This window comes from Scyliorhinus torazame, chromosome 7 (assembly GCF_047496885.1).
Source record: "Scyliorhinus torazame isolate Kashiwa2021f chromosome 7, sScyTor2.1, whole genome shotgun sequence".
In the NCBI taxonomy this organism is placed as follows: domain Eukaryota; kingdom Metazoa; phylum Chordata; class Chondrichthyes; order Carcharhiniformes; family Scyliorhinidae; genus Scyliorhinus; species Scyliorhinus torazame.
In genome coordinates, this window is record NC_092713.1 from 268,424,153 (window position 1) to 268,568,331 (window position 144,179).

The 144,179-nt window shown below is 46.6% G+C and overlaps 1 protein-coding gene across 1 annotated transcript; it reads right to left on the reverse strand.

The window, feature by feature from the left end:
* Positions 1-23,568: 23,568 nt before the first annotated feature.
* On the reverse strand, positions 23,569-52,155 carry cyp2u1 (cytochrome P450, family 2, subfamily U, polypeptide 1). The gene is made up of 5 exons (XM_072512444.1): positions 51,626-52,155; positions 36,526-37,161; positions 33,475-33,636; positions 30,153-30,320; positions 23,569-24,368 (listed from the first exon to the last, which is right to left on the reverse strand). The coding sequence occupies exons 1-5, from the start codon at positions 52,131-52,133 to the stop codon at positions 24,178-24,180; spliced, it is 1,665 nt and encodes a 554-aa protein (XP_072368545.1). The 5' UTR covers positions 52,134-52,155; the 3' UTR covers positions 23,569-24,177.
* Between the last annotated feature and the right edge of the window lie 92,024 nt (positions 52,156-144,179).

Sequence of the window (144,179 nt, forward strand, 5' to 3'; positions counted from 1 at the left end):
TCATCAAACCAGCAGACAAAGGAGGGGCCACCGTCATACTGAACAGAACGGACTACTGCAAAGAAGTGTACCGCCAACTCAACAACCAGGAACACTACAGACAGTTACCCGCAGATCCGACCAAGGAACATATCCGCCAACTCAACAGACTGATCAAGACCTTGGATCCAGACCTTCAGAGCACCCTACGTGCTCTCATCCCACGTACTCCCCGCATTTGAGATCTCTACTGCCTCCCGAAAATACACAAGGCCAACACACCAGGCCGTCCTATCGTTTCAGGCAATGGGACCCTGGGTGAGAACCTCTCTGGCTACATCGAGGGCATCTTGTAACCCATCGTACAATGTACGCCCAGCTTCTGTCGCGACACGACGGACTTCCTACAGAAACGCAGCACCCATGGACCAGTTGAATCAGGAACATTCCTCGTCACAATGGACGTCTCGGCACTCTACACCAGCATCCCCCATGACAACGGCATTGCTGCAACAGCCTCAGTACTCAACACCGACAACTGCCAATCTCCAGGCGCAATTCTGCAACTCATCCGCTTCATTCTGGATCACAACGTCTTCACCTTCAATAACAAGTTCTTCATCCAGATGCACGGAACAGCCATGGGGACCAAATTCGCACCTCAATATGCCAACATCTTCATGCACAAGTTTGAACAAGACCTCCTCACCGCACAGGACCTTCAACCGACGTTATACACCAAATACATCGATGACATTTTTTTCCTTTGGACCCACGGCGAAGAATCACTGAAACGACTACAGATGACATCAATAAGTTCCATCCCACCATCAGACACACCATGGACTACTCTCCAAAATCAGTTGCATTCTTGGACACACTCATCTCCATCAAGGACGGTCACCTCAACACTTCACTTTACCGCAAGCCCACGGATAACCTCATGATGCTCCACTTCTCCAGCTTCCACCCTAAACACATTAAAGTAGCCATCCCCTATGGACAAGCCCTCCATATACACAGGATCTGCTCAGATGAGGAGGAGCGTAACAGACAGCTACAGACACTGAAAGATGCCCTCGTATGAACGGGATATGGTGCTCGACTCATCGATCGACAGTTCCAACGCGCCACAGCAAAAAACCTCACCGACCTCCTCAGAAGACAAACACGGGACACAACAGACAGAGTACCCTTCGTCATCCAGTACTTTCCCGGAGAGGAGAAACTACAACATCTTCTTCGCAGCCTTCAACACGTCATCGATGAAGACGAACATCTTGCCAAGGTCATCCTCACACCCCCACTACTTGCCTTCAAACAACTGCGCAACCTCAGACAAACCATTGTTTGCAGCAAACTACCCAGCCTTCGGAACAGTGACCACAACACCACATAACCCTGCCATGGCAATCTCTGCAAGACGTGCCATATCATCGACATGGATACCACTATTACACGTGAGAACACCACCCACCAGGTACGCGGTACATACTCTTGCAACTCGGCCAACATTGTCTACCTCATATGCTGCAGGAAAGGATGTCCCGAAGCGTGGTACATTGGCGAGACCATGCAGACTCTGCGACAACGGATTCACCTGAGGAAGGAGCAGTGCTCCGAAAGCTTGTGTTTGAAACAAACCTGTTGGACTTTAACCTGGTGTTGTTAGACTTCTTACTCTGCTGCAAAAAGATTGCTGATCAGAAGTAGCCCGAGAGTATTTTATGTAGAAACAGATGATACCAAATTTTACATATGATATATTTTTTAAATCACGTAATTGGCAATGTCAAGATATTCTTTTGTGCATTGACATTTCCATCTTCACAATAGATATACCATTTCAGAACAAAATTACTTTACTAGTGATTACAAAGTATGAAAACAAATCTTTAAGCTCTACATGTTTGTGTACATTAGAATCATACAGTGAAACAACACTCATTTTGCCTCTTTGAAAGACCTGTCCAGTTAGGCCCCTTATCCTGCTTTTTGCTCCATCGTCCTGCAACCTTTCCCTGTAGTATTTGTACAATCCCCTAAGGACAGCTCCCTATTATATCTGCTTCCACCATCTTTCCAAAACTTAGAGAGCAGGCCACCTTAGACTGGGTACTGTGTAATGAGAAGGGAACCGTTGTCAAACTGGCTGTACGAGACCCCTTGGGGATGAGCGACCATAACATGATAGAATTTTAAAATCAAGATGGAGCGTGAAGTAGTTCATTCGGAGACTAGGGTGCTGAATCTTAATAAAAGTGGTGGTACGCTGCATCCTGCAGAATCTGACCCTCCAGAGGGGTGTTGCATTGGAGACAGACAACTGTATTGAGCATGCTGCTGCTCTGAAAAGGCTGAGTTGGAGAAGGTTTGAGACTGGGTGATCAATGGAACTGCATTCGAGGTTGTGACGTCAGCAGCATTGATGCGTGTATCGGGAAACCTGTGATTCACTTACAAGCATAAATTTCTCCTGAGGTACTGTTAAATGCCCGAAATGATTCCGTTTTCTTCCAGGGGAAACCTTGGCGACCTATCATTAAACACAATTACCATCGCTGTGGCCCCACTATTACAACACTTCAAGGGTTACATTAGCCCTCATTCTGAACATAGCTCACTCAACATCAGGTAATGGCCTACCGGTGCAGAAATGAAGAGATGAACCATTAAAATATGCATTACAAGAACTTTAAAGCTGCACAAAGCTCTAATGTTTTGCATTCAGCAAATAAATAACACCCAGTGAGTGATCAAGTGTTACTCATTGTACTCACAAACATTTCTAGGGACTCCTATGTTGTGCTCTCCCGGCATGTGCAGTTGAATAGCCTTTTCTGTTCCTGTGCATGAGATGGCCATCAGCGACATCTGTATGCCTGAACTCTAGTTGGCCTGGCATATTCAGAGTCACCTACTTCTGCCACTGGAATTTCCTGCTGTCTTCATGTCAGCATCAAAGGGTTTGGGGATCTGCAGTCAATGCAAGGAGGGCCATGAGAAGGGCCCAGTTGGCTTGAGGCAGCTGCTCTTTAAGATTCAAAAGGTCAACCTTCCCTCCTCTGCTCACCTGGCATGGCTGATTATCTGGCAACGGAATCATGTGCAGTGGGGCCATCTCACCTACCCATTGCCCAACACAACTTATGGATAAGGCCATACGTGGAGATGAATGCAAAGTGGGTACAAATTTGCTGAATCCACCAGGTTATATGCTGCATGTGTTTAGTAACTTGAGGAAGCCAGCAGTAAGAGAACTGAGGTTTATTTAACTATATACAATATTCTGTTCAAGGCAGCAACTTGCTCCCAGTACAGCCCTTGCTGGGAGAACTAACCACACAGGCCCTGCATTGGGCCGGCTTTTATGTTCATTTGTAACGAGTTCGAGCTGGGTGGCTTCCAGACCCTATCTGTCCTACATAGACTCAACGGTTTCCCCATGGTCCTCATGGGGTTATAAAGCCCCTCCCCAGCAAAGCTCATTAGTCGCCTTTCTACGCTGCTTTGCCCATGACTGTGTTTCTACCTGCAGCGGCTCTGGGTCGAGCAGAGTGCATTGGTTTGTCGACTGCCGTTGCTGACCGACATCCGAAGGGTTATGGTCTGCTGGTACAGACACTTTGGTGTCCATCATAATGGCACAGTAGTTCGCACTGCTGCTTCACAGCTCCAGGGACCCAGGTTCAATTCCGGCCTCGGGTAGTAAAGAACAAAGAACAAACAAAAGTACAGCACAGGAACAGGCCCTTTGGCCCTCCAAGCCTGCGCCGACCATGCTGCCCATCTAAACTAAAATCTTCTACACTTCCGGGGTCCGTATCCCTCGATTCCCACCCTATTCATGTATTTGTCAAGATGCCCCTTAAACGTCACTATCGTACCTGCTTCCACCACCTCCTCTGGCAGTGGGTTCCAAGCACCTACTACCCTCTGTGTAAAAAACGTGCCTCGTACATCTCCTGTAAACCTTGCACCTCGCACCTTAAACCTATGCCCCCTAGTAATTGACCTCTCTACCCTGGGGAAAAGTCTCTGGTTATCCACCCTGTCTATGCCCCTCATAATTTTGTAGACCTCTATCAGGTCGCCCCTCAACCTCCGTCATTCCAGTGAGAACAAACCGAGTTTATTCAACCTCTCCTCATAGTTAATGCCCTCCAAAACAGGCAACATCCTGGTAAATCTCTTCTGCACTCTAAAGCCTTCACATCCTTCTGGTAGTGTGGCGACCAGAATTGAACACTATATTCCAAGTGTGGCCTAACTACGGTTCTATACAGCTGCAACATGACTTGCCAATTTTTATACTCAATGCCCTGGCCAATGAAGGCAAGCACGCCGTATGCCTTCTTGACTACCTTCTCCACCTGTGTTGCCCCTTTCAGTGACCTGTGGACCTGTACACCGAGATCTCTCTGACTGTCAATACTCTTGAGGGTTCTACCATTCACTGCATATTCCCTATCTGTATTAGACCTTCCAAAATGCATTACCTCACATTTGTCCGGATTAAACTCCATCTGCCATCTCTCCGCCCAAGTCTCCAGATGATCTAAATCCTGCTGTATCCTCTGACAGTCCTCATCGCTATCCGCAATTCCACCAACCTTTGAGTCGTCCGCAAACTTACTAATCAGACCAGTTACATTTTCCTCCAAATCATTTATATATACTATGAACAGCAAAGGTCCCAGCACTGATCCCTGCAGAACACCACTAGTCACAGCCCTCCAATCAGAAAAGCACCCTTCCATTGCTATTCTCTGCCTTCTATGACCTAGCCAGTTCTGTAGCCATCTGGCCAGTTCACCTCTGATCCCGTGTGACTTCAACTTTTGTACTAGTCTGCCATGAGGGACCTTGTCAAAGGCCTTACTGAAGTCCATATAGACAACATCCACTGCTCTACCCGTATCAATCATTTTTGTGACCTCCTCGAAAAACTCTATTAAGTTAGTGAGACACAATCTCCCCTTCACAAAACCGTGTTGCCTCTCGCTAATACGTCCACTTGCTTCCAAATGGGAGTAGATCCTGTCTCAAAGAATTCTCTCCAGTAATTTCCCCACCACTAACGTAAGACTCACCGCCCTGTAGTTCCCTGGATTATCCTTGCTACCCTTCTTAAACAAATGAACAACATTGGCTATTCTCCAGTCCTCCGGGGCAGTGAGGATACAAAGGTTTCTGTCAAGGCCTCAGCAATTTCCTCTCTAGCCTCCTTCAGTATTCGGGGGTAGATCCCATCAGGTCCTGGGGACTTATCTATCTTAATATTTTTCAAGAAGCCCAACACCTCGTCTTTTTGGATCTCAATGTGACACAGGCTTTCTACACAACCTTCTCCAGACTCAACATCCAACAATTCCTTCTCTTTGGTGAATACTGATGCAAAGTATTCATTTGATACTCACCCATTTCCTCTGCCTCCACACATAGATTCCTTCCCCTGTCCTTCAGTGGGCCAACCCTTTCCCTGGCTACCCTCTTGTTTTTTATGTACGTGTAAAAAGTCTTGGGAATTTCCTTGACCCTATTTGCCAATGACTTTTTGTGGCCCCTTTTAGCCCTCCTGACTCCTTGCTTAAGTTCCTTCCTACTTTCCTTATATTCCACACAGGCTCGTCTATTCCCAGACTTCTAGCCCCGACAAATGCCTCCTTTTTCTTTTTGACGAGGCCTACAGTATCTCTCGTTAGCCAAGGTTCCCGAAATTTGCCGTATTAATCCTTCTTCCTCACAGGAACATGCCGGTCCTGAATTCCTTTCGACTGACATTTGAAAGCCTTCCACATGTCAGATGTTGATTTACCCTCAAACATCCGCCCCCAATCTAGGTTCTTCATTCCCGCCTAATATTGTTATAATTAGCCTTCCCCCAATTTAACGCATTCACTCTAGGACCACTCTTATCCTTGTCCACCAGCACTTTAAAACTTACTGAATTGTGGTCACTGTTCCCGAAATGCTCCCCTCCTGAAACTTCTACCACCTGGCCGGGCTCATTCCCCAATACCAGGTCCAGTGCAGCCCCTTCCCTAGTTGGACTATCTACATATTGTTTTAAGAAGCCCTCCTGTATGCTCTTTACAAACTCTGCCCCGTCCAAGCCTTTAGCATTAAGTAAGTCCCAGTCAATATTGGGGAAGTTAAAGTCTCCCATCACAACAACCCTGTTGCTTTTACTCCTTTCCAAAATCTGTCTACCTATCTGCTCCTCTATCTCCCGCTGGCTGTTGGGTGGCCTGTAGTAAACCCCCAACATTGTGACTGCACCCTTCTTATTCCTGATCTCTACCCATATAGCCTCGCTGCCCTCTGAGGTGTCCTTCTGCAGTACAGCTGTGATATTCTCCCTAATCAGTAGCACAACTCCTCCACCCCTTTTATATCCCCCTCTATCCCACCTGAAACATCTAAATCCTGGAACGTTTAGCTGCCAATCCTGTCCTTCCCTCAACCAGGTCTCTGTAATGGCAACAACATCATAGTTCCAATTACTAATCCAAGCTCTAAGTTCATCTGCCTTACCTGTTATACTTCTTGCATTAAAACATATGCACTTCAGGCCACCAGTCCTGCTCTTTTCAGCAACATCTTCCTGTCTGTACTTCCTCAGAGCCATAATGGCCCTATTCCCTAGTTGTCCTTCAATTTTTTCACCTTCTGACCTATTGCTCTGGTACCCACCCCCCTGCCATACTAGTTTAAACCCACCCGTGTGACTCGTGGCCAGGATATGTATGCCTCTCCAGTTTAGATGCAACCCGTCCTTCTTATACAGGTCACACCTGCCCCGGAAGAGCTCCCAGTGGTCCAGATAACTGAAACCCTCCCTCCTACACCAGCTGTTTAGCCACGTGTTTAGCTGCTCTAAATTCCTATTTCTAGCCTCACTGGCATGTGGCACAGGGAGTAATCCCGAGATTACAACGCTAGAGATCCTGACTTTAAACTTTCTGCCTAGCTCCCTGAACTCCTGCTGCAGGACCTCACCCCCCTTCCTGCCTATATTGTTAGTACCAATGTGTACCACAACCTCTGCCTGTTTGCCCTACCCCTTCAGGATGCCCACTACCTGTTCTGAGACATCCTGGACCCTGGCACCAGGGAGGCAACATATCATCCTGGAGTCCCTTTCACGTCCACAGAAGCGCCTTTCTGTGCCCCTGACTATAGAGTCCCTTATGACTATTGCTCTTCTGCGCTTTAACCCTCCCTGATGAACATCAGAGCCAGCTGTGGTGCCACTGCTCTGGCTGCTGCTGTTTTCCCCTAATAGGCTATTCCCCCAACAGTATCCAAAGCGGTATACCTGTTCGAGAGGGGGACAACCACATGGGATTCATGCATTGGCTGCCTGTCCCTTCTGGTGGTCACCCATCTCTCTGCCTGCACCTTGGGTGTGACCACATCTCTCTAACTCGTATCTGTCATAATATACACCAGTATATCATGGTGCAGACACACACACTGATGGACACATAGCAAGACCAATCAACACACACAACATCGCAGCCAACCACCAGTTAGAGCACACTCACTATAAAGACAGAGGGCATCAGTTTTCACACAGCCTCTCAGAAGGACAGAGCTTACAGCTTATAGCAGAGATCCTCACCATGTGCTGAGTGCATAGACTGGTTAGGACAGGAATAGGTCTTTAGTTTAATCTAACATCGTGTTAACCCACAGTGAAAGGATGTTCAACAGTTTCTAGCTTATTAAAATAGTGTTGTACTATTACAAGTGTCGGTAGCCTGTCTATGTTACTGCTAAGGTAAATTCAGTCTCCACAGATCCAGAGTACCCAACACATCACTATCTATGACGCTTTCCACCATCTGCATGCTCCTAAAGTGCATCCACTTGCTGCTCCAACCAAACCACACGGTCTGTGAGGAGCTGCCATTGGCTACGCTTGCTGCAGATGTAGTCAACAGGAACGCTGGAAACGTCACAGATCTGCCACATCTCACAGTTGGAGCATTGCACCCCGCTGAGTGACATTTAAGCACTCTGCCATTTCAGAGACAGTCTGTGTGTTGTCTGCACGTTCTCCCCAGTGTGTGTGAGTTTCCTCCGGGTGCTCCAGTTTCCTCCCACAGTCCAAAGATGTGCAGATTAGAGGGATTGGCCGTTCTAAATTGCCCCTTAGTGTCCAAAAGATGGGGTTACTGGGTTACAGGGATAGGGTTGCAATGTGGGATTAAGTAGGGTGCTCTTTCCAAGGGCCGGTGCAGACCCGATGGACTGAATGGCCTCCTTCTGCACTGTAAATTCTGTGATTTTATCTCTGATCCAGAGTCATGCTCCTCCTGCTGGACCAGGCGTTATAATCCAGACGGCTGGGTCCCCAGGTCTGTCACTACGGAGAAATGCAGCCTATAGAGTACTTGTAGAACCTCTTGACAACAAAGACAGCACCAAGCCCTCCTTCTCGATTTGAGCGTAGCATTGCTCTGCGTCCGCCAGGGCCCTTGATGAGAGCGCAACGGGGCATTCCATGCCATTGTCCCATCCGTGGGCCAGCACCACCCCAATGTCTTGGAGGAGGCATCACATGTCAAGATTAGAGGCCACGCGAATCATAGTGAGTGAGGACGACAGTAGCTTTTTTACTCCGGCAAATGCTTTGTCCTGTGAAGCACCCCAGAACCACTCCTGGTCCTTCTCCAATAATACATGGAGCGGAGCTAATAAAGTGGCCAGGGTTTGCAATGAACTTCCCATAGTCGTTAGCCAGGCCTAGGAACGACCTGAGCTCAATGGTGTTCTTTGGGGCCAGAGCACTTTTTATAGCCCTCCTCCATCTTAACCCATTGGGTTGCCTCCAGACGAAATGGCAGCCCTCCCACCCCTGCCCCTCTTCCCGGCTAGGAAACCATAAAATACTTGCGCTCTTGCCTAGGATCAATTTATGCCCGAGAACGACCCAAATCTTTGGATCAGCCCCATTATACTCCCCACCGACATACTGAGCTCTGAAATGTACAATGACTGATCATAAGCAGAGAAGGATACCCTATGCTCAGGGGCAGCATGGTGGTGTAGTGGTTAGCACTGCTGTCTCACGGCGCTGAGAACCCGGGTACAATCCCCGCCATGGGTCACTGACCGTGTGGTGTTTGCACAGTCTCCCCGTGTCTGCGTGGGTCTCACCCCCTCAACCCAAAGGTGATCAGGGTAGGTGAATTGGCCACGCTAAATTGGCCCTTAATTGGAAACAAAAATTGGATACTCTAAATTAAAATGGATATCCTGTATTCCACAGCACCCCCCCCACCGCCGTCATTATCTGCTTCCACAACCCCAACCAGCTTAGCGCGATGGCTGAAGGCTCTATAGCCAGTGGAAACAGCAGGATGGACATGGGGCACCCCTGCCTCGTACACCGGGTGGACATGGGGCACCCTTGCCTCATACACCGGGTGGACATGGGGCACCCCTGCCTCGTACACGGGTGGACATGGGGCACCCTTGCCTCGTACACCGGGTGGATATGGGGCACCCTTGCCTCGTACACTGGTGCAGATCAAAGTAACCCAAATTCATATTATTATTGCGAATGCTCACCATCGGCTCCTTATACAACAGCCGTACCCACACTGCGAACCACAGCCCGATTCCAAATCTTTCCAATAACGCCATCTAATAACTCCACTCTCCATCATCGCTGCCATTATCTCCTTACGCATCACCTCCATGTGTTTGCCGAACTGCCTCTCAAAATCATCCGGCCATCACCTCGGTCAAAGTCTCTACTGTGAAGGGTGCGGAACCACCCAGCGACCCTGCCTCCTCCATATTTCCTGCTGCCGGACTCGCCATTCACTCGGCGGCGAACCTTTGCTCGCCCCCTTCTTCCCAGCGGCTTTTTTCTGGGTCTTCGACATTCCCCACCTTCTTTGTGTCTTCCTGTGCCAGCTTATTAAAAACTGCCCACTGAAACCAGGCATTAAACTCCAAAAACCAGAGACTAGAGCAAGAACCACCTAACATGTTACTTCCACCTATATGCCACCACTAGAAGTCCCACACTGTAAAGTAAATAGGTCACCACTCTCGCGCAGAACACACACTTGCTCCTTTTTAGTCGGGCGCCTACTTGGGAAAAATCGCTGGAGCACTTCCTGCAGATTGTCCATAGGCTCCTTCTCTGTGGTGACTTTGGATGAGCATGTTATCCAAATAGATGGCCACCTTCGGAAGGTCCTGCAAGATATTCTCGATTACCCACTAGAAAATCGCCAGGGCCGATAAAACCTCAAACAGGAGGCCGGTGTACTCAAATAACCATCAATGAGTGTTTATGATTGCAAATTTCCTGGACTCCAGGTCTAGCTCCACCTGTAAGTAAGCATGGCTCACGTCAAGCTTCGTGAAGGAACACCCTCCAGCCAGTATTAAGTACAGATCCTCCACCATGGGCATCCGGTACCGGTCCAGGCGTGAAACTCTGTTCATGTTGAGCTTGAAATCTCTGCAGAATCGGACAGATTTGTCAGGCTTCATTACCAACATCACTGGTGTTGCCCATTCCGCAAACTGCACCGGGCATATGACCCCCAGATCCTGCAGGCATCAAAGCTCCACATCAACCTTGGCAAGCAATGCATAAGGAATAGGACGACGACCATGTGCAAGGCCTGGTGACTGTCGAGGGCAGCGTTCTCTGCACCAGAATTGGCAGCTCTGACCACCATGAATTCTTCAACCACATAATTGGCAATGTGGCCGGCTCTTCGCTTCATCCTCAGGGAAGGTATCCTACCAATCAGCAGTAGCTCAAGAGATCCTGACCCGGCTGCGGAATTGCCTCTGGGGCTGCCCTCTCGGATGAGGTCTGGTCTGGTCAGACTAGCACTCGTGATGTCCCATGAAGCCAACGAGTTTGAAACGAAGGCAGGCCAAACTATGGATGCCATAGTCCATGGTCCCCTGCAGCTCCTGCACTCCTTTCTCCGAATCCTCCGAGGATAGCAAAACCTCGATGGCCTGTTTCAAATCCAAGGTGGGCTCTGCCAACAGCTTCCTCTGAGCGACCGTGTTGTTTATGGCACACACTAGCCTATCCTCAACATTTCAGAGAGGGACGGCCCAAATTCTCAATGCTCAGCTCGACGTCTTAGGCGGGTCGAGAGGTCAGTGACCGATTCACCTGGAGACCACACCATTGTATTAAAGCTGACAAATTACGGAATCTTGGGGTCATATTGTTCAGAAACCAAAGTGATCACCTCATCAAAGGAGTTGGAGTCCGGTGGAGCCAGGTAAGTCAGACTTTTTATGATCCCAAAAGTCTGGGCCCTGCAGGTGGTCAAAAGCAGGACTTTCTGTTGGTCTTCCCACAAAATCCTGTTCACCTGGAAGAAATGCCTCATACGCTCTGCATACTGTTTCCAGGCCTGCAATCAAATACTTCCAACTTCCCGGATAGTAACATTTTGAACTATTAATAAAAATGAATATTATGACCGTCCTTTCTGGGATAGCAAATTATCGAATACCTCGGCGGTTCCAGGAGCGAGTGCAGAGTTTCCTTTTTCCCTCATCTCCAGTTTAGTAATTTGAGGAAGTCTGCAGTAAGAGACAGAGGTTTATTTAACTATATATAATGTTCTGCTCAAAGCAACAAATCATCCCCAGTACAGTCCTTGCTGGGAGAACTAACCACACCAGGCCCAGTTTTGGGCCGGCTTTTATGTTCATTTGTAACAAACTCCAACTGGGTGGCCTCCGCCCCCTATCTGGGAAGATCGTACTCCACAAGTCCTATGGGTAGATCAATAATGGTTTCCCCATGGTCCTGGTGGGGGTTATAACAATGTGGATCTCCATGAGCATATCACTCTCTCAAAGGAGGAGGCCACGTGCCTTCCTCAGTCTTCTGATAGGCTGTGGCCACAGCTGTCACTGCCTCCATTAGATCATAAAAGCATAAGACGTAGGAATAGAAGTAGGCCTTTTGGCCCATTGAGTCTGCTCCACGATTCAACGAGATCATGACTGAGCTTATGTGATAAGCCGCAACTCCACTTTATGGCCTTATCACCATAACCTTTGATTCCTTTACCGATGCAAAATTTGTCTAGCTCAGCCTTGAACATACTTAATGACCCAGTCTCTACAGCCCTCTGCAGCAAAGAATTCCATAGTTTCACTGCCTGCTGAGAGAAGAAATTCCTCCTCACCTCGATCTTAAATTGGCAACCACTTATTCTGACATTATGCCCACTGGTCCTAGACTCTTTCATGAGGGGAAACATCCTCTCAGCATCCACCTGTCAAGCCCCCTACTTCTGTGGCTCTGCCATGTTTTCCAGCTAGTGGGTGGCTAAATGGTGACCTTTTCTAAATGCATGTCAATGCCCACCAATTTGTGTCATTGACCAGTGGTCTGGACTGATTGCCGCTCTAGCCTCAGATGACAGATCCTGTCCAGAGGTTTCACATGGTTATGCAACTGCTGCTGGCACCTCATCTGATACTGAAGCTGCAGGAGAGACAGAAAGTTTGACAGCCACCTCCATTATTTTACTTACTTTATGTGGTCCCACATGCATGTCACCCTCGGCAACAGGCTATTCTGCTGTAATCCATTACAGCTCCATTGCCTTTTCCTCCATCAGTGTCACCATAGCAATGAAGAATATACCAACTTGTGTTTGTCTCTGCTCCCTAGGATTGTGAGTACATTTCCCCTGCAGCTAGGTATGTTGGGGAGGTGGTGGCATGGTAGTATCATCACTAGGCTAGTATTCCAGAGACTCAGGATACCCATCATGGTGGATGGTGAAATTTGAATTCAATAAAATTTTGGAATTGAAAGTCCAATGGTGGCCATGAAACCATCGTCGACTGTCGTAAGAGCCCATCTGGTTCACTAATGTCCTTTGGGGAAGGAAATCTGCCACCCTCACCTGGTCTGTCCTACATGTGACTCCAGACCCACAGCAATGTGGTCTTAAATGCCCTCTGAAAAGGCCTAGCAAGCCACTCCGTTGAAGGGAAATTAGGGATGGGCAATGAATGACACCCACATCCCATGAATGAATTTTAAAAAAACACAATGCCAATCTTTCCTCAAGGCCCAGCTGTGGTCATCAGCCTGTGCCGTGTTTTATATCCAGCATCATGTTACTGGAAGCCATATTGCAAGTGACCATTCAGCCTTGTCAATTACTTCTGACTAAGAGCCTCGGCTGTGAGACAAAACTGCTTCTCACTGTGTACCCCGCTGTCTGGTCATGCCTGATGCATGGGTCAGCCACGTCATAACACATCTCACATGTGCCATTTAGCACTTGCATGGGTCCGAGCTTGCAATTATGAATTCCGCCAACCTTTCCAGACTGTGCCATGTCACTAAATCTCTTCCAGGACTGCAACTAGAAGCTGCTGTCATCCTCAGCCACCTCCAACCATGTCTTTTTCGTGAGGTTGCTCCTCCCATCCACTGGGAAGAATAGCTCTCTCTGTTCCCTTACTACCTGCAGCATCATCTACAGGGAGGTATCACTTAACAATGGAGCCCCCACCCCTCTACACTCCACCCATTCCCCTACAAGTTTCTCTTTTCTGTACCTTTTCCAATGCCCTCTATGTGCAGCCTGTATGAAGGCCGCTGCCAGGCTTTTAAAAGTGGTGCCTTTCATCGAACTACTGGCACTCCCTCCTGCGTGCCATTCATAATTGGTCAGCTCCCCTGCCTGCCAGATTGGAAGATCACCAAGGGAGCCCTGCCACCTGCCTATGCAGCCACGCAACCCAGATACGGCGCTGACATCAGGACTTCCACTCAATGGACAAAACATGGGTCTGCTTGGGGTTAATTTTCAGCTTCATTGTCAAGGATGCCACCTGGGCACGAATGTGATGAAGCACATTGTCTGCCTGTCGCAAATGTATCCAATTATCATACCAATGATATGAGATGAAATTCGGACGCATTCTGTAACAGGCAGATGATTCACTCTACCACATGACCACCCAGGCAATGAAGTTAAAACTTGCCTTTATTTCACCTTCGGTCATTGATCTGCCTACTGGCCTTTATAACTCCAGCTTAGTATTGCATAATCATTCCCCATTGAGTCACATTTTTTGATTGTTTCAGCGAAAGAAGTCGGCAAAGCAAAATGCTGTTGTGGATCAGAATTTCGCACTACCGTTTTCTCACCTTTTTGGCCTTTATGCTGATCAGGTGGCTCAGTGGTTGCTCCAGGGACAGAGGCGGACTGGATATGTGACATTGGATTGTACTGTGCAGTCATATTGATTGGCATGGGGGAATCTAGAGAAAAACCTGTTGCTAGTATTTCATTTCCTTTGGAGAAGTGAGTGCAAACACAGAACACATGCTATTCTCTCAAACTAGACCAGAGGAACACTGAGGGCCTAAGAGAGCTGTAACCAGCACCCCCTCCTGGAAATAGGCTGTATTAACATATGCCACAAAGAAGAAACACAACTGAGCCATTGTGTTGGCTCCCTTATATCTTGTTTGCTTACTGCATACTTTCTAAGTCGACATGAAAAGAAGTCAGATAATTTGGCAACATTTCAGCTGATAATTTACTACATCCCTCACATTGTATGCAAACTCTGATGGGACTTAATCTAGTGCTCTACTTTACCGAATATTATTATCAAAAAGCCGTTGACAGTTTGTGTCTGTTTCCTGGGGGAGAATGAAAGTTTTAGAACTCAAGAAGCTATGTTTCATTCAGTAATTAAATGAAATCAACCAACTTTCATCCCCAGTATCTATTTGCTGCTCCAGACTGATCATAGTGTTTTACACATTAAAGATGTTTTAACCTACAAAGCATATATAAACATGGAATATGGGTTGTAATTACCACATAACTAATTTAAATGGTTATATTTATCCTTTGAAGAGCCATGTGGAAGACTTATACTTATTGAAAAAGACTATACATTAAAATTAGGTATCAATACAGCCCCTTTTATGCTGCCTCTATTTGATGTCTGAAGTTACCCAACTCTGTTTTTGCTGAAATGTAAACCCTTTGATTCGTTGCTTTGTCCATCCACTGGCGAACATGCTTTAAGACTGGGATTTCAAAAAGCTAAAATGTAATCGAGAGAAATTTGGTCATGTGGGTAATTAATAGTGTGTTAATTAAATATTAAAAAGGACCCAATCTCATGCAATATGCTCCGTGATAAGCATTGCATCACATCAAATTGTCAGATCAGTTGGAAGTAACATCACCCTGACAAAGATGACATGACATAATCCATGAACGACTCTACGGTTCCTGTGATATCAACTGGACCATTTTGCTAAAAACCTTTGCTCAGTGTCATGCATATTCATTCCTGTCCAAGGAGGCTGTCAGGCAAGGATATCGAAACAATGATTCATAAATCAGACGTTTTAGCAGTGAAGTATCTTGTTATCGACATTTTCTTCACAGTCGAGCAAATTCAATGAGGTTGTAAAGGCTCGCCTGCTGTTTATGCTGTCATGCCCACTATAGAGTGTGGTACTGAGCAATACTATAACTGACCAGTCCTCACAACCAAACCCCAGCTGCAGATTTCACAGCACAAATGGCCTTCGGATCTCCTGGCTCGAAAGAGAAAAATATTAAAATTCAATGATCCATGAGTGGATACCTGGTTAGGATGAGATCAAGTTCAACTTGGATTTATTCAATAATTGAAGGAAGTGCTGATAATCACCACCCAAGGTTAAATATAGGCAATGGCTGCTTATGTAATTAAATTTGGGGGGATGCTGGGACTGACAAAATAATCTCCTGTAGAATATGTTTCCAAGCCTTTTTCATGGCCTGTTCCCCTTGACCACAAACACACAGATTTCAAATCTTAAATGAGCAGGCACTATAAATTGTTAAAGAATATTCTTTAAAACTGGATTTCAGAATCAAGAATATCAAACCAAGAATGTTTTTATTGTGATACTTACATTCTAAATTAATTCCAAATTCAGTATTAGTCAATGTTAAAACGGACGACACGGTGGTGCCTCACAGTGCTGAGGCCTTGCGTTCGGTCTCGGGTGGATATGCAGGATAGGTGGATTATTTTAGAGTACCCAATTATTATTTCCAATTAAGGGGCAATTTAGCAGGGTCAATCCACCTAACCTGCACATCTGAGTTGTGGGGGTGAAACCCAGTACAAACTCCACATGGACAGTGACCCAAGGCCGGGATCAAACCCAGGTCCTCAGTGTCGTAGGCAGCAGTGCTATCCACTGTGCCGCAAAGCTGCCCCCCGGGGTAGATGGATTGGCCATGCTAAATTGCCCCTTAATTGGAAAAAAATAATTGAGCACTCTGAATTTTTTAAAAAAGTTAATGTTAAAACAACTGTTTAGTGCAATCAATACAAACACGGCATTTCTATTTGTGGTTCAATTGTTGTGTTGGGGTTCAGCTTTCTTTATCCCGGTCGAATTCATTGTCAGTTTAAATTCTCAACTAAAAGTGATTTTAAATCATCATAAGATATAAATCATCAGCTCCGCTTGTTACGAACTTCATCTTAAGATAAAATGTCCTCTCTCCCGAGAATCCAGTTGAAGCAAAGATATCTCTGTACAAAACATACATTATAGCAGAATGTCCCTTTAAATTCCACCTAAGGTCGTGCCTAACTAATTTAGTGGAATTTTTTGAGGACATTAACAGTGCGGTAGATAACGGGGAGCCAATGGATGTGGTATATCTGGATTTCCAGAAAGCCTTTGACAAGATGCCACACAAAAGGTTGCTGCATAAGATAAAGATGCATGGCATTAAGGGGAAAGTAGTAGCATGGATAGAGGATTGGTTAATTAATAGAAAGCAAAGAGCGGGGATTAATGGGTGTTTCTCTGGTTGGCAATCAGTAGCTAGTGGTGTCCCTCAGGGATCAGTGTTGGGCCCACAACTGTTCACAATTTACATAGATGATTTGGAGTTGGCGACCAAGGGCAATGTGTCCAAGTTTGCAGACGACACTAAGATAAGTGGTAAAGCAAAAAGTGCAGAGGATACTGGAAGTCTGCAGAGGGATTTGGATAGGCTAAGTGAATGGGCTAGGGTCTGGCAGATGGAATACAATGTTGACAAATGTGAGGTTATCCATTTTGGTAGGAATAACAGCAAAAGGGATTATTATTGAAATGATAAAATATTAAAACATGCTGCTGTGCAGAGAGACCTGGGTGTGCTAGTGCACGAGTCGCAAAATGTTGGTTTACAGGTGCAACAGGTGATTAAGAAGGCAAATGGAATTTTGTCCTTCATTGCTAGAGGGATGGAGTTTAAGACTAGGGAGGTTATGCTGCAATTGTATAAGGTGTTAGTGAGGCCACACCTGGAGTATTGTGTTCAATTTTGGTCTCCTTACTTGAGAAAGGACGTACTGGCACTGGAGGGTGTGCAGAGGAGATTCATTAGGTTAATCCCAGAGCTGAAGGGGTTGGATTACGAGGAGAGGTTGAGTAGACTGGGACTGTACTTGTTGGAATTTAGAAGGATGAGGGGGGAATCTTATAGAAACATATAAAATTATGAAGGGAATAGATAGGATAGATCCGGGCAGGTTGTTTCCACTGGCGGGTGAAAGCAGAACTAGGGGGCATAGCCTCAAAATAAGGGGAAGTAGATTTAGGACTGAGTTTAGGAGGAACTTCTTCACCCAAAGGGTTGTGAATCTATGGAATTCCTTGCCCAGTGAAGCAGTAGAGGCACCTTCATTAAATGTTTTTAAGATAAAGATAGATCATTTTTTGAAGAATAAAGGGATTAAGGGTTATGGTGTTCGGGCCGGAAAGTGGAGCTGAGTCCACAAAAGATCAGCCATGATCTCATTGAATGGTGGAGCAGGCTCGAGGGGCCAGATGGCCTACTCCTGCTCCTAGTTCTTATGTTCTTAAAGGGTTTCATTTCTTCCAGAGCTTTGGAGATAAGAATCCTAGGAGAGTTGGGGTTCTCGAAGCATGTAGAGTGATTCTACAACTTTTTATAATGGTTACTTAATAATACTTTATCATGAGCTCAAATCTTTGATTACATTCTCACAATGTTTTGAATATTAGAGTGTAAATGCAAGATAAACTAATCCAACTATATTTCAATAAAGTCCAAATTTACTTAAAAATAAATGAAAGATTCAAATCCAGTTCAAAAACAAAAGGAGGGAATTCAAACAAATTACAACTAGTTTTTAACTGACAATTAAAAGTATAAAGTGTAGTTTTCTGCTGCCTTTAACTCAGCTTGAGAGGAAATCATATTAGATCCCGATTCAGATGGGCGTGCAACGCTGACTGACTTAATTGCCTCAGTTTCTAATATTAAAAAATCTGTTGCATTTCAATAATATGGCAATTGTCTGTTATGATTCTGAGGCTCTCGTTTGAGTGAGAATTCTTGAAAACGAAAACATGCTTAACTTTGCATTGAAGCTGCAATGTTATCAGCTTAAGCCTGGTTCCCTGCCTGCAAAAGCATCTCCTCAAGGCCTTTCTGTCTGTATGGCCAGAATTTTACAATGATCAGGCAGACACGCAACCGCCCCACGTGCGCATGAAATCATGCATTGCCTGCTGATAATTAAGCAGCAAGTTAAGGGGATTAAAAGTCCGATTGGCTGGAATTTCATGCTGCCCATGCAATTTTTAGATTGGTCACTGACAGCATGGGCATTCAGCCATCCCGTTTTGTTTAGTTTTCTCATCAAAGGGTGGGATAAAAGGGGGCTGGAACATTGGCTCCGTGAGTCGTTAGGAATTCAGGTTCGAGTTTGCTCGAGAGTTACTGCTGAGATTTCGGACCTTTTGCTCTTGTTAGAGCACTGTTACCCTTGTTCTGAGGACTCTTTTAATAATTCTTTTGGAGTATTTCTGCCCACTGCAGCCTTCAGTGCACAAGACAGTGCCATCTGCATTTCAGCAGATGGGGATTTTGTGCTCCGCTGTGGCCACCTCCTCTGAGGAGGAAGAGGGGGACAGAATGGAGAGGAGGCCAGATGTCCACATGCAGCATCACAGGGAGCAACCTGTGGGAGGAGAGGTGCAGGCACAGGGGTTGCGGGGTCAGCAGGGAGGGCAAAGAGAATGGCACTGCAGAAGATGCCACTATCCTGCTGCCAGAATGTACAGGCAGCGATTCCCAGCTTGGGTCACTGTCCGTGCAGAGTCTGCACGTTCTCCCCATGTCTGCGTGGGTTCCCTCTGGTTTCCTCCCACAGTCCAAAGATGTGCAGGTTAGGTGGGCCGGCCATGCTAAATTGCCTTTAGTGTCCAAAAAGGTTAGGTGGGGTCACTGGGTTATGGGGATAGGGTGGAGGTGTATGCTTAGGTGGGGTGCTATTTCCAAGGGCTGGTGCAGTCTCGATGGGCCGAATTGCCTCCTTCTGCACGGTAAAGTATATGATTCTATCATTCTATGATTGGCCCAGAGATAGCCTTCAACTCTGTGGACACCCGATACCAGTGATTCTGAAAGTCACTGTGGCCAATTTGTATGCATCCAGATCTTTCCAGAGGTCTGTGGGGGATCTGTGAAGAGTGCCCCAATAAGTTGTCCATCGCTGGGTTAAGGTCATAACTGAGCTCTGTTCAGATGGATCCTTACATTCATTCATTACCAGCTGGACCAAGCCAATCAGGCTGAGTGAGCCAGAGGTTTCACAGCTATTGTTGGGTTCCCCCACATCCAGGGTGCCATAGACTGTACCCATGTGGCCATCAAGGCTCCAGTGAGTCAGAAGTGTTATCACTCCACAAACGTGCAGATAATGTGCAACCACAGAACTCAGATTCTTCAAGTCAGTGCAAGGTGCTGTGGCAGCTCCCATGATGCATACATTCTGCAACACTCCCTGGTGCCAAGGCTGGTCGTGGCTCCAGTTTAGCTGGTTGGTTGGCTGCTGGGTAACAAAGGGTATCCATTGAAAAGGTGGCTCATGATGCCACTCCGCACCCAAGGACAGAGATGGATGAGAGATAAATCAGAGTCATGTCTCCACAAGGGCAGTGGTTGGGAGGGATATAGGGTTACTGGAGATGAAGTCCTGCTGCCCGGACTGTTCCTGCAATATGCTCCAGTCTGCATGTCGCTTATTGACATGGTAAGCTACGCTCTGCACAATCTGACATGCAGATTCACATGCCTCAGAGAAAAGCTGCATAGGTGGACCTCGTGAGGAGTCCAGGCAGCACAGGAAGACAAGGAGGCAGGCTTGATGAACATACAGGGAGGCTGGAGCACCATGGAGACATTGATTCTCTGCTCCTTCAGCTGGGGTGACAAGGCTTGGCTTCCATCCTAGTGAAAGAGTGCCGCCTCTTCACACACATTTCTGAAATGACAATTCCATGGCCCCAATGGCACCTCACAACCTTGGTAATAGTTTGCTGCCCCTGCTGTTCAACGTATCAAAATCATGAAGGACACACAGCTCATTGCAACACAATACTCATTCCTACTTTTAGCAGACTTTCAAACAAGGAACAGAACATAAAGTGGTTGGCACAGTTACCCAAAAACAAAGCAGTCCTTTGATGAAATGAGCAAAGGTCACCTGTGAAAACCCATCCTGTGCTCACGATCCCTTAAATGTCCGCTTGTGAGCGCTACGTACCCCCTGCCACCCACACTGGCATTGGAGGCAGATTGCTGACTCTGCTTTTGGGTCGGCCCTGATAACCTTTGGGGTTGTCCTCTGGCCGGCAGGGCCTCAGCAGTCTCTGTCTGGGAGGGTGCGACCAGTGACATGGCTGGACATTCCTCAGTCGTCACTGTCTGAGAAGGTGCACTGTCACTAGCAGAGGGGCAAAGAAGCTGCCACACTCATCCGGAGCGCTGTAATTGGAGGGCACAGAGACGACAGACTGCCCAGCACTTTGAATGGCCAATCTATGGGAATTCTGGATTTATGCTTTTCACCGGAGAACACTGCATCCACCCCACCCCACCACATACCCCGGCCACTCACTCGCCTGCAACCCCCTCTCTGATACATACCTGTTGCACTACTGGGTGCAGGCCCTGGTTTGGCAGTAACATCGAGTCTGTCCATGGGATGGAAGATGATGATAACCCGCTCTGCGAGGAGCTCTGGTGCTCCACACCATTTGACAATGTCTGACTCCTGCCCACAGTAGCACTTTCCACCGCCACCTGGGTGATTCCTGCATGCGAGCTGGCCATTCCATCACACGGTCCCATCAAATCCCTGGGTTGACCGTGGTGGGGATGGTTGGGGGGGAGGGGTGGGAGGGTGGAGAGTCCAGGCCACCCTCAACATCCACCCATTCCCCATCCAACGTTCATCCATTCCCCCCCTCACCCTCTCTGGTCAACCCAGACCCCCATCCCTCACATCCATCTGACAGAGCATCGAGGCACATTGTAACAGTGTGAACAGTTGGTTAATGTGATCACGTACATACAGATTTGTGCCCTAGCCCCTATAACTGAACTGTGACAATTTAACGGGTGTCTAACTTTCTGGCCATACGGGCCCTAATGCTAACGTGGTGGATCCCCAGATCGTACAGCAGGAGTGGACGTGGCCTGCTGTAATTTCCACCTTAAGACCTGGGTCCCCATTGCTGGCCGTCTTCTGGGGCGACCGGGCTTGGATGGGCCCGGCTGCTGCTCTGGTGTCCCAGGTGTCACTCTGTTCAAACCACTGCCCAACCATGGACCGCTATGACTGGGCCACGCTCAGAAGCTCTGCTGCAATTTCCAGAACGCTATGCACTGCCATGGTGAGGGGTCCCAAATCCAGAGGTCCCCCTCCAGTCTTCCAGCGGTTATGGGCGACCTTCTCCTGGGGTGGGTAGCTGGTGACCTCACTTGCCAGGGCACCCGGCCAAAGTTCATGATAATTAACTTCCTGGTTTTGGCAGTATCCCTAGAGTAGTCAACAAAGAATCTCAAACGCAGTCAGACAGAATCCAATCCTTCATTAATTAGCTAGGGGTGCAGCAAGTGCTAGAGCACTAGCCTTCAGCACTACTACTGGAATATTGTCAGGGTCCGTAGCCTTTGCAGTTTCCAGTGCCTTCAGCCATTTCTTGATATCACGTGGGGTGAATCTAATTGTCTGAAGGCTGCCATCTGCGATGCTGGGGACCTCTGCAGGAGTCCAAGGTGGATCATCCACTCGGCACTTCATCCACTCGGCACTTCTGGTTGAAGATTATTGCGAATACTTCAGCCTTATCTTTTGCACTGATGTGCTGGGCTCCTCCATCATTGAGGATGGGAATATTTGTGGAGCCTCCTCCTTGAGTGAGTTGTTTAATTATCCATCACCATTCACAACTGGATGTGGTAGGACTGAAGAGCTTAAATCTGATCCGTTGATTGTGGGATTGCTTAGCTCTGTCTCTCACTTGCTGCTTATGTTATTTGGCTTGCAAGTAGTCCTGTGTTGTAGTTTCACCATGTTAACACCTGGACCGATTCAACAACTGTTACGGGGTTAGCACCGGCACCATGTGGAACACAATGGATTCCAATGGAAAACGGTGCTGGATTCGCGATTGATTTGATTTGATTTATTGTCACATTATACAGTGAAAAGTATTGTTTCTTGCATGCTGTACAAACAATGCATGCCGTACATAGGGAAGGAGAATGACACATAGGAGGCTGACAAGCTGCAGCCACATATACACACTTCACTCCCCACTCACACCATCCCAACCAACATGATAGCATTGATTGCACTGGAGCACACCCATCCCAGTGATGGGTTAGCTGGGGCCACAGGGCACCTAAGAGGGGTGGCCTGGGGGGACACCTATACGATTTGTAGCCCTAGGTTCACAGTGGGCAGTCAGTGGCGTGCGTAGCTGCATGGCTGCCTTGCAGGCCGCAGCAATGGTATTCTGTGCTCGTCTACCCCAACCCCACAGCCGATCTCCGCTACTCCTCCCCGCTCTGGCAGAAGCCCCCCCGGCCAGCGGCACAACTGTCAGCAAACTATAGTGATGTTGGACACTTTCCGTACCCCCTCTGTCTCCCTCAGCAGCCATGGCGCCTGTTTCATGATTTTTAAAAGCACAAGTGAACCTTTGCTGTGGGGAATTCGCCCCATGGAGGTGGTGAATCGTGGAGAGAATGCCGGGTCAGGCCTACTAATGATATGCCAAGGGTGTTTACTGTACGCGCGGAGTGGAACCCATTGACGCTGCTGTCGAGGCACCGAAGAATTGCGATTTGGCATGAATCCAACACCCGCCACGATTTTGGTGTCAAAACCGATACTCCGCCCAATTGCGGTTCCCGATTCTGACGTCAGCCGGCGGAGAATCTCACCCCTTGGGTCTCAAATCAGCATTGAAGCTGATCAGCATAATGATCGGGTTACTCGAGTACTTTAGTACAGATGCTAATCCCTTTACCAATATGATTGTACGTACAATTTGCATCTGTCTGTGACTGATGGCTGTGGATGCCATTTTGGAACTGAGAGGGAAGTTTTGAAGGTGTTGCTGAGCCCAATGTTTGCCCTTAAAGATGATACTATGCCACTTAGCCAGGAAAGAAGTATTTTCCAAATGAACCAGCTGCTGGAGCCTTTTTCTATGGCTAATTTTATTTCCTTCTGTGAAATTCAAAGCAGCAAATATAAGAGTACAATTCACCCTTCAGCCCGGTGATCTTAATTTCTATGAGTTTCGGCCTTTTCTTGAATAGGCATTGAATGATGTAAGAGAATCATATTCACAAAGGCAAAAAGTTATTTCCATTGAATCGCTTGCACTTTTCCACAGGTTCACTGTAAATGGTAGACAGACTTTAAAATGTGAAATACATAAAATAAAATAATCTTGGAGTGTCTCAAGTACTGACGTCAAATCCAGGATGAAAAGGAAATCGGAAATTTTCAAGTATTTGATCATATTCTGTACAGGAATATCTTCCACGATATTCAAGGAGTGAGGATGGAGTTAGTTGTAGCTGTTCTGTTAGTTGAAAGTAGCAGCAGAATAATGTTATAGATATCGATATTGCACCACAAATAAAGGAGACATGTTAAAAATTGTCTTATTAAACAAAATAAGCTGTCAACATAGTCTGGACTGTTAGTGAGTTATAATGGATATAATACTCAGGGAGGGTAGGAGAGATAAAGCCCTCCTTTGTCTGTGTAGTAAATTCTAAACCTTGAAGACTGTGATCCATTTCAACAAGTAGTTTGATGCCTGACAGGAATGATTTTAAAAGGGTGTGGAGACAGTGTTAGGCCAAACTGGCCATTCATGTTTGGTGCTTCACTGCCTTCAGGAAGTTTGAAGCAGAATGATTGTAGGAGGGTGCTGAAGATCAGGAAGAGTTCCATCTTTGCCATCTGCTCTCCCATACAGATCCGTTTTCCTAATCAAAGAAAAAGAACTGATCAGTATAAAACACACTGGTATTGCATTATAGCACACCATCATTCCTGGTCACACGCACGTTATAACATGGCTCAAATGTAAGCAAATTTTTAACTCCACAACAGCACAAGCAACATGAGATCAGCATTTGAGTGCCGCAGTGGAGGTTCAGACTGCTGCCTTTGTGGCTGCATGTATAAGTGTGGAAATGGGCTTCCAGAATGCCACAACACTCCTGAAATCTGTTCTCTATCAGGTCTGCTCCCTAAAAGCTTCTGCAGATCTGGACCCCTGCTGAGAGCCCTTCCACCCATTCTTCTTCTTCTCCTACTCTGTATTTTACTTTTAATTTCTGTCAAACAACATCGCTGTCACTGATAATTAGCTTTAAAAGTGTGGTGCCTCATTCCTTCAAATTTTAATTATTGTTGGAGATTTTTCTGTCTCCTCTCTTCATCCCATTTTTCTTTCTGTCCCACTGTTTCACTTTCTGTGCATGATCAAGTTAAATATTTTAACATGTACTCCCTAGTTTGACTCTGCATCAATCAATAAGGATTTAACAATCTGATTGGCTAACTGCATGTTCTAGTGCAAAGGTCCATCAAGTCTATGGGAAAGTGTAAGTGTCTGAATGGCTAGCAGTGTTTATTTGTTGGTGCCTGCAAAATTTAGCCCAATGTGTTGTATAAAGTGGTGTATTGCAAAGGGTGGAGTCTTACCATATTTTTTCAAAGTGTCAATTCCGGTGAGAATCCTGCCAATGGTGGGAAAACGCACCAAATAGTGAGCCTTTTTAATAAAATTAATTTTCTCCTCATGATTCACGGTGCACTTGTGGCAGTTAGGCTCTGATTTGTTCGCCATGGGAAAAAAAAAATCTCTGCCATCAGCGGGGCACTCCTTATAAACGCCCCCCCCAACTTGTGCCAAGTCTAGTTGGGGGATGGCTGCCAGAAAGACAGCACCAAAATTTTCAGAGGGAGCCCTTACCAAACTACTGGATGGTGTGGGGCAGAGGCGTGATGTTCTCTGCCTGCGTTACCGCAGGCGTCCATCAACCAACCCTGCCAGGGAGGCAGTGGCCACTATACTATGGGCCAGCTCGCTACATAAAGAACAAGTGTGCCTCCCTGTGTATACCATTGCGCCCTTCACACACCCTTCATATCTCCACGGTGATCTCTCACACAGCCACCTCACAGATTCCCAACACTTCCCGTGGCTGCCTCCCCTTCCTCACTCCCTATGCCCCCCCCAAAGTAGATAATTTGTTCCTCAGATCCCTGCTCCCACTCACGTCCCACTCACGCCAGATTTCATCACCACCAGAAAGGACTGTCGCCTACGCTCTTCCCGTCTGTCTCACTGCAGGACAAACTAGAGTACAACCAGCGTGAATGGACACAGACTGCCAGAGTCGTGCCTGAACTGAGATGCCTAACACCCTTTGAGGAGAGAGCTCTTGAGCTGGTAGGCGATGAGCAGGACCGCACCTGTACAGAGGGCAAAATGCAGGCAGCAGACAAAAGTGAGAACCGTCAAGACATGCAGCCATGGTGCAAGCCTCACGTGAGTTAACTTACTCCCATCATTTATGCCCCGTGATGCACCAATGCCATCTTGCTTCCCTTACAGGTCAATCAGTCGAACAGCCCGGACCATCCTTGTGCCATGTAGGGGCCACGGATCCAAGCAGCTCCGAGAGAGACATCTCAGAGACTAGCATCAAGGAGGAGTCACAGCTGTAACCACCCTCCATCAGCACAAATACTCACACTACGGTGGGAGTAACTAGTAGGCAGGCTTCTGGGTCACTGACTGGTGAGCACCTCATAGCAGACGATCCACAGCAGGCAGAGGAAGGAATGTCTCAGGGAACCAATACTCAGAGGGATGCCGGAGCCCAGGACTCTGAGACCCTGGCCGATGACGTGCTGCTCGTTCCGGTCATCCCAGAGCTGCTGGAACTGCATAAGCAGGGTTGCGAACATCAGGAAGGGATGACAGAATCCATCCTCAGACTACAAGGCTGACTGGAGGAGTCTCATTACCTGCTGTCCGAGGAGGTATTGCCGTCACTCCTACGCAATCAGGGCAACACTGCAAGGTTAGCGTCCACAGTGGAGACCTTGGCGTATTCCATGGTTCAGCTCATGATCTCCACGGTGCAGGGCTTCAATTGCATGGTGCAGGCATTTGTGGGATTCCATGACTATAATAGAGACTTCCGGGTGTCAATTCAACTAACCCTATATCCCATTGAGGAGTCCAGGGGCCCCCGGGCACCCAAAGGGATGAGGATCAGCAGAGTGCAGCCTTTGGCTTTCATCCAGCAGATCCTGGGCGTGTCCAGTCCATCTGACACCTCCCTCCCTGTGAGTGGCATCACACACCGAGTAGGGCAGTACTGCAACACCCATGCAGCCTGAAAGAAAGCCCCAACCCTCAAGGTCCAGGTCAACGCTCCTGGTCCCCTCCAGGGAAGGTAATCCCCCCCACCCCAACAACATTAATCCTCAGGCCCTCTGTTCTCTAGTGATGAGGATGCCAAGGGCTGAAAAACTGTTGAGACGCTGCCCACCTCATACAGAAGGTGGAGAAAAATACCGGCACCCCTGACCTTGGAATGCACAGGAGCTGTGATTTGTCATCCTCCAGACCACTATGGTGTGGGGCACCCTTTGGGGGCTATATTGGAAGTTTCCGCCCAATTGGTCCAGGCACCAGAACTGCATTTTGAGCAGTCCAATCGTTTGCTCAACCAGTGCACCGTTGACACACAAGCCTCATTATAGCAAGTCACACTGACGTCATCAACCACTTCCTTTATCCCCGAGGAGCTACCCTCCAGCCACTGCTCTCCCACAAAGACGACACAGATCTGCGAGCGCTGCAAGATGTAACTATCAGGAACGCTCCCTGGGAAAGGGCCAGCAAGGAAAGTGCTGCCTACACACCGGCTGCCAGACCCCTTTAAACTTAAAGGCTCACAGACATGAAGGGCTGTGACTGACCCCCCGCCCCCGAGATGCCAAGATTGAATCCCCCCAGCCCCAAGTTGAACTTATCTGGGTTCCCCACGTCCTTTTTGCTGCCCCCTCTGCAACAGGCACTCTGGAGGGTAATGGCGACCTGAGTGCTCAACCCCGATATCCCCTTTGGAGGTGAGGTTGCCAGGTTCCTGTCTTCAGACAGCTGTTGTAAGTCGGACTCCGATGACCGATGAATATTCAGTAAGTGGGGAAGTCCTGGAGGGAGGGTTCACTAATGATATTATAATATTTTATAATGAGGTTCCAGACCTTCCGTTGCGGATTTCTCATCACACCACCAGGGGACCTGAAAAATCTGAAACTGTGATTTCATTGTAGAGAATCGATCTTACTGATTGTCACTGATTTCCACCCATGTCACCGTTCTCATTGGCGGCCACTGCGGGTTCAAAATCACCCCCAAAAATGTCTCAGTTCCACTAAAATACAACGGATTTGGATCTCAAAATAATACAATTATCTATGCATTCCTCCCAGGTAGAAAGTCTGCTGGATCTTTACTTTATTTCCTCCTTTAATCATAGGATAATACAATGCAGAAGAGGCCTTTCGGCCCATTGAGTCTGCACCGACGCATGAAAGACATCTGGCCTGCCTACCTAACCCACTTGCCAGCACTTGGCCCACAGTCTTGAATGTTATGACGTGCCAAGTACACATCAAGGTACTTTTTGAAAATAAATTTAGAGAACCCAATTATTTTTTTCCAATTAAGGGGCAATTTAGCATGGCCAATCTACCATCCCTGTACATCTTTGGGTTGTGGGGGTGAAATCCATGCAAACACAGGAAGAATGTGCAAACTCCACACGGTCAGTGACCCAGAGCCAGGATCGAACTGGGACCTTGGCGCCGTGAGGCAGCAGTGCTAACCACTGTGCCGCCGTGCTGCCTCTCAAGGTACATTTTAAAGGATGTGAGGCAACCCGCCTCTACCACCCTCCCAGGCAGTGCATTCCAGACCGTCACCAGCCTCTGGGTAAAAAAGGTTTTTCCTCAAATCCCCCCTACACCTCCTGCCCCTTACCTTGAACTTGTGTCCCCTCGTAACTGACCCTTCAACGAAGGGAACAGCTGCTCACTATCTATCCTATCCATACCCTCATAATCTTGTACACCTCGATCAGGTCGACCGTCAGTCTTCTCTGCTCCAGCAAAAATAAACCAAGCCTATCCAATCTCTCTTCATAACTTCCATCCCAAATGTTCCATCCCAGGCAATATCCTGGTGAATCGCCTCTGCACCCCCCCAGTGCAATCACATCCTTCCTATTATCTGGTGACCAGAATTGCACACAGTACTCCAGCTGTGACCTCATCAAAGTTCTATTCAACACCAAAGCAACCTCCCTGCTTTTGTAATCTACGCCGCGATTGATAAAGGCAAGTGTCCCATATGCCTTTTTGCACCACCCTATTAAACTGCCCTTCTGTCTTCAGAGATCTATGGACAAAGACACCACTTTTGTTCCTCGGAGCTTCCCAGTGTCAGGCCATTCATTGAATACTTCCTTGTCAAATTACTCCTTCCAAAATGTATCACTTCACATTTTTCAGGGTTAAATTCCATCTGCCACCTTTTTGCCCTTTTGACCATCCCGTCTATATTTTCCTGTAACCCAAGACTTCACACTGTTAACCAACCGGCCAATCTTTGTGTCATCCGCAAACTTACTGATCCTACACCCCACATAGTCACCAATGTTGTCTACATAAATGGCAAATAATAGGGGACCCAGCACAGGTCCCTGTGGTGAGCCACTGGAAACTGGCTTCCAGTCATGAAAGCAGCCTACTTTCATCATGGTCTGTCTCCTACAGCTAAGCCAATTTTGAATCTACCTTATCAAGTTACCCTGTATCCCATGTGTATTTGCCTTCTTTAAAAGTCTTCGACACCGCCGCCTTCACGGGGGCCATCACTTCCTCCTGCAACTCCTTCATCGCAGCCATCATCTCCTTACGCATCACCTCCATGTGTTTGGTGAACTGCCACTCAAAGTCTCCGGCCATCACATCGACTGTGAAGAATCGACTGTGAAGAGTGCGGCCCCACCCGGCGACCCTGCCTCCGCCATCTTTCCTGCGCCGGGCTGACCTGTTCACTCAACGGCGAACTTTCACTCGCCCCTTCTTCCCAGCGGCTTTTTTCTGGGTCTTCCTCATTCCCCACCTTCCTTATGTCTTCCTGCACCAGCTTATCCAAAACCTGCCCCTGGAACCGGGTGTTAAACTCCAAAACGAGAGCCTCGAGCAGGAGCCACCCAATGTGGGGCTTCCACATATATGACGCCACCGGAAGACATCAATATCGGGCGGAATTTAATGGAATTGTTTCCAAGTTCATTTGTGGTGGGTTTTTCATTCAGGGAGATTCCCACCAGCTCTGCCGGCAAGTTCCTCACAGCTATCCAACGACACTTGGAGCTAAATTCTTGCGCAAGATTTCCACGGGCGAGATGCGGACAGTGGAAAAGTCAATTGACCTTGGGCAGGATTCTCCGGTTGCCGCGCAGCCAGAGAATCCCGCCCTTAATCACTGCAGGATTCACTGGCCTCTTTTTTCTGGGCCATATTCTCAGCCAGTTGAGCACTGAACACGGAGTGGCACTCACAGATAACTAGAAATGGATTGTCCACTTATCAACCTAGCTGAAACATGACAGTGAGTTCAAATTGCAGAAATAAGTTTAAAGCGTAACATTTCACAAATAAATAGGCTCTACCTATTCCAAATGGCATAAATGCTTCATTTCTCGTAATATTTCCATTTGCATCCAAGAAGCGAGAAGGATTAAATTCATCAGGATGTTGCCACATGCTTGGATCTCTATGTACTGACCACAGATTTGCAACCACTATACTTCCCTTGGGTATAATATAGCCTTTAAAGTCTGGAAAAAAGTAAAATACGAATTAGCATCACATATAAAGGGGAAGGATTAGTAGCAGAACTTAAATTCAATCTGATTTTTATTTCTTTTAGTCCCATCTTCTCTGTCTGTTTAACATTTTATATACTTATAAATTAAAATTGTAATTTCTGGTTTCAGTGCATATGTACTTTCTTAAATATATTTGAGGGCTTTTACATTTTATTCTTTTTCCCATCCCCATTTTATCTTCGTTGGCTGTTCCTGTAATATTGGTTAGGAGATAGCCACATGCATCTTGGAGTGGTTCCAAACAGTTCAATAACTGTTGCAGCTTACTCAGAGTACTAGCCCAAACGATTTAAAAGCAGGCTCTCATTAATGGCACCACAAATGAGCAACAAAATCACATCAGCCTTTTGAGTCTCATACTGGCTACATATGAGCAGAATAAGTTTAACTGTTGTGTGGCCAGGGAAATGTAGAGATTGCAATCTGCTTTCCAGTTCTCTTTTGCATCTGACAAGAACACAGGATCTTAAGATTGTAGCAAAATGTGATATAGAGGGTGCTGAGGTATGGTTTTAACATATTACTAATTAATCTCCCAAGACATTGCACTTCAGAAGTTGAAGGATACTGTTTATATGGAAATGTCTTTTATAGTATTACAATAAATTAGCAGATACGTTGATTGGGGAAATGGGGCTGATTTGTAAATTTGTATGGCGGGGAGGAGGTGGGGAAGGTGTTGATATGGTGAGCGCTTTAGGTAGGGTATGGGACAGTAAATTTGGTTTCATGGCTGTGGCAAATGAAAGTTTGTAGTGTCGACATTAATTGAGCGGGTGAAGTTAATGAATATGGGGGTAATAAATAATTGAGATGCGCAGTTACAATGGGGCAGTTGAGAGCTGATGAAGCAATGTAAATGGTGAATAGTAGATATTTGCAGAGCAACTAACAGTTGAAATATGAAGACTTGGAAATGGGCATTTGGAAAGTAAAATACTGTGGAATACAAGTTGCAGATCATTTTTGCTAACGCATTGCATGCTAACAAATAGTTAGTACAGATAAAATTAATTTAACTGCTCATATTACCTATCGAAGTGGGGTTACTAGGATAGGATGGAGGTGTGGGCTTAAGCAGGGTGCTCTGTCCAAGGGCCGGTGCAGACTCGATGGGCTGAATGGCCTCCTTCTGCACTGTAAATTCTATGATTCCATGAGGTTGTCAAAATTAAAGTCGGGAAGATTTCAAAATTGATTCACTGAAATAAATTAATGTGTTCTCGTTTGGAGGAACAAAAATTAAGACATTGAAGGTCAAGACAGGTTCTTTCTGGCTCAGCTAAACAAATAACTGAACATTTACCTGAAAAATTCTACAGTTGGCTTTCAAGTCATCAGGAAAGAAACTGAATATTATTTCCTGCACTGAGAAAACATAATTGGAAGCACTGACGTACGACAAGGCATGCTCAGACTGCCACCACCATGATGCTGATGACAGCGATAATCTGGGGCAAAATATCAACATCAAGCCTACGTTTTTGACAGATGCTAAGACCCTAAAAAGAAAAAAACTCTACCAAAAGACTCAAAATACACCTGTAGTAAGTTAATTATTCTGGAGTATGTCTTTTTATACCTTATTTTATTTTGGACATTAGAAACTCCAGTCACTGAGGTAAACAGTGGTCACTCTTAACAACTTTAAAATATTGTATCAACCTTATTGGTTTATTCATTGTTTAGTTGATATTTCTGGGCCTTGTCGTTACAGGTAAATCTGGATCGGGTTATGGTTTGTTCTTATTTCAACCAAAGCATGGTCTATGATGGTGCACGCCACACAGGAATAGGAACTATTGTTTCTTTCTAAAATATACTAATATATAGACTATTCAACGACCCTCCTGCTGGAAACTTCTTTGTGATTTCTGAAAATTTTTAACAGCTGGGCCTCACTTCCATAAATTTTCTATCGTCCAAAACCGGACAGAACCATCACCAGGCTATTGGGTGGGAGGCGGAATTTGGCAGCAGGAGACCACCGCCAGGAAAAAGTCCCAGCAATCACATGTGGTTGTGGGAATTCTCCTGTCCCAATCAGCATGATGGGGCTGGTGACAAGGTATTAAAACTTGCCTTGCAAGTCCCCTTTTTGCTCACAGTCTGTCATCTGGCCTGCAACTAAAATTGCAGATAAGGTGAACAATGACATAATTGGATCCAAACTGCATATTTAAAGGAGAACTTTAAGAAGGGTCCTGCTCGTTTGCTTGGTGTGGAGTAGATTATTAAAAGAAATAATCTCAGGAGATCCAGGTACAGAAAGATCGTTTATTAGACAATGCATTGGGGGAGCACAACTTCAAAGCAAGATCTCTGGAGCTGACTCTGCCCGGTTGAGAAAAGGCAAAGCATTATTTACATCTGAACATTGTCTGGTTCAAACTTTTCCATTAAACAAGTTGCAGGTGTTCACATGGCAGAGTAAGTACTTTTCACCCTTATCCCTCTATGTCCCCTCTCTAATCTCTTCCATTGTTGCTAACCAGCTAGATCTTGCACTGATAGTTATATCTGCTACTTTATGTCATAGAAAGCAAGTTGTAGAGATCACCAAAAACAAGTTACTGATAAACAAATTACTGATTTGGCCCCAGAAGGGGTCTGTGTCCTTATGTTACTGGGTGCTGTCTTTACCCTGGGTGCGGAGTTTTCCTTAGCCTTTCTTAAAGCACTTTATAAGTTCAAGAAAACCTCCCTAAGATCCTTTAATAGACTTTAATTATTGTCTGCTATAATAAATCATTGTAATTAAACAGTATTCATTAGTTGCCCTCTTACACGGCTCAAAGGAACATCTTAGTATGGGACATGGCGATAAAGCAGCGAGATCAGAGAGGGTAAGCCACTGCCCTCACTTACATCACTCACCTGCCCATTTACTGTGTCACGCATGGGGCGTAGAATCAGGACCAGAGAGGGACAGTCAATATTATAATCATTTTGCATATGTCGTCAATTTCTATCAGATCAATAATGTAAGAATGTAGCACATCAAACATAACTTGGTTAACTCTGTCCCTGTTCCAGCATAAAATCTAGCAGCATATGTTTGAACTTTCCTGTTTAATAACTGTTAATTCAGAAGCACCCTTACCAACAGTTTCTGATGCCATATGTGGAATGGCAAGTGGAACCACCGTCGTCATCCGCTGAATTTCCATTATTGTTGCTTCTGTGAAGGGCATGTGAACTTTGTCTTTAAGGGAAGGAGGTCTAGATTCACCAACAACAATGCTGATCTCTCTTTGAACCCTTTCTACAAAAGGGGAAATTAAGGGCATATTTACAGAATATTCCATCAAACCTTGCATTAGAATACCAGGTTACAGATTGCCTGGGAGCAAACATTTTGTGCAGAAAATCATAAAACTTCTGTTTCAGTTGTATTAGAAATGGGAGTAGATTGAGAGCAATATTGTAATCATGACCTGATTGGAGCAAAACATCATAATGATTTAAGAATAAGTTCCACAGAAAATGTCTGCTTCCAATAGCTAAAAGAGCCCTGACAAATGATTCTAGAGTTTAAAGTAGGACAACAAAGGATGTTCATTATCATCTTTGGGCATAACATTTGGGGTTGCAAGAAAGTTAAGTGAGATTCATTTGCTCTTTAAAAATGCAAGCCTCGATGAAGAGGCTGTGCACATCAATAAAATAAATGCAACACTTGGGCAAAAGTGCTTGACAAATTCTTCTAAGTTCCAGTAGGCATAGGCCCAAACTGCTCACTCTTTCTTCATACGATAACCCTTTCACCCCAGAAATCAATTAAGTGAACCTTCTCTGAAATGTTTCTATTGCAATGATATGCTTTCTTAAAGATCTGTAAAGATTTAATCACCTGCTAATGCTTGCATTCCAAGCATTGTTTGGCATCTTTGAATTTGTCTATATATGTGTTTCTGGAACAGACCTCTTCATTCACCTGAGGAAGGAGCAGCGCTCCGAAAGCTAGTGACATCGAAACAAACCTGTTGGACTTTAACCTGGTGTTGTAAGACTTTGTACTGTGCTCACCCCAGTCCAACGCCGGCATCTCCACATCATGCTTTCTTAAGTAAGGAGACTATACACACTACTCCTGATGCAATCTAATGGAAGCCCTATGCAGCTGCAGCAACACTTGTCTACTTTTATCGTTGATTCCCCTTGTGCTAAATTGACAACTTTCTATGTGTCTTCCTAAACACTTGCTACACCTCCTTACTAACCTTTGGTCATCCAGATCTCTCCTCTGTACCACTGAATTCTGCAGACTCTCCCCATTCAAATAATATACTGCTTTTCTGTTCTTCCTGCCAAAGTTGAGAAGTTCACATTTTCCCACATTATATTCCATCAGCTTATTTCTTACTAACCTACCCAAGACCTTTTGTAGACCCTTTTGTGTTCTTTACAACTTACTTTCCTACCTATCCTTGTGTCATCAGCAAATTTAGCTACTGCACATACAGTCCCTTCATGCATGTCATTGATATAGATTGTAAATAGCTGAGGCCCCAGCTCTGTGGCACTCCACTACTGATAGCTTGCCAACCCCAAAATGACCCATTTATCCATATTCTCTGCTTCCTTTTAGCTGACTAATCCTCTATCCATACTAATATCTTAACCCATACACCATGAGCTCGTAGTTTGTGTGGTAACCTCTGATCTGGCACCTTTAGCCTCCACTCAATACTGCTACCCTACTCTAATCAATATTGGAAGACAAAGTTTAGTGCACGGGGAAAATCAATGCTAAAAGTAGGCAAGTTTGCTTCAGCTGCACAGAGCTTCCATTGGACCACATCAGGACCACTGTGTTTAGTCTTCTTACTTAAGAAAGGATATCATTGTATTAGAAACAGTTCAGAAAAGGTTAATTTGATCGATTCCTGGGACAAAAAGGTTAACGTATGAGGAAAGGTTGAGCAGGTTGGGCCGATACTCATTAGAACTCAGAAGACATGAGAGGTGATCTTATTAAAATATAGAAGACCATGAGGAATTTGACAGAGCAAGTGGTGAGAACATGTTTCCCTTCGGAGAGTCTAAAACTAGGGGAGACCATTTAAAAAGTAGGAGCATGCCATTTAAGATAGAGAGAAGAAGAATTTTTTGTCTCAGTTCATCAACGATTTGAGTCTATTACAGCTTGGCATGCTAAAACTCAGCCCCACATGCTGCAAACAATAATTGCAATTTTCTTCATTATAACTGGGCAGCACGGTAGCACAAATGGCTTGGGCAGCACAAGTGGCTAGCACTGTAGCTTCACAGCGCCAGGGTCCCAGGTTTGATTCCCCGCTGGGTCATTGTCTGTGCGGAGTCTGCACGTTCTCCCCGTGTCTGCGTGGGTTTCCTCCGGGTGCTCCAGTTTCCTCCCACAGTCCAAAAATGTTAGGAGGGGTTATTGGGTTACGGGGATAGGGTGGAAGTGATGGCTTAAGTGGGTCGGTGCAGACTCGATGGGACGAATGGCCTCCTTCTGCACTGTATATTCTATGTACTATGTGCTATAACTGTTTTAATTGGCAGTTTAAAATAAAGGACATTAAAGGGAAATTTAATAGAAGTCTTAAAGATTATGAAGGGCTTTGGTAAGAGTTAAATAAGATCTATTTCAAGGGGTAGAAGGGTCATACACAAATGTAAGGTAATTGGGAGAAAAAATACAGGTATGATGAGGAGAATGCATTATGATCTGAAATGTACTGTCTGAAGGGGTGGTGAAAGCAGGTTCAAATATAAGTTTCAGAAGGGAATTGGATAAATAATTAAAATGGGAAGTTTTGCAGAGTTATGGGTAAAGGGCAGGGGAATGGGACTAATTGGAAAGATCTTTCAAAGAGCTGGCAAAGGCACAGTGAGCTGAATAGCGCATCCTTGACTGCTCCTACATGACACATTGCCCCAGAGTTTAAAAACATTTTGTGGGGTATTCTGTAGCTCAACATAGAACAATGTCAATGCACTGTGCCACCTTTGGATACTTAAATACTTCAAACAGAATGGGGATAGAAAAGCTGGACAAGTTTTCATATGTATTGAAAAGCATAACTACATTAATTGTACACAATAAATATGATCTTTCGACCCAATATTTACAAACCCTATCCCAGTGATCCCTTGTAATGAGCATTTCAAATCAGTTGTGTACCTTGAACATCAGGATATGCAGCCATAAAGAGAATAGCCCACAACACGGAGTTAGATGTCGTGTCTGTTCCTGCTACAAAGAGATCCCCAATTATATAAAATAAATAATCTTCACTGAAGCTTGTACTTTGGTTTCTTTGTATTTCACGGTCTATTTCTTTCAGGTAAAAATCAACAAAATCACATGGGTTTACAGGGTCCATTGTCTTTCGGTGCTGAGCAATGATGTTTTTCAGGAATGCAGAGACATCTTTTACTGTTTGGGCAACCTCCTTGAAAGACCCAAAGGGTAAGTACTGAAGTAAAGGAATAATATTGATGAGCATTGCTGGGCTGTTTGATGCTAATTTCATCCCTCGGACAATCAAACTCAGCATGGTTCTAAATTCCTCATCTTCATAATCAAACCGTTTCCCAAAACACATTGAGCAAATTATGTTAGACACAGCATTATTAATGACGTGAAAAGGAGAGAAGGCTGTCCCTACTGCTTTGGAAAACTCCGACTTCACAAATTGCAGTTCCTCAATGATTTTAGGCTCTAGATCAAGTTTCCCGAAACCAAAGTGCCTCAGTGTAGAGAGAGAAAATTTTCTTTGTTGCTTCCAGACCATGCCATATGGTGCAAAGACTATTCCTGAAAATAACCACATAAGTACTTATTATTACTTTAAAGAGCACTTGCATTTTCCTAAATGGTAACATCATCCTAAATGTTCTGAAGCCTTGTGCACTGCTCAATAACTTACAGTTGCATGTCACGTTGTATTAAAACTGCCATTCAAAGGGAACATGGGGAGTACACATTGTTGGCTGGATTTTCATTCTAGGGGCGGGTAGTAGCAGTCATGAAAATTCCCAACTCAAGAGGAAGTGCCAGAAAAGACAAGGGGCGGGATTCCCGCCGGGCCGGAAAATCGCCAGGGGGGGCGGCGGCGTGAATCCCGCCCCGCCGCCGGCTCCCGATTTTTCTGCGGTGGCGGGAATCGCGTTGCGCCAGTCGTGGGCCATTGGCGGTGGCTCCCCCCGGCGATTCTCCGCTCAGCGATGGGCTGAGTAGCCGCCCGTTTTCGGCCAGTCCCGCCGGTGTAAGTCAAACAAGGTGTCCTTACCGCCGGGACCTGGCTCTGCGCCTGGCCCACGATCAGGACCCACCGATCTGCAGGCAGGCCTGTGCCCTGGGGGCACTCTTTCCCTCCTCGCCGGCCGCAGTAACGGTCCGCCATGGCCGGCGCGGAGAACCTCCCTGCGCATGCGCTGGGATCACACCAGAACACGCTGGCGCTCCCTCGCATGCGCCAACTCGTGGCGGCCAACGGAGGCCCTTTGGCACGGCGCCAACCCTGCCGGTGCCGGCCTAGTCCCTAAAGGTGCGGAGGATTCCGCACCTTCCAGGCGGCCTGACATCGGAGTGGTACACGCCACTCTTTGGCGCCAGTACGGCCCGCCCGCCGGATTCCGGAGAATCCCGCCCAAGATTTCCATTCTGGCGTGGTGGTGGTGGTGGGTTTGCAGGCTGGTGTCTGACCAGCCAATCCCAGAAAAACGTTTAGAGGCTGCTGCAAGGGTTGCTGGGTGCTGTGCCGAGCTCTTTCAACAGCCTAATACGTTTCTGAGCTCTCAGCCAAGCCTCATTACTTTTTCGTGGCTGAGAGCTCAGAAATCCATTACACAACTGAAACAGTTGAGCCCCAGAGAAAACACTTTGTTTTGCAGCTCTAGCTCTCTTCTGTCAAATGCACAATGTTTATTTATACAAGATAAAGAGATTTCAAATGCTTGTCGTGTCTGCTATTGATACTTTAAAGGCTCTGGTTGATTGACACTTTTATTGGCCTGTAGTAAACAGTTTTTTTAAAGAAAGGTATCTTTGAGTGACTGTTTTTAAAGCTTTTTTTACACATCCGATTGTCACTATAAGGATCATTGGTTCTGTACATTGTACAGTGGGTGAGTGTGCATGTAAATACAATACCATTGCAAGGTGTGGACATGAGGGATGGGGGGGGCATGAAGAGGACCGTTTGAACTTACCTTTCAAGAGTCCCACATCCAGACTATGGTTTGCAACATCTCTGACGTGCCGTGAAGCATAGCTGTTTCAAAAGCTGACCCGGCTCCATGAGAACTGTGGAGTCCTAGGACAGCTTATCTCTGCAATGGAGCTAGCGAGGTCGGGAGTACAGGATGCAGACTTGCAAGATGAGCCTGCCTGCGTCCTTAAAAGGTTCTACTGAAAATCGGAAACCTCAGGAATGGGGTCGGGAATCTGGAATTGGCTCCCTACTGCCACTCCTTACCCCTCCTCAGAGTCTCCCCCACTCCATGAAAATTCAGCCCTTTGTGAGAAAGTTCTTCTTTAATAACATAATGAATAAGGTTGCTCCCATAAATTGATTGTAGCTATCCAAGTGGCACTGTTAAAACAGGATGTTTTATTTAAAATGGCAATGCTGAGCTCTAAAGACCAGCACAAGGGTTAACTAAATATATTATGTATATTCCACACCTTTATAACATTTTATTATGTGGTTTTTCAGTTGAATATGCATGGTCTTTAATAGTTGCTGACCAACAGGACTGGTGAAGACATTAACAAATGATTTAGGAAAAAACAATTCAAGAGCTAGAGAGACAAATGATTTACACGCTTCCCGACATCATGAATCATGACGTGTTTTCCAGTATCACATCACACAACAGTTAACAATTCCATTATACAGTGCTTTTTTGGTACATTTATAGCTTCAGAGCCATGACAATTCCAGTAATAGTTGAAAGTGCTGAGTGGATGATCATCATGACCTTCTGAGGGTCCCACCTTCACAGAAGCAAGTCTTCAGTCAATTCAATTCCCTCCAATTATATCTCGAAATGATGAATGCACTCAATATATGAAAAGGTATCAGCCCAAACAACATCCTGGAAGTAGTGCCCCTAGCTAAGCTGTTCCAGTACAGCTACACAAGTACAGCAATGCAGAAAATTGCCCAGCTATGTCCTGTCCATAAAAAGAGATACAAATTCAATCCCATCAACTACCAACTCATCAGTCTACCAACAATCATTTCCCTTGTGTACCACGTACAAGATGCACTGCAACAATTCATCAAGGCTCCTTCACCAGCACCTTCCAAACCCACGACCTCTACCACCTAGAACAGGGTTGTCCAACATATGACCTGTGGGCCACAATCTGACTTTCCATCCAGCCCTGCAGACTCACTGTTCAAAATACTGTGGAAGGGACAGATCTTCAAGGACAGATCTTCAAGGAACTGCTCCTCTGATCACAGGCCGGTTCTTTCCCACATTTGCTGTTGATCTCAGGAGGAATTGCAAGACAGAACGTTTGTGATTGGAGAAGCTGCGAGCAGTGTGAAAGTAGGTGGCCATGTTCTCTCTTGCCCTCAGATGCAGGTGCCAGGCCCCTAAGGCAGCACGAGGGTCAAGACAGTGGAACGGGCCAAAGATGCCACAAGGAACAGCAGTCGCAGCAACACCGTCCTCCAGCTCACTGGCCGGGGCAGCTGGATTCTCCAACAGGGCGGAGTAAGGAAACCTGTTTTGACACCTGCTCGCAGAAAAATACTTTTCACTGTACCTTGGTACACGTGACAATAAACAAATCCAATCCAATCCAACCTTGACATCTGTTCTGGATTCCTCATCAGAGGTAAAACATCCAAACCTCCCAGGCCTGGACAGTTTGTGTTAGTACATGCATGTGTGAGAGTGCATGAAAGTGTGGTGTAAGCGAGGGTGAGGTGTTGCTGATGGGAACACCCCACCGCGGGTTTCCAGGCGGTGGGGTTGACAAAAACCGGAAATCCCGTTGACAGCTGGGGTATCAGAAGATTCCACCACCAGCCACTGGGAAAAACACTGTGGGGGGAGTGGGGGTGGAACATCCTGCCGGGCCCCCGCATTTCTGGTTTCGAGTCCACAAATGCGCACGGCGGCGGCCTCCAGCGGCCACGGCGAGCACCATGGCGGACTCGGACTGCGGAGGCAGCTGCAAGATGTAGGCCCCCCTGATCGGCCGCATACCCTTGCATCCGACCCGCCCGATCTGTCCCCCGGCCATCCACAAGGACACCCCTGGTGCCCGATCCCCTCGCCCCCCCCACCAGGGCGACCGGGGACTGAGTACGCAGCCGCCACGCGAGAGTCCCGCCCGGCCATAGCAAGTTAGTTCCACGCCGCCGGGAACTCAGCAGGTCGGGAGTCGAGGATCGCTGGGCGGAACTCTGGCAATGGCCCCCCCAGCCGCGCAGAGTAATTCGCGAAATCGCCGATCCTTGGGTCCCGGAGAATCACCGGACCGGTGCCGGGTCCGATTTTGGCACGAAGGTCGATTCTCCGCCCCCACGCCAAACGCGATTTTGGCGCGGGGCTGCGGACAATCCAGCCCACAATGTCTGTGTGATTGAGAAAGTATCTGTGTGTGCATGTTTGTGGTCAGAAGATCCCACCAGCGTGAACGGCAGGAAAGTTCCGGCTCTTACCTTTCCAAAATTGGCTCATTGGCCTCTTGAGTGAGAAAAGTATTGAAATGTGACCCTGCACAGAAAAAGTTTGGACAACCCTAACCTTGAAGAATATGGGGAGTGGATGCACTGGAAATAACCCTCCTAGCAACACATAAATCTGACTTGGCACTATAATCGCCATTCCTTCACTGTCATAGGTTCAAAATCCTGGAAATCCCTACCAAACAGAGGGTGTAACCTCAGTGGCGGGCTGCCTGCAGTCCAGGGGCCACGTGCAGTCCATGTGGGTTCTGAGTGCGGTCCACGAGACATCTTCTGTTCTTTTTTTTCCAAGTATTTTTATTGGAACTTTAACACTTAATATCAAAATTTACACAACACAAAAATAAGAAAAAGAAACAGAACTTGAACAGCAATCACATCGACAACACATATATCACAGGTTGTCACGTCGTCTGTGACCATAGTCTTCATAATCAGGTTTCCCTATTTACTGTGGTAATCTTAGTTACACAGAAAACATTTAATTTACATTTATCGTTAACAGGAAGAGCCATGTCGACCTGATGATTTTAAAGGGTGAATAGGATGTTTGTCTTTTAACGGATGGGAGGGGCCTGTGACCCTCCAGGTGTAGGGCCAACTTCACCATCTCTCCACTGTTTTTCGAGCGTGTATTTTCCTTCTTCCCGGCGGGTCTTCCCTCCCCCCGCGCCCGCACCTTTCCATCCCCTCCCCACTTCTCCACGCCCTCTCTTCCCCCCCCCCCCCCCACCCATTCCACCAGGTGATCAGAGCAGCGAAGGCCAGGCCGTCCGCCCCTTTCCCTGTGAATAGCTCTTGACACCCCAAAGACCACCATAACCATGGGCATGGCACCATCTTAACTCCCACAACCCTGGACATAGCCTTGAAGAAGGCTGTCCAAAACCCATCGAGTCTGGGCAGGACCAGAACATGTAAGTGTAGTTGGCTGGGGCCCCCTGACACCACTCGCACATATACTCCACCTCTGGGAAGAATCTTCTCATCCTTTTCTTGATTAGGTGCGCTCTGTGTACCACCTTGAGCTGCACCAGGCTTAGATCTGGAAGAAGGAACTGAAGACACTGTTGATAAATTTGCAGGTGATACAAAGATATGCAGAAGGCCAGGTAGTGTTGAGGAAGCAGGGGGACTGCAGGACTTGGACAGGCTAGGGGTGGGCAAAGAAGTGGAATACAATGTTGAAAAGTGAGAGATTATGCACTTTGGTAGAAAGAATGGAGGCACAGACTATTTTCTAAATGGGAAATGGCTTAGGAAATCAGAAGCACAAAGGGACATAGGAGTCCTAGTTCAAGATTCTCTTAAGGTTAACATGCAGGTTCAGTCAGCAGTTAGGAAGGCAAATGCAATGTTAGCATTGATGTCGAGAGGGCTAGAATGCAAGAGCAGGGATGTATTTCTGAGGCTGTATATGGCTCTGGTCAGACCCCATTTGGAGTAATGTGAGCAGCTTTGGGCCCCGTAACTAAGGAAGGATGTGCTGGCCTTGGAAAAAGTCCAGAGAAGGTTCACAAGAATGATCCCCGAAAAACTCCACCTTGTCCCAGTTTGGGGCATATATATTTACCAGGGCCCCTTCTGGGGTCCCACTGACCATAACGAGTCGCGCCCCCCCCCCCCCCCCCCATACAGGTCCGTCACCATGAACACAAGTGTCCTGTTAACCTTATGGCGACCCCTCTTGCCCTAGTGTCAAAGCATGCATGAAACGTTTGTCCCACCCAGCCCTTCCTTACTCGCAGTCGGTCCCTCTCTCTTCGGTATGCATCTCTTGTAAGAAGGCTATGTCCATCCTCAGGCTTTTGAGATGGGCTAGGACTCTGGATCTTTTCACCAGTCCATTGAGGGCTCTCACATTTCATGTAGTTATCCTAATGGGGTGGGGTATTCTGCCCATCCCCTCCTATGGGTAAGCCATACTCACCCTGTGTGCCTGGCAATGTTCGCCCGGGCCTGTCCTCTCTCTCGGACCATTCAAAATGGCCACTGTCTACTTCCCCTTTTTCCCCCCGTCGCCACATGAAACCTGTTGTAACCAGCACTCTACCCTCCCCCATTCTCCACCCCCTCTCCCTTCTTGTTCTTTGTTTCCCTGAATTTCTGTTTATCCCCTCCCTCCCGGGAGGTGCACCAAGGTCACCTCTTTCATTGTACCTCCGTACACCAGTCTGTTCGTTAGTGTAGCGGTTCCCTTCAATGATTAAGTTCTCCAGTTTAACCCCATCGACTTCTCTCCCCCGCCGGTACGTGGGCCCCCCTGTCCCTCTCGAGTTCCTAAAGCCCACATTACAATCATTGCCTTCTACTGCAGCTTCTCCAGCTTATTTTTCTGCACAGTCTTGTTGGTCTCCTCCGTGGTGTCAAAGTAGTACCCATTGCCCTGATAGGTGACCCATAGCTTGGTGGGTTAGAGCATGGCAAACTGCACCTTGCTTTTATACAGTGCGGATTTGGCGCCTTTGAATTCTGCCCAGCATTTGACCTGCTCCAATGTTGTGGTACAAGCAGGTGGACTGTCCTTCCTCAGGATCCACCTCAAAATGCACTTTCATGCATTTTGTCCACCTCAGGATCCGCTCCTTATCCTGATATTTGTGGAGCCTCACAATTATCACCCGCAGTGATTCCCCAGCCTTGGGCCGTTGCCGAAGAGACCTATGAGGTTTTGGTGAAGCCCTCCTCGCCAACTAGCTTTCTGAGCATCGCTGCAACATACTTTGTGGGGTTCTTCCCCTCCTTGCCCTCCGGTAGCCCCACGATTCGCAGGTTTTGCCGACGGTCTGTTTTCCTGGTCGTCGACATTTTCCCTCAGCCCTTTCTGAGTCCTGACCAGTCTTGCCTGCTTCGGGCGCCGCAATCTGATCACCCAGATCCGTGGCAGCTTTCCCGAGGTCAGATGTTGCCTCTTGGGTCTTGAGCCTCCTCTCCATTTTATCCATAGCCTCCTTCATGGGGGCCATCGCAGCCTCCACCATGGCTGCCATGAGGTCCTCCTTCATTACCCCGTGTTTCTGGAATTCGGAGGTGATAAAACTATCATTTTTTCCATCCGCACCTCGGTCTGTGTTGGAAATTCTGTGGGGTCGGCCATCACTGGTTGTTTCGCCACGTGGGCTTCCCTGCTCCAAGGCTGAGGTGTCGCTGTCCTTGTTTTTGCTGCTTTTCCTGCTGGATTGTTAGTTCCTCAGCATGTTGGTTGGCATTGGGGTTGATGGGGGATTGGTTTGGGGATTTTCTGTCCGTTTTGTGCCCGTTTGTTGGGGTTCAAAATCATAGTCAAAATTCTTTGACAAGAGCAACCTTTTGTGCAACCGCTCAGCTCATGGCCGCCATCGGAAGTGGCAAGGCATTTTGTTGACAGTTTCCCACGTACAGGGTTGCCACATTCCGCTAATTTCTGTTTGCGTAGTTTTTTTTCCTACCGGTATGACTGAAGTGATACGTACGTAAAGCAAAGACAAGTAAAACGAGCTGCATGCCAATTGCACATAACATTGACTGAGAGCCATGCACTCCCTCGCATCAAAAGTATAAATATCATTTGAAGTTGATGAGTTCTTTTTTTTTTTAAATTCAGAGTACCCAGTTATTTTTTTCCAATTAAGGGGAGAGTGGCCAATCCACCTAACCTGCACATCTTTGGGTTGTGGGGGTGAAACCCACAGACACAAGGAGAATGTGTAAACTCCAGTGACCCGGGGCCAGGATCGAACCCGGGTCCTCAGCGCCGCAGGCAGCAGCGCTAACCACTGCTCCACTGTGCCGCCCCGAAGTTAATGACAGTTCTATTAATATATAAATGATTGAGCATTTTCTATAATTTGTTATGAAATATTCAGCATGTATTAAATGTATTTAATCTTAATGGGGTAATTTCACAGTAACTTCATTGCAGTGTTAATGTAAGCCTACTAAATAATAAAGATTATTATTATGTTCAGAGAACAAGCCTGATTTCAATCTTGTTGCTCACTGGGATGAAGGCCACTCATGCGGCCACTCACTAGCCTAGGTTGCCCATCACTGGTGTATCTGCATTAGATAGACTGCAGCAGTTCATGCCAGCAGCTCACCATCACCTTCTCAAGGGCATGTAGTGATTTACGACTATGCCCACATTCCATGATAGAACAAAATAATCAGCAATGTGATGGAAGGGGTCATGGACAGAGCTACCAAGAAGCATTTTCTCACCAATAACCAACTCACTGACGCTCAGTGTTCAGAGCACCTACCAAAAATAGGTATTATTTGAACATGAAAATTAAGTTGTATACCTGTTTGAAAGAACTATCAGCTGGGCAGAGCAGTGCCACTCAGATTTTTAGGGCCCATAGAAGTGTAAGCATTAAAACTGACTAAAAGTTTCTATAGGTATGTAAAGATAAAAGAGACAAAAAAGAATGTTGATCTGAAATGGGGGAATTCATAAAGGGGAAATGGCTGAGGAATGAAATTCGTGCTTCTGTCTTCATAAAGGAAGATATGAATAATATACCAAAGTTCTGAGAAAACAAGTTTTAGGGAGGAGCTGAAGGAAATCAGTATTAGAGAGATGCTTTGGGGAAATTGATGGGATTAAAGGTGGATAAATATCCAGGGCCTGATAATCTTCACCCTAAAGTACTGAAGGAAGTGGCCCTAGAAATAGTAGATCCATTGGTGGTCATTTTCCAAAATTCTTTGGACTCCGCAACGGTGCCTATGGATTGGAGAGTAGCTGATATAACCCCACTATTCAAAAAAGGAGGTAGAGAGGAAACAGGGAACTACAGACCAGTGAGCCTAACATTGGACATAGGGAAGTTGCTAGAGTCCATTATTAAGGATTTCACAGAACAGCATGTGGAAAGCTGCAATATAAGACAATGTCAGCATGGATTTAAGAAAGGGAAATCATACTTGACGAATCTACTGGAATTCTTTGAGGATGTAACGAGTAGAGTTGGCCAGGGAGAACCAGTGGATGCGATTTGTTTAGACTTTCAGAAGGCTTTCGACAAGGTCTCACGTAGCAGATTACTATGTAATATTAAAGCGCATGTAATTGCGGGTAGTGTCTTGAGATGGATAGAAAGCTGGTTAGCAGACCAGAAGCAAAGAGTTGGAATAAATGGGTCTTTTTCCAAATGGTAGGCAGTGACTAGTGAGGTAGTCTAGGACCCCAGCTGTTCACATTATATATTAATGATCTGGACGAGGGAACTCAGCGTATTATCTCCAAACTTGCAGATGATACAAAATTGGATGGGAGGGTGATCTGTGAGGAGGATGCAGAGATGCTTCAGCGTGATTTAGACAGGCTGAGTGAGTGCGCACATGCATGGCAGATGCAGTATAAGTGGATAAATGTGAGGTTATCCAGTTCAGTAGCAGAAATAGGAAAGTAGATTATTATTTGAATGGGTGTAAATTGAGAGAAGTGGATACTCAACGAGACCTTGGTGTCCTCATGCATCAGTCACTGAAAGTAAGCGTAAAAAGACAAATAGTATGTTGGCCTTCATAGCGAGAGGATTTGTGAACCGGAATAGGGTTGTCTTACTGCAATTGTTGGTAAGGCCTCATCTGGAATATTATGTGCAATTTTGGTGAATTTATGTGAGGACGGATGTTCTTGCTATAGAGGGAGTGCAGCGAAGATTTACCAGGCTGATTCCTGGGATGGCAGGACTGCCCTATGAGGAGACATTAAGTCAGTTAGGATCATATTATTTGAAGTTTAGAAGAGTGAGCGGAGATCGCATTGAAACATATAAAATTCTAACAGGAATGGGCAGGGCAGATTCAGAAAGAATGTTTCTGATGGTGGGGGTGTCCAGAACTAGGGTCATAGTTTGAGATTAAGGGGTAAACCTTTTAGGACTGAGGTGAGGAAACATTTCTTCACCCAAAGGGTGATGAATCTGTGGAATTCTCCACCACAGAAAGTAGTTGAGGCCAAAACGGGTGTGATTTTAAAAAGGAATTAGATATAGCTCTTGGGGCTAATGGGACCATGGCGGGTGTGGAGGGGATTAGGATATTGGACTTGATGATCAATGAATGGTGAATCAAGCTTGAAGGGCTAAATGGCCTACTCCTGCTTCTATTTTCTGCGTAATCAGCAGAACATAAAGGAACTGCTGGAGATAGCTTACAAAGATGTAATTAACTTCTCTATATTTTTGTTTCGATGGAACAAGAATAATAATGACAATCACTTCTTGTCACAAGTAGGCTTCAATGAAGTTACTGTGAAAAGTCCCTAGTCAACACATTCTGCCGCCGGTTCGGGGAGGCCGGTACAGGAATTGAACCTGCGCTGCTGGCATTATTCTGCAGCCAGCTATTTAGCCCTCTGTGCTAAACCAGCCCCTATAATGCTCTTGTGACTTCACTTACAACTACAAGCCTATTTTGAAAAATGTATCTAATAAAAGATAATTCACCTGGAACTTTAACTCTGCTTCTCACTGCACAGAAGCTGTCGGACCTGCAAAGTGTTTGCACCATTTTCTCTATATTTCAGATTTTCAGTATCCACTTGTTTCGAGAAAAATCTAGGCAGAGATACCAGGAAAGCACCTTGCTCATCTTCACGGTGTGAAGATGACTGTGTGACTTATATAAATTTGGCTGAGCATGTCAACCTGAGCAGGTTGCTATGCCCTGCCACAAAACAGCACCTTTGACAATGTCGCACTCCCTCATTACTGCCCAAATATGTCAATCAAAGTTATAAAATTAAGTCCCATGCCAGGCTATCCGTACATAACAAATTTTGATTTGTACGAAAATCAGTCTGCTTATGGAAAGAGCCTCTTTGTTTGTTGAAATTAGGAGTTAACTGAACTATAACAATGACATAATACGTCGCTCGGGGGCATGTTGGTACATTACGCTGTGCCACCATAATAGCACAAAACAATTCTACAAACAACATAATAGTACATTTTTACTTTCCATATGCTTTTGTACCATCCCTACATCTTCACCTTCTCCCAAGTGATCTAAGTCTTAATGCTGTGTGATGAATCACGTTCCACCTTTCTTTCTAAACAGAGGAAGAGCTAATCTTTGTCAGGCATCGTGCTCAGCAACCAGGCTGAGCTGTGGCATGGTTTGTGACCTGTATGTTTATTGCATGGGCCACAGTTCCAGCTATGACTGCAATCTGCCCCCTCTAACTATTGCTAGTCATTACAGAATTAGTTTCACAAGAAATTGATTCTAATCTGTTCTGTAAATTACCCTGTGATTTTATACAGTGCTCGTTGTTTTATTAATTTTGATTTTTCAGGAACCAGTCAATATTTTTGAGACAGGAGGTGGGTGGTGACAACTTTACACCCCTTTAGATTTATATGGGGAGGCCACTGGAATTTTTTTTAATTTTGGGGGTTTTTTGGTTGGGGGAAGGGGATTTTGCTGTATTGTCCCTTTGAAGAACTTTCCTTGCATTGTCTCTCCACCTCCCAGTTCTTTTTATCTTTTTAAGTGAACAGTGCTCACTCTTGTAGGCTTTTGGGGCTTCAATTATTCTATTTAATTGAAATGTATGGTATTTTATGTGGTAACCATTTAACTAGCAAGCATTTTCTGTTTTCATTTCAGATCTGCATATATAGGTGCAAAGGTGCATGAATGCCACTCGGAGTGCCCCTTCTTTTCAGTTTCTACCTTAAGTTAGGAAATCCTTGGCATCCCAAAGCTAAGATGAAAGATCAAGTAATACATTTGTCACTTACTGTTTCTCCCTCAGCTTTCTTTGTTGCTGTTTTTAAGTCACAGTTTGTTTCTGTCCTGTTTCACTCTTCGTTCCTTACTTCCCTAATAGCACAGTGGTTAGTACTGTTGCTTCACATAACCAGGGTCGCAGTTTCGATTCCCGGCTTGGGTCACTGTCTGTGCAGAGTCTGCACGTTCTCCATGTCTGCGTGGGTTTCCTCCGGTTGCTTCGGTTTTCTCCCCCAAGTCCCGAAAGACGTGCTATTAGGTGAATTGGACATTCAGAATATTCCCTCTGTGTACCGAACAGGTGCCGGAATGTGGTGACTCGGGGCTTTTCACAGTAACTTCATTGCAGTGTTAATGTCAACCTACTTATGACAATAAAGATTAAAGTATTAAATTAACACTCCTGAAGAACCAATGATCATCTGGGAAGAACTCAGAAGTTAGGTGTGAATGAAGATGTGAATTTAGAAAACATTAATCCCTTGTCTGTATTTGGAATATGGATAATATTAAAGATTCATGGGGGCGGAATTCTCCCCCGCCCCCCCGCCAGGTGGGAGAATCACCGGGGCGCCACGCGAGTCCCGCCATGCCGGCCCGAAACCCGCACGCGATTCTCCTCCCCCCCCCCCCCAACCAGCGGTGCGTGAATCACGCCTGGCCGCTTGGAGAATCGCTGCTCGCCATTTGCAAAAGGCGATTCCCCGGCCCAGATGGGCCGAGCGGCCGCCCCAACACGACAGGTTCCCGCCGGCGCCGGCCACACCTGGTCGCTACCGGCGGGAACGCTGGGGGGGGGTTCCTGCACCTGGGGGGGGGGGCCTCCGATGGGGTCTGGCCTGCGATCGCTGCCCAAGGGGCCGGCCTCTCTAAAGGAGGACCTCCTTTCCTCCGCCGCCCCGCAAGATCCATCTTCTTGCGAGGCGGCCTCGAGGAGGACAGCAACCGCGCATGCGCGGGTGACGTCATTTACGCGACGCTGGCCGCATCATTGACTCGGCGCCACTTTTTACACGGCGTCAAGGCCCAGCGAGCCGGGCTCCGACGCCGGCATGAAACACTCTGGTTTTCACTCCGGCGTCGGAACTTTGTCTCCATTTCGGAGAATCGCGCCCAATGACTTTTTATTAAAATTGTATAATTGGCTGTGAATGTAATTTTCGTATTCAAGTTAAAATTTTCTCCAACTACAAACCTCTGAACAAGATCAGGCAACTGTACAGCTTTAAAATGCAGGCTTTATGAAAATGTAATCTTGTTTGTTATCAAGCCATTAATTGCCGAGGAAAATGGAGGACTGTAGTGTTATTTTCTGTTCAGAAATTACACCTCTTCACACCATGTCCACCTAAATAAATATATTTAATAATAATCTTTATAGTGTCACAAGTAAGTGCAGCATGGTGGCGCAGTGGTTAGCATTGCTGCCTCACGACACGGAGGTCGCAGATTCGATCCCGGCTGTGGGTCACTGTCCATGTGGCGTCTGCACATTCTCCCCATGTTTGCGTGGGTTTCACCCCCACAACCCAAAGATGTGCTGGGTAGGTGGATTGGCAATGCTAAATTGCCCCTTAAGTGGAAAAAATGAATTGGGCACTCTTAAATTTATTTTTAAAAAACAAAAATTTGTGTCACAAGTAGACTTCCATTAACACTGCAATAAAGTTACTGTGAAAAGCCTCTAGTCGCCACACTCGGGCGCCTGTTCGGGTACACCGAGGGAGAATTCAGAATGTCCAATTCACCTAACAGCACATCTTTCATCGACTGCATTTATTTCACCACACGCAATATCAAGTGTTCAACATATCCTCATTAAGGACAGCTTCACCACACCATAGACACACCTTGATGGGTACTCAACTTTTATGCACCTTGTCCTAGTCTAATCTTGGCCCACTATGCTGTCGTAAAGTTCAAGGGAAAGGACATAATTTTTCGATTAAGACAATGTTTGAGTTCAACAATTTCAGATCATAAACGTCGCTCCCATTTTTTTGGACAACTATTGTAAATGATTCTGCCACTGCCATTGACAGCTCTTCCTGACCCATTTTTGTTTTTACTTGTCTCGTGGCATGCATTTTGCCATGCACCATCATCCTTTTAACATTTAGTCTTTCCAGCTTACTACCCTCTCAGTCCTGCTGTATTGTTCTTTCCTCCCTTCAGTCCTTTCAGTCTCTGTACTTGGTTTTAAACCGGTTAGATCTCTAACTTTTTCCCAGTTGCAATGATAGGTCACTGACCTGAAACTTTGCTTCTTGCTCCACTGATGCCATCTGACCTGACCCGAGGGCAGCACGGTAGCATTGTGGATTGCACAATTGCTTCACAGCTCCAGGATCTCAGGTTCGATTCCGGCTTGGGTCACTATCTGTGCGGAGTCGTCTGCACATCATCCCCGTGTGTGCGTGGGTTTCCTCCGGGTGCTCCGGTTTCCTCCCAGTCCAAAGATGTGCAGGTTAGATGGATTTGCCATGATAAATTGCCATTAGTGTCCAAAATTGCCCTTAGTGTTGGGTGGGGTTGCTAGGTTATGGGGATGGGGTGGAGGTGTTGACCTTGGGTGGGGTGCTCTTTCCAAGAGCCGGTGCAGACTCGATGGGCCAAATGGCCTCCTTCTGCACTGTAAATTATGAGATCTATGAGAAATGCTGGGCATCTCCAGCTTTTCCTGTTATTTCATATTTCCAGTATCTTGTTTTTTTTCTCTATTTAATCAAAGGGCACTGGCACTCTCGTGATTGAGTCATGGTTTGATCACCCACCCGCACTTTTCTTAACCAGTTGGTTTCTGTCACTCCCTTTAATCGGTTGAGTCCCTCGCTCTCTCACCTTTACGCTGGGTTATGATGGTGATCAGAGGGATGGTGGGTCTGTCGGAGAACACCTCGGCGTTTCGCTGCAGCGCATCTCTAACCATCCGGAAACCACTGAGGACGACCAGGAGGCGGCCGCCCAGGTGCAGGCTGCAAACGTCGCCGTACGCCTCAGCCAGGGCGGTGAGCTGCAGGTGCGGCGGGAGCTGTGCCCCGCGGCGCGGTCGACAGGAGAGCAGCGAGCCGATCAGCGGCCAGTAAGGCGGACCGGGTGGGAGCCGGCTCCGGCCTCTGCAGCGCTGCAGGAGGTAGCGGCTGAGCAGGAGAGCAGAGAGTGCCAGCAGGCCGAGCGTCAGCCACTGGCCGGTGCCGGGAGACAGTCCGGCTTCCGGACACTGGCCGGCGCCGGGAGACAGTCCGGCTTCCGGACACTGGCCGGCGCCGGGAGACAGTCCGGCTTCCGGACACTGACCGGTGCCGGGAGACAGTCCGGGTGCCGGACACTGACCCACGGCCACCGCCATTTTGTCGCTGCCGACAACGCCTGGCTATGCCCGTGACGTCAGCGGCAGGCTGGGGTCAAAGTGCAAAGATGTCTTTTCTGCACCAAGGGGCCTGGTGAGAGCCAGTGGAAAAATGGGGCCACAATCAATGCAGAAACTCAGCGACAGAACCAATCAGATTTACCGCATTAAAACAATTTGCTGCTGCGTGCCTCCATGTGCGGCAGAGGGGGCAGACAGGGAAGAGCTTCTCAAGAGGATCCGAGGAAAGATTGGCAGAGGCTCTCACATTCTCCCAAACATTAAAATACCTGAGAACAGAATGTAATTTTAAGGTTTGCCGCAGTAGTGGAACAAAAAAAACAGAAATTTAAATTATTTGAAGTTAAACTGAAAAAAAAACATTAATTCAAACCCGATAAATACTTGGAATTATCGAGTGGAATCAAAAAACTGATTCAAGATACAGTTAAACACTGAGCATCATAATTTGAGATACCTGTTGCGAGACAAATCAAACAAGACATTTTCTGTATCGAACCTTGTATCTTAAAACTCAGGCCTGATCAGTTGCCATCCTCCAACAATAAGAAGGTTAAAGTCCAACAGGTTTGTTTCAAACACTAGCTTTCGGAGCGCTGCTTCTTCCTCAGGTGAATGCCATTCCCCTGTAAAACAGATATACCACTTTGGATACTGTTGGAGGGAATGGTCTCTCAGGGGAAAGCAACAACAGTCTTGGGGGAGTATTTGCTCGAGTGGTTGGGGAGGATTTAAAATAAATTGGCAGTAAGATGGGAACCTATGCAGAGTCAGGAGAGTGAATTACAAACAAGAACAAAGGACAGAAAGAGGATTAAGAAAAGTGATAGGCAGAGAAATCAAGGGCTAAAATCAAACAGGGCCACACTGAAAAATAATGGGAATGAGACAAGGAATGTTAAAAAGACAAGCCTTAAGACTTTGTGCCTTAATGTGCAAAGCATTCGCAATAAGGTGGATGAATTAACTACGCAAATAGCTGTAAACGGGTATGATATAGTTGGGATTACGAAGACATTGGAGAAGACAATGTAGGTCCCTTACAGTCAGAAACAGTGAAATTTATAATGGGGAACAAAGAAATAGCTGACCAACTAAATACATACTTGGTTCTGTCTTCATAGGAGGACACAAATAAAATACCAGAAGTGTTGGTGAACACAGGGTTTAGTGAGGAAGAGGAACTGAAAGTAATCAGTATTAGTAGAGAAATGGTGTTGGAAAAATTGATGGGATTGAAAGCCGATACACCCAGGGCCTGATAATCTACATCCCAGAGTACTTCAGGAAGTGGCCCTGGAAATAGTGGATGCATTGGTGGTCATCTTCCAGGATTCCAAAGACTCTGGAACAGTTCCTACAGATTGGATGGTAGCTGATGTAACCCCGCTATTTAAAAAGAGAGGTAGAGAGAAAATGGGGAATTGTAGACCAGTCAGCCTGACGTTAGTAGTAGGGAAAATGCTAGAGCCCGTTAAAAAAGATTTAATACCAGAGCAGTGGCAGTGTTGGACAGAGTCAGCATGGATTTACGAAAGGGAAATCATACTTGACAAATCTACTGGAATTCTTTGAGGATATAACTAGTAGAGTTGACGAGGGGCAACCAGTGGATGTGAGTTATTTTTTTGACTTTCAGAAGGTTTTTGACAAACTCCCACAGAAGAGATTAGAGTGTAAAATTGAAGTGCACGTGATTGGATGTGGTGTATTGAGATGGATGGATAACTGGTTGACAGACAGAATATAAAGAGTAGGATTAACCCGGTCTTTTTCCAAATGGCAGGCAATAACTAGTGTGGTACGCAAGGATCAGTGCTTGGACCCCAGCTGTTCACAATATAAATTAATGATTTAGATGAGGAAACTAAATGTAATATGCAGATGACACAAAGCTCGGTGGGAGGGTGAGCTCTGAGGAGGATGCAGAGATGTTTTAGTATGATTTGGACAGGTTGAGTGAGTGGACAAATGCATGTGGCCTCCTACAGCTGCTGCCAAAATGGCTGCAGTTCAGAGAGCACACACATTTATACTCCGCCTACAGGGCGGAGCCAGCAGGCAGGGATCTATCCCCGTACCAGTAATACAGGGGCCTTACTGCTCGTCTGCAGTGCAGTATATACAATACAATAAAACAATGGTGACTACCACATTCACCCCCTGTTAAAAATGAGTCCAGGGCGGGTGGTGGAAAACTATTTACATACAGGTTGTCATTAAAATTTCAGAGAAGGTTACAAATTTAGATGGGCGCCTTGGTCCGTCGTTGAGTGCGCCGCAGTGCTGGTGGTGAGTCAGGCGTCGGCTCGGTCGTCGGTGACTCCGGGAGCGTGTCGACATCCTCTTCATCCCCGGGTGGGACCAGGGGGCGGACGGATTGTCCTGGAATGGGGGCTGTGGTGGGGTGCGCTGGGGGAAGGGAGGGTGGCGCCGGGGCAGGGGGGGTGGGTGGGGACCCAGCAAGTGCCAGGTCCCTGAAGGAGACTGTGTCTTGGCGGCCATCGGGGTATGCTACGTAGGCGTACTGCGGGTTTGCGTGGAGTAGCTGTACCCTCTCAACCAACGGGGTCGCCTTGTGGAGCCGCACGTGCTTGCAGAGGAGAACGGGTCCTGGAGCTGCCAGCCACGTTGGGAGCGAAACCCCAGAGGTGGACTTCCTGGGAGGCAAAGAGACATTCATGCAGGGGGTTTCGTTCGTCGCCGTGCACAGGAACAACCGATTGGAGTGAAGTGTGTCGGGGAGGACCTCCTGCCAGCGGGAGGCCAGGAGATGTCTGGACCGTAGGGCCAGCTTGACGACCTTCCAGACCGTCCCATTCTCCCGCACCACCTGCCCATTTCCCCGGGGGTTCTAGCTGGTCGTCCTGCTCGAGGCAATGCCCCTGTTGAGCAGCTACTGGCGCAGCTCATCGATCATAAATGAGGATCCCCGGTCGCTGTGGACGTAGGCGGGGAAACCGAACAGAGCGAAGATGGCGTTGAGGGCTTTGATGACGGTGGCAGACATCATATCGGGGCATGGGATGGCAAAGGGGAATCTGGAATATTCGTCGACCGCATTGAGAAAATACGTGTTGCGGTCAGTGGAGGGAAGGGGCCCTTTGAAGTCCACGCTGAAGCATTCAAAGGGGCGGGAGGCCTTCACCAGGCGCGCACAGTCTGGCCGGTAGAAGTGTGGTTTACACTCCGCGCAGACCTGGCGGTCTCTGGTGACAACCCTGACTTCCTCGATGGAGTAGGGCAGATTGCGGGCCTTAATAAAGGGATAAAAGCGGGTGACCCCTGGTTAACAGAGATCGTCGTGCAAGGTCCAGAGTCAGTCCACTTGTGTGCTGGCACATGTACCTCGGGACAGGGCATCGGGGGGCTCGTTGAGCTTACCGGGGCGATACAAAATCTCGTAATTAAAGGTGGAGAGCTCGATCCTCCACCGCAAGATCTTATCATTTTTGATCTTACCCCGCTGTGTGTTGTTAAACATGAAGGCAACCAACCGTTGGTCTGTGAGGAGAGTGAATCTCCTGCCGGCCAGGTAATGCCTCCAGTGCCGCACAGCTTCAACGATAGTGTGGGCCTCCTTTTCGATGGAGGAGTGCCGAATTTCGGAGGCATGGAGGGTGCGGGAAAAGAATGCCGCAGGTCTGCTTGCCTAGTTGAGGGTGGCGGCCAGAGCGACGCTGATGCATCTCTCTCGACTTGGAAGGGGAGCATCTCGTCGACCGCGTGCATCACGGCCTTGGCGATGTCGGGCATGATACGGTTGAAGGCCTGGTGAGCCTCGGCCGTCAGTGGGAAACCGGTGGAGTGGATGAGTGGGCGGGCCTTGTCCGCATAGTTAGGGACCCACTGGGCGTAGTACGAAAAGAACCCCAGGCATCGTTTGAGGGCCTTGGGGCAGTGGGGAAGGGGGAGATCCATGAGGGGGCGCATGCGATCGGGGTCGGGCCCTAGGACTCCGTTCTGAACCACATAGCCGAGGATGGCTAATCGGTTTGTGCTGAACACACACTTCTCCTTGTTGTAGGTTAAGTTGAGGAGTTTGGCGGTGTGGAGAAATTTGGAAAGGTTAGCGTCGTGGTCCTGCTGATGATGACGTTATCCAGGTATGGGAAAGTGGCCCGCATTCCGTACCGGTCAACCATTCAGTCCATCTCCCGTTGGAAGACCGAGAACCCGTAAGTGACGCCGAAGGGAACCCTAAGGAAATGGTAAAGGCGGCCGTCCGCTTCAAACGCGGTGTATTGGCAGTCCGCCTTACGAATGGGGAGCTGGTGGTAGGAAGATTTCAGGTCCACTGTCGAGAAGACCCGGTACTGTGTAATCTGATTGACCATATCAGATATGCGTGGGAGGGGGTACGCGTCGAGCTGCGTGTACCGATTGATGGTCTGACTGTAGTCAACGACCATCCTGTTTTTCTCCCCCGTTTTCACCACTACCACTTGGGCTCTCCAGGAGCTGTTGCTGGCCTTGATGATCCCTTCCCGCAGCGGCCGCGGGACCTCAGACCTGATGAAGGTCCTGTCCTGGGCGCTGTACCGTCTGCTCCTTGTAGCGATGGGTTTGCAATCTGGGCTGAGGTTTGCAAACAGAGAAGGCGGGTTGACCTTAAGCGTCGTGAGGCCGCATACAGTAAGGGGTGGTAGGGGCCCACCAAATTTCAGGGTTAGGCTCTGGAAGTTGCACTGGAAATCCAGGCCGAGTAGTAAGGCAGCGCAGAGGTTGGGGAGGACGTATAGCTGGAAGCCGCTGAATTCTACGCCCTGGATGGTGAGGGTGGCGATGCAGTATCCCCGGATCGCCACGGAGTGGGATCCGGTGGCTAGGGAGATTCTTTGGTTAATGGGGTGTACCGCGAGGGAGCAGCGCCTTACCGTATCGGGGTGGATGAAGCTCTCAGTGCTCCCAGAGTCCAGAAGGCAGGATATCTCATGCCCCTCGACCATCACCTTTGTCGACGCGATCGCGAGCTTGTGCGGTCAGGACTGGTCGATCGTGACGGAGGCGAGACGCGGCTGGTCATCGGCGGTTGCAGGCGATGAGCGGCCCGATAAGGTGCCCGACGGACAGGGGTCTTGAGGCGGGGAAGATGGCGGCGCCCACGGGCCGCACGTGTCCTGAGGCAGGCAAGATGGCAGCGCCCTCGGGTCGCACATGTCCTGGGGCAGGCAAGATGGCTCCGCCCATTGGTTGTGAGGCAAGCAAGATGGCGGCGCCTACAGGCCGCACGTGTTGTGAGGGAAGCAAGATGGCGGTGCCCACGGGCCACACGTGGTCTGAGGCGAGGAAGATGGCGGCGCCCACTGGCCGCATGCGGGTGGTGCAGGGACAATAGCGGCGATTGAGCGCGCCTGGCACACTGCAGCGAAATGTCCTTTCTTGCCGCAGGCCTTGCAGAGCACGCTCCGCGCCGGGCAGCGCTGCCGGGGGTGTTTTGTCTGTCTGCAGAAGTAGCACTTGGGACCCCCGGGGTTGGTTGGCTGCCGCGCGGCGCAGACGTGGGGTTGGCTGTGGGCGGGCGCTGATGGGGTCCACGACGGGGTGGCCGATGGCGGGGTCCATGATGCCCAGGAGGGGTGGGCCGTGCGGTCAGGGGCATATGCCTGAATATTGCATGAGGCGACTGTGAGCGAGAGCGCTAGTTTCTTGGTCGCCGCGGGGTCAAGCGTAGCCCCTTCTAAGAGGTGCAGGCGGATGTAGGCCGACCCTATGCCTGTAATGAACGCGTCTCTCATTAGCAGATTAGAATGCTCAGCAGCTGAAACGGCCTGGCAATCACAGTCTCTCACCAGGGCGAGCAGGGCCAGAAATCTTCCACAGACTCACCGGGAAGTTGGTGCCGCGTGGACAGGAGGTGGCTGACGTAGATCTTGTTGGTCTGCTGAGCGTAGTTCTTCAGTAGCGCCATGGCCTCTGCGTAGGTAGGCGCGTCCTGGATGAGGGGAAAGATATCGGAGCTCAGCCGCGTGTACAGAATCTGGAGCTTCTGTGCTTCTGAGATTGGGTCTGGCGCAGACTCGATGTATGCTTCAAAGCAAGCTAGCCAATGTATGAAGTCCTTTTTGGCGTTGTCTGCTTGAGGATGCAGCTGCAGGCGATCTGGCTTGATGCGGAGATCCACCTTTGTAAAATCTCTGTGTAATAAATTGATGCGCTATCAATTAAGACGAGACAAGAGTAGAGAGTAATCAAGGCTTTATTACACAGAGATGTGTGGCCTCCTATAGCTGCTGCCGAAATGGCTGCTGTTCAGAGAGCACACACATTTATACTCCGCCTACTGGGCGGAGCCAGCAGGCAGGGATCTACCCCCGTACCTGTAGTACAGGGGCCTTACCGTAATATCCTCGTATGCAGTGCAGTATATACAATATAATACACCAGTGGTGACTACCACACAGATGCAGTATAATGTGAATAAATGTGAGGTTATCCACTATGGTAGCAAAAACAGGAAGGCAGATTATTATCTGAATGGCTCTAGTTTGAGAGAGGGGAATATGCAACAAGACCTGGGTGACGTTGTACAACAGTTGCTAAAAGTAAATATGCAGGTACAACGCAGTAAAAAAGGCAAATGCTATGTTGGCCCTCATAGCGAGAGGATTCAAGTACAGGAGCAGGGATGTCTTGCTGCAATTATGCAGGGCCTTGGTGAGACCACACCTGGAATATTACATGCTTTTTGATATCCTTTTCTGAGGATGGATATCCTTGCTATAGAGGGAATATAGAGTTTACCAGACTGATTCCTGGGGTGGACATATTGAGTCGCTTAGGATTATATTCGCTGGAGTTTAGAAGAATATGGGGGGATCTCATTGAAACGTGTAAAATACTAACAGAAGTAGAAAGGGTAGATTTAGGAAGGATGTTCCCGATGGTGGGGGTGGTCCTGAACCCGGGGTCACAGTCTGAGGATATGGGATAAACCATTTAGGACTGAGATTAGAAATTTCTTCACCCAGAGAGTGGTGAGCCTGTGGAACTCACCACCACAGAAATCAGTTGAGGCCAAAATACTTTGTTTTCAAGAAGGAGTTAGATCTTGGGGCTAAAAGGATCAAATGATATGGAGGAAAACAGGAACACATTACTGAGTAGGGTGATCAGCCTTGATCATAATAAATGACAGCAGGCTCGAAGCGCCAAGTGGCCTACTCTTACTCCTATTTTCTATGTTTCTATGAATGTTGTGGTAGTAGGAGATAGTTTGGAAGGGGGTTAGACACAGTTCTTTGGAGCCGAGAGTGAGTCTAGAAGGCTGTCTTCCCAATGCCAGAGGTCGAGATATCTGCTCTGGGCTGTAGAAGAACTTGCAGTGGGAAAGGGAGGATGCAGTTGTCATGGTCCATATAGATATCAATGACATAGAACTATCATGTCCAACAAATTTGATTGGGTTTTTCGAGGAGGTGGCTAGGTGTGTAGACAAGGGCAGTGCAGTTGATGTAGTCCACACGGACCTCAGTGAGGCTTTTGACAAGGCCCGGCATGGGAGAGTGGTCAAGAAGGTAAAAGCAGGGGAAGCACGGTGGCACAGTGGTTAGCATTACTGCCTCACGGCGCCGAGGTCCCAGGTTTGATCCCAGCCCTAGTTCACTGTCCGTGTGGAGTTTGCACATTCTCCCCCTGTTTGGGTGGGTTTCGCCCCCACAACTCAAAATATGTGCAGGGTAGGTGGATTGGACATGCTAAATTGCCCCTTAATTAGAAAAAATAAATTGGGTACTCTAAATTTATTTTTTTTAAAGAAGATAAAGGCACATGGGATCCAGGGCAGTTTGGCAAAATTGATCCAAAATTGGCTTAGTGGCAGGAGGCAGAGTATGATGGGTGAAGGTTGTTATTGTGACTGGACGCATGTGTTTAGTGGTGTACCTCTGGGATCGGTGCTGGATCCCTTGCTGTTTGTAGAGTACATTTGTGATCTAGATGTGAAAGTAGGAGGTATGATCAATAAGTTTCAGATGACATGAAAATTGGTGGTGTTAAATAGCAAGGAGGAAAGACTAATGCACTGTTGTTTGACGAGGGGGAGTCCCTGGGGAGTTAATTTGTTTTCAGCTTGGGGAGATGATGTCATTTCTGGGTGGAGCTAGGGCATTCAGACATTGTGAGAAAGATTTTGAGTTGAGGTCTGATCTGGCTAACAGTGAGTCTACAGTAGGATAGTTAATAGTATTTAAATCAGTGCAGACTTGTCTGAGGACAAGGAGGAAACTGAAACAAACCAGTTGAAACAGCTTTTTGAAGACATCCAGCCAGAGTCCGCAGGGGCTCTAACAGGAGCAAAATCTGTTCTGGAAAGCAAGTATTATTGTGTGTCATTGGGATGTAGGATAGATGAGAGCTGTATGTTTTTCCTTTCTTGTTGCTTAATTGGGAATAGAGATAGTAATTAAAAGTATTGTATTTACTATATTTAGTAATATTGTTTAAGAGGTAGTTGTAAGCTATTTTCAGGTGTGAGGTTATAAATGTTAACACTATTAATAATAACGTTTTGCTTTAAAAATACCAAATCCCTATTTTTTTGTGCAATCACTCCTGGAGGGAAGTATTCTTTCCGCACAGTCTTACTAAAATATTGGGGTTCGGTCCAGTATCCTAGCCACTTTTGGGTTCTGGTCTGGGATCATAATAGTAAGTTAAAGACAAAGCACAAGACAAGAGATCAAGATTTCAATAAGGATAATGATAATCAGAGTGTGACAGGAACAGAGCATATAAACTCAAGAGTGCGCCAGCAGATAAAACCAGAGTTTGCAAAAATAGTAACAAGTCAGAAATAAAGGCTGGGAATCTGAATGCCCGTGGCTTACGTTACAGAACTGATTCATTGTCAGCTCCAACAGGAATAAATATGTCTGACCTGATAACCATTAGAGATTCATGGCTACACGGTGACCAAGACTTGGACTTGAATAATCAAGGCTGCTTGACATTCCAGAAGGACATAAATTTAGGAAAAGGGGGTGGGCTAGCCCTGTTAATTAAGAATGACATTAGCACAATAGTACAACATGGCCCTATTTTAAAGATCCATTTGGGTAGAGATAAATAGCAAAGGTAAGTAGTTGATAGGCCCCCTACACTGTAGGACAGGATATGCATAAAGAAATAATGGGGGCTTGGAAGGAGAGTATGGTAAGAATCATTGGGGATTTTAATATACCCATAGATTGGATGAATCAGATTGGCAAAGGGAGCATGTTTCATAGTGTGTTTTGGGACAATTTCTTAATGCTGCACATTCTAGAACCAACCAGAGACAATCTGTTCTGGATCTAGTAATGTACAATGAGGCAAGATTAATTAATCACTTCATAGTAAAAGAGCTTCTAGGTAGTAGTGATCATGAAATGATTGAATTTTACATTCAGTTTGGAGAGTTGAGTGGGTCTAAGACTAGTGTTTTAAATGTAAATAAAGGCAATCACAGAATTTGAAGTCAGAGCTGGTGAAAGTGAACTGGGTAATTGAAAATCGCTTATGAAATGCAATGAAAATCGCTTATTGTCACAAGTAGGCTTCAAATGAAGTTACTGTGAAAAGCCCCTAGTATTACCTAAATGGTAATTAGGTTAAAGGATGGACCAGTTTGGATGGAGTGGCAGACATTTAAGGATATATTCCATAATGCTCAGCAAAGATATACTCCAGTGAGAAAGGAAGACTCAAGGAGAAGTTTGCATCACCCGTGGCTAACTATGGGAGTTAAAGATAGTATCAAATTGATAGAAAAAGCATACAATTCTTCAAAGATGAGTGGTAGGTCAGAAGATTGGACAGAATTTAAAAACCAGTAAAAAATTACTAAAATAATTAGCAAAAAATGAATGAATGTGAGAAATATAGCTAGAAATATAAATACAGATAGTAAACATTTTTACAAGTATTTAAATAGGAAAAGTAACTAAGGTGAACATGGGTCCTCCAGAGATTGAGTCTGGGGAATTAATAACGGAGATTAAGGAAATGGCAGAAATATTGAACAGGTATTTTGTGTCCGTCTTCACTGTAGTAAACATAAATAACCTACCCGAAATGCTCTCCAATCAAGAAGTAAAGGGGAGAAAGGGACTTAAAAACGATTGCGATCACCACAGAAAGGATTCTCAGAAAACTATCAGAACAAAAAGCTGACGTGATGGATTTCATAAGGTCGTAAAAAAGGGGCTGTTGAGATAGTAGTTGCATTGATTGTAATTTTCCCAACTTCCCTGGATTTCTGAAAGGTCCCATCAGTTTGCAAAATAGTGAATGCATCTCTTCTATTCCAAAAAACAGAGAGACAGAAAGAAAACTGGAAACTACAGGCCAGTAGCCTAACATCTGTCATAAGGAAAATGCTGAAAACTATTGTTAAAAAGTTAATAGGTAGGAAAGCAATTAGTGAAGAGGACAAAAGGTGTCTGCAAAGGGTTATAGATAGGTTAAGTGTGTGGGCAAAAATTTGGCAGATGGATATAATGTGAGAAAATGTGAATTTGTCCACTTTTGTAGGAAGAATAAAAAAGCAGTATATTTGAATGAAGAGAAATTGAAGAACTCTGCGGTATAGAGGAATCTGGATGCCCTTGATGCATGAATCACAAAAAGTTAGAATGCAGGTACAGCAAGTGATTAGGAAGGCAAATGGAATGTTGGTGTTTATTACAATGGGAATAGTACAAAAGGAAATGTTTCTACCATTGTATAGATGAGACCATATGTGGAGTGCTGTATACAGTTTTGGTCTTATCTCAAAAATGATATAATTGCTTTATAATCAGTTCAGAGAAGGTTCACTTGATTAATTCCTGGAATGAAGGGGTTACCTTGTAAAGAAAGGTTGGACAGGTAGGGCTTCTATCCATTGGAGTTTAGAAGAATGAGGGATGATCAAAATGAAAAATATAAAGTCTTGAGGGGACTTGACAGGTGCTGAAAGGATGCTTCCCTTTATGAGAGAGACTAAAACTAGGGGACACAGTTTAATAATAAGGGGCCTCATTCAAGACGGAGATGAGGAGAATTATTTCTCTTGAAGTGTCATTAGTCTGTGGAACTCTCTTCCCCAGAGAGCAGTGGAGGCAGTGTCATTTAATATTTTTAAACCGGACATAGATAGATTTTTGATTGATAAGGGAGTCGAAGGTTTAAGGGGTAGAATGCAAAGTAGAGTTAAGGCCAATCAGATCGGCCATGATTTTATCAAATGGCAGAGCTGGCTCAAGGGGCCAAATGGCCTATTCCTGCTCCTAATTCTTATGTTCATATGCATGCTCATATTCTGCTATTCTCGTCCATTGAAGAGGATAACTCATACCCACGACACAGGATCTGCAGAATAAGTGGGTTTAATAAGGGCACGGGGAGTCCACACCAAGTAAAATAAAGAACTTTGATTTATTTACAATTACACTACATACACGGCAATTATGATGCGATGAGGCAAGACTTAGGATCCATCGGATGGAGAGGAAAACTGCAGGGGATGGGCACAATGGAAATGTGGAGCTTGTTCAAGCTACTGCGTGTCCTTGATAAGTATGTACTTGGCAGGCAGGGAGGAAGTGGTCGAGCGAGGGAACCGTGGTTTACTAAAGCAGTTGGAAAACTTGTCAAGAGGAAGAAGGAGGCTTATGTAAAGATGAGATGTGAAGGTTCAGTTAGGGCACTCAAGAGTTACAAGTTAGCTAGGAAGGACCGAAAGAGAGAGCTAAGAAGAGTCAGGAGGGGACATGAGAAGTCTTTGGCAGGTAGGATCAAGGATAACCCTAAAGCTTTCTATAGATATGTCAGGAATAAAAGAATGACTAGGGTAAGAGTAGGGCCAGTCAAGGACAGTAGTGGGAAGTTGTGCGTGGAGTCCGAGGAGATAGGAGAGGTGCTAAATGAATATTTTTCATCAGTATTCACACAGGAAAAGGACAATGTTGTCAAGGAGAATACTGAGATACAGGCTACTAGACTAGAAGGGCTTGAGGTTCATAGGGAGGAGGCGTGAGCAATTCTGGAAAGTGTGAAAATAGATAAGTCCCCTGGGCCGGATGGGATTTATCTGGGAAGCTAGGGAGGAGATTGCTGAGCCTTTGGCTTTGATCTTTAAGTCATCTTTGTCTACAGGAATAGTGCCAGAAGACTGGAGGATAGCAAATGTTGTCCCCTTGTTCAAGAAGGGGAGTAGAGACAACCCCGGTAACTATAGACCAGTGAGCCTTACTTCTGTTGTGGGCAAAATCTTGGAGAGGTTTATAAGAGATAGGATGTAAAATCATCTGGAAAGGAATAATTTGATTAGAGATAGTCAACACGGTTTTGTGAAGGGTAGGTCGTGCCTCACAAACCTTATTGAGTTATTTGACAAGGTGACCAAGCAGGTGGATGAGGGTAAAGCAGGTGATGTGGTGTATATGGATTTCAGTAAAGCGTTTGATAAGGTTTCCCACGGTAGGCTATTGCAGAAAATACGGAGGCATGGGATTCAGGGTGATTTAGCAGTTTGGATCAGAAATTGGCTAGCTGGAAGAAGACAAAGGGTGGTGGTTTATGGGAAATGTTCAGACTGGAGTCCAGTTACTAGTGGTGTACCACAAGGGTTTTTTGGGGGGCCACTGCTGTTTGTCATTTTTATAAATGACCTGGAGGAGGGCGTAGAAGGATGGGTGAGTAAATTTGCAGATTACACTAAAGTCGGTGGAGTTGTGGACAGTGCGGAAGGGTGTTACAAGTTACAGAGGGACATAGATAAGCTGCAGCGCTGGGCTGAGAGGTGGCAAATGGAGTTTAATGCAGAAAAGTGTGAGGTGATTCATTTTGGAAGGAATAACAGGAAGACAGAGTACTGGGCTAATGGTAAGATTCTTGGCAGTGTGGATGAGCAGAGAAATCTCGATGTCCATGTACATAGATCCCTGAAAGTTGCCACCCAGGTTGAGAGGGTTGTTAAGAAGGTGTACGGTGTGTTAGCTTTTATTGGTAGAGGGACTGAGTATTGGAGCCATGAGATCATGTTGCAGCTGTACAAAACTCTGGTGCGGCCGCATTTGGAGTATTGCGTGCAATTCTGGTCGCCGCATTATAGGAAGGATGCGGAAGCAATGGAAAGGGTGCAGAGGAGATTTACCAGAATGTTGCCTGGTATGGAGGGAAGATCTTATGAGGGAAGGCTGAGGAACTTGAAGCTGTTTTCGTTAGAGAGAAGAAAATTAAGAGGTGACTTAATTGAGGCATACAAGATGATCAGAGGATTAAATAGGGTGGACAGTGAGAGCCTTTTTCCTCAGATGGTGATGTCTAGCACGAGGGGACATAGCTTTAAATTGAGGGGAGATAGACATAGGACATAAGGTAGGCGCTTTACTCGGAGAGTAGTAAGCGCGTGGAATGCCCTGCCTGCAACAGTAGTGGACTCGCCAACACTAAGGGCATTCAAATGGTCATTGGATAGACATATGGACAATAAGGGAATAGTGTAGATGGGCTCTAGAGTAGTTTCACAGGTCGGCGCAACATCGAGGGCCGAAGGGCCAGTACTGCGTTGTAATGTTCTATGTACACTTCCCGGTAGATCGCCACTGGGTCTCTTTCTGGTCGGTGCCTTACTGGCCGACCTTTTATACGATACTAAATGGAGTCCCCCCTTCCCTCCCCCAGTGGGGGAGCTTGTACTCTGTGAGAACCACTGGGAAAGTAGTCATTCCCACCCTTAAGTCCCGTGCGGAATATTACAGTAGGTCCTCCCTGGACTTTTGTTCGAAGCAGTAACTGAGGATCGATACAGATACAGTAACATGGCAGGTGGTGAACCTCATCTGCCCCTCTTTCGAAGAGCCTTGTTTCAAAATATGCCCCAAATCAGCATTTCTAAACCAAACAGACGGCAAGCTGTCAATTGCCTCTGGTACCAGATATAACGTGCATACATAATAAATAAAATACTTGCATTGAATTTATGTATAAATTAAAAAATTAAAAGGACCTAACTCTGAATGATCACATTTTTGATACATTTTGCATTAGAAAAAAGTTTATTTGTGTTTCCAGTTTGCATGTTCAGGTTTTATATGTCAATTTGCAGGAATTATGTATAATCGTGTTCAAAAAGAACATGCAAAAATGGTGAACCAAATTAATTTAATGCAAAAACAGCACATTTCCAATAAATAGTAATGATAAATTTGCATGTAAAACTGAATGTTTTTTGTCTTTGTGGTTTTACAGCAGAGTTTGCAATAAATGGATTTATTTTTACTATTTGGCCAGTATACTCATCTTTAAAACAAATTGTAACTTAAGATGTGTAGAATGAAGACAATTCTTTCAGCTGTTGTTTCTAATAATAAAGGAATAGCTTCTAATAACATATTCTGAATAATTTACTCTCTCAGCTATGTTAGAAACAAAACTAGTTACGACCATAAAACCTGTTCCCATACCAAAGGCATTTTCGATTACCATGGTAACTACTCAAATGGGTTTAGAGCACGATGATGATTTTTGTTAAAATACTCACTTGAAACCTTAACGTGCAGCATTTGCCTTTTATCCCTCCAATAAAAATATGGCTCTTACTTTTCTTAACATTTTTTTAGGATTTTTTTCATGAAAATGCAATCTAAATGGAGAAGGCTGGAACTTTCAAATCAGATGTTAAAAGGTCAGATGTAATTTCAAAGCCACAGGTTGCCGACCCCAGCATCAGGAGCATAGATTTTTCATTGGCCATAAAAGTAACAATAGCAGTAAAAAAATTTGTGCAACTGCTGTGTTTAAGTGGCCTCTGGTGACAGCAATCACTTCAGTCAATCAGCAGAGTATATTACACATGTGACAAATGCCCATGGATCTAGCAAAGCTGAAAGAGAGAGAGAGAGGGTAATCAACTTCTTTTGAGTGGCAGCATTTCACCAAATGCAGTGTGCTATTTATGTCATCCATGCGGCAATAAAGGTCGCATCTGAAAGTGCCATCCATTTCAAGAGCTGAAAGGAATTTCATTCACAGATTGTGCAGATGGTGAGTGACATACGTCAATGCATGCTGCCCAGGGAGCAACTGTGATCATTTTGTTCACAAGCAATGCAGGCAACTTGCAATTATCAGCAAGTGCTGGATGGTTGATTGACGCACAGGGGGTATCTGCTCGTATCAGGTTGATGATTCTGTTCCATCATCCAAAGTCAGAGGCTGAAAGTGTTCAGGATTTAAATACTTTTTTCACTCATTCCATTGTGACAATTCTTTCAGGTTTAGTCAATACTGCAATTTCTATCCTTTACGTTTTTTACTGAATCACTGCAGGAAATATGGTATGTTACAATGGAATGGATGAGTAGGAAAGGTATGTGTGGCTATCGGGTCTTGTCCAGAATGGTTTATGCTTACTAACTGCCTCATGTATTTATTTTACTGCAACACCAGGGGGAGATTTCCTACATGTGTGCTGATGCAGTGTCTGTCAGAATGTCAGCTACCTATATTAAAACAAACAAACTGGGTTGACATAGAAGAACAATGAATTTCAAATTACCCATTTTCAAGTCAGCAATCCTTAGCCAATTGCAAATTTGTGTATCTAGTCCACTTATCCCTCTTTATTCTATCTGGCTGCGAATGGTGCAGATGTGAGCCATGCTTCTAGTATGGTCCATGGACATTCCTACCTTAACTTTTATTAACCAAACTGGCAATCAAAGAGCTTTTCTTTCTTGCCTTTCTCTCTGGTAATGTGATATCTATCACAGTTTCGAAGATCTCCGGGCTTTGTGTATTATAATCTCCTTTAAATTGCTGCTCCTTTTATCACTGGAATTGTTAGTTGAGCTCTGCTTCCAGCTGTTTTTTCTCTCTCTCCTCTAATGCTTCTGGCCTCTTAATCCAGAGCTGGTGTTGAACTGCTGTACTTCAACTCAATTTCCCTCTCCTCCAGCAGAGGAAAACCAGTCAGATGTGGGATTTCTGCTCGAAAGAAAACATTGTCAGGAATCGGTGGGGTCACAAGGAAAACCCATCCTTTGCCGGTTGGGCCTGGAAAATCTATGCAAATACTTACAATGTCCTAATTCAGGAACAATCAAAAATCCTTGAAAGCTGTTTTGTGTTAAAGTATAACCTGAGAATGATCATCCTCAATTGTGTACTGGTATCAATTTTTTTTAAAATGTCAGTTTACTACAAAGTAAGCGGGAACAAATGCCTTAAAATACACGCATGGTACATTCATTTTGAGAATTGACTTTTCTATCCAGTTACATTGGATTAATTTAATATTTTAAAATAATGGAACATGCAAAGAAAGCACCTTTAGATCATTCTTATGAATGGTGGCCACTGTCTAAACAGTACATGAGAAGCATCATAATACTACCACAGCTGCCCCAATGAAGATGAGGCCATTAAAGGTCCACAGAATAAAAAATAAACTAGGTACCAGAACGGTTCAATTTAAAGTACAAAAAAATCTCCTTGGGCAATAGTTTGTTGGAGATGGTGCTGTCTTGCATTTCGATGGTACGAATTTCACCTGCCACTTGTGAGTCCAAGACCGGAACTTATTCAGATCCCAGTTGCCATGGGTATTCAATTATCGGAAGAGCAGTGAATGGAAAAACACCGTAGAATTGTTTTTCTTTTAATCCTCACTGTGTGACAGAGGGAGGCTCATTGAGGGAAGCAGCTGAGGTTTGTTGTGCAAAATCGCTCCTGGCGATTGCTGCATGGTGATTCTGATTGACATTTATGTTTGAGATCAAGTGAGATTGGGGCATCACGGTGGCACAGTGGTTAGCACTGCTGCCTCACAGCGCCAGGGACCCGGGTTCAATTCTGGCCTTGGGTGACTGTGTGTCTATGTGGGTTTCCTCTGGGTGCTCTAGTTTCCTCCCACAGTCCAAAAATGTGCAGGTTATGCGGATTGCCCGTGCTAACTTGCCCCTTAATGTCCAAAGATGTGCAGGTTAGGTGAGGTTATGGGGTTAGGACGAGGGAGTGGCCCTGGTAGGGTGCTTTTTCAGAGGGTCAGTACAGACCTGATGGGCCAAATGGCATCCTTCTGCATGGTAGGGATTCTATTCTATTGTTCTATAGGTTCAGGCTGTCTATACCCTCAGTGGTCAACAAGCATACCAACTTTCACTGCTGGGGCTCACATGCAAAAGAGGAGGCCATTCGAATGAGGGTTTACAAAAAGGGAAGTAATTAAGGAATAAGATTTGTATTTTCAGATCGATATAATCCAATATGTGATCACTCGGTCAATCATTCTGTCTAATGAGAGTGAATGGGGAAAACTCATTTAACATTTATATCTCATTAACTATAGCACCTTCATCCCAAGGTTCTGGATAACTGCCACAGTCAACATATTGTATAAAGTTTTCTTTGTTTTTCTATATGTGTAAATAATTAGTTCTTGGAATAATAAACATTTGTTTTGTGATTGATCCTGTCCTTGTTTCAACCAAGTGATTTTGATTTTTAAGCTCAATGATATGTAGCTTTGGCAGAGAATTGGACTATTGTACGACATGGAAGAATATTTGAAAATAATTGACAAATATAATTTTCTTCCTCCACATGTTGAAATCATTGCATGTTTTGGCTTTAGATATTCATTCATTACAGAGCATCTTATTGGGAGGAGGAAATGTATTGATGCAGTCCAGCGCTGATCTAGTCTGGTCTGTGAAACCATATGACTCCGTATACATTCTTGTCTGAGCAGGTGAAAAGCCACATATAAGATTGTGGGACTAGATTTTGCACACTTACTTCACAGAAAGAGAATATCTGAATCCACCACACCTGGGATAGGTGTCCAAAGAGGCTGTTCACAAAATTTATATTGAAGGGTTATTTATTTTGAAATAAGGAACTCTATTCGCACTTCTAAAAATATTCAGAACCTAATCGGCTGTTGATTGTATAAAACATGAACATCCCCACTGAAAATTCCAGTGAATTAAGTCCCCACTTAGGGACCGTTTTCAGGCATCGATGGTATTGTCCCAGCAACGGAATGATTCCCTGTTGAGCCCAGAGGCTGACAGCTACTTAGGGGCAGCCTCGCAGGTAGCAGACCACTGTACCGATAGATGAGTACGAAAGTACCAAGTATGGAAAGTATGTAGCCAAATCCATTCCTGTGGGTGGGTTTTTCTCCCACAATGACGGTGCTAACAAATGTGGACCTTCTTTAAATTTAAAATTTTCAGCAAGCTTCCACTTTGAGGTGCTCTCACAATCACCTTTTTGCCTCAGCAACACCAACCTCTCCCGGTGGTGCTGGTGGCCAGCCGGTCAGCCAGTGAGTGCTGAGAACCCTCTCATCGGGCCTCCCACCTCGCTGACCCATCCGCCATCATTCATGGAAACATAGCAAATAGGCCACTCAGCCTTCGAGCCTGCTCCCACCATTCAACATGATCATGGCCGATTATCTCAACGCCATACTTCAACGCTCTCTCCATGCCCTTTGACACTAAGAGAGTTATAGAACAAAGAGATCTAAGAGTGCAGGTTCATAGCTCCATGAAAGTGGAGTCACAGGTGGACAGGGTGGTGAAGAAGGCATTTGGCATGCTTGTTTTTATTGGTCAGAACATTGAATACAGGAGTTGGGATGTCTTGCTGAAGTTGTACAAGACATTAGTACGGCCACACCTGGAATACTGTGTACAGTTCTGGTCACCCTATTATAGAAAGGATATTATTAAACGAAAGAGTGCAGAAAGGATTTACTAGGATGCTACCAGGATTTGATGGCTTGAGTTATAAAGAAAGCCTGGATAGACTGGGATTTTTTTCCCTGGAGCGTAGGAGGCTTCGGGGTGATCTTATAGAGGTCTATAAAATAATGAGGGGCATAGATAAGGTAGAGAGTCAACATTGTTTCCAAAAGGTAGGGGAATCTAAAACGAGAGGGCATAGGTTTAAGGTGAGGCGGGGGGAGATACAGAAGGGTCCAGAGGAGCAATTCTTTCACACACAGGCTAGTGAGTGTCTGGAACAAGCTGCCAGAGGAAGTAGAGGCGGGTACAATTTTGTCTTTTAAAAAGCATTTTGACAGTTATATGGGAAAGATGGATATAGAAGGATATGGGCCAAATGCAGGCAATTGGGACTAGCTTAGTGGTAAAAACTGGCGGCATGGACAAGTTGGGCCGAAGGGCCTGCTTTCATCCTGTAAATCTCTATGACTCTATGACATCTTTAGAGCCTAGAAATCTATTTATTTCCTTCTTAAATATATTCAGTGATTTGGCCTCCACCGCTTTCTGTGGTAGCAAATTCCAGAGGTTCACCACCCTCTGAGTGAAGAAATTTCTCCTCATCACAGTCCGAAATGGCGTACCTGGTATCCTGAGATTGACACCCCCCCCGACGCCGGCCAGAGGAAACAATATCCCTGCATCCAGTCTGTCTGGCCCTTTCAGAATTTTATGCATTTCATTGGACAGTGAAAGAATTAGGGGCCTAGCTCAGATAAAATTGTGCCGGCAAACACCTTGATGATGAGCGCGGGCTCGGGATCCACGTATAGTCCCGACGTCGGATTCCCACGAGAAAATTCAGCCCAATGTGCATAAGTCGAAATCTGGATACAGCTGAACTAATTTTAAGCAGTTGCACTTTGATGAACTTGGTTTTTATGACTATAATTAATCTTGAAACAACCATTTGACAGCTCGTGCTGTGATCTACTCTGAATGATCTGTCAAGCTTGCGTTAAAGTAGAAAGACTGCATGAATAGACGAACAAGGTTAGTAATGAGTTACATTGCAAAAACATTTCAGCAGTTGGCCTCTCAATTTAGAGTATCATTAAACCAGTACCAAGGTTATGAACTGTTACAGCTGTGGCTCAGCTGGTGGCACTCTCATTTTGAGTCAGAAAGTCATGAGTTCAAGGCCCAGTCCAGAGACTTGAACACAAAAATTGAGGCTGACACTCCAGTACAGTACTGAGGGAGTGCTACACCATTGACGTGCTGTCTTTTGGATGATACGTCAATCCATCTGGTCTATTAGGCAAATGTAAATGCTTTTACGGTACTCCCCAGTATGCAGGCCAATACCCACCCAATCAGCATCACGAAAAACATAAGTGTTGTCATTCTCACACTCCACAGGGATGAAGTGCTGAGTGTGCGTGGGGGGTTTGACGAGCATGGCGCCATGAAATGAAAGGATGGAGGATCTGCTGGTGAACAAAGTGATATTTAATACAAGAGCTAGATTACAATGGTGACCTATCTCAACTATTGCCCAGGTTCACCCATGCTCACAAGGTGCCTACAGTTTCTTCCTCTTCCTCACCCTTCCACTCCGTCTCGATGTGTCCCCAGGATCTATGGTTGAGATTCAAGTGGCCTGCTGCCTTTCATGCCCTGTTGCCTAATGTGATTATGGTGGCCGTCCCCTGGGGGGGGGGGAGATCTGGACCTTGAGGGTCCGGCCTACCATCGGGCAGCACAGGTTTTGCTGTGCTTCCCTTCTCGATGTGTGAGACTAGTGGTGTGTCGCTCACAAGGAGGGGAGTGTCAGATGGTCTGTATACCCCCAGGGTCTGCCAGTTGGAACGCCCTGGGCTGTGTTCCTGCTGATCATCTTCCCTTCGGGTGTCTGGGGGCCCCTGTGATCCCTCAATGGGATGGAGGAGCATCTGGAGTGAAATCCAGAAGCCCCGCCGTCCTCTGGCGCAGACACTCATAGAGTCCCACAAGTGCCTGCACCATGCAGCTCAAGCTCTGCACCATAGAACTCATGCCCACAGCCATGGAGGTAAGGAGCTGAGCCATGGAGTGGACATCCCCGAACATGGAGTACAGATCCTGCACCAAGGTCTCCACTGAGGACGCCACCCTCGTACTGTTGGCCTTGTTGCATAGGACTGACGGCAGCATCTCCTCGGACAGAAAGCAATGAGACTCCTCTCATCAGCACTGCACTCCGAGGAGAAATGCTGTCATCCCTTCCTGATGCTCGTGCTCAGCCTTTGTACTTCCAGCAACTCTGGGATGACCAGAACCAGGAACATATCATTGGTCAGGGACTCCGCAGAGACCTGGGCTTCAGCATTCAGGGCAGTATGGTGGCACAGTGGTTAGCACTGCTGCCTCACAGTGCCAGGGACCCGGGTTCAATTCCCACCTTGGGTCATTGTCTGTGTGGCGTTTGTATGTTCTGCGAGGGTTTCCTCCCAACGACGTGCAGGTTAGGTCTGTTGACCATGATAAATTACCCCTTAGTATTCAAAAGGTTAGGTGGGATTATTGGGTCACAGGGATAGGGTGGGTTGTGGGCCTTGGTGGGGTGTTGTTTGAGAGGGTCGGTGCAGACTCGATGGGCCAAATGGCCTCCTTCTGCACTGTAGTGATTCTATGATCCCTCCGACTGTCGGATTCCTGGAAGGTCCCTGCCTGCTGTGTATCACCAGCTGTGAGGTACTCACCAGTGAGTGATCCAGAAACCTGTCTACTACTTAATCCCACCGAGGTGTGAGTATCTATGCTGGTGGAGGGTGTGGGTGACAGATGTGACGCCTCTTCGAAGGTGTTGTCTGAGAAGTTTTCCTTGGAGCTATTCGTGTCCATGGTCCCCAAGGGGCGCAAGGGGCTGGTTGACTGATTGACCTGCAGGGGAAGGGAGAAGGCATTAGTACATCACTGGGGAACTGATGGGACAATGTTTACTCACGTGAGGCTTGAAGGACTGTGTGTCCTGAAGGTCATCACTTTTGTCTGTAAGGATTGGAGTAGACACTACGAAGACCATGGGGATTGGGGGTGGCATGGGGGCTGGTGTAAGAGGGCCTCAGGACAGCTGTTGGTAAGTTGCAAGGTGGCTCGGTAAGAAATCATCTTGGAGGTGCGAGGGGCGTGTGAGTGGGTGCAGCGAGAGACTGGAGGTGGCAGACTTACCCTGGCCGCCCGAAGAGGGTCATCCATCTTCTTGCGGCACTGCTGCTACCTCTTCTGCAGTGAGCTGGCGCTGATTAACGCTGCCACTGCTGCCCAGGCTGGGGTGGTGACTTTGCTGGAAAGATTTCTGCGCGACCATGGACAGAGGACATCCCACTTCTGCTGCACACCATCCAAACGTTTGATCAGCGCACTCTCTGTGAATCGGGGAAGCTTGGTAAAAGAGGTCAATTTTAAGCAGTGCCTTAAAGGAGGAAAGTGAGTTGGATAGGGGGAGAGATGCAGAGAGATGTTCCAGAGCTTGAGGGTGAAGGCAGCTGTAGGCACAGACATCAATGATGGAGTGATAAAAATTTGGGGATGCTCAAGAGGCCAAGACTAGAGAAGCACAGATATCTTGGATGAGTTGAGAAGATTGCAGTGAAAGGGAGGGATGAGGCAATGGAGAGATTTAAAAACAAGGATGAGAATTCAAAAATCAAGACATTGCTTGATCGGGAGCCAATGTAGGCCTGTGAACACGGGGATGAGAAGTGAAGAGCACTTGGTGCAAATTAGCACATGGGCAACAGAGTTTTGGATGGCCTCATGTTGTTAGAGGGAAAGATGTCGGAGACCCCAGACAGAGTTTCACTCCCAAAGCATCCCAAGGCATGAATGAGGCTATCAGCAGCAGCCGAATTGAGACAGGAATGAAATCAGATGACGCTATGGAAGTGAAAACAAGCGCTCTTAGTGATAGCAAGAATATGTAGAAAGCTTATCTCGGGGTCAGATGTGACACCGTGGTTGTGAATAGACTGATAGACTGGTTAGACTGAGACAGGCTTTACAACAGGGAGATCTCATTTTGAGGTTCTCCCCAACCCGGCCAGCAATTTAATCTGGTTCACCCCTTCTCTGGGTGTGAACCAGATGAGCATATTCAAATTTCTAATTTAAATTTGCAGAATCGGCTTTAAGCCAAATTCACCCGGCTCCTGTAATTCCCACATGAAGCCGATGGGAATCACTACTGGTCTCCAAGAATGGATACCAGACGCGATGAACTAGCCAAGGGGCTCAGAGGCCATTGTTGCTCTCTTGTAGTCAGGGACATGGCTGGACAGTGCCCAGACACTCCCCCTGGCACCCTGGTGGTGCCAGCTTGGCCAGAGTGCCGGGACAGTGCCAGATTGGCACTGCCAGCACACCAGGTTGGTACTTCAGGTGTCCAGGGAAAAGTGCCTGGTTGGCACTGCCAAGGGGCATGGCCTGATGGGAGGGAGTCTGAATGGGGTGAAGAGGGCACGACCTTTGAGCCCTTGTGGGGTGTGGCTTACCTGGGGATGGCTGGGACTGCTGGTTCTAGAGATTGGCAGGTGCGGGGGGGGGGGATGGTACCTGATGTCGGCAACTCATAGAATCCCAACAGTACAGAACAAGGCCATTAGGCCCATCGAGTCTGCAGCGACCCTCCAAAAGAGCACCCTCACTAGGCCCGTGCTCCCGCCCTAGCCCCATAACCCCACCTAACCTTTTATGGACACTAATGGACAATATAGCATGGCCAATCACCTAACCTGCACATCTTGGACTGTGGGAGAAAACCAAAGCACCCGGAGGAAACCACACAGACATGAGGAGAATGTGCAAACTCCAAGCAGTCACCCAAGGTCGGAATTGAATCTGGGTCCCTGGCGCTGTGAGGCAGCATTGTTAACCACTGTACCACCATGCACCCTAACTTGGTGGTGGAGGTCTTGGCCAGGAAAAGTAGGGAGATGTCTTTAGCGTTATTCTGAGATCCAACCTTGCTGTCGTCTTTAGGTCCTGCACATGTCATTCACGGTGCAAATCACCCCAAGCTCAAAATAATTATCTCAGTGTGGGTGGATGTTGGTATTTCCTGCCGGAGATCACACTTAGAAACATTTTGTGCCCAAAGTCAATAGTTAGAGAATGGAGTTTGAAGCAGGGACTGTGATAGTCGTCCCAATTCCTGATTGGATTTTGAAATGAAAATGAAAATCGCTTATTGTCACGAGTAGGCTTCAATGAAGTTACTGTGAAAAGCCCCTAGTTGCCACATTCCGGAGCCTGTTCGGGGAGGCTGGTGTGAGAATTGAACCGTGCTGCTTTCCAGCCTTGGTCTGCTTTAAAAGCCAGCGATTTAGCCCAGTGAGCTAAACCAGCCCCTTGAGCTAAACCAGCCCCTTCTTGACGATTTTGACGACATTTTTAATGAAATTCCTGCTGATCCAGTGCTGGATTTTGGATAAGCAGTTAGGTGATTCAGCAACAGTGGAAGAGTTAAGAGGTGGTGAGGTAGAACTGAGTATCATCAACGTACATGTGAAAATTAACACTTTGCTTTTGGATGATGCCACTAAGATGTGTAGATGAGAAATAGGAGGGAGCCAAATATAGATACTTGGGAAACACCAGGTGAAATGATGTGGAGCAGGAAAAGAAGCCTTGGCAAATTATATTCTGGTTATGATTAGATAGATAAGAATAGAACCAGGTGAGAGCAGTCCCACAGAGCTGAACAGCAATGGAGAGGCATTGGAAGAGCATGGTGGCAAAGGTGGCAGACAGTCCGAGAAGGATGAGAGGTGATAGTTTACCTTTGTCACAGCCACATTCATTGGTGACTTTGATAAGGGCCCTTTTGGGATTGTGGCAGGGACATAAATCTGACTGGAGAGGTTCAAAGATGGAGTTATGGGAAACGAGTGAGAGGCGACAACACATTCAAGGACTTTGGAGAGGAAAGAGAGGTTGGAAATGAGGTGTTAGCTTGGAAGGATAATGGGGGGGGTGGTCAAGGGTTTTTTGGAGGAGAGAGTGATGAAGGCCGGTTTAGGGAAAGGAACGGCACCTGAAGAGTGAGAACTGTTAACAATGTTGGCTAACATATAAAAACCTAACACGGTACTTCCATTTTACTTTCAGGTTTTTGGTTGATGATGAGTTCGGCATTTTTTAATTGGATATTATGGGCAATATTATAATTCTAAGATACTGAAAGGATGGATGATGTGGGTTATTTACACTAGATTGAAAGCAAAAAAAAAAATGCAAATGTAATGGTCAAAAAATAGTACACTACTGGAGAAGGGGGTAGCGCAGAGGCCGGGGTGGAAATTAGATGTGGGACTTTTGGGGCACCAAGGGTTCTGTGACAAAATTGAAAAGGTTATTAAGGAATATGTAGGTTTCGACTGTATGGGTGAGGTGTTGAAGGCAGTTGTCTGGGAGGCTCTAAAGGCCGTGGTGAGGGGTGAGATGAGTTTGTTTAAGGCCAGCGTGGACAAAGAGCAGAGGTTGGAGTGGCAGAGGGTAATAGATGAGATGTTAGAGGTAGATAGGAGTTATGCAGAAGATGGGGACCCAGCGAAGCTGGAAACGAGGAAGGAACTACAGGTGAGCTTTGACACATTATCTACCAGGAAGTCGGTACGCCAACTGAGACGAGCAAGGGGTGCAGTTTACAAACATGGAGATAAGGTATGTTAGCAGGTCAGCTCCGGAGGGAGGCAGCAGTAAGGGAAATTGTGCAGGTGAGGGATAGGCAGGGAAGTTGGTGGTGGCTCCGGATCTGATTAACAAGGTTTTTGAGGAATTTTATGAGAGATTGTACAGGTCAGAGCCACCTGACAGTGAGATGCAGGAATTTCTAGATGGGTTGGAGTACCCGAGGTTAGGGGTGGGGGACAGGGCTACATTAGAAGGAGCGATAGTGGAGCAGGAGATAAAGGATGCGATTGGGAGGATGCAGTTTGGGAAGGTGGCAGGCCGGATGGGTTTCCGGTGAAATATTATAAAAAATTCAAGGATAAGCTGGCACCCCTGATGGTGGGGATGTTTGAAGAGGTGATAGGGAAGGGGGTGTTGCCACAAACTTTGGGGCAGGCATCGATTTCCTTGTTGCTAAAAAAAGATAAGGATCTGACGGAGTGTGGGTCGTATAGGCCCATATCACCTCTGAATGTGGACACAAAAGTATTGGCGAAGGTACTGGCGGGTAGGCTGGAGGAGTGCTTCCCGAAGGTGATAGGTGAAGATCAGACGGGGTTCGTGAGAGGGAGGCAGCTCTTTTCAAACGTTAGAAGGGTATTGAACATTGTTATGGCACCGGCAGAGGGGAAGGAAACAAAAGTGGTTGTGGCATTGGATGCTGAGAAGGCGTTTGACCGGGTAGAATGGGGGTACCTGATGGTTGTTCTGGAGGAATTTGGGATTGGACCAAGATTTGTGAACTGGCTAAGGCTACTATATAAGGAGCCGAGGGCGAGTGTCCGCACAAATAACATCAGTTCGAGATACTTTTCTCTCCACCGTGGGACTAGGCAGGGATATCCTATGTCCCCCCCTGTTGTTTGCACTCGCGATTGAGCCGTTGGCCATCGCATTAAGAAGTTCAGGGGTATGGAAAGGAATAGTGCGGGGTGGGGGGGGAATAGAGCATAAGGTGTCCTTATATGCCGATGACTTGCTGTTATATGTGTCGGGGAATGTTGGAGCTGCTTTGAGTGTTTGGGTCTTTCTCAGGGTACAAACTAAACCTCGACAAGAGTGAGTATTTTGTGGTGTCTCAGCCGGGTGTGGGGGCAGGGGTGGTGGGGGGCTGCCATTCCGTAAGGCAGGGACTCACTTTAGGTACCTGGGGGTGCAGGTTGCCCGTGAGTGGGGTGGGGTGGGGGGGGGGGGGGGGTGCTCCGCAGGTACAATATTTCTAGTTTGGTGGGGAGAGTGAAAGCTGATCTGGCAAGGTGGGATGGTCTCCCTCTGTCACTGGAGGGTCGGGTATAGGCGGTTAAAATGAACGTGTTGCCACGATTTCTGTTTATTTTTCAATGCCTGCCGATTTTCCTGCCAAAGGCTTTTTTCAGAGAGATTGAGGGAAGGATTACTTTGTTCTTATGGGGAGGGAAGGTGGCCAGAGTTAGAAAGGTACTGCTACAGAGGGGAAGGCAGGCAGGGGGTTTGGGTCTTCCGAACCTGATGTATTACTACTGGGCGGCGGACGTGGAGAAGATGCGGAGCTGGGTCAGGTGGGTTGATTCCCAGTGGGTCAGTAAGGAAGAGAGTTTGTGCAGAGGGTTGAGATTGAAAGCACTAGCAACAGCGCCGCTCCCGATAGCCCCGGGGAAGTACTCAGGGAGTCCGGTAATAATAGCTTCATTGAGAATTTGGAGGCAGTTTCGCCAACACTTCGGGTTGGGGGCAGGGTCAAGGGAAATGCCGATTCGGGAGAACCGCAGATTTGAGCCAGGGAGGTGGGATGGAAATTTTCGGAAATGGGAGGAGAAGGGGATTAAGACACTAAAAGATGTGTTTCTTAGGGTTCGGTTTGCGGGGCTGAAGGGGAAATGTTTAGATACATGCAGGTTCGAGATTTTGCCAGAAAGGAGATACAGAGCTTCCCGGTGGAGCCGGCCTCCACATTGCTGGAGGAGGTGCTGACGACAGGGGGCTGGAGAAGGGGGTAGTGTCAGCGGTTTACGGTGCTATTTTGGAAGAGGAGAACGCACCACTGGAAGGGATCAAAGCAAAGTGGGAGGAAGAGTTGGGAGAGGATATGGAGGAGGGGTTCTGGTGTGAGGTGCTCCGGAGAGTGAATGCCTCGACCTCGCACGCGAGGTTGGGGCTGATACAGCTGAAGGTGGTGTACAGAGCACACCTCACGAGGGCGAGGATGAGCCGATTCTTTGAAGGAGTAGAAGATGTGTGTGAACGTTGCGGGGGGGCGGGGGGGGGGGGGGGGGGGGCGGGGGGGGGGGGGGTCACTAACCACATTCATATGTTTTGGTCCTGTCCAAAGCTAGAGGATTACTGGAAGGAGGTTTTTAGGGTAATTTCTAAAGTGGTGCACGTGAAACTGGACCCGGGCCCCCGGGAGACCATATTCGGCGTGTCGGACCAGCCAGGGTTGGAAACGGGTGCGGAGGCAGATGTTGTAGCCTTCGCCTCGTTGATCGCCCGAAGGCAGATTCTGATAGGCTGGAGAGCAACCTCTCCACCCTGTACCCTAGCATGGCGGGGGGACCTGTTGGAATTCTTGACTCTTTAGAAGGTTAAGTTTGAACAGAGGGGAAGGATGGAGGGGTTGTACAATTCATGGGCATTATTCATTCTGCACTTTCAAGAACTGGATAATATTGAACATTAGTTGGGGCATGTGGGTGGGAGGGTTGGGGGGAGGGGGGCTGTGTGTGTTAATGGTGACTATGGGTGATCCATAATTCGTTTTTGTCATTTGTTTGTGTGAACATGCAGGCTAACGTTTGGGGCTTGGTGGGAGGATGGGATCGTTGTTATCGATATGGGGATTGACATATTTGTTACTGATTATTGTTTATTACTGATTATTGTTTATTGTTGGTGGGTGTAAATGTGGGAGAAAATGTGAAAAAGGAGGAGAATAAAAATACTTTTTTTTTAAAAAAGAAAAATAGTACACTATGCAACATGGTCTCACATTTCTAACTTGTGTTTCCACTGGACACGGCCAGCTACACCTTTGTATATTCTCTGTCTCTGGCCTGTCGGCCACAACATCGATATCTTCTCTCTTGGTTTCATCAGTGGAATGCTCTGCCTCTCCCACTTCCTTCTCTTCCTCTTTTTAGCTCTGATGATTCTTTTCTGAATGCTTCTCTGTTTGCATTTGGGTTTGGCAACCCCTGTCTTACCACTGGTCTGCACCATGTGCGCAGAAGTGTGCAGATCTTCAGTTGGGACTTCTCTTGCCCGCGTGACTTCTCTTGCCTGCGTGCCTCCGAGGGACTGTGTGGTCACGAGCAAGTCTGTTACCTTCAACTGGTTGTTGCAGAACCTCGTTGTCTGGTGCCTGGGTGGAAATCACAGGCGGGATTCCCCGATTGCCAACACCAAAATCGCATTCGGCGATCGGCCGGAGAATTCCTTTTTACGCCAAAATCGGGGGAGGCTCTGTTTTTCCGGTGCTCCGCCCCCTCAAAGACGGCGTACTCGAGGAGTATGCCACACGCCGTTGGGACGGCCTCAGGACGTCACCTGAGGCTCCGCCCCTGATGGGCTGACTTCCCGACAGTGTTGGTCACGTGTCCTCTCAACTTCCGTAAACCTGGCATGCCGGCTGCGGACTGTGTCCAGCGCTGCCACAGTCAGGGGGGGAAGCCGTTCTACTGGCAGGGGTGGCTTCGGCGGGGGTGGGGAGTGGTCCGGGGGTGGCGAGGGGGGTTACAAAGGGGCAGTTTTTGGCATGCTGGGTCCGCGTGTGGCTGGCACCATGTTGTACGGCACGGTTGCCGCAGACCACCGCCGTGCGCATGCGCGGCTATGGACCCAGCCATTCTGCGTCCGTATCAGCAGATAAAGCCGGGGGCTTTACTTGGCGTGGCTGCTAGCCCCCCCCCACCGGACGGAGCATCAGTGCGGGGGCGGCGCCGACTTTTTGGTCGTATGACCAGATGCATCCTCCGGACATTGCCACAGAATCGGAGAATCCAGCCCAGTATCTATAACATTGCGTGCTGTCCCTTCCAGGCTTGTTGGAACACCTATTGATGGCTCCTCATCACTGGAGATTATAATGCAAATATTCCCTGGTCCTGACGACCCAGGAGGTGGGTCATCCTAGTTTTGCACTAGTATGTACATGTGATCTGTCAAACTACATAGTGATATAGTCATCGGTTCTTCTAACTCATCTTCCACTGGTGTCGCCTCGAGCAGCAGGGCGTCGACTATTGGAACCATTTCAGAGGCCTGAGATGATTCACCTTGTGCCTCTGGAGATTGGAACAATGTCTTATGTGATTAGTTTATTCCAATTCTATCCTCCAAGGTGTCAGCTACTGCAATCTCACTTTTTATTTCAGAGTGCGCCATTGCAGAGCTTGGCTTTCGGGGTCCTGCACATCCCTTGTGACCACCTCATCATTCCCGACAAGTCACCGGAGTAGCGCTTCTTGGACTCCTGCATCAATCTCACCATTACTCCCGCAAAACAGGTTTACCAACGTTTCGTAGTCGTCTTCCTCTGGCTCACCTTCTGCAACTTTGCTCCCTACATCATCGTCGTAGTCAGCATGTATGTCATCGTAGTACTCATCATTGGAGTCAGTGTCTTCTCCAAAATCTTCTCTGGTAAAATACAACATTGCACTCGGAATTATGTGTTTGTGCAAGAGGCAACCAATTACAAAGTCAGCATTGTGTTTTGTTGCAGAACTTTTATTTCACATTCCATGCTGTGGAACCTTAGGAGGACTAAAGAAATTGAAGATAGTGTCATTTGGTACAGTTTTCCTAACTGTTTTGCGGGTACACCGACCCTTATGCTGTGGCTTCGTTTTAATGGTTTTCAACGTGACATTTTGTTTTCCTTTCTTCCAGTTGATCTGGCAGCCTGTGCACCCCATGATTTCTAGTTCGTCAAAGAATGAAGATTCAAGCTTGTCAGGCTGTGGTTCCACCTGGTATACTTTCGTAAGTACTTCATTTGCAAAGTACTCGTTAGGCTTGAACTTAAACTCCAGAGTGAAGCTCCTTGGCTTTTAACGCTCTGAACTTTAAAAAAAATAAATTTCGAGTACCCAATTCAGTTTTTTCCAATTAAGGGGCAATTTAGCGTGGGAAATCCATCTACCCTGCACATCTTAGGGTTGTGGGGGCGAAACCCACGCAAACACGCGGAGAATGTGCAAACTCCACACGGACAGTGTCCCAGAGCCGGGATCGATCCTGGGACCTCGGCGGCGTGAGGCAGCAATGCCAACCACTGCGCCACCGTGCTGCCCACGCTCTGAACCTTTAACATTCACATTTTGAAGATGCTTTAATACAAGTTCATCATGCTCCTGTGTCATGCCACTGAGTACATACACCTTCTTGAAGACTATTAACCAGAAGCATGGAATGCTTCCGTCTCTTTGTCTGATTTGTTGTCCTCCGCCTGGACCTTTGCTGAATCTTCATCGAATGATTGCACTTTCAGATCTCGTTAGGATTTGCAGAGTTTGGCTGACCACCCACTCAACTAGGTTTGGGGCAGCACGGTAGCATTGTGGATAGCACAATTGCTTCACAGCTCCAGGGTCCCAGGTTCGATTCCGGCTTGGGTCGCTGTCTGTGCGGAGTCTGCACATCCTCCCCGTGTGTGCATGGGTTTCCTCCGGGTGCTCCGATTTCCTCCCACAGTCCAAAGATGTGCAGGTTAGGTGGATTGGCCATGATAAATTGCCCTTAGTGTCCAAAATTGCCCTTAATGTTGGGTGGGGTTACTGGGTTATGGGGATAGGGTGGAGGTGTTGACCTTGGGTAGGATGCTCTTTCCAAGAGCCGGTGCAGACTCGATGGGCCGAATGGCCTCCTTCTGCACTGTAAATTCTATGATAAGGTTCAGGGACTCACAATGCATTGGCTCCTCTGATGGATTTGATTTTCATGTCCACAATCTAAAACGGTAGCATGTACGTTGTGCCGTGCATGCCTAGCTGAAGCTCACATTCACCCAACGTCTCAATCTTTTTCTTACCGTCGCATATCGGCAGTGCCGGTCGATCAATGACTTTCAGCTGCATGTTCAGCCTGTGCAAAGCAGACCGACTGAGGACGTTGGCTCTCATTCCCATGTCAAGGTTGCAGCATACTAATGAGTCGTTCATGAACACTAAAGTTTTCCACCTGGTTTCAATGATATCAGGTTTGTTCTTACTAACTCCGTTATTTTTTGAGACAATGTCGTCATCTTTCTGGGTCGGACTTTTCTGGTCCTTGGTTGCAATGAGATCGATGAAGAACTGGTCGTCCGGAGGCATCTCATCAACCATGTTGACTGATCTGATTTGGTCCACTGTTTTGCAAAATGGCCAACACAGCCACACTTGGAACATTCTTTTCCAAAGGCCGGACATTACCGTGGATCATGATGATTGCCACATTTCTGGCACAAGATGGCAGCTCCTGTGGGCCGCTTAAAATGGCCGGCCGCACTGAAACCACGTTTCTTCTTGACCTGTGTCACAGTGCTGATGGTGCTGGCGTCTTCCTCAATGTTGGCGCCAAAATGTTTTGAGCTGAGTGTACTAATTTGCTGTGCAGCCAACTCACTCGCATGACAAATCTTAATTGCTTGTTCCAATATCAAGTCTTCTTCCCGCAGCAATCTCTCACGGAGCTTGTCATTTGATATACCAAATATTATTTGGTCCGGATCATTGAGGATTTCAGATGACTGAAATTGCAGGACTAGGCCTTCAGCCTCAGGTCAGTGACAAAACGGCCAAAAGATTCACCGGGTTTCTGGGTACGCGTACAAAAAATGTATCTTTTAAATGTTTCATTTTTTTTCGCAGAGCAATGTTGATCAAAGAACCGTACCTCTTGCTCTCCTCTTCACGATCAAAAGCAAATGTATTATATATTTCAATTGCTTGTGGACCCGCCACCATAAGCAGCAACGCAATTCGCCTTTCATCAGGTTGTGCCTGCAGGCCAAGGGCTGAGACATAAGAGTTTAAACTGCTGTTTGAAAACATGCCAGTTTTCATCTACATTACCAGATACTTGAAGCTGGTGGTGTGCCTTTAAACCTTCCATCTCGAACTTCAATGTCGATTATTTCATTGAGTCACCAATGGTCACATTTCACTAGGTCGGTCGAAGAATACTTTCTTTTGTCTTTGTTCTCCAGCCGATTTAACTTTGCCTTTTCTGTTATTACTCTCAAATCTTCAACACTCCTGGTACCTTGTTATGTTCCGTGATCTTGTCTCTGCAATGAATCTACAAAATTGCTGGTGACTTAACTAGAATGATGGTTTATCGATGTACACACGGTAAGGTAACAATCAGAATGCTATACAGTCCAAGTTACTGATTGAGTCACCTCGACTCTCTTGGAACTACCCTTATGTGCGACTGTCCTGGTGTATGACTTACAACCTTCTGCCGATAGCCAGATGTCACATGACTGATGTCTGACGCCATCTGCTGGTAGGAGGTATCACCGTCGAGTGCATGTAATATTATTCACAGGCATATCACCACAGGCACGAGGGAGATTCCTCCATTTTGTAGTTGTCAGCAGTGCTGGTGTGAGCTCCAGGGCCTCTGGTGAACAACCCATGAAGAAGAAGCTGAAAACAGGAATAAAGCAGTATAAAGATGATTTCTTGAGGTATGGGTTTATTAATTGTGCCAATGCAAATCAGGATGCAAAGTTCATATGTGTTATGTTCAGGGAAATACTGGCAATAAAAGATTAAAACCATCAAAACTTCAAAGGCATTTCAAGACTAAGCATGGCGAGTTTGAGGACAAACCTCTTGATTTTTTTCAACGGATGCAAAAGATCTTATAGCATCAGCTGAAGTCCTTAGCAGAAATGTAACATTGAATGACAAAGCAAGTGAGATTGTGAGGACCAAGCAGGCTCACCTGTCACATTAAAGGTAAGTGAAAATGGTGCGTCGCAAAGATTGGGCAGCGTAGGTCGCGAAGGTCAGCCGGCATGGGTCGCGAAGGATGGCCGGTTGGTAAAAAATGGTCCCGGGCAAAAACGTTTGAAAACCACTGCCTTAGTTAACCCATTGACACTTTGCCCACCAGCGGTTATCAGTTTTAACATATGCAGGCGGAGCAGTCACCAAGTAGCTGGAGGACATAAAGATCACACTCATCAAAAATCACAAAGCAAGGCTTATAGACAAAAAGAATGCCCAAGAAAGATAGAGGAGATGATAGGTAGACAGATTTTGGAAAGAAGTAAAAGCAACAGGGTTGTTGTGATGGGAGACTTCAACTTCCCCAATATTGACTGGGACTCACATAGTGCCAGGGGCTTGGACAGGGCAGAGTTTGTAAGGAGCATCCAGGAGGGCTTCTGAAAACAATATGTAGATAGTCCAACTAGGGAAGGGGCTGTACTGGACCTGGCATTGGGGAATGAGCCCGGCTAGGTGGCAGAAGTTTCAGTAGGGGAGCATTTCGGGAACAGTAACCATAATTCAGTAAGCTATAAAGTGCTGGTGGACAAGGATAAGAGTGGTCCTAGGGTGAATGTGCTAAATTAGGGAAAGGTTAATTATAACAATAGTAGGTGGGAACTGAAGAACCTAGATTGGGGCAGATGTTTGAGGGTAAATCAACATCTGACATGTGGGAGGCTTACAAATGTCAGTTGAAAGGAATTCAGGACCGGCATGTTCCTATGCAAAAGAAGGATAAATACGGCAAATTTCGGGAACCTTGGATAACGAGAGATACTGTAGGCCTCGTCAAAAAGAAAAAGGAGACATTTGTCGGGGCTAGAAGGAAAGTAGGGAGGAACTTAAGCAAGGAGTCAGGAGGGCTAAAAGGGGTCGCGAAAAGTCATTGGCAAATAGAGTTAAGGAAAAGCCCAAGGCTTTTTACACGTATATAAAAAGCAAGAGGGTAGCCAGGGAAAGGGTTGGCCCACTGAAGGACAGGCAACGGAATCTATGTGTGGAGCCAGAGGAAATGGGTGAGGTACTAAATGAATACTTTGCATCAGTATTCACCAAAGAGAAGGAATTGGTGGATGTTGAGTCTGGAGATGGGTGTGTAGATAGCCTGGGTCACATTGAGATCCAAAAAGACGAGGTGTTGGGCGTCTTGAAAAATATTAAGGTAGATAAGTCCCCAGGGCCTGATAGGATCTACTCCAGAATTCTGAAGGAGGCTAGAGAGAAAATTGCTGAGGCCTTGACAGAAACCTTTGGATCCTCACTGTCTTCAGGTGATGTCCTGGAGGACTGGAGAATAGCCAATGGTGTTCCTTTGTTTAAGAAGGGTAGCAAGGATAATCCAGGGAACTACAGGCCGGTGAGCCTTACGTCAGTGATAGGGAAATTACTGGAGAGAATTCTTCGTGACAGGATCTACTCCCATTTGGAAGCAAATGGACGTATTAGCGAGAGGTAGCACGGTTTTGTGAAGGGGAGGTCGTGTCTCACTAACTTGATAGAGTTTTTCAAAGAGGTCACTGCATGTAGGGCAGTGGATGTTGTCTATATGGACTTCAGTAAGGCCTTTGACAAGGTCCCTCATGGCAGACTGGTACAAAAGGTGAAGTCACACAGGTCAGGGGTGAGCTGGCAAGATGGATACAGAACTGGCTAGGTCATAAAAGGCAGAGAATAGCAATCGAAGGGTGCTTTTCTGATTGGAGGGCTGTGACAAGTGGTGTTCCGCAGGGATCGGTGCTGGGATCTTTGCTGTTCGTAGTATATATAAATGATTTGGAGGAAAATGTAACTGGTCTGATTAGTAAGTTTGCAGACGACACAAAGGTTTGTGGAATTGCGGATAGCGATGAGGACTGTCAGAGGATACAGCAGGATTTAGATTGTTTGGAGACTTGGCGGAGAGATGGCAGATGGAGTTTAATCCGGACAAATGTGAGGTAATGTATTTTGGAAGGTCTAATGCAGGTAGGGAATATACAGTGAATGGTAGAACCCTCAAGAGTATTGACAGTCAGAGAGATCTTGGTGTACAGGCCCACAGGTCACTGAAAGGGGCAACACAGGTGGACAAGGTGGTCAAGAAGGCATACGTCATGCTTGCCTTCATTGGCCGGGGCATTGAGTATAAGAATTGGCAAGTCATGTTGCAGCTGTATAGAACCTTAGTTAGGCCACACTTGGAGTATAGTGTTCAATTCTGGTCGCCACACTATCAGAAGGATGTGGAGGCTTTAGAGAGGGTGCAGAAGAGACTCACCAGGATGTTGCCTGGTATTGAAGGCATTAGCTATGAGCAGCGGTTGAATAAACTCGGTTTGTTCTCCCTGGAACGATGGAGGTTGAGGGGCGACCTGATAGAGGTCTACAAAATTATGAGGGGCATAGACAGAGTGGATAGTCAGAGGCTTTTTCCCAGGGTAGTGGGGTCAATTACTAGGGGGCATAGATTTAAGGTGCGAGGGGCAAGGTTTAGAGGAGATGTACGAGGCAAGTTTTTTACACAGAGGGTAATGGGTGCCTGGAACTCGCTGCCGGAGGAGGTGGTGGAAGCAGGGACGATAGTGACATTTAAGGGGCATCTTGACAAATATATGAATAGGATGGGAATAGAAGGATACGGACCCAGGAAGTGTAGAAGATTTTAGTTTAGGCAGGCAGTATGGTCGGCGCAGGCTTGGAGAACCGACGGGCCTGTTCCTGTGCTGTACTTTTCTTCGTTCTTTGTAAAATATTTGTTTTTAATTGAAAAGAAAACATGGACCAAACCAACTCTGGGAGGATTTCCAAGTTCTGCCTGTTGTTTTAATGGGACTGCTGTACTAAGAGTGCCATCAAGTGGCAATGCTGTGCTACTAGCTCATTTTTTTAAACGGTTGAAACACTTGGTGAAAATTTCTTGCCTTTCCAAGACAATTATGTTCCTATGGGGAACCCCATGCTTGCACTTCAAAAATAATAGAAATAAAATGCCTGCAAAGTGTCTGCAAAGAAAGCAAATGAAACGCAATTTGCACAACATTATTTTCTTGTCAAACTGCGGGATTCATTTTTAAGAAAAGTTTGCACTCTCTATATTCTTCCTGAAAGTTTGGGCCCCCATTTTCAATGGGCAGTACTTACACTGAGCAGATTTGGTGCTGCATTCATCAATTAACTTTATTGCTTATTACATTAGAATCATAGAATTTACAGTGCAGAAGGAGGCCATTCGGCCATCGGGTCTGCACCAGCCCTTGGAAAGAGCACCCTACATAAACTTTTAAAAAATAAAAATTTAGAGTGCCCAATTAGTTTTTCCAATTAAGGGGCAATTTAGCGTGGCCAATCCGCCTCTCCTGCACATCTTTGGGTTGTAGGGGTGAAACCCACGCAGACACGGGAGAACGTGCAAACTCCACATGGACAGTGACCCAGAGCCGGGATTCGAACCCAGGTCCTCAGCGCTGTAGGCAGCAGTGCTAACCACTGTGCCACCATGCTACCCACCCTACATAAACTTAAGCCCACCCTATCCCCGTAACCCAGTAACCCCACCTAACCTTTCGGACACTAAGGGGCAATTTAGCATGTCAATCCACCTAACCTGCACAACTTTAGGCTGTGGGAGGAAACCGGAGCACCAGGAGGAAACCCATGTCGGCACAGGAAGGAAGTGCAAACTCCACACAGACAGTCACCCGAGGCCGGGAATTGAACCTGGGTCCCTGGAGTTGTGAGGCAGCAGTGCTAACCACTGTGCCACTGTGCCGCCGCATATTAGAATCAATATCTTCCCAGTTTTAGGTGAGACTGCTGAGTGTTAACTTCAAAACCCATCTGCAAGTGGTCAGTGGATCAAAATAACTGGGAACCATCACTGCCCTTCTTTCACCGATACTTCTGGCCTCCAATGCTGATTTTAAACAGAAACTGCAAGCATAAAGCAGGAAATTCTACACAGTCAGATAACAGGAAGAGGCTGTTCAGCCCATCATGCCTGTGCTAACTCTCCGAAAGAGCTGTCCACTTAGTCCTGAGCCCCTTTCCTCGTACCAATGTTTCTGTTCCGACATTCCATTACATAATGAGCCAGATTATGCTGGAGCTGGGCACCTTGCAGCGTGCTCCTTTAGTTAGATGCTATAACCCGCCCCAGACTGCAGGGTTGGAGCAATCAGCCTCCCGGTGAACCACGCCGAATACGAGCTCCCCCGCACAGGGGGCGGGAAGCCCTAGATAATTCATAGCTGAGATCTTTATAAAGTCGGCCATGGTATGGAACCGCCTGGGCAGACCCGGCTGGGATACTGATGTATATTATAAATATTAATTGCTTTGCAATAATCCAAGTTTTCTTTTTACTCACTCGATTCGGTCTCATTTGTGTTCTACACAACTAGACTTGTTTGTGCCTGCGTATGTCTTTAAATATTTTGCCTGAAGAGTTGATGGAAGTGTGAGTTAATAAAAGCACAGTGAGGGAACCAGGATATCTGGACCCTCATAATCAACAGTGTCCAATGGGACAGTAGGATAGTGATGATATTACTGGACCAGTCATCCCTGGACTAATGCTACTGATATGCGAGTTCACATACCACCAGGGCAGCTGGAGGGATTAACATTCAATTCATTCACAAAGCTGGGATAAAATACTACCCTCACCGGGATAATCATGACAATACCGGATTATTGTAAAAAAAACACATCTGGTTCAGCACCCCCCCCCCCACATTGGTGCCCCCCTTTCTCAATGCTGCTCCTCACATCCCTGCTCACACTCCAATTCCACGCATGCCACTCCTCAACCATCTGAACTGACTGGACTCACACCTACAATTTCCCCATTAATATCCCCGCACGTCAAAATTGAGCACAACCGGCCTGAGAGGTCACAGCCACCAGGAGTCATGCGGGAGCTCCCCATCCTCACCACCCCCAATGAGGAAAGGGCCCTTGAGCTCTCCGGGGAGGAACGAGATTACGCCTGTGCGGATGGAGAAATGGGGCAGTGAGCAAAAGTGAGAACCCTATGAACAAAAAGTCATTCCTCAAATCTCAGGTGATTAAACATCTTGCATCATTTATCCCCCGTTACGTACTAATGCCAACAGACTTCTCCCAGCTGATGATCCATAGCAGGTAGTATTCGGAGGGATGCTGGAGCCCAGGACACTGTTGAGCCCCTGTGATGGTGACATGCCCCTCAGTACGTACTAATGCCATCTATCTTTTTGCAGGCAATCAGGAGAGCAGCCTGGACCATCCTCGTGCCCCCTGGAAACCACAGACCCGAGCAGCTACAGAGAGGCAGTCTTGGACATCACCCTGGAATAAGTGTCACATCAGTCACCCACACCTTCCACTAGCACAGATACTCACACCTCGGTGGAATTGAATAGGAGACAGACTTCTCACAGGTGATGATCCATAGCTGGTGGTATTCGGAGGGCTGCTGGAGCCCAGGACACTGTTGAGCCCCTGTGATGATGACATGCGAGCCCCTGTGATGATGACATGCCCCTCAGTCCGGTCGTCCCTGCAAATGCAGAGTCGTGAGAATCAGGATCCATCCTTGGATTGAAGGGCCGACTGGGGGAGTCCACTCGCCGGAGATGGTGCCATCAATGCGACACAACGAGGCCAACACTGCGAGGGTGGCATCCGCAGTGAAGACCATGGTGCAGGACATGCGCTCCATGGTGGGAATGTCCACTCCATGGCTCAGCTCATGACCTCCATGACTGAGGGCATGTGCTCCACGGTGCAGGGCACCAGGGTGAGAAACCACAAGTGTCTGTGTCAGGAGACAGTGGGGCTTCTGGTTGTCACTCCAGTTGCCTGTCTATCCCATGGAGGAGCTCAGGTGTCTCTGGGCACCCGAAGGGCAGTGGATCAGCAGGAGCACAGCTCGGGGCCCTCCTCCCGGGGGATCCGGGTGGGGGCTGTCCAGACCATTTGACACCCTCCTCCTTCTGTGAGCGACACACCTCCACTCCAGACACCAAGAAGGTAGCATTGAAACAAATGCTGCCTGAAGGTACAACCGGACCCTCAATACCCAGGCCCCTCAGGGGACGTCTGCCAACATCATCTAAGGCAACAGGGCATGGAAGGCAGCAGACCACCTCAACCCTCAGCTGTGGATCCTGGAGAAATATCGAGAGTATGAGGATCAGGATTATTCAGAGGCTGGTTCAGCACAGTGGGCTAAACAGCTGGCTTGTAATGCAGAACAAGCGCAGGTTCAATTCCTGTACCGGTCTCCCCAAACAGGCATCGGAATGTGGTGACTAGGGGCTTTTCACAGTAACTTCATTGAAGCCGACTTGTGACAATAAGCGATTATTATTATTATTAGTGGGCACGGGTGAGCAGAGGCACTACTTAAGATAGGTCACCACTGTTTAAAAGTGCATGTAAATAAACATCACTCTTCACCAGAATCGCCCTCCGCGATTTTGCCATCGGACCCTATTCTCTGCCCAATCACGTTTCGCGAATTCGGTGTCGGCAAACGGAGAATCCCGCCCATGGTACATGGACTTCACAAGGCTGCAAAAAAGGCAGCATACTGTTGTATGTGACTGCTGCGTGAAACACCCTCCACCCAAGGTCCCCGATGTTGAGGGGGACGATTTTTCTATAGAGGGACTGCCACTGGGGTGCTTGGAATTCCAATATTTTGATTGAACCAAATAAACTAAATGACACAAACTGAGGGACAATGTAAAAGGGGTAGCCCCTTAAAGGGATACTGCCTTAAACAAAAACAAATCACAAATCAGACTTGAAACATTAAACTGAAATGAGGTTAAAAGGGTCAATAAAGAAACCGAGACCCTGCTGTGCCCACCGAGCATGACAGGCCTACATGGTGCCTTCTCCAGGGACACCCGGCCGTGAATGAAGCCGCGGAAGAGGGGCAGACAGTCGGGTTGGACGACCCTCTCAGTCGCCTGCTGCCTGGACCTGTTGAGACCAAGTTTTGCCAGGCCCTGGATCAGGTTCACAAGGAAGTCCTCATTCCCTGCCCCTCTTCGCATCGGGTGCTCATAGATCAAGGTCATGCGGTTGGAAACAAAATTGTAACAAGAGATTTTGCAAACAAAATTGTAACAAGAGATTTTTTTAAAGAAACTAAAAAGGGGGTGCAACCTAAAATATTGAACATAGACATGGTCCATGGATTCCACAAGGCCACAAAAAAGGCAGGCATCTTGGGCGTCCATGAACCGGTGCAAACGGCCAGTTGCATGGAACCACCGTGTCCAGCAACCTCCACCCCAGGTCCTCGAGATTAAGGGGGAGGAATCCTCCATAGAGGGACCTCCAGTGGGACCCCCGCCGCTGGATGGCAACAAGGCTTGCCAAGGCGTGTCCGGGCGATGGGCAAGGAAGCAAAGAATGTGCAGCAGTAGCCCATGCAGGAGACCGCTCTGCGCAGAGCGAAAGGGCATGGCGGACAATTCCATGAGGCGGCTAGGGTTGTGGGGCTCCGGCTCCCGAAGGCCGGAGGGGGTTCGGGGCTTGGGGTCGATGTGAAATTCACACACCTGCTGCTTGGAACTCTAATCATAGGCAGTGAACTTTAGCTCTGCATATCTTATTGGCACAAGGGACTTGTCAATGAAGGATTAAACTTCACATCAACCAAATGAATGCTTTTTGTGACAGACAAAGCACAGCTGATTCCCGCAATTAGCATGACAAGCACACATCTAGATGGCACGCTCATTCTCCCATTTCACAGCCCAATAAACTTATTCATCTGCGACAACCTTCCAAGACAAGTGGAAATGATATTCAATAGAGCTTAACCATTTGGTCCTCAGAGTTCTGACTATGTATAGGGTTGTACTCTCAGTTCAGTTGTGCTTCCCACAATCAGAGAGACTTAATTCCTCATTAGGAAGGGATACAACCGATTCCTGAGGAGCCCACTTTGCCCCTGCAGTCTGGCTTCTCATGGGATCCCACCCAGAAACCTCACAATTGCCCCTAGTGCTGACCCTCAGACCCTTGCATCTCCTCCCACCCAACTCTCCAGCTCCCACTAAGAATGCGCACTCCCTCAGCAGTGATTTGGCCGCAAGCTCAGCAAGGAGGACACAGGAAATGAGGTCTGCATGCCAACCTCTAGAACCTTCTGAAGCAAAGGACACTCTAAAGTGAATGGAAGGTCAGGCCTGCTCGTGACCCCCCCCCCCCCCCAGACTGCTTCCCCGCGAGATTGAGACACTGAACCCCAGCCCCAGCCCTGTGTTGAATGTAATTATGTCTCCCATGTCTTCCCTGATGCACCCTGAGCAGAATTGGCTGGAGAACCATGGCTGCCTGAGTGTTCACATCTGATATCCCCCTTGGAGGTGACAGCGCCAGGTTCACGCTTTTGTAGACCTGTTGTGAATGACACCAGCTTGACATCATGCCAGCACCTGGTGAATATTCCGTGAGGGGGGGAGGTTCTGGAGAGAGCACTTGCTAATAACAGGCTAATATATTAAAATGAGGTTCCCGGGCTCCCACGTTGCAATTCGTATTATTCATAAAATCCCTGCAGTGCAGAAGAAGGCTATTCAGCCCATCGAGTTTGTACCGACCCTTCGAAAGACCACTGTACCAAGGCCCAATCCCCCACCCTATTCCTGCAACTCCACCCTAAGGGGCAATTTACCATGGCCAATCCACCTAACCTGCACATCTTTGGACTGTGGGAGGAAACCGGAGCACCCGATGGAAACCCATACAGACACGGGAAGAGCGTGCAAACTCCACACAGACAATACCCAAGGAAGGAATCAGACCTGCGACCGTGGTGCTGTGTGGCAGCAGTGCTAACCACCACTTCTACCGGAGGGGGTTGTGAGGAGCTGAAAATTCCAAAACCCAAACACGTTGGAAAGAATCACGTTTTTCGATTCTCTCCAGAGTTTGGTTTCTCACAGGCAGAGAGAGAGGGTTCAAAAACACCCCCATTCTTTCCCAATTTACCCCATCAAAACCTCTCCAAATTTTGAATGCTGTCAGATTTCTTCTAACCTTCTTTGGTCGCAAGAAGAGCCTGTTTTTTTCTAACCTCTCTTCAGAGCCTCTCAACCTAGTGAACCTCTCCTGCACCTTCTTCCTGCTCTTCCATCCTTTATGGTTTTTTATTGGACTCTCAGACACTGAGGCTCCAGTGAAAATCAAATTTACCATGATTTTATTAAAGGAGAAAAATCTGATTGGATGGGTTAACTTGTTTGCCCAATTAGGTTAGGTGGTCTCTCCGAGCTTACATCCCCTGTCTGTCCTGAGCTTTCGGACCTTAATCAGAGTGACAGAGGGGCTTTAGAATTGGTCTCAGTGCGTTTTGGGTTCGGTGATGTCAGTCAGGAATCATGCTCCTGATCATTGTTAAGTGTACCCATGCACGAAGTTGACATCCATGAACATCAATAGAGGATGGAATAAAACACAACTGATTTCCCTTCACAATTGAATGAGATGCCAAGATTTGGCTGTCAAGTCACATGCATGAAGCTTGTCAGAGTTAATAATAGTAATAATCGCTTATTGTCACAAGTAGGCTTCAATGAAGTTACTGTGAAAAGCCCCTAGTCACCACATTCCGGCACCTGTTCGGGGAGGCTGGTACGGGAATTGAACTGTGCTGCTGGCCTTGTCTGCATTACAAGCCAGCTGTTTAGCCCACTGTGCTAATTCAGCCAGTTCAGATTGAAAACAAGAGGAGGCCTGAACCTGTTGGGTGCAGAGGAGCACTTTTTTTTAACAATCTTTATTGTCACAAGTAGGCTTACATTAACACTGCAATGAAGTTACCGTGAAAAGCCCCTCGTCACCACATTCCGGCGCCTGTTCAGGTACACAGAGGGAGAATTTAGAACGTCCAAATTACCTAACAGCACTTTCGGGACTTATGGGAGGAAACCGGAGCACCCGGAGGAAACCCACGCAGACACGGGAGAACGTGCAGACTCCACACAGACAATGATCCGAGCCGGCACTGTGAAGCAACAGTGCTAACCACTGTGCTACCATACCGCCCATATTTCTCCTGGCCTCAAGTTAGGAAGTGAAAAAAACTTGCCTGGAATGCAGGAATACGTGAAATAGATGCCGTAGTAAGCTGTTAGGTGAAAATCAGATATCGCCACAATAGTCAAATACCTGTGACCAATAATTGGCCTGGGTTCAGGAAGAAATTAATGATTAAAATTTTCTGTAAAACAAATTAAAACTGAGATGCAAAACTGTTAGAATGATGTGGCTGGCACTGTCATCAGAAGCTTTGATATTAACAAACATCAACACTGATAAGTCCACAGAAAATTCTTACAACACCATTAAATATTTCTTTCCATGCTCGTCAAGGCCTTGCTTTGTAACACACAATTTTTTACTGATTCCTTAGCAATAGCTTTTTGTTCTTCCATGTGTCACCTTTCATTTAACCATGTTAGCAGATGAAGGAATACCAGGGTGACTTACCTTTTAACTTCCAAGCTATTTGTGAAGTGAGAATCAGCCACCATTTCAGCACACACAGAATCAGTCATTACTTTTCTTTTAAATTTCCGGAAATATTTCCTGTTGCTAAAGCATTTTCACTTTACTTACTTTGTAGTATGTGGTGGTAAGGAGTTGGTGAATTACAAGACGACAATTCAATAAGATTGTTTCAAATTGAGGGAGTGAATCTCGATTGTAAAGGGGCTGGTTTAGCACAGGGCTAAATCGCTGGCTTTGTAAAGCAGACCAAGGCAGGCCAGCAGCACGGTTCAATTCCCGTACCAGCCTCCCCGAACAGGCGCCGGAATGTGGCGACTCGGGGCTTTACACAGTAACTTCATTTGAAGCCCACTTGTGACAATAAGCGATTTTCATTTCATTTTCATTTTCATTTCATTTATTCATTATCATGGGACGACAGCTCTGCATTTCATAGAAAAGTGACTTATGACATTAAAATATTTAGCAGGATGATGCACGATCAATGACCACTAAAGCGAGGTTGTAGTCCAACTGAAGGCTTTAATAAGCTAGATGTTTCCCCCAGCAGCTCAGGTACAGAATGAAGGCTGCTGGGGCGGCACAGGCTCTTCTACCCCGCCTAGCAGAGTGGAGCTACTGTTGCTAACTTTTGGTTGGCTCTTGATTTGTAATTTGCTCTGTTTGTTTAACCTTTGCTCTAGAGTCGCCAGGTAGCTTTAAGATACTGCCACGAGGCTCAAGTTCAAGTACTGATCAATAACGCAACACACCAATTAGTAAGATTCAAATCAAAACACATTTATTACAGACAGTAAGTCACTACTTATGCATATAACTCTACTCTCTAGACTATTTCTATCACTAAAAGGCCTATACTTAGCTTCGGAATTGGCCCACCAGGTCAGGGGAACAAATGGCCTTTCGTTCAGGTCCTGTGTCTGCAGGATTAAAAAGCTGATATGGACTTGTAGCTAGGAGCGCCTATCTCGTAGCGAGCGTTGACTGGAGACTTACTTGGTTGGTGCGGCAGCTGGGCAGTTCACTGTCAAGGGTTGAATCGCGTTGTTGAGTGACCCTGCCAAGAACAACGATTTGAACTTGGGGACTCTATTTTATAGTCGCCAGGGGCTTCCCGCCCCTTTGGGCGGACCCCGTACCTGGTTCCAAGTGATTGGACTGCGTTCCGATCACTTGGATCGATTTCTCCAATACTGGAGTTGTTCCCTGATCGCTGGGCGGTCCCTGAGTGTCCGTTGGCCTTCCTTTGTCTTGGTTCCTGCTGGCGCCGAGGAGTCTGGCTTGGCCTTATTCACCTTAAGTGTTTCAATTGTGCCCGGGGATCACTCATTAATATGCAGATGGCTGCTGGTTTCAGTGCTGTCTGGGCTTTTGCAAGTTCTAATACACAGGATTTCTGCACTTGCTAGTTTTTGCCTGTGTTGGCTGAATTTCCCTGTAGTCTTTGCGGTTCTCCATTTTAAGTCGGGAAGTGGCCAACCCAGTTGGCTACACTACCATACATCTTAACAAATAGAAAGCATACAGTTTCCACCAATGGTACTCCAGCCTATCAGGTACTGTAATACCTCTACTACCACATTCACCCCCTGTTAAAAAAGAGTCCGGCGGGGGTGGTGGCCTGATACTACAAACATGGCAACGTGGTCGAATTAATTATGGAGGTACCGTAATACCTCCATACAGCGTTTTGTAACTATTTGCAATTCTGATAGCTATTTACAATCGATGATTTAAATATACAGTTTATAATTTAAAATGATGCAATCAGTCGATCGGGGGCCCTGGTCGTCCTCTGTGATCGTCGGAGCTTCGGTGGTGACTCCAGTGGAGGCTCGGGCGTCTGTGACTCCGGGAGCGTGGCTTCGATCTCCATGGCAGCTTCGGCACCCCTAGACGGCGCTGGTGGGGAAAACGGTTGACCTTGGAAGGGAGCTCCTGCGGGGTGCGTCGGTGGGTGGGGCGGCCTAGACGGGGCCGGCAGAAGGACCGATGTGCCCTGGTGGAGGGGAGGGTGGGACTGGTGGCTGGGGGCTCCGGCGGGCGCCAGGTCTCGTAGGGAGACCGTATCCTGTCGGCCGTCGGGGTACGCCATGTAGGCGTACTGGGGGTTAGCGTAGAGAAGATGGACCCTCTCGACCAACGGGTCCGACTTGTGCGCCCGCACGTGTTTTCGGAGCAGGATGGTTCCGGGTGCTGCCAGCCAGGTCGGGAGCGAGGTCCCAGAGGAGGACTTCTTGGGGAAGACAAGGAGACGTTCGTCAGGTGTCTGGTTGTTGGTGGTACAAAGCAGTGACCGGATATAGTGGAGGGCATCCGGGAGGACTTCCTGCCAGCTGGAGACCGGGCGATTTCTGGACCTTAGGGCCAGTAGGACAGTCTTCCAGACCGTTCCGTTCTCCCTCTCTTACCTGTCCGTTTCCCCGGGGGTTGTAACTGGTCGTCCTGCTCGAGGCGATGCCCTTGCTGAGCAGGAATTGACGCAGTTCGTCGCTTATAAAGGAGGACCCCCTATCACTATGTATGTAAGCGGGGAACCCGAACAGTGCAAAGATGCTATGGAGGGCTTTGATGACGGTGGTTGCGGTCATGTCGGTGCAGGGTATGGTGAATGGGAACCGGGAGTACTCGTCAATCACGTTCAGGAAGTACGTGTTGCAGTCGGTGGAGGGGAGGGGGCCTTTGAAGTCTATGCTGAGGTGTTCAAAGGGACGGGAAGCCTTTCTGTGGCCGGTCGAAGTGCGGTTTGTACTCCGCGCAGATTTGGCAGTCCCTGGTGACTGTCCTGACCTCCTCGATGGAGTAGGGCAGGTTGCGGGTCTTGACAAAATGGAAAAAGCGAGTGACCCCCGGGTGGCAGAGGTCCTCGTGGAGGGCTCGGAGGCGGTCCACTTGTGCGGTGGCACATGTGCCGCGGAACAGGGCGTCAGGAGGCTCATTTAGCTTGCCGGAACGATGCAGGATCTTGTAGTTGTAGGTGGAGAGTTCGATCCTCCACCGCAAGATCTTGTCGTTTTTTTATCTTGCCCCGCTGTGCATTATCGAACATGAAGGCAACCGACCGTTGGTCCGTGAGGAGAGTGAATCTCCTGTCGGCCAGATAATGCCTCCAATGTCGCACAGCTTCTACTATGGCCTGGGCCTCCTTTTCGACTGAGGAGTGGCGGATTTCGGAAGCATGGAGGGGACATGAGAAGAAGGCCACGGGTCTGTCCGCTTGGTTGAGGGTCGCCGCCAGAGCTACGTCAGACGCGTCGCTCTCGACCTGGAAGGGGAGGGACTCATCGATGGCGTGCATCGTGGCCTTTACAATGTCTGCTTTGATGCGGCTGAAGGCCTGGCGGGCCTCTATCGACAGGGGAAAAGCTGTGGATTGGATCAGGGGACGGGCCTTGTCCGCATAGTTGTGGACCCACTGGGCGTAGTAACTGAAAATCCCTAGGCAGCACTTCAGGACCTTGGAGCAGCGAGGGAGGGGGAACTCCATAAGGGGGCGCATGCGTTCAGGGTCGGGGCCTATAACTCCATTTCGCACTACGTAGCCGAGGATGGCTAGGCGTTCGGTGCTAAACACGCATTTATCCTTGTTGTATGTTAGTTTAAGGATTTTTGCGGTCTGGTGGAATTTTCGGAGGTTGGTGTCGTGGTCCTGCTGGTCGTGGCCGCAGATGGTGACATTATCGAGATACGGGAATGTTGCCCATAAACCATACCGGTCAACCATTCGGTCGATCTCGCGCTGGAAGACCGAGACCCCGTTGGTGACACCGAAGGGAACCCTTAAGAAGTGGTAGAGCCGCACATCTGCCTCGAAGGCAGTGTATTTGCGGTCACTAGTGCGGATGGGGAGCTGGTGGTAGACAGACTTAAGGTCCACCGTGGAGAAGACCTTTAATGCGCGATCCTGTTTACCAGGTCGGATATGCGGGGGAGAGGGTACGCATCCAGCTGCGTAAACCTGTTGATGGTCTGACTGTAGTCGATGACCATCCTATGCTTCTCCCCGGTCTTTACCACCACTACTTGAGCTCTCCAGGGGCTGTTACTGGCTTCAATGACTCCTTCACTCAGTAGCCTTTGGACCTCCGACCTAATAAAGATCCGGTCCTTGGCACTGTACCGTCTGCTCCTGGTGGCAACGGGTTTGCAATCCGGGGTGAGGTTCGCAAACAGGGAAGGCGGGTTGACCTTAAGGGTCGCGAGACCGCAGACAGTGAAGGGGGGTGGGGGGGTGGTGTATAGGGCCGCCGAATTTGAAGGTTAGACTTTGGAGGTTACACTGGAAGTCTAAACCTAGGAGTGTGGCCGTGCAGAGGTGGCGAAGGCAGTGTATTTGCGGTCACTAGTGCGGATGGGGAGCTGGTGGTAGGCGGAATTAAGGCCCACCATGGAGAAGATCTTGTAATGCGCGATCCTGTTTACCAGGTCGGGTATGCGGGGGAGAGGGTACGCGTCCAGTTGCGTAAACCTGTTGATGGTCTGACTGTAGTCGATGACCATCCTATGCTTCTCCCCGGTCTTTACCACCATTACTTGAGCTCTCCAGGGGCTGTTACTGGCTTCAATGACTCCTTCCCTCAGTAGCCTTTGGACCTCCGACCTAATAAAGATCCGGTCCGGGGCACAGTACCGAAGGTTAGACTTTGGAGGTTACACTGGAAGTCTAAACCTAGGAGTGTGGCCGTGCAGAGATGGGGAAGGACGTAGAGACAGAAATTTTTGAACTCCCTTCCCTGGACTGTGAGGTTTGCGACACAAAACCCCTTTATCTCCACTGAGTGTGAACCGGAGGCCAGGGAGATTTTTTGATTAACGGGGTGGATGAGGAGAGAACAGTGCCTTACCGTGTCGGGGTGTATGAAGCTCTCCGTGCTCCCAGAGTCGATTAGGCAGGACGTCTCGTGCCTGTTGATGAATACAGTTGTTGTAGCAGTTGAGAGTGTTCGAGGCCGGGACTGATCCAGAGTCACCGAGGCTAATCGCAGCAGTTGAGTGTTCTCTTTGGGCAGTGTGTGGTCAGTTGAGCTGGGGTCCTGGGAGTTCATCCAAGATGGCGGCTCCCATTGGTCGTACATGGCTGGGGGTGCACAAAATGGCGGCGCCCATCCCTCCAACGTGGCGTCCACAGGACAAGATGGCGGCACCCGGGGTCCGCACGTGGCCCTGGAGTAGGAAGATGGCGGCGACCGCTGGCCGCATGGGGACCATGGAGAGGTTTGTGGTGGCGGTCCGCATTCGCCGCCGGAGACCGCGGCAACCACACGTGCTTGACATACTCCCACGAAATGGCCCTTTTTGCCGCATCCCTTGCAGGTGGATGCGCGGGCCAGGCAGCGCTGGCGGGGGTGCTTGGCCTGCCCACAAAAGTAGCAGCAGGGCCCCCCAGTGATGCCAGGCCGCCTTGCAGCACAGGCTTTTGGGGGGATGGGGGATGTCTCGGGGTCGGCTGCGGAGGGGTTCCACGCTGCCCAAGGAGCTGCCGCGCGGTCGGGAACGTAAGCGCAGGCGTTTCTGGAGGCCACGTCCAGGGAGCCTGCAAGGGCCCATGCCTCCTTGAGACCTAGAGTGTCTTTTTCTAGCAGTTGCTGGCAGATTTGTGAGGAAAGCATACCTGCCACGAAAGCGTCCCAGACCAAGAGTTCAGTGTGTTCGCTCGCCGAATCTTGCGGGCAGCTGCAGTTTCTCCCCAACACCAGGAGTGGACGATAGAATTGTTCCAGCGATTCCCCAGGGGTTTGTCGCCTCGTTGCTAGCAGGTGCCGGGCATAGACCTGGTTTACCGGGCGAATATAATGTCCTTTTAGCAGCTCTATTGCTGCATCGAAGTCTTCCGCTTCCTCGATGAGGGTGTAAATCTCCGTGCTTATCTTTGAGTGCAGGACTTACATTTTCTGATGTCCCGTGGGTGTGTTTTCGGCCGTCCCGAGATACCCTTTAAAGCACGCCAGCTAGTGCTTGAAGATTGCCGCTGAGTTCGCCGCGTGGTGGCTGAGTTGCAGACACTCTGGCTTGATTCGGAGCTCTATCCTTTTTTTAAAAAAAACTAGCTTATTAAATTGATGCATGACCAATGACCACTAAAGCGAGGTTGTAGTCCAACTGAAGGCTTTAATAAGTTAGATGTTTTCCCCAGCAGCTCAGGTACAGAATGAAGGCTGCTGGGGCGACATGGGCTCTTATACCCCGCCTAGCAGGGCGGAGCTACCATACATCTTAACCAATAGAAAGCATACAATTTCCACCAATGGTGCTCCAGCCTATCAGGTACCGTAATACCTCTACTACCTCACAGGACAGCAAATTTCTGGTGGTTTTAATAAATAGTTGCTTTGATACATGGGTTTCACAGTGGCGAGGTAAGGCTTAGCACATGCTCTTGCAAGATGTTGGGTTATATTTAATGGTGAATTGAGTAGTTACTACCCTCAATCCATTGCATACTATGCAACAAAGGTTTATCTGAATACTTAAAGTTGAAATGAGAATAACTTTTTTCGAGGAACGAATGGACGTTTTGTGGCGTTGTTTGAGGAAAATTTATTTTCTCTAAGAGGGTGGTGAGTCTTTGGAACTCTCTTCCTCAAAAGACGATGGAATGAGAGTCTTTAAATATTTTGAAGGCAGAAGGGGTTAGATTCTTGATAAGCAAGTTGGCGAAAAGTCATTGAGGGTAGGCAAGAATGTGGAGTTGAGGTTACAATTAGATCAGCCATGATCTATTGAATGGCGCGGCAGACTCGAGGGGCCTAGTGGCCCAGTCCTGCTCCTAATTAATATGTTCGTATGTAGATTAAGTCAGATGATATGCTGTTTTATTAGAACAACAGCATTATGTCACATACCATGTATTATTCTGCTGCTAAGTTTCAGCAGTATTTTAAGTTCCAGTTTTATTTTCTCCCTTCTTCTGGATGACCCAACTGAGGTTCAGTGTCACGGGCACCCATTGCTATCCCATACCTTGGACAAGACGCCATTTATTATTTGTAACCGATATAGCAAGTCTCAGCAGGCAATGCAACCAAAGTTGACATCATTACTGAGGCAGATTCTATCTACAGTTGACAATCACACACTTGAGAACAATGAAGACTTGAAACCATAGCCTGAAACTGATTATTTTCCCAGATGAACTCAAGTTGGCAGTACAGGTCATGAAATGAATCCGGGATTTTTTTCTGCATGGTTCATGGTTCTTTACTGATCCACTTGGTTGAGGTATTCCTGGGCAATTCAAGAGCAACTTGCTTTTATGTAAGGTTGTCACCTATGAAATCCTTCATTAGTCACTGCCCCTCACCCTCTCATCACTGCAAAACAGACTAAGAAATGTATATCACATTTCTTCTTCATTTGATATTATTCACAAACCGTCGGGTTCTGATCTGGAAGAGGACCGTTTAACCTGGATATTAAACTTGCCACAAAGGTGGTTCTGTCAATATCCATTTCCCTAATTCCTCTTGCTCTGTTACATCCAAATACATTTTTGGAAAAGTTGTGAAGATTCCTGTAAGTGGCAGATTTGCATTTGTCTTAAGGTGCACTCCTAAAAGCTGAGGCAGGAAATGGTTGTTGTGCCTGTCAAATGCCCTTTGGCTTAAAAGAAAGTAGCCCTTGCTGGGTAGGCAACAATAAGGACCTTCTCAGCAACTGTCAACCATTTCATTGTTCAGTACACATCTGCCACACAATGGAAATCTTGCTTCAATTTATGAACCAGTACAACTTTATCCCCAAAAGTTGAAACCAAACAGTGCACGGCATAGTCATCTGTGTCCTATTTCAGAAGCATGTGGAGGATGAGAGTCCAAGAGCATTGCCTCCCTTAAGAGATGAAGCAACAATAGCTTTAGATAGATTTGGGCAGGGTGGTTAAGGGGAATTTATCATAATATAATAGGTTTAATTGTCACAAGTAGGCTTACATTAACACTACAATGAAGTTACTGTGAAAAGCCCCTGAGGGAGAATTCAGAATGTCCAATTCACCTAACAAGCACGTCTTTCGGGAGTTGTGGGAGGAAACCGGAGCACCAGGAGGAAACCCAAGCAGACACTGGGAGAACGTGCAGACTCCGCACAGCCAGTGACCCAAGCCGGGAATCGAACCCAGAACCCTGGCGCTGTGAAGTAACAGCGCTAACCACTGTGCTACTGTGTCACAATAATTTAATTTTCATGCTGCACATCAAGGCATTTTTACTAGAAGGTGCTTTCCAAACACTGTTCTATTATTTCAATTAGGATAATAAGCCTTGAGCTCCTAATTTCAGAGAAGAACCTGGATTAACAAAGTTTCTGATTTTCCCTCCGTAACTGTGGTCAAGCTGTTAACATCCATTCAGTATGAACTGGAGATTGAGGGCTCATTTGTATAATAAACTAGGTCAGTAAAGTTTAAGCAGTTTTTAAACAACACCAGGACCCTGAAATAAAATAGCAGCCTTGAAATCAATCCGGCCTGTTCCTTTTTATAGCACATGTACATTTATAGCCCTTGATTTGCAGCATTAACTTTCTCTGCTATTTTAGTCGAGGTGTTTTCCATTCATTTCAAATAGATTAGTATCTTCTCTAAGTTAGTGGAGCAGGGGATTTCAGACGAGCATGCTAAGTATTTGTGAATTATCACACATCATTTCAGGGTCATAAAGTATTGTTGGGGCTGATTTTATTTTGTTTGGATCTGGTGGAATTCTAGTAAATATTTATTTTAGCATTTTATTGGATTCAAGTACTCCCATTACAAAATGATAATATCAACTTTATGCACAAGAGATTTTCAGATCAAAAAAGCCATGAATTGCGGTTTGCGAATGAGTAAAGGCGAAAGTCAGAAATCGACAAAGCAGACTTTCTTTATTCATGGAAAGCAATTTTCACCAGCCTATTGTCTTAGTTTACAATAGTATCAGCATACTCTGCACATTAAACTACGATTTAAATGCCCAGTCCACAAAAAACAGGACAAAGCCAACGCAGCCAATCATCGCGCCCATCAATCTATTCTCGGTCAGCAACAAAGTGATGGAAGAGATCGTTGAAAGTGCTATCAAGCGGCATTTACTCAGCAATCACCTGCTCACTGACGATCAGGTTGGGTTCCACCAGCTCCTGACTTAATTTCGGCCTTGATTCAAACATGGACAAAAGAGTTGAACTCAACAGGTGAGGTGAGACTGATTGCCCTCTACATTAAGGCAACGCTCAGCTGAGTGTGGCATCAAGCAGCCCCTGCAAAATTGAAGTCAAAGGGAATCAGGGGGAAAACCCTCCACTGGTTGGAGTCATATCATAACATTACGGAGTCTTACAACACCAGGTTAAAGTCCAACAGGTTTGTTTTGAATCACTAGCTTTTGGAGCACTGCTCCTTCCTCAGGTGATGGCTCTGCTCCGCGGACTCACCTGAGGAAGGAGCAGTGCTCCGAAAGCTAGTGATTCGAAACAAACCTGTTGGACTTTAACCTGGTGTTGTAAGACTTCTTACTGTGCTCACCCCAGTCCAACGCCGGCATCCCCACATCATAACATTAAGGAGCATAGGTGTGGTTGCTGGAGGTCAGTCATCTCAGTCCCAGGCATTCTCAGGGCAGTGATCCTTGGCGGGAAACATCTTCAGCTGCTTCATCAACAACCTACCCTAATAAGGTCAGAGTGGGGATGTTCGTTGCTGACTGCGGAATGTTGAGTACCATTCACGACTCCTCAGATACTGAACCTGTCTACGCCCAAATGCAGTAAGACCTGGACAATATCCAGGTTTGACTAAGTGATAAATATCATTCATGCCACACAAGTGCCAGACAATGACCATCTCCAAGGAGAGTCTAACCGTCTCCCCCTGGCATTCAATGGAATTACCATCACTATCCCCCAGAGCAGGTCAGAGCAGGGAATTCTGAGGAGAGTAACTCACCTCCTGACTCCCCAAATCCTGTCTACCATTTCTATAAGGTATAACTCAGGAGTGTGATGCAATTTGCTCGCCATTTGCTTGGATGAGTGCAGCTCCATCAACATGCAGGAAGTTCAATACCATCCAGAACAAAACAGCCTACTTGATTGACACTCCATCCACCACCTTCAACATTCACTCCCTCCACCACCAACGCATAGTGGCAGCAGTGTGTACCATCTATAAGATGCACTGCAGCAGCTCACCAAGATTCCTTAGCCAGCACCTTCCAAACCCACAGCCTCCACCACTAGAAGGACAAGAGCAGTAGATACATAGGAATACCAACACCTGCACACCATCCTGATTTAGAAATATATCTCCGTTTCTTCTCTGTTGTTGGGTCACGATCCTAGAACTCCCTCTCTAACAGCACTGTAGATTTACCTACACCACGTGGACTGCACGGTTCAAGAAGAAAGCTCTCGAGGACAATTACGGACGGGCATTAATCTTTGGCCCAGTCAGCGACTCGTACATCCCATTAAGAAATAAAAATATATATTAAAATACAATGCACTTTTGCTGCAGATGTCTGTTGACTTGATTTTCCGACCCTCCTCAAAGTTGATGACCATCACTCCACCTTCCACCCCAACCTCCAAAACCATTGAGACCCTTATTAATATGTTTAAATGAGGACCCTGTGCTTATTGTTAGGACCCCAATACAATGTTGGTCTTCCACGAGGCAGAGAATGGTTAATATAGCAGTCCTTAAAGCAGGTGCTGCAAACATATTCCTAAATATCTTTTTCCAATCATTATTGCAGTCGGGAGGAACTATTGGATAACCTACTCTCCTTTTCCGATCAGTGAGCTGTGTGTCAGGAACAGAGTTAGTTTTAAATAATTTATATTTGTATTTGTGGGTATTAGAAATAAGGTATAACTTTAAGTAAGTTTAATTTTGTGTTTCTGTATTTAAAAGGGTGAATTACTTCAGGTTGCCTGCATGGCAGTGTGAAGGCAAAAATAGGCTGTTGCTTAGCAACCAAGAGCCATCCTGATACAGAACGAACTTTTGAATTAGCTATAAGCTAGTGCAAAGAAGCTGGATGCAGGACAAGGAAACTGCAAAGAGCAGGGGCTGGATTCTCCAAAAATGGGGCAATGTCCCCACGCCGGTGTAAAAACTCTTGACTTTCCTTAAAAAAGTCAAGAGTGATTCTCCTACCTGCAGGGGGCTGGCAAGGCTCTGGAGTACTTCTCGCAGCTCAGGCTGTGGATACGGGCCCCCGCCATGGCGGACTCGGAATGCGGACCGACATCGACAAAGTAGGCCCCCCCCCGAAATGGCAGATCTGAGTCCGCAGCCACCACCCGAGGTTCCCGACCGGTAATATGTGGTTAGAACCACGCCATGGGAACTTGGCCAGTTTTGCCTGGAGAATCACTGGGGGGGGGACCTCTGTCAATGGTCCCCAGCCGCGCCACGTAATCCGTGCGCGAGCGATTCTCCGGGGACCGGAGAATCGCGGGAGCAGCACCGGGCACGATTCCCACATAAACATTGATTCCCCACCCCCGCACCAAACGCGATTTTGGCGTGGGGGCTGCAGAGAATCCAGCTCCTGATTTCCCAAAAGAACAAAAGAAAGTCCCAAAAACCAGTCACAAAAGTGCATCTCAGGAAGCCAGGTAAGTAAAAGGAACAAAGAACAAGAAGTTGAACAAGGTCCTGTTCAGTAAAATTAAAGTAAAAAGCAAAGAAAGGGCTCTGTGTTACAGAGACAGCTGCAGGAACCAGATTTAAAGTCTGGTGAGAAGGTTAGCTGAGAAGCCAGACATCCAAGGTAAATCAAAAAGTTTGGTGACACTCTAATGCAGCCTGTGAAGCAGTCGTGTTATGTTGGCATGGCTGGGTACTTGCGATATTGTGTGGTAACTTGAATGCACAAGGCAATCCAAGGCAGAGGGATGGCAAAAGGAGAGGTTGAGACCCTGGATGTGGATCCTTGTGTGAAGGCAGCTGAGAGAATTTGTTGTTTAGAAGAAGATTCCAAGTGTGTTCTTCGAGAGCAGAGTTTGGAAACCCTCATGTGGAAGTCAGAGTTCCAGTGAAACCAGTTAGCTCACAGCATTACAAGCATCTGGGAGGGTTTGATGAGAAATCCATGAACTTGTTTTGGATGACGTCACTTGGTTTTAGAGTAAGGTGTGTCTGACCACATTTTGCCTATTGGTGTACATGGGCTGTGTGCTCACTGAGAACATTAGAGTATAAGATATAATTTGTAACTTGTGATATCCTTAGAAATCTGTGCATATCTGTAAAGATACAACTGGGTGAAGAAATAATGTATTACAGTTAATCTATTCTTGTTTAATAAATATTTTATTATTTTATTCCAAGTTAATGGGCAGTCACAGAATCACAAAATTTACAGTGCAGAAGGAGGCCAGTCGGCCAATCGAGTCTGCACCGGCCCTTGGAAAGAGCACCCCACCCAAGCCCACGCCCTAACTCAGTTGCCCCACCTAACCCTTTTGGACACTAAGGGCAATTTATCATGACCGATCCACCTAACCTGCACATCTTTGTACTGTGGGAGGAAACCGGAGCACCCGGTGGAAACCCACACAGACAAGGGGAGAACGTGCAGACTCCGCACAGACAGTGACCCAATCTGGGAATCGAACCTGGGACCCTGGAGTTGTAAAGCAGCTGTGCTAACCACTATGCTACCGGGTTACCCTCTCACTCTGTTCATCCATGTGTTTAAAAAAAGAATAAAAGTTATGATCAATCACGCTGGGATTCCACTCTGGGATCTGACTGTCCAGTAGTAATATCAACTGGGGTTTTGACATGTGTCAGTGCTTGTTCTGAGCTGGTAGCTCACTGATATTATTCAAAAGAGACCCAACCACCATCCCGTTGGTCCAATGGAGTTTGGCTTCTGTGAATGGCACAAATGCTAACTCTTGGCCCTGAGGAACTACGTTAGTCAGTACCCAACAGCCCATCCAGGGGACATCACTGTGGCAGAGACTTGTGGCAGAGACTTGTCCAACTCCTCTTAAAAAATACACAGTAAAACAACATAATTCATGTTAAAATGCTACATTATGCCACGTGTCTAATGCTCTTATAGGAAAAGAGTTTAAATACAATCGGCAGAATTTTACTGTCCTCTCGTTGGCAGGTGGAGATGCAGGGGTTGGGCATGGGGGTGAGTGGGATGTGAGTGTGAGTGGGGTGCGAGTCGGGGTGTACGGCCAGTAAAACAGTGGAAAACACATCAGGACAGCTCCCTGATACAGCTCCTGAGCCGAGGTATTTTCCCCAATGAGAAAATGCTGGAAAATGTCAGCAGGTCTGGCAGCATCCGTAGGGAGAGAAAAGAGCTAACGTTTCGAGCCCAGATTTTCCCCAGTGCCAGGCAGGGGGTGGGCTATTTGCATACAATTACAGCGCCACTGATATTTTGTTGATCGGAAAACAGTACTCCACCTCCGCCCCCCCCCAATATGGCGAGGCTCCCTGGTTAATGGAGACAGCCCTGAGAATCCTGCCTACCTCAATAGCATTCACATCTCTCTCTGTAGAGCTGCTGAGGCTTCTTAGCTGTCAGCCCTCTTATTCGGCAGGCAGAAGCAAGAGTCTGTCCGCTGACCTAAATTGGATGGTGATTGACCAACTAGGAGGCCACCTAGGTAAAATGGTTGAATCAGTCCTGTTGCCAGCAAGTACAGTATGAAGACCCCCTTTTCATTCTGATGTTGGGGTCCTGAAGACTGCGGTACAATTCAGGGCAATGAGCTAGTAATAAAACATTCAAAGTCTTCTCGACTTATATCTGAGGGTCAACCACTCAATAGCCTGGGATCCCAAAAATATTGGACTATTGATCTCCAAGAAGCAAAATGTGCTGCTGGTTTTGTCACTATACAGAAATGATTTAAAAACAGGAAGCGCTGGTAAAATGCAGCAGGTCTGGCAACATCTGTGGCGAGAGAAACAGAGTTGACATTGTGAGTTGAATCTTCAGAACTTTTTAAGATTCAAAAAAGGGTGAGGGACAATAGCTCCCTGGTGCATTCTCCATGGCAATGCTTTGGCAATCAGAGTTGTCATGCCAACCAATTAGCACCCTTTTATCATGCAGTATAAATTATTGTTCCCTTTGAAATTTGGTAGTTTTGCTTCTGTCCAAGAACATAGAACACAGAACATACAGTGCAGAAGGAGGCCATTTGGCCCATTGAGTCTGCACCGACCCATTTAAGCCCTCACTTCCACCCTATCCCCATAACCCAATAACCCCTCCTAACCTTTTTGGATACGAAGGGCAATTTATTGTGGCCAATCCACCTAACCTGCACGTCTTTGGACTGTGGGAGGAAACCGGAGCACCCGGAGGAAACCCACGCAGACACGGGGAGAATGTGCAGAGTCTGCACAGACAGTGACCCAGCATGGAATCGAACCTGGGACCCTGGTGCTGTGAAGCCACAGTGCTAGCCACGTGTGCTACCATGCTGCCTGCATGCATAAGGAAAAGCTTTGACAGTAAGAGTCTTTTTTCAGAAGTAGTACTCAGGTTCTGGACGACCAAGCAATTCTATCTAAATCAATAATACCATTGACTGCTTTGAGCTTTACATAGAACATAGACCAAACAGTGCAGAAGGAGGCCATTTGGCCCATCGAGTCTGCACCGACCCACTTAAGCCCTCACTTCCACCCTATCCCCATAACCCAATAACCACTCCAAACCTTTTTGGACACTAAGGGCAATTTATCATGGCCAATCCACCTAACCTGCACATCTTTGGACTGTGGGAGTAAACCGGAGCACCCGGAGGAAACTCACACACACACACGGGGAGAACGTGGAGACTCCGCACAGACAGTGACCCAGCAGGGAATCGAACAGCCTGTGGATAATCAATTCCTAGTTATTCTTCGAGATGGACAAAACAGTGAAAACTGAGGTGAAATGCTTCAAAAATCCGCTGACACTGTTTGTATTTCTTGAAAAACAAATCTGAAGATTTGATTTCAATTTTGTGAACTGTAAACAATTTTAGTCCCCTTATCTAAGAAAAGATATACTGACATTGGGGGCAGTCCAGAGAAGGTTCACTATTTTGATCACAGGTATGGAGGGATTTTCTTATGAGGAAAGATTGAGTCGATTGGGACTGCGTTCATTGGAGTTTAGAAGAATGAGACTTTTTGGAGATATATTGAGACATGTAGGCTTCTCGGGGATTTGACAGGGTAGACACTGAGAGGTTGTTTCCCCATGTGGGAGAGTCTGGGACCAGAGGGGATAATCTTAGAGTAAAGGGTCGCCCATTTATGACAAAGATGAGGTGGAATTTCTTCTCTCAGAGGATAGTGAATCTGTGGAATTCTTTACTGCAGAGGGGTGTAGAGGCTGGGTCGTTAGGCATGTCCAAGGCAGAGATACGCAGATTTTAATCAGTAAGGGAATCAAGGGTTATGAGGATAAGGTGGGAAAGTGAAGTTGAGGATATCACATTAGATCAGTCATGATATCATTGAATGGTGGAGCAGACTCAATGGGCTGAATAGCCTACTTCTACTCCTACATCTCATGGTATTATCGTCTTATTATGCCATACTCCTTCAACTAGTGGAAAGTGAGAGGTAAGGGAAAAGAGAATGCTTCTCAATACATCCACAGATCTGATCCCCTCTGTGACGCAGTTAGATCTTTTCTCAAGAGAAATTGAAAGATTAAAATATCAATTGTTTCCTGTTGGATTTAATCTGGCAATTTTTCTCAGTTCGTCCCTTGGTGCTGGTCATGTAGAATGGAACCAAAATATGCTCCAACAGAAATGACTTATCTTTCGAACTTTAGGTCATTTACACAGGACAAATGGCCTCTTGCCATGGGCCAATCCTCTGACAGAACCTAAAACTTGGAAACAGGACAGGAAATTCAACTACTTGGTGCTGGATTGAGTGGTTTGTAACAGCAGCACAGACATGAAAAAGGGCATGAAAAAGCACTGGCGGATAAGATTAGGGAAAATTGCAAGATATTCCATAAGTACATCAAGGGGAAGAGGATTACCAGGGAAAGAATAGGATCCATTAGAGACCAAGGGGGTAATCTGTGCATCGAGCTGGATGACATTGGTAGGGTGTTAAACAAGTACTTCACATCTGTCTTCATGTGGGTGCAGAATTCAGACAGAGGGACTGTGAGGGTCTTTGTGGGTTTAAAAGTGGACAAATACCCAGGTCTGGATGAATTGCAACCCAGGCTGTTGTGGGAGGCAGGAGAGGAAATTACAAGGGCTTTGGCATCAATGTTTTAATTCCTCTCTGGCCACAGGGGAGCTATCAGAGGACTGGAGGATGGCTAATGTGGTTCAGTTTTTCAAACAGGGCAGATTTAAGCCAGGGAATTAGAGACCAGTGAGTCTCACATCGGTGGTAGGGAAACTATTAGAGAAAATTATGAAGGACAGAATCAATCTCCACATGGAGAGGCAAGGTTTGATCAGTGACAGTCAACATGGCTTTGTCAGAGGCAGGTCATGCCGAACAAATTTGATTGAATTTTTTGAGGAGGTGACCAGATGTGTAGATGAGGCCAGTACAGTTGATGTAGTTTATATGGATTTCAACAAAGCCTCTCACATGGGAGATTGATAAAGAAGGTTAAAGTACATGGGATCAGGGTAACGTGGCAAGTTGGATCCAAAATTGGCTTAGTGATAGGAGAGAAAGAATGGTAGAGAAGGCTGTTTGTGTGACTGGAGGCCGGTGTCCAGTGATGTACCACAGAGATCAGTGCTGGGTTCTTTACTGTTTGTGAAATATATAAATGATATAGAAGAATATGTGGGGGGTGGGGGGGCTAAGTACGTTTGCAGATAGCACAAAGATTGGCTGGGTGTTTGACAGTGAAGAAGAAGATCTTAGGTTGCAGGAGGATTTAGACTGATTGGTCAGATGGGCAGATCAGTGGCAAATGGAATTTAACCCTGACAAGTGTGAGGTGATCCACTTTAGAAATAGTAACATGATAAGGGAGTGCTCAATGAATGGAAGGCCACTAGGAAGCTCGGAGAAACAGAAGAATCACAGGGTGCTTGTCCATAGATCCCTGAAGACGACAGAACAGGTTTATAGGGTATTTTAGAAGGTATATGGGACACTTGTCTATTTCAGTCGTGGCGTAGATTATAAGAGCAGTGAGGTTATGTTGGAGCTGTACAGGACTTTGGTAAGGTTTCAGCTGGAGTACTGTGTTCAGATTTGGTCACAGCACTATAGGAAGGATGTGATTGCACTAGAGAGGGTGCAGAGGTGATTCAACAGGAAATTGCCTGGGATGGAGCATTTTAGCTATGAAGAGAGGCTGGATAAACTCGGGTTGTTTTCTTTGGAGCAGAGAAGGCTGAGAGGAAACTTGATTGAGCTGTTTCCGATTATGAGGGGCATTGACAGGGTAGATAGAAAGCAACTGTTCCCCTTAGTTGAAGGGTCAATAACAAGGGGGCATAATTTTAAGGTGTAAGGCAGGAGGTTCAGAGGGGATTTAGGGAAAACATTTCTTACTAGAGAGTGGTGGAAATCTGGAATGCACTGCCTGGCAGGGTAGTTGAGGCAGGGAACCTCACAACCTTTAAATTGGATGAGCATTTGAAATGTCACAACATTCAAGGCTATGGGCCAAGTGCTTGGAAGTAGGATTAGTGTAGATTAGAGTAGTTTTTTTGTCAGTGCAGGCTTGATGGGCCGAAGGGCCTCTTCTGTACGAGAAGATTCTATGATTCTATGAGACTGTCAGCTATAGGTCCTTCAGACTATTCGCTTTACAAAGTAGCAGTCAGAAGGCCTCCAGTCTCAAATATTTTCTACCTATAGTTGCAAACGAAATTATTTACCATAATTATGGTTCAAAAAAGGTTGTCCTAGTCTCACACAGCTTCTCCAATTCCAAGACTTAAAACTCAATGTTTTTGCACATTCCTCCAAATAGACGCAAGGTTGATGATCTGACAGAAGATTGAACAAAATGGCTTATTATTCAATGAGAAATCGGATAGAATGTTATTGGCCTGGAAGGCGTTTTAAAGGTAGGGAAGCCAAAGAGAAAATGCTGGAAAATCTCAGCAGGTCTGGCAGCATCTGCAGGGAGAGAAAAGAGCTAACGTTTCGAGTCAAGATGACCCTTTGTCAAAGCGGGGAAGGTGCCATCCTCAAGAGGGGTTTCCCCTCCAGTACAAAAAAAAAGTTCTTTCTTATCTTATTTTGGCTACAGGGCACTTGCTTGCCTCAGCATTGCCCACTGCTCCTGGTGATGTTGCTGGAGCTACCGAGCTGCATGGCCCCTGATTGTGGGCGGGTAGCTCTCAGGGGCAGGCTGTCATCCTGAATAGGATGGCAATCCTGGTGGCAGCCACATAATTGGCTGTCGCCTGTAAAATTCACAAAGACCCACTGCTTGTCCACACCTGCTGGTGACACACATTTCCTGCTGATGTTAGACCATCCAACCAAACGGCAAAATTCAGGCCACAAAGTCACATGTGCTAAACAATACTATGAACAGAAAGTGGTAACAGGGTTAAAGCAGACATTTCTTCTTAAAATGAGGGTGATTTTTCCCAATCTGAAGTAGGGTTGCCGACTCTGTGTGAATTCCTGCAGGTTTCATCACATGAGCCCTCAATCCATTATCTGGCCCAAATCAATCAGCTTTCCCTTACCATCCATCTGTAATATTTTATATAATTAACAAAGGTGTTTGAAGGACTTTTTTTAAAGAACATTTTCCTTAATGGCCCATGAATTGTCCCTCAGGATTACTCACTGCAGTGTCCAGGGGACTGATCTTCAATTCCTGGAGACTCCAGGGCAACCCTGGAGGTCTGGCTACCCCACCCAGATTGAACGCCTTGGCCCCATGTCAGATGTTGATCTCTGGTGGAGGCGGCAAGACCAGATAAGGTGAGGGGCTTTGTTATCTAGGCAGAGGACAGGAAGAAGGAAAGATGGGCAGGGGGTCAATAAACAGCAAAAGGGAAGAGGAGAATGTCAATCAATAGTAAAAGGGGTCAGTCTTGGGGAAGCTGCATCCTGTGGTCTGGGGGAGGGTGGTCAGAGGTCGGGGGGGGGGGGAATAGAAACATCAGTCTCTGTAGGTGGGGATCGGAAGCCTTCAGGTGAGGTCACTGGTCTGACAGGGAGGTCTGAGATCGACTGGTGGTGGAGGTTGGTGATAGGAGGGGGGAGACCTCAAGAAGAAGGGTTCCGAGGCCACACATGGGAAATGTCAGGGGGGGGGGCATCACGGTGGGTTGCCACGCTGGTACACTGGGCCTAGGAGATCGCTGTAAAGGCATTCACCTTCTGGCTCTGGCAAGCCCTTCTCTGGATATAACTATGGGTTAAATTTGAGAAGCTGAATGACTCAGAACGTTGTCATCACGTTGAAAGTGCCAACCCCCATCCTTGCAATGGCAAAAGTCACCTACCAACTGTAGCCACCTGGGTTGGCCTCTTGAACTTGAATCCCGTGGTGGTATCATAAAGATACCTGGCGACTCTAGAGCAAAGGTTATAGAAACAGAGCAAATTAAGTAAACACACAACAAGCAATGACTTAAGAGCCAACCAAAGTTGGCAACATTTACTGGTGACTCCGCCGGGACCCGATTTAGAGGTGGCTTAACCACTCCGGGAGAACCCAAAATTTAAATTAGAATCCAATTGGGAACAGAAAAAAAAAATCACAAGTTTTCAAGCAGTTCCGATCAATCCTCATAATTTGGAAGTGTGTTAATGCATGCGTAACTAACAGGGCTATAAGGTAAAACTGATAGATTTGTGTTGCGAAAAACTGTTGGGTGTTTGTATTCCGGAAAATAGTGAATGCCGTACCCGTGTTTACAGCACCGCCTTAGTACCCCTTGTTCCAAATTTTAAAAGAGCATTCAGATAGGAAAAATGGCAATGAAGGCAATGGAACGCCTTATGAACCCCCAGGAAATTCAAGGTCGCAGCGACCAGCAGTAGAGTAGGACAGTGTCTCGTTTGGGAAGAAGAGATCAGAAAATATCTCAAAGGGAAAGGATGACCCCTTTGGAGTAAATTCTGTGATAATGAGGAAACAAGACCCGGGAGTATAGGACATACTTGGTGGGAGAACCTGTCAGAGATCCATAAGAAGAGCTTGAGTAAGGCTCGCAAGCCGATGGCAATCGTGTCCTGTCTGTCACAATTGTGAGGCACAGAGGAGGTCGTTCGGACGCTCCGCAAAGAGATAGAAGAAAGACATCGAATGAGCAAGGTCGATGTGAGTGAGATTGAGAGAGAGAATATAGAATTAAGAAGGAAGCTGGCAGCAAAGGACGGAGAGGTGGATGATGCCAAGTGGGCACACCAGTCTTGTCTAGCGCATCTGAGCAGCTTCCAAACCCAGTACGATAAGGCCTATCAGGACACGCAATGTGCAGTCCTGGTAAGAGAAGAGACAAAGAAACAGGTAGAGGCATTGCAAAGGCAGTGCAGTGATCTAAAGGCAGCGTTAAGGCATGCTGCCACCACGGAGCACAGACAAAGCTCATTAGATCACGCAAAGTGCCGGAAGCAGATTGCGGAACTGCAGTCTTTGCTTTCAGTGCAGAATGGGTTTCAAAGCACCTTTGGATCCCAATTAGATGAAGAAGATGGCCCTGATTGGCAAGAACTAAACAAAACCGCGCATAGATATGTTCAGGGAACATGTGCGCAAGGAAAGCCCCAAAGGAGAAAAGCACCCCAACCCCACACAGAGCAGATAGATCAGGCACCCATGAATCCAGTAACCACCCACCGCACAGTCACATCGGAAGGAGACGCGGAGTTCCTTTACAACACCCCCTTAACCGTGACCCAATTACACCTTTCCTCCCACCTCAGACCCCCACCACTTCTTTGCGAGAGTGAAGCAGCAGGCAACCATGTACGGCCTGGATGAGCATGAGCAGGTGAAGCTCACAGTTTTAAGCCTAGACCCTTCTGTTGTAGCAGCCCTTCCCGACCCACAAAATGTAGGAGGAGGCACCCTTGCAGAGATGCACACAGCGATCCTAGATGTGATCGGTTATAACAGAGGTGACCCAGTAGAAGGCCTGAATAAGTGCAGGCAGAAAGAAACAGAACACCCCACAGCGTTTGCTGGACACCTGTGGATCCATTTTACAGCAGTTTTCGGAGAGTTAGCCCGCGCCCATTTGTCCCCAGACAATGTGGCCAAATGGACCCGCACCCTTATCTCCCAAGCCACAGAGGCAGGACAAAAAGCTTGTACCAATTATGACCCCTCAGAAGAAGCGCACAACGAAAAGTGGGTTTTAAAAAGGTTGTCCCGCTCCTGGGAGCAATCTGTCCAAAACAAACCCGCGATTAGGAAACCCGAAGAACAGCAGGCACAGGCAGATATCCAAGCAGTTATAGTGCACCCGAACCCGGCATGGGTGAACGAAGGCATGAACAGCCCCCCACAGAAACCACAGGAGTGTTACAACTGTGGACAATTAGGTCACTTTGCACGAGAGTGCAATGCCCCATGAAAGCCACAGAGAGCCCAGCAGGCAGGCACTCTGAATAGAAACAGGACAGAGCCCATACACAGTGTAAGCACCTGTTCAGACCAGACAGACATGAACAGAACTGACTGACGGTGTTTTGGATGCTGTGGAGCAGGGATTTTCAGCCTGTGAAAGGCACCTGTTCGCAGTTTTCTGGGCAGTTCAATATTTTTCATACATCACCGGAATAAACCCCATCACAATCCTCACGGAACACACCCCCACCCAACTTTTACTACACGGACGACGTAAGGACGGTACAGTAAGCCAGCTCAGAGCAGCCAGATGGACCCTTTTGCAGGGACGGGACATCACTGTTAAAAGGACCAAGACCCACACTTTCCTAGCCGACAACCTTCAGTACCCAGGCACCCCCTACGAATGTGAAATCATCTCACCGCACCACAACACAGGCCCCTTTATCGCAAAAACATCCCCACAAAAAGATAGGTAGTTCACCCCAGAGCCCCCAGCACACAGACACGTGCGCACCTTTGAGAATATATGTGGATGGTTCTTCCACTGTATTAAACGGGCAGCGCATTACAGGATGCGACATCTGTGTTGAGGATGCGCAGGGACGCACCCCAGAAAAAATCTCCTTAAAACAGCCAGGACACTTAGGCACGCAGGCAGCAGAACTCGCAGCCATTGCGTACATTATAGATCACCCAGATTCCTTCCCCAGCCCAGCAGACATATACTCGGACAGCCTCTATGTCTGTAACAGCCTCACAGAATTCCTGCCCCTGTGCAAAGCAAGAGGATTTGTTTCCGCAGATGGAAAACCCCTCCCTTCAGCCCCATTGCTCCGGCACATTTTGGCAAAGCACAGGACAGGGCATTCGGTATCATTAAAGTTCGAAGTCTCCACCGTTCCTCCCCCCCCTGGAAATGTAAAAGCCGACGTACTGGCTAAAGCAGGTTCCAGACATGGATATTTTTGGAACCCCCCCCAAAAGCGCCCCAGTGAATGCAGTTCAGGTCTCACAGACTAATATCGAGGATTTAGTGCAGGCCCAGAAGCAAGACAGTAATCTCAGGGAGATTTTAAAAGGAAGATTTCCAGCCCCAAACGATAGGTTTAAAAATGCACTGACCACACATGACGGTGTGATCCTAAAAGATACCCTTTTTGTGGTTCCTGAACAGGACAGGAATCAACTCATTTGTTTGTTCCATGATAGTCATGGGCATCAGGGAATTGACCCCACTACAGCCCACCTCAGGTAGCTCTGTTGGTGGCCGAATTTTATGAACGACGTCACGCACTACGTTGAAAATTGCCTGATCTGTGCCCAAAACAATCCGGACAGATACGCCAAGAAAGGTCAGCTTAGCCACACCCGCCCCGTTATTGGCCCCTGGACTAACCTCCAGATTGATTTTATAGGACCATTGCCCCCTAGCAGGAATGGTCACAAGTACGTGTTAGTTGTCATAGACATGTTTATAAAATGGGTAGAAGCATTCCCATCTAGGACAAACATGGCAAAGACTACAGCGAAGATTTTAACCCACCACATCTTTACGAGATGGGGACTCCCCCGCAGCATTGAATCCGACCAAAGTTCCCATTTTACGGGACGTGTCATGAAGAATGTCCTCACGATATTTGGCATTACCCAAAAATTCCACATCGCACACCACCCCCAGTCAAGTGGTATTGTGGAGCGAATGAATCGGACCCTAAAAGCAACCCTCAGGAAAATGGTCCAGCAAAACAACACCACTTGGGATTCAGTCCTCCCTTTTGCACTGATGTTTCTGCGTAACACTGTTTCGATATCCACAGGATACACCCCACACACTCTCATGACCGGACGCCCCATGAAAGGCACAGAATTTTTATTAGGACTTGACTTGACCAGCCCCGAAGTGACGGCCCTCACACATGAGAACGCAGTGAAACAACTAGTTGAGAATGTGAAAACGGCTCAGCTAGCAGCCGCAGTAAAATTAGGCACCAGGAAGAAACAGAGCAAGGCTTGTTTCAACAAGACAGTTCATGCGAGTTTGAAGTAGGACAGCAGGTCATGCTCTCCATTTACAACCCCAGCACGTTTCTGTCACCCAAGTATTCGGGTCCATACTCCGTTGCGGACAAAGTAAGCCCCTCCGTGTATAAAATTAAGTACCCCAACGGGAAGACCGCGTGGTTCCATATTAACCAGCTCAAGGCATATGGCTCGCAGTCTAACCACACACACCGCGTCATGCTCGACGCAGCAGACCACGCCCCGCCCACAGCCAATGTATCCCTGCCCTCCCCCAACACGTCCACCCCATCCACGGACTCGACCTCGACTCCACCCCCGAACTCTAGACTCCGCCCCGCAATGCCCACATACAGCAGCAGCAGAGACAGCGACTATGACAACAGCCTCAACAGCCACAGCACGCCTCCCTACTATCCCCATGCAACAGGACCCACACCCAGCAAATCTGAACATGATTCGAGTGATCCCTTCCTGATCACATTCCTTGACAAGCCTCACCAAAGACCACCGCCCTACGATGACGACCCTGACTCAGTCCCCACAGAATTAGACACCACTATTTGGCACTGTGACAATTCATACAGGCTCGTCCAAAACGACGAGATGGACCCTAAGTCACACCATGCAGCTTTAGCAACCCTCATCCATTCCAGAGTATGGCGTCCGGGAGAAGATGATGACTTTGGTCTGACTCCCAAAACGAGAACCCATTTGCGACTCTGTTCGCAACTGATAACTGAGGTGTCCAGATGATGTTTTAAAAAGGAACCGCTTGGAAGAAACGGTGTCCTTTCTGATGGAACCTGCACCATTTTTGTTTCATGTTTGTTCGTTAGTGTTAACGTTATGTGTTGTTTGAATGGAACAAGTTTGTCCCAGACAATAGTTCAGATGAACTAGTCTGTTGACAGAAACTTGTTAGAGGATCCAGTTTGTCCCAGACAACAGTTCAGAGGAACTAGTCTGTCGGCAGACAACAATCATAACTACTCTCCTGATTCGAAGGTAATCACAAGAGGCAGCCCCCACGATGACCACATTCTTACCCGTTCTTGCCGGTTGCTCAGGCAGTGGAGAAACGGCATTGGTCTCCGTCCTGCCTGAGGACCCCCCTCTGGTCAACTACGCTCGGGTAGAGCACATACGGCATTGATCATCATCCTACCCGGGGATTCCATTCAAATCTTACCCACCCCGGCCCATACGCACCCCATATTTCGCTCATTATGTGCAAAATTCTTTTGTTTGGTTTTGGCAACATATGGTTGCTTCCCTATGCTATTTACATCCTCAAACACTGGGATGGTAAATCACACAGGCCGCGAGACGGCTCGCAGTACGGCAGTATTTTCTTAGAGGTCTTGTCCAAATTTTTGATTAAAAAAAAAAAATGAGGGAGTCACACATGGTGACCAATTATAAAGGGAAATTGGCACTAAAAGACAGACATGCTAACATACAAGATATTAAACAAGATAGTAACAGATATTATGCTTGTGTCCATAGAACCCCGGAATCTCAGGAACTCCAGAGGAAGAAAAAGAAGAGAAGAAAAGAAGAGAACAATGAAGACGTCATAACGTGTTTTTCGTCATCATTGTAATTTGTATTCGGTTGCGTGCGAATGCGAACCCCCTGACCCCAAACCCCCCGGCCTTCAATGATTCACTTCCCCATAGCACCCAGAGCCCAGTGACAAGTAACAACACACCATCATGGTGTGATAGGTTTATAACATGGTACTCCCTTTCATACGTAATTGAATCCCTTCCAGTACTGGCGATATTCTGCAGCATCGTGCAGACTATCCGCATGAGGAAATGGCGAAGGAGAGCCTACCGGTCTCGCACCCCGGTATACAGGATGAGATCCCCTATTTTCGGTTTTCACCAGGCCCCCAAACCCCTTGATCTACAATAAAGGACATTTGTTCGTCGTCATTTTGTGAATAAAGAGAACTGAGAGAATGTAAACCTCTGTGCTTGACTGCCAAGCCAGAGAAACTTGTGTTGCTGCTATTTGTACATTTAAAGTGTTGTAGATTATTTTTGATTGTTTGAGTGAGGATAGTTTATTGAGGATAGTTAGAGGTATCATTTTTTAAATGTTGTAATGCATGTCCCTGATGTGACAAAGCGCCACTTAGAATTGTCAGTCAAACATTTTCTTGCATAGTTATGGTCAGTGTAGAGGCCATGGAAGAGTGCTCACTGGGTCAGGGAGTGAAGACGAAGCAGTTATGTGGTAGAACATAGAACATAGAACATTACAGCGCAGTACAGGCCCTTCGGCCCTCGATGTTGCGCCGACCTGTGAAACCACTCTAAAGCCCACCTACACTATGCCCTTATCATCCATATGTCTATCCAATGACCATTTGAATGCCCTTAATGTTGGCGAGTCCACTACTGTTGCAGGCAGGGCATTCCACGCCCTTACTCCTCTCTGAGTAAAGAACCTACCTCTGACATCTGTCCTATATCTATCTCCCCTCAATTTAAAGCTATGTCCCCTCGTGCTAGACATCACCATCCGAGGAAAAAGGTTCTCACTGTCCACCCTATCCAATCCTCTGATCATCTTGTATGCCTCAATTAAGTCACCTCTTAACCTTCTTCTCTCTAACGAAAACAGCCTCAAGTCCCTCAGCCTTTCCTCATAAGATCTTCCCTCCAGGCAACATCCTGGTAAATCTCCTCTGCACCCTTTCCAATGCTTCCACATCCTTCCTATAATGCGGCGACCAGAATTGCACGCAATACTCCAAATGCGGCCGCATTATAGGAAGAGTTTTGTACAGCTGCAACATGACCTCATGGCTCCGAAACTTAATCCCTCTACCAATAAAAGCTAACACACCGTACGCCTTCTTAACAACCCTCTCAACCTGGGTGTCAACTTTCAGGGATCTATGTACATGGACACCGAGATCTCTCTGCTCATCCACACTGCCAACAATCTTACCATTAGCCCAGTACTCTATCTTCCTGTTATTCCTTCCAAAATGAATCACCTCACACTTTTCTGCATTAAACTCCATTTGCCAGCTCTCAGCCCAACGCTGCAGCTTATCTATGTCCCTCTGTAACTTGTAACATCCTTCCGCACTGTCCACAACTCCACCGACTTTAGTGTCATCTGCAAATTTACTCACCCATCCTTCTACGCCCTCCTCCGGGTCATTTATAAAAATGACAAACAGCAGTGGCCCCAAAACAGATACTTGTGGTACACCACTAGTAACTGGACTCCAGTCTTAACATTTCCCATCGACCACCACCCTTTGTCTTCTCCAGCTAGCCAATTTCTGATCCAAACTGCTAAATCACCCTGAATCCCATGCCTCCGTATTTTCTGCAGTAGCCTACCATGGGGAACCTTATCAAATGCTTTACTGAAATCCATATACACCACATCAACTGCTTTACCCTCATTCACCTGTTTGGTCACCTTCTCAAAGAGCTCAATAAGGTTTGTGAGGCACGACCTACCCTTCACACAAAACCGTGTTGACTATCTCTAAACAAATTATTCCTTTCCAGATGATTATACATCCTATCTCTTATAAACCTTTCCAAGATTTTGCCCACAACAGAAGTAAGTCTCACTGGTCTATAGTTACCGGGTTTGTCTCTACTCCCCTTCTTGAACAAGGGGTCAATATTTACGATCCTCCAGTCTTCTGGCACTATTCCTGTAGACAAAGCTGACTTAAAGATCAAAGCCAAAGGCTCAGCAATCTCCTCCCTAGCTTCCCAGAGAATCCTAGGAGAAATCCCATCCGACCCAGGGGACTTATCTATTTTCACACTTTCCAGAATTGCTAACACCTCCTCCTTATGAACCTCAAGCCATTCTAGTCTAGTAGCCTGAATCTCAGTATTCACCTCGACAACATTGTCTTTTTCCTGAGTGAATACTGACGAAAAATATTCATTTCGCACCTCTCCTATCTCCTCGGACTCCAAGCACAACTTCGCACTACTGTCCTTGACTGGCCCTACTCTTACCCTAGTCATTCGTTTATTCCTGACATATCGATAGAAAGCTTTAGGGTTATCCTTGATCCTACCTGCCAAAGACTTCTCATGTCCCCTCCTGGCTCTTCTTAGCTCTCTCTTTAGGTCCTTCCTAGCTAACTTGTAACTCTCGAGCGCCCTAACTGAACCTTCATGTCTCATCTTTACATAAGCCTCCTTCTTCCTCTTGACAAGTGTTTCGACTGCTTTAGTAAACCACGATTCCCTTGCTCGACCACTTCCTCCCTGCCTGACAGGTACATACTTATCAAGGACACGCAGTAGCTGTTCCTTGAACAAGTTCCACATTTCCATTGTGCCCATCCCCTGCAGTTTTCCTCTCCATCCGATGCATCCCTAGTCTTGCCTCATCGCATCATAATTGCCATTCCCCCAGATATAACTCTTGCCCTGCGGTATATACCTATCCCTTTCCATCACTAAAGTAAACTTAATCGAATTGTGGTCACTATCACCAAAGTGCCCCCCCAGCTCCAAATCTAACACCTGTCCTGGTTCATTACCCAGTACCAAATCCAATACGGCCTTGCCTCTCAATGGCCTATCTACATACTGTGTCAGGAAACCCTCGTGCACACATTGGACAAAAACAGACCCATTTAATGTACTCGAACTATAGCGTTTCCAGTCAATATTTGGAAAGTTAAAGTCCCCCATAACAACTACCCTATTGCTTTCGCTCCTATCCAGAATCATCTTTGCAATCCTTTCCTCTACATCTCTGAAACTTTTTGGAGGCCTATAGAAAACCCCTAACAGGGTGACCTCTCCTTTCCTGCTTCTAACCTCAGCCCATACTACCTCAGTAGACGAGTCCTCATCAAACGTCCTTTCTGCCACCGTAATACTGTCCTTGACTAATAATGCCACCCCTCCCCCTTTTTTACCACCTTCACTGAGCTTACTGAAATATCTAAACCCCGGCACCTGCAACAACCATTCCTGTCCCTGCTCTATCCATGTCTCCGAAATGGCCACAACATCGAAGTCCCAGGTACCAACCCATGCCGCAGGTTCACCCACCTTATTCCGGATGCACCTGGCATTGAAGAAGACACACTTTAAACCACCTTCCTGCCTGCCGGTACACTCCTGCAACTTTGAAACCTTACTCGTGACCCGACTACTCTCAACCTCCTGTATACTGGAGCTACAATTCAGGTTCCCAAGCCCCTGCTGAACTAGTTTAAACCCTCCCGAAGAGCATTAGCAAATTTCCCCCCCAGGATATTGGTACCCCTCTGGTCCAGGTGTAGACCATCCCCTTTGTAGAGGTCCCACCGACCCCAGAATGAGCTCCAATTATCCAGACATCTGAAACCCTCCCTCCTGCACCATCTCTGTAGCCACGTGTTCAACTCCTCTCTCTCCCTATTCCTCGTCTCGCTATCACGTGGCTATAGGAATATATATTCCTATATATATATTCTTTGGGGTGCCGTCTGAAATGGTCCAGTTAACAAGTGTTCTAAAATGCACCCTGAATTTCAGTCGTGGCTGCTGGGAAAGTATGTAAATTTGCAAACTAATTTAAAGTTCCCAGTTCATTTTTTTCCAATTAAGGGGCAATTCAGGGTGGTCAACCCTCCTACCTTGCACATCTTTGGGTTGTGGGGGTGAGACCCACGGAGATCACAAGGAGGGAGTGTAGCCACCTGGTTTGGCCACTTCTGACTTAAAATGGAGATCCGCAAAGGATGCAGGGAAATTCAGTCAAGCCAGGAAAAACTAGCAGGTGCAAAGTTTCCTGTGTATTAGAACTTGCAGAAACCCAGACAGCACTGAAACCAACAGCCATCTGCATATTAATGAGCGATCCCCAGGAACAATTGAAACATTTAAGGTGAATAAGGCCAAGCCAGACTCGTCAGCGCCAGCAGGAGCCAAGACAAAGGAAGGCCAACGGACACTTAGGGACTGCGCAGCGATAAGGGAACAGCTCCAGTATTGGAGAAATCGATCCAAGTGATCGGAACGTAGTCCAATCACTTGGAACCAGATACGGGGTCCACCCCGAACGCGCGAAGCCCCTGGGGACTATAAAGTAGAGTCCCCAAGTTCAATTCATCCTTCTTGGCAGGGTCACTCAACAGCTCGAAACAACCCTTGACAGTGACCTGCCTAGCTGCCGCATAAACCAAGTAAGTCTCCAGTTAACGCACGCTACGAGATAGGCGCTCCTAGCAACCAGTCCATACCAGCTTTGAATTCTGCAGACTCAGAATCGAACGAAAGGCCATTTGTTCCCCTGACCTGGTGGGCCAGTTGCAAGCTAAGTATAGGCCTTTTAGTGTTAGAGATAGTCTAGTAATCAGAGTTTTATGCATGAGTAGTGATTGACTGTGTATAATAAATGTGTTTTAATTTGAATCTTACTAATTGGTGTGTTGAGTTATTGATCAGCACTTGAACTTGAACCTCGTGGCAGTATCATAAAGATACCTGGCGGCTCTGGAGCAAAGGTTATAGAAACAGAGCAAATTAAGTAAAGACACAATGAGCAACAAATTAAGAGCCAACCAAAGTTAGCAACACAACCTTCCCACTTCTCAGTTAAAGCCTGAAGTGAAGGCAGGTTTGGCTCAGGAATCTGAATTTTAAAACTTAAACCCCTTCATCTGAGCCATGCAAAACCTGCCCGATTTACTTTGATTAAAATTCTCCCAAAGTCTGTGAACTCAATTACTTTCACACCCAAGCAGGCAATGCACCTTCCTACTTTCAAGATTTACTTTGCCACATCACGGCGCTGAAGATCCGTGTTCGATCCCGGCCCGTGTGGAGTTTGCACATTCTCACCCTGACTCCGTGGGTCTCACCCCCACAACCCAAAGATGTGCAAGGTAGGAGGGTTGACCACCCTGAATTGCCCCTTAATTGGAAAAAAATGAACTGGGAACTTTAAATTAGTTTGCAAATTTACATACTTTCCCAGCAGCCACGACTGAAATTCAGGGTGCATTTTAGAACACTTGTTAACTGGACCATTTCAGACGGCGCCCCAAATTCCGATCCACTACATGAGAACCACACCACCTTTTTCTCCAAAGTTTTGGAGTTTTGGGGAGCAGAGGGCCCAGTTTCTTGCAGGAAGGATTGGTCACCTGGATGAAATCCTGGAGGATTGCTGCTTATCCCGGGACTCAAGCTAACCCATCACTGCCGATGAAAGGAAAGCGATTAGAAACCAGGACAATGGGGTAAATACACTGTGAGAAAATGGACACGCCAATTTGACAATGAAATGGACAAGTCAATTTTACAATGTAAAAACTGTAAGTCCATTCCTACTCCCTCCTAAACTTTGAGTCTTACACAGAGGGAAATTTGTTGTGATGGTTTGCCTTGATTCAATTTTATAACGGAATTAACCAGATTTCCACATGGTACCAAAGCCCACAATAACATTCAAATAGCATTGGACGAAGCCTCAGAAACTGATGCGGCCGTGGTGTTTCGGACAAGCGGCGGCTTCCGATATCTGAATGGACCTGAGTTCGTCGTCAAGTGGTAAAGTACCACACACTTCAAAGGGGCGGAGAGATACAGGACAGTTACCACCTCCCGCCGCCCCCCCCCCCCCCCCCCGCCTCCCCGCGCCCCCCAACGCTACTTATAAAGTAAAATGGAAATATCATGATCTGACACATTTCTTTGAATAGCAAGACTGTACAACTGAAATTAAACGGTGCTGCAACTGGGTCCGGCTGATCGACTGACAACCTGCATTTTTAATTGTTTTATGTTTAATCATTTAGATCATTAAGGTAGAATTTAGAAAATGGTGCAGGTGAACGATTGTTGCGAATATTTGCTCTGGTGTCTGCTGCTGAGCTTGGGCTGGGTATCAGGGGAGAATATTTTAGTTAGAAATTCCATCAAAAAGCCAGAAAGCGAAGGGGTCGCATCGATACAAGCCCACACCTCGAGACAGGTTCGGCAGGATGACAATAGCAACAAAGCTGCCGATATCCAGGTACTTCACTTTGGAGATTCTTCCTCAAAGATATTTCATTTTCCATATTTCATTGACGAGTTGCTTTCCTACGTTTACCACAGAGACTAAACTTCAAATTATACTTCATTGGCTGGAAACGCCCAGTGGCCACGAAAAGCGTAATATAAATAATGCATTTTTATATTTTGTTTGTTGAAATGTTGATATAATTTGGGTAGCGCACGGTTAATGCACCAGATTAAATTGTGTCAAATCACTTGACTTAAATTCTATCAAATCGTATAATTTTGAAAATGTATAAATCGAGCTGAGTCGCGTTTTGTTTTCTCTATGAAAGTTATTCTCCCCGATGGGAACGTTTGTAATTTCAGTTTGAAATTTACAAAGGTCGCTTCACTATTGTGTTCATAGCTTGAGTCTGCTACACCTATCGCTAATCCTTATGTTATCAGCTCTGGAGAATTTCAGGTTACTTATCGTTGCAACGATTTATATTTTGAGGAGCATTCGTTTGAAAAGTGGTGATTATCAGAAGGAGGATTATAAATAATAATAATAATCGTTATTGTCACAAGATTACTGTCATTCCCAAGTCTTCAAATACCAATGACTAGACATTTAGATCCAGTGTTTTTCTCTCTCTATCCAAACAGGAACAGATGTCCAACATTGCCGTATTCTACTCTTCGGACAGATTGGACTCTTTTTCTCACGGAAAAAAAAAATTCTCCCACAAAAATTCATTTAAATCTAAGTTTAAACTTTTTAAGAATAGAAAATTCATATGTTTTATTAAGTTTTCTTTTTAACTGTTATTATCTAACAAATTGAATTGTTTTATTCAGAAGTTGTACCAGCCTGGTAAAAAAAAATTCAAGATGTTTTTCTGTTGCCTGAAGAAATGTCCATGCTCTCGCTAACGGTGTTGGGCTGAGATTGATTGAGCCTCGCACGAGTGCAGATCAACTGGCAGCCGAGCGGACCCTGACTTTGTGACGATACTTACTGCAGATCACTTAACTTTGCCACCCTTAGGTCTCTGTAACCTGACCCATAATTCATCACATGTTTAAAGAACATATTCAAGAAGTTAGCGGGACAGAACAGGAAATACATTAATGTTAATTACAATATAACCGGCCATTTTTAATGTTTGGGTGTTAGTGAGACTCTCTCTGAGGGTGAAGATTATCCTGGGAGACACTTTAATGGGTGATTTTTCACCCCTATTAGATAGGAATAATTGAATAACTATCTTAGACTGGAATCCACGCTCTGGAGCAAGAAAGACTGTTAGCAGCTTCGTTCCTGAGTACTTCCAGTTGTCCGCGTACCAAGGTTTGAAAAAGGCGTCATCCCTGCTATTGTCAGAGGTGGAACTGAAGTAAGCTTGTGTGTATGTTCAGAAAGTGGCCAGAAAGCGGATTACAGGCAAAGAATTTTCCTATCATTGGAGGGACCTGTAATATTTGACGTCTAGCAAAGGGTATAATTGCTTTCAAGTTATGTCTTGCTCACAGCAATGCTCTGCTGTAAGAAATCAGGCTACCAGCCCGAATCCTTGAAGTACCAACAGACCTTTAAAATGTGTTCAATTAGAAACAGGTTTAGGTTATTCAGTCCCGTTAGCCTGTCCTCCATTCAATGTAACGCGGCTGATCTAGACCTCAACTCGATTTACTTCCCTTTGGTAGCAATGTATTTTACAAATCTTTTCAAAAGCCTTATGGCAGTCCATGTAGACAACATTTGTAGACACTTCACCGTCTGCTATGCAAGTCCTATGAAAAATTAAATACATTTGATGATCTACTTTTCACAAATGTATGTTGCCTCCTTTGAACAGCCAGTTCTAGTCTAAACCTTTCCAGTGGCTTTCACAAACTGAAGTTAAACTAATGGGTCTATAGTTAATAAAAGCAGAAAATGCTGGAAATACACAGCAGATCTGGCAGCATCTACGGAGAGGGACATATAGCTAATGTTTTAAGTTGATGACCTTTCATCAGAAACCAGAGTTATGACCAACCTGAAATGTTAACTCTGCTGTTCTCTGTACAGATGCTGCTGGTCTACTGAATATTCTCAGAATTTTCTGTTTTCATTTCAGGTTTCCAGAATCCACAGTATTTTGGGTTTTGTTTTCTATTAGGGTTTTCTTACCTGTTTTCTCTTCTTTGCTGCCTTTCTTAAAATAATTGGGGGTAATATTTGAAATTTTCCAGAGGTACAATTGCAGAAATTAGAGAGCTTTGGAAAATTATGACCACTACCGCTGCAATTTCCATGTCTTGGACATTTGCCCACCTTAACTTCAATTATTTGCTCCACCACCATGTTTTAAAAATGATTATTGTTCCTCCACTTTATCTATTTATGGATTCCTTGCACCAAAAACTAGTTTCTCGTTTTTCTGCGCTGTGAAAGTGAATGTAGAATTCTCATTTAACCAGTTTGCTATGTCCTTATTGTTAATTATAGTCTTTGCTGCAACTGTCTTTAATGGGCCCAAATTTATATTATCTTCTCCTATAACCTGCTCCACTGAATAATGTCTTCAGCATTTCACTGCACCAAGATTAGTGCAGGTCGGATAGAGCTCCTAATCCAGAATCTAATAGTCTGCAAAACTGTGGCTAGAAGTGTGAGAGTGGAAGCACAACTGATGATGTGCACTTAACATTTTAACTTTAGAATATTATAGTTTTAGCATTCCTCTAACTAAATTCCATTTTCTGAACTAAGAACTGATCATTCACTCCTGCAAAATAAATAATAATCATCTTTATTAGTGTCACAAGTAGGCTTACATTAACACTGCAATGAAGTTACTGTGAAAATCTCTTATTTGCCACACTCCGGCGCCTGTTCGGGTACACGGAGAGAGAATTCAGAATGTTCAATTCACCTAACAAGCATGTCTTTCAGGACTTGTGAGAGGAAACCGGAGCACCCGGAGGAAACCCCCGCAGACACGGGGAGAACGTGCAGACTCTGCACAGACAGTGACCCAAGCCGGGAATCGAACCCGGGTCCCTGGCGCTGTGAAGCAACAGTGCCAACCAATGTGCTACCGTGCCTCCAAGGTCAAGAAGTAATTTAGTTATTTAGTCAGAGACAGAATTCCTATTACAGGGTTAACTGAATATTACAATCAAATTCATGACCTTGAGAACCCAGTGATTCCTGGCAATGCTATAGAAGTTGGAACAACCAGGATTCCCTCATTCCATTGTTCATAATATCTGTCAAAATGGTATTAATTCTCTCTTTTTTCTGTCCAGTCTTTACTTTGAGCAATGACAAGTCATTCAGGGAATGAATATAGAAAGAATCTCACAAAAAGTTGGCCATTTGAAACTTTAGTTTCTAAGTTTAGGATTTGAAGGATTAATGTTACAAAGACATTTTGAAATAATCTATGTTATCTGGATTTCTTTGTTTTACTCCCCTGGAGCAATTAACAAAAAAGATAACTGCAGTTACTTATTTTGTTTGTAATACAAGTACGAGCAATTTGTACAATAACATTTGTGTAAAGTAAGAAGGAGATACCTGTGTGAAACTGAATTTAGACAATATAGGCTTTGAAAATAAGTCCTTCAGAGGGAAGGAATGATCTTGAAACCCGGGAAGGATGAAAAAAAACCTGATAATCTTTTTCTTCAGGGCATTGCCTGCAGAAGCATTATAGTACTCTGAGTATGAGCCACTGTGACAGAGAGGTGACCTCATTTTATTCCTATTTAGGTGTGCACCGCAGATGAAGATTGTGGGACCAAGAGATATTGCTCCATATCTCATCAGAGAAGACAACTGTGTCTTACATGTAAAAAGCAAAAGAAACGTTGCCACAGAGATCAGATGTGCTGTCCAGGAAATCACTGCATAAACGGTAAGAATTATGCTCAAAGGGAACAGGACATCTCGGTGTGCTGAGGGTGTTATTTATAAATGTATTCAAGACTTCACTACACCTAAAGCAGAGAGAAAAATCTTCAAGGTCTTTGGGTATCATATCCTATTGCAAAATGTAGAGGCATTTGCGATTGAAAGGCTAACTCTTTCTGCACTATTAAAAGCTAGAATGAATCACTACTTAATCAAAAAGAATAACGTTATATTTCAGCACAGCTTTAAATGTGTCACAAAAGAGTAATATTACTATTACATAATATATATATACTGGTTACTTTTCACAAATCCACTACAGGTGAGATGTTTGTAATCTTGCATTGATTATATCACAAATGTGATCCTTCAGTAAGGTCATCATTACACATGAACCAAATGAGGCATTTTCTCCTTTGTTTGTCTTGATAACCACTGTAGGGGTATTGGGGGTGGGTGGTGGGGCAATAGGGCAATAATAGATCAGACTTAATTTTACAATGCAAGCTAAAACTTCTCCACATATCATAATAGGGACTGGGTGTCAGGGACTATGATGGAAATGTTCTGATTGAAGGATTAGACAACGTCATAAACTGAGAAGTTGAGGGTCATTTGGTTTATTATCTAAATCCCTGAATGAAATTATTTTCTTACAAGCATTTTCATTTATACATAATTCTCATTTGACTCTATTTTCCATTTGAAAAAAATGAAAAATGAAAATCGCTTATTGTCACAAGTAGGTTTCAAATGAAGTTACTGTGAAAAGCCCCAAGCCACCACATTCCGGCGCCTGTTCGGGGAGGTTGGTATGGGAATTGGACCTGCCTGCTGGCCTGCCTTGGTCTGCTTTAAAAGCCAGCTATTTAGCCCTGTGCTAAACCTATCCTGTTGGAAAACAAAGCTTGTAATAAACTATTAATGATCATTTTACCCAATGTGCATACTATTACATCAGTGACAAAATGTAGCAGACCTATTGCAGTATTATAAAACTCCTATTCAATTCATGGGTTTATATCATTTCTGCTGTGAGTCTCCTTCCAACACTAGCAAAGCTCTTGCTGTCACATCACTGCCAGCTGTACCAATCTTAACATTGCTAAAGATAGAATAATCCAGCTGAGAGGAATACAGTTCTTGTGGAGGTAAAATAATTGGTCCATTGCCTTTGTTGCTGATTTTTTCCTTGGTTCAATTGCTCTGTTTTATTACCTTTGCTCTCGAGTTGCCAGATATCTTTATGATACCGCCACGAGGTTCAAATCCGAGTAATGATCAATAACCCAATACACCGATTAGTAAGATTTAAATCAAAGCACATTTATTATACACAGTAATCACTACTCATGCACAAATTCTACGTCTAAGCTACTTCTACAACTAACAGGCCTATACTTAACTTGGAACTGGCCCACCAGGTCAGGGGAACAAATGGCCTTTCGTTCGGGATTCGAAGTTGGTACGGAATGGTAGCTAGGAGCGCCTATCTCGTAGCGAGCGTTGAACTAAGACTTACTTTGTCGGGAGTCACTGCACCGGTCAAGGTCAATGTTGGTTCGTGTTGCTGGATGACCCGGGCAGGACGCAGAGGTGAAGAGAGCTGAAGAGAGAGCGATTTGAACTTGGGGCTCAACTCTTATAGTCCCCAGGGGCTTCCTGCCTTTCGGGGCAGACCCTGTACCTTGTCCCAAGTGATTGGACTTTGTCCCAATCGCTTGGTTCGATTTTCTCCAATACAGGAGTGGTTCCCTGATCGATGGGCGGTCTTGAGGTGCCCGTTCACCTCCTTTGTGTTGGCTCCTGCTGGTGCCGAGGAGTCTGGCTTTGCTTTGTGTGTCCAAAATGTTACTCATTGTTCCCGGGGATTGCTCATCAGTATGCAGATGGCTGCTACTTTGTTGTGCTGATGGTCGCTGGTATCAATGTTGTCTGGCCTTGTCAGAGGTAAATACACAGCAACCCTGCAGCTGCTGGTTTCTGTCTATGTTGGCTGACTTTCCCATCAGCCTTTGCCGTTCGCCATTTTAAATCGGGAGTTGGCCAATTTAGGTGGCTACACCTCCTCCTTGTGATCCTAACGCGAAGTGTGAAGGATCACATAACTACATTGCTTTCCATTCCCTGACCTGGGGAGCACTCCTTTCATGGCCTCTACACTGACCATAACCATGCAAACATTTTTCACTGACAATTCTAAGGGGCGCTATGTCAAACAGGGACATGCATTACAAAACAAAAAAAAATTGGGAACCTCTAACTATCCTTAATACACTACTCTCACTTAAACATTTCATCACTCTAACTTCCTCAACCATACAAACAAAATCATAGCAGTTTATACACATTTTCCCTGGCTTGGCAGTCAAGCTCAGGATCGTACAATTGCTCATGAACATTTCTTTACATTTCTTTATTTACAATAAAACCACAAATGAAAGCTCTTTATTATAGATCGCGGGGGTCGGTGGTCTGGCCGTATCCTAAAATAGGGGATCTGATCCTATATACCGGGGTGCGAGCGCGGTAGGCTCTCCTTCTCCATTTTCTTAGACGCATAGTCTGCACGACGCAGCAGAGTATCGCCAATACCAATAAGGATTCTATTACATAGGACAGGGAGTAAGTACCAGGTTATAAACCTGTCATACCAAGATGGTGTGGTGTCGCTTGTGACTGGGCTCTGGTTACTGTGGGGAAGTGAATCATTAACGGCTGGGGGGCTTGAGATCATGGGGTTCGCGGTGACGTGCAACCAAATGTCCATTGTGATGATGAACCATCCAAAGGAAGACCTCATGGTGCTTCTTCTTTCCCTTCTCTTCTCTTCTCTTCTCTTCTCTTCTCTTCTCTTCTCCGGTCCTGGAGCTTCTGGAGTTCTGTGGAATCAAGCATAGTGTCTGTAACTATCTTGGTTTAACATCTCGTATGATAGCCTGTCTGCCCTTTAATGCCAATTACTCCCTTTATAATTGGTCACTATGTGTGACTCCCTCATTTTTTTTTCAAAAACCGAATTTTAGGACAAGACACACTTTCAAATAATGAACCAGTGCGAGCCGTCTCGCAGACTGTGCGGTTTACCATCCAAATATTTCAGGATGTAAATAGCATATGGTTGGTAACCTAAGGGTTACCTGAAACAAACAAAATGTTTTGAAGTAAAATTTCCAAAATGAGGTGCAGACGGGTAAGAGTTGGATGGAGTCCCCGGGTAGGGCAGCTACCAATGCCGTGTCTTTCCTACCCGAGCGTAGTTGACCAGGGGGGGGGTTCCCAGGCAGGGCGGATCCCAAGCCGTTTCTCCACTGCCTGAGCAACCGACAAGAACGGGCAAGAAATGTAGTCATCGTGATGGGGCTACAGTATTGGTTCCTTCCTTGTACCAGAAGAGCAGTTACGAACGGGGGTCTGGGTTTCCGTCGACAGACGAGTTCTGCTGAACTGGCGTCTGGGACCTTTACAAGTCCCTGCAGACAAACTAGTTCCTCTGAACTAGCGTCTGGCCAATAGCGAGTCTGTGTGGGCAAGTCCTCAGAGGTATCGGCTGAAAAGGCGTGGGGCCATGAAAGAAAATGTTGCGGTCTGACTAAGAACATTTAACAAACTTACAAACAACGTAAAACATGCGGCAGGTTCCATCAGAAAGGACACCACTTCTCCCAAGCGGTTCCTTTTAAAACATCATCTGGACACCTCAGTTATCGGTTGCGAACAGGGTCGCAAAGGGGTTCTCGTTTTGGGAGTCAGACTCAAGGTCGTCATCTTCTCCTGGGTGCCAACCTCTTGAATGTATTGAGGTTGATAGGGCTGCATGGTGTGATTTGGGGTCGCTCTCGTCGTTTCGGACGAGTCTGTATGAGTTGTCTCTGTGCCAATAGGTGGTGTCTAGTTGTGTGGGGCCGGGATCGGGGTCGTCATGGTAGGTAGGTGGTCAGTGGTGGGGTTTGTTTAGGAAAGTGATCATGAAGGGATCACTCGGATCGTAGTCGGATTCGCTGGGTGTGGGTCCTGTTGCATGGGGATAGTAGGGAGGCGTGCTGTGGCTATCGTCCGAGTCACAGTCGCTGTCTCTGCTGCTGCAGTCGGTGGGCGTTCCGGGGCGGAGTGTATATTTAGGGGGTGAAGTCGAGGTCGAGTCTGTGGCTGGGCTGGACGTGTTGGGGGATGGTAGGGGCACGTGGCTGTGGGCGGGGTGTGGTGTGCTGCGTCGAGCATGATGTGGTGTGCGTGGTTAGACTGCGTTCCATATGCCTTCAGCTGGTTGATATGGAACCACGCAGTCTTACCGTTGGGATACTTTATCTTGTATACGAAAGGGCTTACTTTGTCCGCAATGGAGTACGGACCCGAGTACTTTGGTGACAGGAATGTGCTGGGGTTGTATACGGAGAGCATGACTTGCTGTCCTACACTATACTCAGTCGCATGCACTGTCTTGTCGATACAAGCCTTGCTCTGTTTCTTCCTTGTGCCCAATTTCATTGCGGCTGCTAGCTGAGCCGTTTTAACATTTTCCACGAATTGGTCTACTGCTTTCTCGTGTGTGAGGGCCGTCACTTCGGGGCTGGTCAAGTCTAAACCTAATACAAATTCTGTGCCTTTCATGGGGCGTCCGGTCATGAGGGTGTGTGGGGTGTAACCTGTGGAAGTTGAAATTGTATTCCTCAAAAACATCAGCGCAAAAGGGAGGACTGAGTCCCAAGTGGTGTTGTTTTGCAGGACCATTTTTCTGAGGGTGGATTTTAGGGTCCGATTCATGCGCTCCACGATACCACTTGACTGTGGGTGGTATGCTATGTGGAATTTTTGGGTGATGCCAAATATCGTGAGGACGTTCTGCATGACACGTCCCGTAAAATGGGAGCCTTGGTCGGATTCAATGCTGCGGGGGAGTCCCCATCTTGTAAAGATGTGGTGGGTCAAAATCTTGGCTGTGGTTGTTGCAGTGTTTGTGCGGGCTGGGAATGCTACCACCCATTTCGTAAACGTGTCTATCACCACGAGTACATATTTATAACCATTCCTGCAAGGGGGCAATGGTTCTATAAGATCGATCCGGAGGTTAGTCCAGGGGCCATTAACGGGTCGGATGTGGCTGAGTGGAGCCTTTTTGGCGTATCTGTCCGGATTATCCTGGGCGCAGATAAGATAATTCTCGATGTAGTGATTTACATCCTCCTTTAAATTTGGCCACCAACAAAGCTGCTTGAGGTGGGCTGTAGTGGGATCGATTCCCTGATGTCCATGACCGTCATGGAACAAACAAATCAGTTGATTCCTGTCCTGTTCAGGAACCACATAAAGGGTGTCCTTTAACACCACACCGTCATGTGTGGTCAGAGCATTTTTAAATCTCTCATAGGGTGCTGGATAGTTTCCTTTTACAATCTCCCTGAGATTGCTGTCCTGCTTCTGGGCCTCTACTAGATCCTCGATCTTTGTCTGCGAGACCTGAACTGCACTCACTGGTGCGCTTTCGGGGGGTGTCCAAAAGTATCCATGCCTGGAACCTGCCTTAGCCAGTGCGTCGGCTTTCACATTTCCAACATTTCCAGGGAGGGGAGGAACGATGGTGACTACGAACTTTGACTATCCCAAAAGTCCTGTTCTGGGCTCTCACTAAAATGTGACGGAGCAATGGGCTAAGGGGAGGGGTTTTCCGTTCACGGAAACAAATCCTCTTGCTTTCCACAGGGGCAGGAATTCCGTGAGGCTATTGCAGACATAGAGGCTGTCCGAGTATATGTCTGCTGGGCTGGGGAAGGAATCTGGGTGTTCCACTATATTTGCGATGGCCGCAAGCTCTGCTGCCTGCGCGCCTAAGTGTCCTGGAAGTTTTATTGCTATTTGTTCTAGGGCGCGTCCCTGCGCGTCCTCGACATATATACCGCAACCTGTTATGCGCTTCCCATCCAATACTGTGGAAGATCCATCCACATATATCCTTATGGGCTCACACGTGTCTGTGTGCTGCCGAAACCACACCGTCAATGTGGTTTCGGCAGTAGCCAACCAGTCCTAAAAACGAACGGAGGGCTGAAACGTTCTGGGGAAGGGGCAGTTTAGCAATCGAGTCAATCCTTTTATGCTCGATCTCACGTTTACCATGTGTGATAATTGTTCCCAAATATATCACCTTATCTTCCAAAATCTGTGCCTTTTTGGGGTTGACTTTACAACCGATTGAGTGTAAGAGTTCCAGGAGTTCGGACAGAAGCTCAATATGCTCTTCCTTGGTGTCTGTCTGCAGTAGTAGGTCGTCTACGTACTGGACCAGACATTCGGGACGAGAGAATTTGGCTAAAGCATTTGCCAGCTGTCGGTGGAAAATGGAGGGGGAGTTGTGGAAGCCTTGTGGCAGGCATGTCCACGTGTACTGCTGTGCTTTAAAGGTGAAGGCAAATTTGTACTGGCACGCCTTTGCCAATGGAATGGACCAGAATCCATTACTGACATCCAAAACCGTAAAGAATAGGGAATTGAGTCCCTGCTTGAGCATGGTCTCGGGACTTGTTGCTACTGTTGGGGCTGCTGCGGGGGTGATTTTGTTGAGTTCCCGATAATCGATGGTCAGTCGCCATGATCCATCGGGCTTTCTCACTGGCCAAATCGGGGCATTATTAGTGGAGGCTACTGATCTAAGTACGCCCTGCTCTAATAAGCTTTCTATTACCTTTGAGATTTCTCCCTCTGCCTCTTGGGGAAATCCATACTGTTTTGGGGGTCTAGGGTCAGGTCCTGTTATTTGTACGGAGCCAGTCATCCGTCCACAGTCATGCTTGTGGGTCACGAATGCTGCCCTGTTCTTTTGCAGAACTGCCCTAACCTGCTTGTCCGTGCTAAGCTTGGTCGGGTTGAACCAAAATTTGCCTACGGCGCTAATTTTGTTTGCGTATTCTCCTATGTTGACCGTTGCGGGGGCTCTTGCAGATTTTGCCATTTTCCAGACACACTGGTTGACTGGATCAAATGAAAGATTTTGTGGGAATTCATGAAGTCTATTCCCAGAATGTGTTCTGCTGTGTGGAGCAGATCAACTAAAACTACGGGATGCTTGGTGGTAATGTTACCGATTTGAATGGGTACAGGGGCTGTGATGTGTCCCTGCTGTGGGTGGCCTGTAAAGCCGCTGAGGGTGATGGTGGCTGTAGTGGGCCACGTGTCTTTTTGAAACATGGTGGAGGAATTTATTGTGGTGCGGGACCCTCCTGTGTCCCAGAGAAATTCGATGGGCTGTCCCCGAATTTCCGCTGCAACTACCGGTCGTCCGGACCTATCCCAAAGGGTGTCGCAGACTCAACTGGGGGAGCCCGAACACCGTCAGTCCATTCCGGTCAGGTCCGTCTGATCTGAACGGGCGCTAACACTATGAATGGGCTCTGTCTTCTTCTTACTCAGAGTGCCCGGCTGCTGGGCTCTCTGTGGCTTTCTAGGGGCATTGCACTCCCTTGTGAAGTGTCCTAAATGGCCACAATTGTAACACTCCTGTGACTTGGGTGGGGGGCTTTTCTTTCCTTCATTCACCCATGCGGGGTTCTGGTGTGTGGTAACTGCCTGTATATCTGCGGCGGCCTGCTTTTCCTCGGGATTCTTGACTGCGGGTTTGCTTTGTATAGATTGCTCCCAAGCGCGGGACAATCTTTTCACTACCCATTTCTCGTTATGGGCCTCCTCTGAGGGATCATAACTCGCACAAGCTTTCTGTCCTGTTTCTGTGGCATGGGAGATAAGGGTGCGGGTCCATTTGGCCATGTTGTCTGAGGACAAATGGGTGCGGTCTAAGTCTCCAAAGACTGCTGCAAAGTGGATCCACAGGCGTCCAGCGAACGCTGTGGGGTGCTCGGATTTCTTTTGCCTGCATTTGTTGCGACCATCTACGGGGTCACCGTGGTTATACCCGATCGCATCCAGGATCGCGGTATGCACTTCTGCAAGGGTGCCTCCTCCTACATTCTGTGGGTCGGGAAGGGCTGCTGCTACTGAAGGGTCTCAACTTAAAACTGTGAGCTTTACATGCTCACGCTCATCCAGGCCGTACATGGTCGCCTGATGCTTTACTGTGGCAAAGAAATGGTGGGGGTCGGAGGTGGGGAGGAACAGTGTGATCTTATTGCACGCGTCCCGTAATTGGGTCACAGTTAAGAGAGTGTAGTATAGAAATTCCGTATCGTCCACTATGGCTGTACGGCGGGTGGTTACTGGGTTCATTGGAGCCTGAACCATCTGCTGTGTGGGGGGTTGGGGCGCTTTCCTCTTTTGTGGCTTTCCCTGCGCATATGTTCCCTGAACATATCTCTGCACTGTCTCATTTAATTCCTCCCAATCAGGGCCGTCTTCCTGATCTAATTTTACTCCAAAGGTTTCCTGGAATCCTTTCTGAACTGAAAGCAGCGATTGCAGCTCTGCAATCTGCTTCCGGCACTTTGCGTGATCTAGCGTGCTTTGTCTTTGCTCTGTGGTGGCAGCATGGAGTGCTCTTAATGCTGCCTTTAGGTCGCTGCACTGTCTCTGCAATACTTCTACCTGCTTTTCTGTTTCTTCACGTACCAGGACTGCACGTTGCATGTCCTGATAGGCCTTTTCGTATTGAGACTGGAAGCTGCTTAAGTGTGCCAGACAAGACTGGTGAGCCCTTTTGGCATCCTCCACCTCTCCATCTTTTGCTGCCAACTTCCTTCTCAATTCTAAATTCTCCTTTTCTACCTCGCTACCTTACTCATTCGATGTATGCCCTCTACTTCTTTCCGGAGCGTCCTAACGACCTCCTCTGTGCCTCGCAATTGTGCCAAGCAGGACACGATTGCCATCGGCTTGCAAGCTTTCCCTAAGCTCTTCTTGTGTATCTCTGACAGGTTCTCCCACCAAGTATGTCCTATACTCCTGGGATCTGATTCCTCGTTGTCACAGAATTCATTCCAAATGGGCCATCCTTTCCCTTTGAGATATTTCCTGATCTCTTCCTCCCAAATGGGACATTGTCCCACTCTACTGCAGCTGGTTGCTGCGACTGCAAATTCCTCTGGGTTCATGAGGCATTGCCTGCATAGCCATCTTTCCTATCCGAATGCTGCTCTTCAAATTTGGGACAGGGGTATTAAGGCGGTGCTGTAAATACAGGTACGGCTTTCACTACTTTCCAATATACAAACTCCCGACAGTTTTGTCGCAACAAAAAATCTATCAATTTTACCTTATCGCCCTGTTAGTTACGCATGCATACACACACTTCTGAATTATGAGTATTGATCAGAACTGCTTGAACGCTTGTGGTTTTCTGTTCCCAATTGGATCTCTAAATCAAATTCTGGGTTCTCCCGGAGTGGTTATGCCACTTCTAGATCGGGTCCCATCAGATGTCGCCAAATAATGTTGCTGATTTTCTCCTTGGTTCAATTGCTCTGTTTTATTACCTTTGCTCTCGAGTCGCCAGGTATCTTTATGATACCGCCACGAGGTTCAAGTCCGAGTAATGATCAATAACCCAATACACCGATTAGTAAGATTTAAATCAAAGCACATTTATTATACACAGTAATCGCTACTCATGCACAAATTCTACGTCTAAGCTACTTCTACAACTAACAGGCCTATACTTAACTTCGGACTGGCCCACCAGGTCAGGGGAACAAATGGCCTTTCGTTTGGGTTCTGAGTCTGCGGGATTCGAAGTTGGTACGGAATGGTAGCTAGGAGCGCCTATCTCGTAGTGAGCATTGAATTAAGACTTACTTTGTCGGGAGTCACTGCACCGGTCACGGTCAATGTTGGTTCGTGTTGCTGGATGACCCGGGCAGGACGCAGAGGTGAAGAGAGCTGAAGAGAGAGCGATTTGAACTTGGGGCTCAACTCTTATAGTCCCCAGGGGCTTCCCGCCTTTCGGGGCGGACCCTGTACCTGATCCCAAGTGATTGGACTTTGTCCCAATCGCTTGGTTCGATTTTCTCCAATACTGGAGCGGTTCCCTGAGCGATGGGCGGTCTTGAGGTGCTCGTTCACCTCCTTTGTGTTGGCTCCTGCTGGCGCTGAGGAGTCTGGCTTTGCTTTGTGTGTCCAAAATGTTACTCATTGTTCCCGGGGATTGCTCATCAGTATGCAGATGGCTGCTACTTTGTTATGCTGATGGTCGCTGGTATCGATGTTGTCTGGCCTTTTCAGAGGTAAATACACAGCAAACCTGCAGCTGCTGGTTTCTGTCTATGTTGACTGACTTTCCCATCAGCCTTTGCCGTTCGCCATTTTAAATCGGGAGTTGGCCAATTTAGGTGGCTACACCATTGCAACTATTCCTCTCAATGCAGTTAATACCATTCTTCCCACTTTCCAAATGCCAGAACTATAACTGAAAGGTTAGACCTAATCATAATTGGAATTGCCCACTATGAGGTGTGCATATATTGACACTTCTCCCATTTTTTGCTCTCTTTGGGAGAGAGATGCTCAGCCTTCTTGGCACCTCAGCACATTCTACAATATATCATTCCACAACATTATATGCTTGAACTCCAATAAATTGTGTCGTCACATCACATGTAAGTGCAACCTTTAGAGTCATGGAGTCATACAACACAGAAAGGACCCCTCGGCCCATTGCACCTGCACCAGTCAAAAACAACCACCTAATTTATTCTACTTCCATTTTCCAGCAGTTGACCCATAGCCTTGTGTGCCCTTTTAACTATATATGCAGTTGTTCTTTAAAATAAACAAAGGATGAGGTTTAATGCAAAAACAAATCATTTGGGATGACCATAAGACATAGGAGCAGAATCAGGCCATTCGACCCATCGAGTCTGCTCCGCCATGCAATCATGGCTGATATGTTTCTCATCCCCATTCTCCTGCTTCTCCCCATAACCCTTGATCCCTTTATTAATTCTTTGAAATCATTCTTTTTGTGCAGTTATCTGGTGTGCCACAAGTGATCGATCATCTACTGCTCATTTGCTCTTCTCTATAAGTGACAGGTTAAATGGCTGGCAGTTATTTCTGGTCTTGCATCAGCAAAGAAAAAGATTAACACAATCTATAATAAGATGCATATATTTTTCACATATAATATAATACAAATTGCTTATTGTCATGAGTAGGCTTCAATGAAGTTACTGTGAAAAGCCCCTAGTCGTCACATTCCGGCACCTGTTCGGGAAGGCTGGTACGGGAATTGAACCGTGCTGCTGGCCTGCCTTGGTTTGCTTTCAAAGCCAGCAATTTAGCCCAGTGTGCTAAACCAGCTGTTACATATGTTACATCATGTTTCAAATTGCATCTGGGAAAGTCGGAAAGTCAGACACCATTCATCATTATGGACAGAAATACCATGGATATGTTTCCACAATGATACAAATTACATATAAATGTTTGAAAAGGGAACCTTTCAGCATGTTCCACTATCGGAATTCTACACTGCAAATACAGTGATATTGAGGTTAGGCAGACAAAAGGATTAATTCTTCTAGCATAGTACTTCTTCTTGGTTTGTAAAATCATGGAGCGAAAATCGTTCTGCAGAGCTGAGAAGCTGTAAAATATATTTTTTGTGCCTTTCTCAGGGCATATAAATGATTGATATAAGGAAGCAGGTTTCTTATTAATAATTAACATTTATATAACAGTACAATCTGTCAATTTGAGTATGTCCAGCTCTTAATTTTAATTTGATTAGTGTTCCCATTATCCATTCTGATTTTAGTTGTATCCCCTGGCAGGGAGGCAATAAAACAATAGACTTTTTTGGGATGACTCACTGGCACTTCCACATATTTTTCTTTCCTCAAACTTTCACACCATTCTCCACAAACAATGCTTTGAAACAATCACTGGGAAATTTCCCAAGGATGTCTTGGGGGTGATTCATACTTAACTTGAAACTGTAAAGTTGGCAGATTTTGTGTGGAATTACCCATGAAAATTTGGGGACTCTTGTTTTAGGACAGGAGCTTTATATGATGTAAAGAAAACAAAAGCATTAGTTAGCGGATAAGATGAAGCTGTGAATAAATTCTCTGTTCCTAAAAATCTTCAGAGTCTAACTTCTTGAAATAGGTACGCTTTAAGAAAACAAAGAGCAATTGGCTTTATGCCAGCCTGATGGTGCATCCTGGGCACAGAATTAACCCTCCTTAGGAACCGATAAATCCAAGACACACTCGTTATTGGGCCTGAATCTTCATTTGTAGGAAGCTGGCTGGGTGCTATCATTTCTCAGTAATTTGTCGGTAGCTTGTAAGTTCTTGACTTCTCCCCAAGATCAAAAAAAGAGATGTGTACATATATCTTGCCAGCCTTGGCCCAGTGGCAGCACTCTAGCCTCTGAGTCAGATAGGTATCAGATCCCAAGATAACATGAGTACACAATCTAGGCTGGCACTTCACTGCCATACTGATAGATCAGAGGCTCAAACTTCTGAAAAACACAAGATAAAGTCTGCCAAACCAAGTGGATGCAAAAGAACCCATTGCATGAACTGAACTTTCCATATGTCAGTTAACACTTATCTCCATAATTTTTGTGTGACGTTGCTGTGTGCAAGTCAGCTGCCACGTTTGCCCACTTTGCAACAGTGATTACTCTTCAAAAATACTTCTTTGTTTGCGAAACATGACTGGCTGTGTATTCTGCGGCAAATGACTCACCTCCTGACTCTCCACCACCTACAAGCAGCAAGAGGTGAGTGTAATAGAGTGTGATGGAATACTTTCTACTTGCCTGGTCTTTGCAAGAATACGCAA

Bases quoted from the DNA above. Each gene is read 5' to 3' on its own strand.
- cyp2u1 (XM_072512444.1), bottom strand. From the start codon at position 52,133: ATGGCGGTGGCCGTGGGTCAGTGTCCGGCACCCGGACTGTCTCCCGGC. The intron at 33,637-36,525 runs GTACACAACTGA...CCCCTTTTGTAG, and splicing joins TGCATATCCTGATGTTCAAG to AAAGGGTTCAAAGAGAGATC. The intron at 24,369-30,152 runs GTAGAGCCTATT...TTCTTTGATTAG, and splicing joins ATTTATGCCATTTGGAATAG to GAAAACGGATCTGTATGGGA.